The following is a 138,776-nucleotide window of genomic DNA, read 5'->3' as shown; positions in this document are numbered from 1 at the left end:
CCACCCTCCCCGCTTTCCCCCCGTGGTATTCGTATGTTTGTTCTCTATATCTGTCTTTTTTTTTTAATAGTTTTTTAAAAAATTAAATTGTTTAATTTATTCATTTCTGGCTGCACTGGGTCTTCGTTGCTGTGCAAGGGCTTTCTCTAGCTGCAGTGAGCGGGGGCTATCTTCCTTGCGGTGTGCGGGCTTCTCATTGCGGTGGCTTCTGCTGTTGTGGAGCACGGGCTCTAGGCACGCGGGCTTCAGTAGCTGTGGCTCGCCGGCTCTAGAGCACAGGCTCTGTAGAAGTGGCGCTCGGGCTTAGTTGCTCCGCGGCATGTGGGATCTTCCCCGACCAGGGCTCGAATCCGTGTCCCCTGCATTGGCAGGCGGATTCCCAACCACTGCGTCACCAGGGAAGCCCTGTGTCTTTACTACTGCCTTGCAAACCGGTTCATCTGTACCATTTTTCTAGATTCCACATATATGCATTAATATATATTTGGTTTTCTCTAAAAATCATATTGTAAAAAGAATAAAACACAATCCCAGATCGTGGCTTGCATTGTTATATGGCTTTTTAGTCTCCTTTATTCCTCAATCTTATCTTTCACGACATTGGCATTTTTGAAGCAAACAGATCAGTTACTTATAGAATGCCTCTCCACTGGGGGTGATCTCCTTTCTCCCATGATTAGAGTCAAGTTACATATTTTCTGTTGACTGTCACAAAAGTGATATTGTCCTTAGTGTTTCATATCAGGAAGCACGTGATGTTCATCAGTCCCATTACTGTGATGTTAACTTTTTTTTTTTTTTTTTTGCGGTACGCGGGCCTTTCACTATTGCGGCCTCTCCCGTTGTGGAGCACAGGCTCCGGACGCGCAGGCTCAGCGGTTATGGCTCACGGGCCTAGCCGCTCTGCGGCATGTGGTATCCTCCCGGACCGGGGCACGAACCCGTGTTCCCCGCATCGGCAGGCGGACTCTCAACCACTGTGCCACCAGGGAAGCCCCTGTGATGTTAACTTTGATCACTTGGTTTAAGGGGTGTCACAGATTTCTCCAGTGTACAATTACAGCTGACCCTTGAACAACGTGAATTTGAATTGTACAGGTACACTTATACATGGATAATTTTCAGTAATAAATACTACAGCACTACATGGTCCTGGTTGGTTGAATCCGAGGATACAGAGGAAGCACAGATACAGAGGGTCAGCTGTAAATTATACACAGATTAACCCCCATGTTGTTCAAGGGTCAACTGTACAAATTTTTCCCTTTGTAATTAGCAGGTATTTTCTGGGGAGAGATTTTCATACTACGTTTTTTTCATTATTCCTCACACTTTTACCCTAGTTTTGGCACCCAAAGAGCCTTGCTTGTCTTAGTTAATACTATCGTGGTTCCCAAATGGTAATTTACAGCTTCATTTTTCACATTTAGATATTTAATCCACCTGTAATTCATGGTAATGTAGTATGAGGCAAGGGTCTAAATTTATTTTCTTCCAAATAGTCAATTGTACCATCTTGATCTGTCCTTTTTCTACCAAAATGAAATGTCTTTATAAATTCTCGTATGTACTTGGATCTATTCTGGATTCTATTCCTGTTTATTCATTCCTACGTACATTCTTCTATGTGGTCCTTGGAATAATTTCATCCACTCCTCCCAAACCGCCCATCTTGTAGGGGCTATTATAAGCAATTAACAAAACCCTTCCCCCTTTTGTATGTTTATACATATATATATTTTGGGTAAGGACTGGAATGTTTATACTAGTACTACTAGGTCTTCCCATTCAGTAATGTATAAATGGATTCAGGATCCATGTATACAACAAATGTTTTTAGTTTTCCTTATTTCTTCTTGACTTTTGCACCTAGTAAATTTATATTAACAAGTGTAAACCCTAAATAATTCTGAGAAACCAGATCACACAAACCATAATTTAAAATTTAAAATTGTATTACAAGTTCAATTAGATATGTGTATGCCTTCACAATAATTTTTAATGTAACAGTACTTGAAAATAAAACTAATGTCCCTTTTTACATTTCAAAAAACATTTGCCATTGTGATGTCTCTGCTGCACTTGATTTTGTAAATATCAAATAGAATGCTTCACTTATCTGATACCAGGGATTCCAGTGTTTCAGGTAAATGAATTTTCGAGGTGACTTAAACTCCAATACCTTTATAATTTTTTTTCCTTTTTTTTTTGGCTGTGCCGTGCAGCTTGCAGGATTTAGTTCCCTAACCAGTGGTTGAACCTGGGCCCCTGCAGTGAAAGCACTGAGTCCTAACTACTGGACTGCCAGGGAATTCCATAATTATTAAATTGCCTTTTCTCTTCCTTTATTAAACAGATTTATATTAAATGTGATTCTTAATCCCTTTTTAGGGTCATCGTCATTGAATATAGTTTCAGCCTAGACCCCTTCTGTCATACCCCTTTTATACTTCAGCTTTTCAGTTTAATTTGATGGAAATTTTGGACTGGGAATTTCCTAAGTTAATAGGCCTCACCAATTATTTCCCTATGTTAATTCACTCATTTATACATACATACATTTATTGGACACTTACTCCATCAGGACTTATAGGTACTATAACTATTACCTCATTGGTTACCTAATCATTTTTGCTATTTTCAAATTGCGGGATACACCAGAGAGAAACAGTACCAAGCTAGATATGTGTGGATCTTTTAGGCTTTGGGGGTTTTTGCTATGTCCCTTTTTTTGCGTGGTAAACTATACATAAAAGTTACCATTTGTAAGTGCACAGATCTGTGGCATGAATACATTCGTTGTTGTATAACCATCACCACCATCCATCTCCAACTTTTTCATCTTCTCCAACTGAAACTCTATATTCAAATTAAACTTTCTATTCTCCCTTTTATTTGTCCTTTTAATTTTTCAAAATTAAAGTGATCAGAGCCACATTCTGTGTTCTAAAACTGTCATGCTTCAGTTATTCATGTGTCCACGTTCACCTTTGAGGGGAAAGTAGGCCCTCTCTTTGAAGAGTCAATTTTTCCAAGTTTGTCAATTTTATCCCCAACTCATCATTAAAGTATGTTGCCAGTTACATTCCCTGTATCAAGGAAGTATCCTCTCAAATTTACAAAGAAGCAATATGTGTAGTAGTCTGAAAATTACGCCATGAAAATGTATGCCTGGATTAAATTATCATCAGAGAGGTACAGTAGTCCCTCCTTTCACTTTCTGTAGTTTCAATTACCTGAGGTCAACCATGATGCAAAATTACTAAAAATTCCAGAAACAAAGAATTCTTAAGTTTTAAATTGTACGCCATTGTGAGTAGTGTGATGAACTCTCGCACCATCCTGCTCAGAATCTCCAACCATCAGCGTCATCATAGATCCAAGATCCAGCATCACCTGAAGCAGATGATCTTGCTTCTGACCTATCAGATCAACAGTAGCCTAACAATGTCTGTCATTCACCTCAATCTCATCACATAGGCATTTTTATCATCTCATATTATCACAAGTGTAATTACAGTATAGTATTTGGAGAACACATTCATGTAACTTTATTTCAGTTTATTTTATATTGTTTTGTTTGGCCAAGCTGCACTGCTTGTGGGATCTTAGTCCCCAACCAGGGATTGAACCCGGGTGCTCAGCAGTGAAAGCGCGGAGTCCTAAACACTGGACTGCCATGGAATTTCTTACAGCATATTGTTTTTTGCTTTTGTTTTCGCTTTTTTGGCCGCGTTGGGTCTTAGCTGCAGCACGTGGGATCTTTTGTTGTGGCGTGCGGGCTTCTCTCTAGTTGTGGCGTGTGGGTTTTCTCTCTCTAGTTGAGGCACGTGGGCTCAGTAGTTGTGGCAGGTGGGATCTTAGTTCCCTGACCGGGGATCAAACCCGCGTTGCCTGTATTGGAAGGATTCTTTACCACTGCGCCACCAGGGAAGTCCCAGTATATCCTTTTAACTGTTCTACTTTATTATTGTTAATCTCTTACTGTGCCTAATTTATAAGTTAAACTTTATCATAGGTATGTACATAAAGAAAAAAAAATGTGTAGTACAGGGTTTGGTACTACCCGTGGTTTCAGGCATCCACTGGGGGTCTTAGAATGAATACCCCCAGGATAAATGGGGAACCGTACATACCTAGATTGCACTTCATAGAGTCCTGTGAGGACTCACAACTTTCTTTTTAAGCTTGTGAACATCGTGCTGTTGTTTCCTGACTGGGTAGCCTTTTTAGGGTCACTTGCAAGCACGTGTAGGGCAGAATTAGTGAAATCACTTTAAGTATACAGGATTCCATAGTATGCATATTTTGTACCACTATTATGTTGTCCTCGCCATTATTTTTTATTAGTTTTTTGGCTGCATTGGGTCTTCATTGCTGCACACGGGCTTTCTCTAGCTGCGGCGAGTGGGGGTTACTCTTCGTTGCAGTGCGTGGGCTTCTCATTGCGGTGGGATCTCTTGTTGCAGAGCATGGGGTCTAGGCATGCGGGCTTCAGTAGTTGCAGCATGCAGGCTCAATAGTTGCAGCACATGGGCTCTAGGCCACACGGGCTTAGTTGCTCCGCAGCATGTGGGATCCTCCCAGACCAGGGCTCAAACTGTGTCCCCTGCACCGGCAGGCAGATTCTTAACCACTGTGCCACAAGGGAAGTCTCACCATATTGTTTTTGAAAATTGTTACCTTAATTTCATTTTGAAATAATTTTGTGGTGTAAATAATTCCAGAGTATAGAAGCTTATTTTCCTTCAGTAATATCTCAATACCTTTTGTTTCAAGAGAAGACCTCCCTTTCACATACTCTTGGTGGGAGTATAAACTGGCAAAGCCTGTTATTCCATTTACTTGTGTATTTGCTTTCTTGGAAGTTACTTAAACCTTTCTCATTTCCTATATTCATTACTCCTCAGTGGTAGCTCTCTCATCTTACCTTTTAATGTGTCTTTTGTATAATTAAAAAATGCACTGATTTTAATCATTGAATCCACTTAATTTCAAATTCAGTTCAGTGGGAAGAAGAAAATCCATACACTCGAAACATTAAATATGACATTGGGGTAGACCTATTTAGAACAAATAAACCTTCAACTTACATTATAAATAATAGTCTCTTAATTGCCATAATGAAGCAATATATATGTGTGCCTCACAGTTCTCAAGGTGCTATTAAATTCAAATGTTCTAAGCAGTAATATTTAAAAAAAGCAGCCGAGGAAATACAATTATTCTTCTTGAATCCATGGGCAATGTCTGTATGTTACGTGCTTTTACCTTAAAAGAGATGTATGCACAATGTCTGTGAACTTATATTGTTTTATACGTGCACTTTACCTAGGAAGACAGTTTGCAAGTATTTTTCAGATTTTTTATCTTTAAAGAGTCAGGAACATGCCTGCCTCTTTTTTTTTCTATTTGTTAGTTATTTAGTTGTGTCAGGTCTTAGTTGTGGCATGTGGGCTCCTTAGTTGTGGCATGCAAACTTTTTAGTTGCAGCACACATGTGGGATCTAGTTCCCAGACCAGGGATTGAACCCGGGCCCCCGCATTGGGAGTACGGAGTCTTAACCACTGCATCACCAGGTAAGTCTCCATTTTTTCAGATCTTTAAGGGCTCCATGACCCAAGTAAGATTAAGCAGGAACCACTGTTGTAAGGAGTTAACAACAAAACAACCACCACTACCACCCCCCTCCCAAAGTTATTTCTACCTTTCAGTGAGTTAAAAACACTATTGTAGATTTTTACTTTAATACTGTAGGGGACTTCCCTCGTGGGAATCCACCTGCCAATGCAGGAGATACAGGTTCAATCCCTGATCTGGGAAGATCCCACATGCCATGGAGCAACTAAGCCATGCACCACAACTACTGAGCCTGTGCTCTAGAGCTCACGAGCCACAACTACTGAATCCCATGTCCCTAGAGCCCGTGCCCCGCAACGAGAAGCCACCGCAATGAGAAGCCTGTGCACCACAACGAAGAGTATATGTATAGCTGATTCACTTTGTTATAAAGCAGAAACTAACACACCATTTTAAAGCAATTATACTCCAATAAAGATGTTAAAAAAAAAAAAGAGTAGCCCCTGTTCGCTGCAACTAGAGACAGCTTGAACGCAGTAATGAAGACCCAATGCAGCCAAAATTAAAAGAAAAATACCGTAGGAACTCTCCTACACTGTTGGTAGGAATGTAAACTGGTACAGCCATTATGACGAAGAGTTCCTTAAAAAACTAAATACAAAGCTACCATGTATGAGACTGCAATACTACTCCTGGGCATATATCCAGAGAAAACCATAATTCGAAAAGATACATGCACCCCAAAGTTCATTGCAGCACTATTTACAGTAGCCAAGACATGGAAACAACCTAAATGTCCATCGACACATGAATGGATAAAGATGTGGTGTATGTGTATATATATATACACACACATACACACACACAAATGGAATATTACTCAGCCATAAAAAAGAATGAAATAATGCCATTTGCAGCAACATGGATGGACCTACAGATTACCATACGAAATCGAAGACAGACAAGTATCATATAATATCACTCATATGTGGAATCTAAAAAAATGATACAAACGAACTTATTTACAAAACAGAGACTCACAGACCGAAAACAAACTTATGGTTGCCAAAGGGCAAAGGGCGGTGGGGGGAGGGATAAATTAACAGGTTGGGGTGAACATATACACACTACTATATATAAAACAGATAACCTATATAGTACAGGGAACTATACTCAATATTTTGTAATAACCTGTAAGTGAAAAGAATCTGAAAAACAGTATGTTTTATACACACACACACACACACACATATAAAACAGTCACTGTGCTGTACACCTGAAACTTAAGACGATATATGTAAATCAACTATACTTCAATACAAAAAAAAAGAAAAAATTGTCTTGGATTTTTACTTACCCATTCTCCCCAGCAGTGCCGAGCCCTCGGTTATTATCTTTGTCCTCTGACCTCTTTTCTTCTCCAACACTTCCAGGTATGTAACTGCCTTACGGCAGTTATGCATGCTGTACCCTATACCTAATACATGCTTCCCCCACGTATCTACAAGGCTCCCTCCCTGCTCACCTTAAAATTTTACTGAAATTCCACCTTCTTAGGGAAGCCTTCAAAGACTGGCCTATTTAAAACTCCTATCCCCCTCACTCCCCTTTTCTCCTTCCCTGCTTTCTTTCCATTAATGCATATGTAACGTCTACATTTTATGGTTTGTTTTTTTTTTTAATTTTTGGCCGTGCCGCAGGGCTTGCGGAATCTTACTTCCCTGACCAGGGATCGAAACCGCGCCCTCGGCATTGAAAGTGTGGAGTCCGAACCACTGGAATTCCCTACATATTGTCTTTAATTATGTTCACTATCTCTTTATATGGCTATTAAGTCTCCAGATTGTAGCCAACGTTTTTACTTTTGTTGATGATATACAGCTTAAATCTTTAAAGTACTCCTATGGTCAACAAATTAATGTTCTCTTTAGGGCAATGATTTCCAGTCTTTAAATAACCTGGTTTTAAGAACAAAAACCCTCTAGGGAGCAACAAGAGACAGCTTCATTCTCTGGATAGCCCTTATTGGCAAAAAAAAGTTTAAACACATTTTGAAGAGTTAGGTTTTTGTTTTTTTATAAAGAAGATGTTGGGGGTAGGAGTTTTATTAATTAATTTATTTTTGCTGTGTTGGGTCTTAGTTTCTGTGTGAGGGCTTTCTCTAGTTGTGGCAAGCAGGGACCACTCTTCATCGCGGTGCGCGGTCCTCTCACTATCATGGCCTCTCTTGTTGCAGAGCACAGGCTCCAGACGCGCAGGCTCAGTAGTTGTGGCTCACGGGCCTAGTTGCTCCTCTGCGGCATGTGGGATCCTCCCAGACGAGGGCTCAAACCCATGTCCCCTAGCATCAGCAGGCAGATTCTCAACCACTGCACCACCAGGGAAGCCCTGAAGAGTTAGCTTTTTAATAAAGATGTCTGAGGTGCTTCAGTTCCGTAGATCCCACTGATCTATTATATAGATAATTATCTAATTTTATTCTCATTGCTTTGAGGAAGAAAACAAAGGAGGCTCATGCTCCTTTACCTTTTTATAAAGGTCACCTGAAAAATCATCCACCTCTTCAGCCTAACAGCCTCCCCTTTCATTACATTACAGTCATTTAAGTGTGTTGTTTCCTATTAGAATGTGGGCTTCTTGAAGAAATGAACCATATTATTTATCTTTCCTTCAGCATAGCGTTTGACTCAGAATACTCTCAATATTTCCAAGTTCGTTGACCAAAAAAGGGAGGAAAGAAAATGGTTTTTCAAGACTGAAGAAGAGACACAGATTATACATTCAGGCGTAAGCAAAAATGTTAGGAAAAAGGAAATCCAAATTAATCCAGTTATATTTCCCCATTGTACCACAATAAAGAGACAGTCCCATTTTCAAAGAAATTAACTTTTATTTGAAAGGAGACTACCCTTCCCCTCACTATTTCTAAGGACTCTATACAATAGCCTACTTAAACCATTTCCCTAATACCAAAATTTCTAACAGCAAAGCATACAACTGCTCTAAATAATAAATAAGGGTTGTCCTTCACTGATTAAACTTCAAAAATTCCAACACAAAAATCAAACTTTACGTTTTTAAGTTTTAACAAATGTATTTTAAATACATGTTTTGTAGGAGTCCACAAGCTTTTCATCTCTAAAAAAACGACATTTTTAGGGCTTAAAAATTCCGTTCTTCAAAAGAAATGACCAAGTGTTTCCTTCTATAGCTTCAAACTTTCTACACTCAATTATTTGATTGCTCCATGCCACCCCAGACAAACCTGACATGACTGAACTACTTTATGTTACTAACTTTCCCAAAAGAAAGTTAAAAAAGGAGTTTGTAGTAAATGCAGCTCTCTAATACCATGTCTAATACAATATCTAACACAAAAGAAGCTTTAAAAAGATCATTTCTTTCCTCATTCGATTAGGCAGGAGTTAATTTTCTGTAAAAGCAACAAACAAACAAAAAAACATTTACAAAAGCATAACACTGGGGGTTCCTCTTTTACTCAAGATGCTTAACTACTCAAAATGACAATTACATCTTTAAGAATATAATAAAAGGGGTGAAAACAGCAATACAATCGACAAAGTGTAGATGCTAAATAAACCAAAGATGTTTGTAAGGGTTCTTTTTAAGGAGTAGGAAGGATTAGAAGCTTGGGGAAATCCAGAATTAAACAAAAAAAGAGAAAGGGAAAAAAAAGAAAGAAAAATATGTCCTCAACTGCAACCACTCTGTTTATCAATAGCGTCCTGGAAAAGAGTAAAAAAAAAAATTTTTTTTAATCAAATGAGAATTATAGTTTGACTTGCCTAATATTTTCCCAACTATTAACAGTCACTATATACCTTAATTTTCTAAAATATAAACCATTAATTAGAAATGAGGTTCGTAATGCAACAAAAGCAAAAGTGACGTACTTGGGCTGTAGGAACGAGATCTTGATCGTGATCTGTATCGACTATAGTAAGGAGAAGGCGATCTTCTTCTGTAGGAAATAAAAGATTAATCAGCATATCACATAATCACTACACCGAGGCAGATAAAACCAAAATTCCATCATTCAAAATAATAATGGACCTAAGAGGAAAGCTATTAAGTTTTCCATGTGCCAACAATACTAGAACAGTATTGGCCAATACAGATAATTAACCTCTTTTCTTGGTCTTGAGAAAAATCATTTTTCCTACTTTCAAGAAAGCATCATATAAAATCTATTTAATTTTTTTCTTTTTGGCCACGCTGTGCAGCATGTGGGATCTTATCTTAGTTCCCCGACCAGGGATCAGACCTGTGTCCCCTGTGCTGAAAGCACGGAGCCTCAACCTCTGGACCGCCAGGGAAGCCCCATATTTTAAATATTTTTATTAATACACATTAAACATAAATTAAAAGTGCCAAACACTACTACTATCATCTAACTTAGAACAGAAATCGTAAGTTAAAACATTACCTGTACCGGTAATCATAGTCTTCGTACCTGTCGTACCCACGATCATATCCTCTATCATAGTAAGAATCTCGACGTCTGCCACCTCCTCCACCTCCACCTCCACCACCACCACCTCCACCACCACTGCTACAGAAAAATGTGAAAACGCTACATCAGTGTGAATGATCACCTTCTGTCATCATTTAATATAAATGGATGCTTAAATAAAATGGAAGAAGGAAGGGAGATAGACGAGAGAGAAGAGATAACCCTTTCATGCTAATTACTTCCACGTCTCACTTTGCTGACTCCCATGGTATTCTGCTTTTGCTTCACATGTATCAAATAAATAACCAGGAATAATTTCACGAAACTCTCCAAACTATAAAATGCTCTTCTATTAATGCACTATCCAAATCAGCAACACCTTTTCCATAAGGTGAAAAAAGCATCGTGCTTTTTTCCATAAGGTGAAAAAGTACCCAAATGCTAAGATGTATGTCCTATGACTAGTTCAAAAGCAGTTAATAAATATCAAGAATTTAAAGGTAACCAACCATGAACACCAAAGAGAACTGACGTCCAGTGCTAAAAAATTTCAAGGTCTGGTGTTCAAACCTCTGGCAGTGAATTTAAACTCTAAGCCCTCTTTTTCCTGCTGTTTTCCCAACTCCTAATCATAGGGACATTATTTTCACTATTACTACTATTTTCTGTAGGCTCTCCTTGTCAAATCCTATATTTTCCCAAGAGGCTTCACATTAAATGAAAGCCTATATTTCTTCTTTCACTCTTAAGAAATACTGCCTTTGGTTATATTATATTTAAAAACTTTTATAAAAGTCCCTATTTATGTTGTACACAATGCAAAACTGGCTTTTTAAAAAACAAACATTAATATCAGTAAAACCATTCCATATACACAGAGGCTTCCAAGGTCACATATACATTTAGAGAATATTTAAAAGCATACAATTTTCTAGTATTTAATATTTTTTCTATTTCTGTAGTACAAGAAAATAGCCAGGAATGCACTTCAATAGTTTTAATTTCTCCCCATGCTCAAATATACATATAAAAAATCAAAGAAATAAAACGATTCAAAGAATACATATAGTCATATTAAATAACTTTCAATTCAAATTACAGAGAAAAGAAGTTTATCTTTTGATTAATCAAAATTTTGCACACATTTCTGGTGGATTTCTGGCTCCTAAAATTCAGCTTAGGAAACTTGAAATCTTACTGAGTTGGTCTGCCCATGTATATGCCTGGTGTAGGTGTGTGCGCTCTCTTGGTGATAGAATAATCTACACGAATTCTTCTACCATCCAGCTCCATTCCATTTGCCCTTTCCATAGCCTATAAAGGAGAACAGGCACAGAAAGTCATGCATAATTCACCAAGGAGAAACTATCAAAACTGCAAAAAATTTAACACATTTTTCATTTGAAATTTCAAAAATTAAAATTCTCTAAACACTTCTTTCTCAAGTAAGAAGGGCTAGGATTTGATGTATTAATCCCTGCTATATGCATGTCAATAGTACTGAGTTTTCAACGTACACATGGACACTTAAGCAGGCCTCTGCTGAAAGACTAGGGGCAGCTACAGCCATAAAGAAGGAACCACACAACCCAGGGAAGCCTGAAGAATTCTGAGGCTTCAGTAACTAGCTTCAGTCTCAGCAACTCAAAGCAGAAACTGCAACTCAGTGGACAAGTCTAAACTTGTCAAGCCATTCCTTGAAAACTTGTAGAGCCATTCCTTAAGTAACACACTGCCACCTAGTGAACTCCAAATATAAAGGAACTTCTTAATCCGCCAGCAAGTGCTGTCTTTATGTCTGTGCTCACATTCCCTAACACTTTGCCCTTTGGTACTAATACCAATAAATGCAAAAATGAATCCAACCACTTTAACACATTTTAAGAAGTTCTCAGGAACTAAGTAAAGTTGCCATTTTCATTTTATCTTATCCAGAAATAAGCCTAAGAGGAGGAGGTGTGTGAAAAGACTGAACAAACAAGTTTCATATTTAAAAAATGTTTAATTATGATATTGTTTGCACTACGCACTTCAGGTGAGATATCCTGGTATTTCTAAATTTACACCTTTATCCCTTAATTGAGAACAGGAATAAACCAATCACAAACATGTAACAGTAAAAAAACCATTACTGTGTCTATCATAATGTCTATAACATAAATGCCTTCAACTCAGAGCATTATTTTGTTAGAATTATCCAGGCTTTTTCAACCACACCACTATTGATACAGTTGGGGCCTGCTAATTCCGTGTTGTGGGTGGCTATCCTGTGCACTGTAGGATGTTCAGTATCATCCCTGGCCTCTACCACCAAATAAAAATAGCATTTATTGTTTCTGAAAGATACTCTTTTATTACGACTGCTTATACCGCAATCAAACATTGTTGATGCAAAGAGCAATAATGACCTATAGCCAACTACTGTCACGTGTAAAATGGTACAAAAAAGAAATGCCAGTACCTTCCATTTCTTTAACAAATGACCTTCAAAAATTCCTTAAAATGGAATTTTCTAATTCAGTCACCATGAACTTTTAATATGGAGAAGGCAAGCCTACTGCTTCCTCTATAATCCATTATCTACAACATTAGAATAGCATTATTTCAAATCCCTGACATTGATTAGGATCATTCTGTCAGGCAAATTAAGAATGGCACTAAACAAACATGAAAAAGTACCAATTCTTTCCATGTATTATTTTCATTTATAGAACAGAATGGTAGATGAACTTAAGAGAATAGATAAACAAAGCTCTGTAGAGACAGGGAGCTAATTATAGACACTTACAAAAATTAAACAGATTAAACCTAAACACAATTCTTTTTTTTCTTTTTCTTTTTTTTTGGTTGCATTGGGTCTTTGTTGTAGTGTGCAACCTTCTCACTGCGATGGCTTCTCTTGTCGCGGACCACGAGCTGTAGGCACGCGGGCTTCAGTAGCTGTCATATGCGGGCCCAGCAGTTGTGGTTCACGGGCTCTAGAGTGCAGGCTCAGTAGTTGTGGTGCATGGGCTTAGTTGCTCTGCGGCATGGGGGATCCTCCCGGACCAGGGCTTGAACCCGTGTCCCCTGCATTGGCAGGCGGATTCTTAACCACTGCGCAACCAGGGAAGCCCTAAACACAATTCTTTTAAAAGGTCAATGTAATCATTTGCTTGGAGCATGAATAAGGGTTATTCAAAAGAGAACACTTATATATACTTCACCTTTTCCATTAACTCAAACACAACCTCACTTTACAAAGCCGGATTTCAATAAAGATATGCCTATACCAGAGAGTATTAGCTGGAAAGTGAAACTGGCCATTCCAATTCTAATACTGAGAGGTAGAGTTTAAATCATGTCAGACAATGAAAGAGGACATAATGTTTATAGAACTGGGAGTTTATCAATCAGCTTTTAACAGTAACTCAATACTAAATAATGCACATCAGAAAATTTTCAAAATGACAAATAATTACAAAAACAAAATTACCTCCTTTGAGTCATCTATTCTCTCGAAATAAACAAAAGCAAATCCTCGTGATCGTCCAGTTCGCTGGTCATAAACCACATTGACACCACTCAACGGTCCATATCGAGAAAATACTTCGCGAAGATCTCTCTCTGTTGTGTACAAACTGAGGCCAAACACTCCTAGACACGTGTTGGGATCTGGATTTGCCTGTTGAATAAAGATGTTATTTAACTTTAAGCTCCAAATTAAAATAAAAACACACAGAAATACTTTGCTTAGAACACTTCACCCAATACACAAAGACTATATTGTTTCAAGTCACTTGGAAACAAGAATTTAAAAGAAAAAAAAACAGGCGAGCTATATTTTACAGTTCATAGTACACTCAAGCCTTCTTTAGAATATACTCCAGGCTGCATCCTGCATAAAAATGTCCCTAACTTTCTAGCCCAGCAATTTTCAGAACGTATCCTAAGAATTCATCCTTAGTTTAATGCCATATTTTTAGTTTATTCAAATGTTTTATATCCCTTATAGATTTGTACTCAACGTTGACTTCATCTGCAATTGCTGATTAGATTCTCCTCCTCAATTTTCATTCTTTAGCAAGGATAATCTTTCAAGGTTCCCACAATCCAGATTTGAAAAATTAACATGCAAATTTCAAAACATCATTAAATAATAGCAGACTCCACCATGGTTAAATACAAACAAACCTCAATGTCACATATCCAAGACTCAATTTCCTTATCAATAATAAGGTAACTTGACTCAAAGAGAGATTAAAAGTATTACTTCATTGGGGAACTTTGCACATTGCTCAATATAAGTGTTAGCTATTAATATTACTACAGAGCTTTTGCTATTTCCTTGCTACCCCTTCCCATGGTAAAACTTTTAATCTCAGTATTTTCAACTCAATTCTTGGAACATATTGCTTCTTTCCCAATTTCTTTCTTTTATAAAAATAAATTTATTAATTTATTTTTGGCTGTGTTCGGTCTTCGTTGCTGCACACGGGCTTTCTCTCGTTGCAGTGAGCAGGGGCTGCTCTTCATTGTGGTGCACGGGCTTCTCACTGCGGTGGCTTCTCTTGTTGTGGAGCACGGGCTCTAAGCACACGGGCTCTAGGCGCACGGGCGTCAGGAGCTGTGGCACGAGGGCTTAGCTGCTCCGCGGCACGTGGGATCTTCCTGGACCAGGGCTCAAACCCATGTCCCCTGCACTGGCAGGCGGATTCTTAACCACTGCGCCACCAGGGAAGTCTCCAAATTTCATTTATTTTAACAACTCAAAAGTCAAAAAAAGAAAACACGCTTGAATGCATATAAACAATATTCATATAGCCAAGGATGTTTCTGAAGTACCACTTTTAAACAGTGCTCTAGCTCCCATAAAAGATGTTATACTATGACCAAATACACAGGAAAGACAAAATAAGTTTCATTAACTTTGTTTTTTAAAATTTATTTATTTGGCTGCGTCAGGTCTTAGTTGCAGCACTCAGAATCTTTGTTGTGGCGTGCAGGCTCTACAGCACAGGCTTAGTTGCCCTGCAGCATGTGGGATCTTAGTTCCCTGACCACGGATCGAACCTGCACCCCCTGCATTGGAAGGTAGATTCTTAACCACTGGACCACCAGGGAAGTCCCTCATTAACTTTTAAAAAACACATACCCTGCTGCCTGTATGTCTTCTCCGGTTAGACATTGGAGAATGACTTCGGCTCCTGCGACGCCGGTATTCTGGTGTATAGGACCTACTTCGAGATCGTCTCCTATGAGAGTGAGAATGGGATCTGGATCGAGTGTAACGTCTATGAGAATGCCTCCTTGACCTCGACCTTTGAGAGAAATAAATTTAGGTAAAGATACTGGAACAAAATGCCTAATGCTGTTAAAATCAAAAGCAAACGGACACCAAATGAAGGTTCCCTGAGCAGACAAAACCAGGTCAGTCATTAATTTACCTTAATCACCAAATACTGTGAAGACACTGCCTGCTCACCATATAAGCTGCTTTGTAACAACATACCACTGAGCCTCATTCCATGTTTGGCTGGAGTGCTCCCAGTTTGCAAAGTGTCTTTTTGGTATGTGTACAGTAAATTTTTTTTTTTTTTTACAGTAAATTTTTACTAATTATGTTCATGATTCATTGGTTTTACTTTCGCTTTCTGAACTTTTGACAATGCCAAGGACCTATACCTATATATATCCCTGCTTATTCTCAGCTCGTTTCCCCTTTCAGAGGAAAAAGTATTCTTCCTCACTACAACTCCTCCTTGTTCCCAGTCTATCCCTTCTAAATTCACTCTTCCCACCTTACCTTACAAACATGTTAAGGCTCCACCTTCTTTAGAAAGAAAAAAACCAACTGGCACTAGCAAGAAAATTCTTTAATATTCTACAACATGGATAAACCTTGAGGACATTATGCGAAGTGAAATAAGCCAGTTATAAGAAGACAAATACTGTGTGATTCCACTTAGATGAGGTACTTAAGAGTAGTCAAGATCATAAGAGACAGAAATAAGATGGTGGTTGTCAGCGGCTGGGAGGAGAATGAGAGTCATTGTTTAATGGGTAGAGTTTCAGTTTTACAAGACAAAAAGAATTATGGAGACGGATGGTTGCACAACAATATGAATGCATTTAATACCAGTGACCATACACGGAAAAATGGTTAAGACTATAAATTTTGTGTATTTCACCACACACAAAAGACAAAACAAACCATCAACTTCCATTACCATCACAATAAAATCGCTTGATTCTTATCACATTTTCAAAATAGTCCTATATTCCCTCCATTGTTAAGTATCATTTCCTTCCCAGTCTTTCCTTAGCCTGCTGCAATCTAGCATCTGCTAAATTAACTCGTCACAGCCTAAATCCCCACTAAACTAATAGTCTTCATGTCTAATGGTCTTCATTTCTTCAAGGTTTCTACAGCATCTCACCAATCTCTCTACTGCTGATTCCCTAGTTCATCTCCTATTTGATTATTTCCAATTGCTCACAGTCCTTTTTCTTTGCCTATTAATGCAAAGAAAACGCCATTTCTTATTACTATTCATATGATCTATCCTTAAACACCCAGACCAGTAGTCATGAAAGTCATACAAAATAACTTCTATGAGGTATTCAATAAATGATATAAATGCTAAGGGCCAGAAAGTTTAAACAATAAAGCTAGGAGACTTAATAAGATTCTACTAGGGAGACAGGGGAAAAGTGTTCTAGGAATACCAAGAACAAAGGTTCCTTAGCAAGAAAACATGGAAATGTGATTAGAGAATTGCAAAAGAGTATAATCTGCTAGGAATTAGGATACTTATAAAGGATGGAATGAAAATGAAGATGACGAAAGGACTGGGACAAATCTTGTGTATGAAGCTTAGAATACAGCTTTATTTAAAGGAGGCAAACAATCTTGAATGGGAATGAAAATAATATGAATGGCCTACTATCTACAAGAAATTAATCACTGGCTGGGGTGGGGGAGAAACAAGAAAATAACTTGTGTTTTATACGAATACTAAACAGGACATTTCCTATTTTCCTTAGCACCAATTTATAGCTTCAATTTAAAATATAAAAAACATTAATAAGTTGTCACATAAAATATCAATAGTTACATTTAAATGCAGTTGGTCCTTTGTGTGGAGGTCTGACTGTACCATGCCATTTTATATAAGGGACTTGACCATCTGAGGATTTGGTATCCGCAGAAGAACCAATCCTTCCCCAACAGATACTGAGGGAGGACTATAGTAACAAAAAGTGACGTTAATTTAAAATCTTTCAGGACTGCTTACCTTTTCTCTAAGTCAGATAGTGATAAATATTACGAAAAAAATTAGGAATAAGGGAATAAAGAGTGTGCATGGTATTTAATGTTCTCCAGTGATACAAGAGCAGAGAACTGCATCAAGTGATATGAGAATATCTTGACGGAAGAGAATTCTAGGCTAAGGGCAGCAAGTACAAAAGTCCTAAAATGAAAATGTGCTCACTTCTGTTTCTACACCTGAATTCTATCTAGCACTATTCTGCACATGTGGATTCAATTAATTATGTAGAGTGGTTAGCAAATCAAGCACTAGGCTGGATCCGGGATACAACAGAGAAAAAGACATAGCTGTGGATTGCACGAAAAGTACGCCTTTGATTCTTTTGTCTCATGCCCCCTTGCAATCACACTCTATTCAAAGACATAAATTACCTCTTTAAAGAAGAAATTACAATGACTTATCAAACCGACTGTCCAGGTTGTTTTTATTTATTTACTTTAAATTTTATTTATTTATTTATTTGGCTGTGTTGGGTCTTCGTTGCTGTACGCGGGCTTTCTCTAGTTGTGGCGAGCGGGGGCCACTCTTCATTGAAGCGCGCGGGCTTCTCATTGCGGTGGCTTCTCTTGTTGTGGAGCACGGGCTCTAGGGGCATGGCTTCAGCAGTTGTGGCTGTGAGCTCTAGAGTGCAGGCTCAGTAGTTGTGGCACACAGGCTTAGTTGCTCCGCAGCATGTGGGATATTCCCGGACCAGGGCTTGAACCCGTGTCCCCTGCATTGGCAGGCAGGTTCTTAACCACTGCGCCACCAGGGAAGTCCCAGGTTGTTTTTCACTGTTTTTTCCACACACCAGTACACCTGGGACATCTGATACAGTGAGCCTTGCAGTGGCTCACTAGAGTCTTTGTTTTAATCAGTGTAAGTGGTAGTGGCTGGGGCTCTGAATCACTCCAGGACCACTTCCTGCCAATTGTATCTGACCAGAGTTCCACGCTGGATCTAATTAGTTAGAATCTTCAGGTAAAGGATGTAGCTGGAAGGTGAAACTTGAAAAATCTTCTGAAATCATTCTGATAACCAGTACAACATACATACATCAACCATCTCTGCACTAAACTGCATGCCAAGTCTCCAATGGAGAAAATTACCTTTTTGTTGTGCAAATATTATTGAAATATCAAACATTAACCTTCAAATGCCAAGCACATTTAAATCAAACAACACATTTAATTTGTATTAATAGCATCAGATAGATTAATGGACGAAGGGAAAATTCTACCTTATCTAAGTCTTTGTATCTATTACGTATCATTCATTTCTAAACCACAGATTAAAAAAAAGACAACTTCATGATTTTGAGTCTTCAGTGAAATTTCCACAAAAAATGCAACAAAAATGAGGGATTTGGTAAAAACCACTCTGCCCTGAAAAATCCAAGAAAAGCATTTTAAACATACTTACATATTATTTTAAACACACTTACCTGGATTTTGATCTTGATCGAGAATGGGATTCAGAGTGTTTGGAAACTCTTGATGGACTACGAGATCCTGACCTGCTCTCCGATTTTACACGAGCAGGAGTTCCCGTTGGAGATTTTGACTGAGAGCGAGACTCCTAACAAAGAAGACAGTATTACAAATGGCACTGGTCACGTAGATGCCTAACACCTAACATTTAAAGTACCGTAATTATTTATATTGATTGCTCCTGAAAAACAAATGGTTAGGCAACACCCTCCAGAAAAAATTTCAGCTCATTAATAACCCATTGTTAATACTGCTAACTGTCCTCAATAATTCCCTACTTGAACCAGATCACCAATTCTCTATTAACTAAGTAATCATGCAAATTCATCTACAACTTGATCATACAGACACTGGAACATAAACCATACATTTACTTAACCTAGGACCCATTCATTCTTCCAGATTCTTTTAATTCTACTTCACTCTTGCTTTCTACTTCTCTTCATTCTTCATTGAGTTTTTCATTTTTCATACTTCGTGTATTCTTCCCCAATTCAAACAATTCAAAATAGCCTTAAAAAAAAATATTCAAGTGCTTCTATCTGACCAATCTTCTGTTCAATTTTTTCCCCCATTCAATTTTAATTTTCTGATCTTTAATACTTTTCATTAGCCTTCTTTTATCTTGATTTATCTTCCACATTCTTGGAAAAAACTCTTCAATTTCTTCACGAACATTAACCTTAATGGAAAAAGAACATTTAGTATATTTAAGCACGTGGGGATTATAAAACTCTGCTGGAGTTCAGAATGTTATCTACCAAATGGAAAAGCCAGCAGGTAAAGTGCAAATAACTAGTTTATTAAAAAAACAATTTTATAATCTTTAAAGTTGTTCAAAAGTCTAGTTTCTAACAATTAAAGAGAATTTACTGAATTTCTCTAAATGTTTTTACCATACTCTTCACCCTCCTCCCCTTTCATATTTCATCCTAGTTCCTAAAACGTGAACAGTTTTAATATAAATACTTAATTCAAGCATAACTCTAACAAACTGTAACCCCCCCACCTATGCCTTAAGTTTTCACTAATTTATAACCTGAAGATTCCAAGTGATCTTAAAATAAGCCTTCACTAAGCCATGCTAAGGTATCAAGATATAGTTAAAGCAAAGCATCATAGGCTGAAATATTTGTACACATCTATCTAAACTCACACATTATAGGACACATGCTGAGGTTCAAAGAAGTAAAAAAAATTAGTAAAATCACTACCATCTCCTGATTCTGTTTGACCACTATCTTTGCTGACTCTGACTTAACCAGAAAGATACAACCTGAAATAAAACAAGCATACTGAAAAAAACCAAGGGGAAAAGAAAGTATGAAATTTTAAAAATTTCCCCTTTGGCTTGTAAATTCCTAGTAGTAGATGTATTTTTGCAACTGAGCCATTTAAAAAATTCTATTTTATCCAATGAAGTACATAATGTACATTACAAAATTAGTATCATGGTCTTTATTGTTTATCCTACCTCTTTTGTTCATAGTTTTTGCATATTTTATGCAGCTATGCATACTTATACTCCCTTCAGTAACTATATCCTTTATCAGAAAATTGACTGGCTTCTGAAGAAGTTGGATATAAAAAACTGATTAAAAGCCTGTTTGTTTTTTTTTAAAATTTGATAGACATATGAAGCACTTATGACCGAAGTTGGATGGACAGTGTGCTTTCTCTGTCCACTTAAGCCTTGATTATTAGTGAAAATAATCCCAATTTCACACCAATTTTCATTTAGTCTATTTATTAAGACTATCACGCAACTTCCTTAAAGTTTTCCTTCAGGTTTAATATCAAAAGACTTATTCATCAAGGACAGTACTAATGCTGCTAGGCCTATTTATTTTTTTCAGATGAAAACAAAATCAAAATACATAGCTACCTTTCTGTTTAATATCAGCTTTTCCCATTTATTTACCTACAATAAGTCTTTCACCACATCTCAGATACTTGCTAAATTTCTGGACAGATGCCTGGAGCAGGCACAGCAACTTAGGCTTTTTCATTCACTGAAACTGTAAAAGCAGCACATTCAGGACTAAAAACAAAAACAAAACAAAAGTATGGCTAATTCACTTGTAATTGAAGCCTCACAGGCCAGTTCATTACCTATAATTCATTAGGTAAAAATATATTCCCCTCTCCCTTTTGGCTTTCCCTCATATAAAACAGATCCCCTGGTATAAATCTACAAACATCACCACAGCCTTTGTTATACATATAGAAAGCTTTGAGCTCTGTGACACTCTAAAGCCTTTTTTAGGATAGAAATCAAAATTTTATATATTAGGTTTAAGCCTTCCATCATAAAAACAATAGTTGAAAATTATTCAGTAGTGCTGAAAATAACCACTTTTTAGGTATTAAATGTTAACAAGGTAACTCCATAACAACTTAAAGTTTAAATTTTAAATCCCATTTCTGGTATAGCAACGCACTGGAAAATATGCAATTTTCCTTTTAGTTTGTTAACAAAAGCATTAAGATATGACAGAATATCTTTTCAAAAGACATCAGCAAATTTAAAAGAAGGCTTGCTTTTTATTATCCAAGGTGTCACATATACGTAACCTCCTTTGTTGCCTACTCTTCAATTTTTATATCAGGGAAACCTCAAACTACATATTTTTTCCCCCCGGAATCATTCAAGATTAAGAAAGAGTAACTTTCCTTTAACTTATAAAGATGTCAATAATTTTAACTTCCAAAAGCAATTTGGAGACTTATCTATCTAAAAAGTAAATCAGTAACTGTCAGTAAACTTAAAAGAATAAACTGTAAAGCATAAAAAACTTTCAACCTTCATAATTATTTTTACTATAATACTAAACAAACGCCCTGTCATTGTAAAGAACTGGTAGTTTAGTCTTCAAACACACATAGTCATATTCACCATTTTAAAATAACATTCCTCAAAGGCTGATAACCAAATAAATGCCACTTTCACCAAACTGTGCATTGGCAATCAGGCAACCATAAGCCCTTTATGGACAAATGCTGGATTATCCTTTTCTACCTTTGACTTGTCTTCATTATGAAATGGTAATTTCAACTTTTTCCAAAGAAATTCATACAACTATTCAGAATTTGGAAACGGAACTGAAATTGCGAGGAGAAAAATAAATATTGAGAAGGGGTGTTACCTGTCCTGTTTCACTGGAGACTACTTAACCTGCTCTTAAAGCTGTCCAGTCAAGAAGTTCTGCAAATTCTTCAGTAACCTGCATCTAGACCCACCGACCGTTAAAAATATAGTGCCTACTTGAAATGGGCAGGTTAATGACTCAACCAAATCATACCACGAATTTTAACAGAAATATATCTTAAGGAGGCTTCCAGTCTACCTTACCTACTATAAACGAGGAGCTAGGCAGAAAGTTCTCACAGTACAACCTGCTTAAATAGTGTCCGTTTTTTTTTTTTTTTTTTTTTTTGCGGTACGCGGGCCTCTCACTGTTGTGGCCTCTCCCGTTGCGGAGCACAGGCTCCGGACGCACAGGCTCAGCGGCCATGGCTCACGGGCCCAGCCGCTCCGCGGCACGTGGGATCTTCCCGGACCGGGGCACGAACCCGTGTCCCCTGCATCGGCAGGCAGACTCTCAACCACTGTGCCACCAGGGAAGCCCCTGTCCGTTTGTTTTTTGAACTATTTTTGAACTGTTTTTTGAACTATTTTTTATTAACAAGATGCCTCTGGTGGTAGTTGAAGGACACAGCCAAAAATAAAAAGGCGCTAACTACAATTACTATGGTGTATCCAATACAAGCAAAGAACTATCTTTCTATGTATAAAAATAGTATAACCATGTAGTATTTTTTAAACCAGGAAAAAGGTTATTAAATATGTTCATGTCGAACATGAACGATTCCTACAGCAAACAATAACTTCAGGGTCTTTTAATACAGCTAGTATATTATAGATGGGAAAAAAAATTCTGACCATATGTATACTTAATACTTAAAGCCCATTAAAATAAACCAATATAAATGCTATGCTGTAACCCATTCTAATATTATGGCAAGGCAAATTCCAAGGCAAACGCCAAGTAACAGTGCCAAGTTTACAGAAATTCAAGTCTATATGAATATAGTATAAGCTTTTAAAACAAATTCTCAAAATTATATTTCCCTACTACTTTGTAAAACTGGAGATTTCCACAGAAACATACTAGTGCATTTAGGTAAACTGTATGTGGGGGTGGGGAGGATTTTAAATTACCCAAATAACTTATATTTATTGTACAAGAATTTCCTTCTTTAGGATTTGAGGGAAACCTCCTGTGTTTACTCACTTCTTTCATTTCAGTCTACAGAAATAGCAGTTCTGCCTCCTTCCTTTCGAGTATGATAGACTGCTTCTTTTACAGATTCATCCTTAGGCTTGTAAAAGAAATACTTTCACTCTCTTTTTAATCCATAACTGGTATTAGAGCAATTTCTTAAAGAGAAAATACCGATTGCTCATAACATTAGCTATTTTTAAATGATAATTTCCCCTTTTTTAAAGTCATCCCAGTATCTGCATTCTAAGTAAGATTAAAGTGGTCTTTGTACCTACAAAGGCTCACACATATTCCAACCTGTATGTCTTTATATTCTCTAAAGTTTGGAATAATTTTGGCAATGTGTTAGACAAATTATTAAGGAATTGACAGTTAATCAAATTTAAACTCATGTCACACTGTGAAATTACCTGTAAAATCTACAAATCTTCTGCACAAATTTTATTTATTTATTTAGTTTGGCTGTGCCACAGGGCTTTGCGGGATCTTAATTTCCTGGCCAGGGATCAAACCCTTGCCCTCGGCAGTGAAAGCTCGGAGTCCTAACCACTGGACTGTCAGAGAATTCCCTTCTGTACAAATTTTAAATGTGGCTCATAAACCGGCCGGCTTATATGCCATGATCAATTGTAATGTCCAAAAAGCTAGTGTGTAAGTGGCAACTTCAAAAAGTGTAAAAAGGCTAAAGTGGCTTAACTATATTAAAACAAACTACTAAGAACCTGTTACAGAATTCCCTACTTATGTTCTCATCTTCTAATGTCATGGAGTATTTACAAATCTTGAATAAGTAAGACTACAGGGCTTTAGTTTCAAGGAAAAAAATCATAACTTTTCTTCTACCTCAGATTGGTCAGGCCTAGTCACTCACTTTGGTGAAAATCATGAAACAATAAGGATTATACAGAACTACATACAGCAGTAACTTAAAGGAGGGAGGGGAAACAACACTTCCTTCTGTTATTCTCTTCTCAACTTTTCTTTTTTTAGTGTTTACTGATTCTTTTCCCCATCTGATCGCTACCATTTTCTCACCTCCACTTCAGTCCTACTAAATTGGTTATGACATGTGTACAAATAATCAGTATTAATTCAGTCAGCTTGTGGATATATACCTTTTATAAAGGTCCCAGGGTTAGTTACTTGATGCCTGAGCACCCACTGATGCTATCAAAGAGGTTTTCGCACTGTTCACAAGTTCTAAAAAACTATTATGCTGATTACTCATGGCTATTTCACACCTGTTACATTACACACTATACCATAAGTAAGTAACCCCAGTTCATTTACAAAATTAAGTCCATAAACAAAGTTTATCTGTATTTTTTTTAATGACTCTCATTCTTAAATATTTAAATCTCTTGATATTCTTTCAGATCCCAAGACTCTTTATACTTGTTTTAGGAATGGTACAAATCATAAAAAGTATCTACAAAAAATCTGTAAAATTAGTTAGGCACCATGGGTATGATTAGTTGCACTGCTCTTTTTAAAAATCCCAACTTCTGCTTATACTGAGCAAATTAGCACCCTTCAGTGAAAGAAACTCAAATACAAAAATTTGAGTATTAAAACGTCACCTTAAGTTTCACAAATTCTCTGCTTAAATGGATGGGGGAATAAAAAAGCATTAAAATTGGATAAACCATAGTACTTTAGGGAAAAAAAATTAAACCCAAGACACATAAGACTATCCCCCAAGTTTAATACCACTGCTACTAAAAGGAAGCCTTACCCTTTTGCAACAGGTTGATGAGATATATAAATTGCTTAAGAAGGTGAACCAAGTTTTGTTTTTTTTTTAAGCTAAAGTGCTAACATTCTTAATCTGTAACAGGGATTCAATCGTATTTGTATTCTTAAAAAAAAAAAGAAAGAAAGAAAAGAAAAAAAGAAAGGAGAGGGTTTTTGTTTTTTTTTTTTTAAAAGGAACCAGTCACCAACCTGGGTTTTTAATGGCATAGTCATCACCCTTATTATAATTACAAACCAGGGTTCAAAGAAGCAAAAAAACACCAAAAAAACAAAAAGCAAAACCTCCCCCATTTCTGCTATTCTTCAACAAAATATCTTAACACACACAAATTTAAATTCCAAACTGATACAGATAAATTCGTGTTTGGCTCTTCACTTTTATCATCCAGGTAATCATCTCATATATTAAGAAGGGGAACACTAGGAGTCTCTTTAAAATATTCCAGCTACTCAAGAAGCCAGAATAGGCTCTGAAAAACGGACGCCAGAGTAAGTAGTATCCTTCCTCTTCCAACTATTCTAAACTATTCTACAAAGCATAGACAATTGTGGAATTATAAGCTAGAGAATCCTTAACCTCTATTAAGAGCACTGGGCCACTGTCAAAGAAAAAAATTGGACTTAATGTTTTTCTAAGCTTCATTCAAAAAAAAATTAGAGGTAGAGGGGAATAAATAAAATAACAAGAAAGTCTTAATTTCTGTTCCCCTTAATTTCTATCAAGGACACTAAAATTTTTTGAGATTGAATTTTAGTTGAAGTTGTATTCTTTTTCTGAAGATGACATTCAAAGTCATAGATCAAGTGCCAACATCACTCCCAGCTCCAAAAGACATTTCCGCTTAAAATTCTGTTAACTTGATATACATGTCCCAAGCAAACTGCTTTAATGGACCTACTTATTGATATTTTATCAGCACCACTATTCTCCTGGATCCCTTAAAAATGTCTCGCTCATTCTTTACATCCCACTGTTGTCCAGTTTAGATCAGATTTTTCATAAGCTCCTTCCTTAAATATTTCAAGTGTGCCCTGCTGCTCTTCCTATATTGGTCTCCGTTCTTTGCTAAAATTCCTTTCATTTTGCCACTCCCAGAACTAAAAATCCATAGATGGCTCCTTACTGCATACTGGATTAAGTCCAAATTTCTAAATCTAGAATTCAAAATCCTCCATTATCTGACTACACAGTCAAATCTATCATGTCTCATTAGTCCAGCAACCTCTTCCTTGTCTCATCCTTATAATCAATATTCATATTTCCCTTATCATAATGTCCAGCATAAGTTTTACATATTAAAGCTTTCCCTTTCCTCTAAGCTCACGGAACTGCTCAGCTTTATTTTCTGAATTCCTTATTAATTCTATCACACAGCACTTGATTATATACTTACTTTTACCCAGATGTGAGCTGTCAGTCATCTCAAATCAGACTCCAAGCTCTCTTTCCCTCAAGAACACCTGGTCTTTACTAAAAAGGTAGTGGATGCTCAACAGTTTCACCCCAGGCAGAAGGGAAATTGGTTGGTTAACTGTTAGGGTTACTTATAACAAAATTCAGCCAATTATATTTTCTTTCCTAAAGCTCTTTTACTCCAGTCCTTTGAAAATGCAAGAGATATTAATATATAATGGAAAATTAAGCTCCTGTCATTGTTTTCAGCAAACTCCATTAATGGCTCTGAGACACTGAAGTGCAGTGTGCTCCTTTAAAAAAAGTAATCAAAATATATACACAGCATAGTTTAAGTATACAATGAGCAATGGACTGGGACTTGTAAATCTCAGATTTCTGGCTGCATGGTCTTCTGGGCCTAAGTTTTTAATTTCTTAAAATGCTAAGAGTTCTCCAGCCCTTGCAAGATTATGAGCAGTATATGAGAAAATATGTCAAAGATGGCGGGGAGGAGATCCTAAAATGCTATAGAAGTAACTATTAGTACGAGTCCTGATTCTTTAATATGTTCCGCAGTCTCTAGGAACTTACCCTCTAATTTTAAATATCTTTTCAATAAGATGGCGTTAAAATGTGTTGTTTATTCTGTACATAAAGCAAATGAAATCTGAATACTGACCTATGTTTTCTCTAATTTGTTTTAGTCAAAAAGTTTGAAGTATAATAACTACTTAAAACACCTCAGAAACATCATTTGAAAATCCTTTTTCTGAGGCTCTCTAAAAGGTTACTACATTTAGATACAAAGATAACACAACAACTGTATTCTATAAAACCTTTTTTAATTGCTGGTTTGTGGTTAGTTGATAAAAGATCACTATAGTTTAAAAACCAAAAGAACTGGTGAATATGAAACTGCTTTAAGAGAACAACAACAACAACGACAAAGCATACACCCTCAGAAAAGTTTCTGGCATTTTAATTCTTCACCCAATTATGAATAAAGACAAATACCTCAACCAACCAAAAAAAAGAAAAGGTAACAGGTGAATGTATTTATTATACAATCGGAGTTCATTAATACTAAAACACATTTGGGTATCACATGTGAAAAAATATTTTCTATGACCACAAACACTCTAAAAGGAAAAGGTAAAAACCTTTTTCTATTAAAATAAATTGTTAATGCCTACATGCATTTTAGCTTAAAACTGGGTGGGAATCTTACATTTATTTCTTTCTCAGATGGGTAAGGTAACAATTACCTAGAACTAGCCAAATTCAACCTGATGACTACATAAAAAAATAAGAACTTAAAGGAAAACAAGGTCCAAAACAGTAGTCCTCTTCACTTCACCACAAACCAAAATAAACATTAACTGCCCAAAACTGTACTGAAGTTAACTGAAGATTAACAGACAGCAAAATTTCTTCCCGTAACTACCTAACATTTTCAAAACAAGAAGCAGCTTATGACTATCGACCACCTAAATACCATTACGATTTTAAAAACTTCTGTTGTGACAATCAATACCCCATCCTAAAAAATGAGCAGGTTCAACTATTCATTAATATCTAACGCTCCAGATTTTATTAGAGAAATCCAATCTTAAAGGCATTAAAGATAGCTTTCTTTGTCTCTAACCTCAAAAAGAAAACCCTAAATTGACCTTCTGATTTAACTGTCTGGTTCCAGATGCTTATCTTATGAACTTCTTATAAAAAGACAAAATTCATTCCATCCAGCATACACCTGAAGTGTTTTTTATGAGTTTCCCCTAGTGACCAAAATGCCAACACAAGAGCCGGAAAATGCTGTCTGGGGACTGTTTTTTTTTCAGGGTTCTACACTAGCTCACATCAATTTTCACTACGAGGGTAACTTCGGAAATATAACCCAATCATTGCTAAACGTTCTAGTATCTTTAAGCTGAGGATAATGTATCTTTGTGATGTTTATATTCATCACATCCAAAATAATGAAAAACTTTGAGCCCTCTTTGCTGGGGGATGGGTTGAGAAGAGAAATGGAAGACAGAGGGCCTGTAATTTTCAGGTAACGTTTTGAGTTAAGAGAGTAGCATAGCATTAACTACTGTAAAAATACTGAGCCATGAAATTTGTTCAGTTATGTAAGATTAAGACAGAAGATTCTCTTTTTTGTTTTTTACCGTAAAAACCTGTAAAGGAGTGGTCAGTGTTGAGGTGAAAGGTCATAGGAAGAAAAGCATTAAAAGGTGAGATATAAAGAAGAGAAAGAAAAAAAAAGCCCAACATCAAGGAATTCGAAAAATAAGGCGTTATAGCATTTCCACATTCATTTTGAAGTGAAAGGAAAGCAGAAGGGACATTAAAGGAAAAGGGCTCCTCGCGTAGTTTTCCCCTCACAGCTCTCGTCTTAAGAACGCTTAAGGGTCGGTGCGGTCGTTGACTAACCACTTCATTAGGCTCGTCCCACCTTCAACCTCAAGGCTTTCGCCTTTATAGACGCAACGCCGCCGGTTCCAACAGAGACGCGGCCGCTCACTGCAATAGAGAGCCAAGGAGACACAGGCCCCAGCTAGTCCCACGCCAGCTTCTCCCCGCCCGGACAGCAGCCCCGCGCACTTTCGACCCCGAGACCCTCTACGATGCTCGGGGTCGCCAGAAACGCCACCGCAGGAAGCACCTACCACTATCCGGCCGGGGGGAACTCCCTGCCGTCTCCTCCCGCCCCACCGGGACCCACACCTCGGAACAGAGATAAGGAAGCCTCGGGGTGGGGAGAAGGCAGGGCGCACCGCTGGGGGATATCAGACCCAGGGGTCCAGCTATCAGTCTCCAAAGAAAGGGGGAAGGGGAGGTTATCCGTGGTGTTTGGGGCAAGAGTGTAACCCAGAGGCCATCTTGGGATGTGAAGAAGCGACCTCGATGGCTCCAGAGGTTGCTCCCGCGGGCCCCCGCACAACTCCCCGCAACCCCGCCCGACCGCGCTCGTCCCAGAGAAACCCCGAGCATCGGGCCGCCGCCGAAGACGGCTCCCGCGGCTTTGTACTCACTCTGCCCTCGAAGTTGTTCTCCTCTACATCACTCATGTCGGCCAGGCACTCCCCAGAACTAAATAAGAGACAGGTCTCGGCTTGAGGGCCGATGGCCTAATCAACCAGCTGACTGGACCGTGGGGAGGAGGAAAGAGTCGGCAACAACAGCCGCTCCACTCCACTCCCACTCGGTCGCAGGCTCCGGCAAAATGGCGCCGATGCCGCCAGAAACCTTCTGGCCTCCCGAGTGCGCGACGTAAGGAGGCGGAGCGTCTCTGTGATGTCAAGTGGCCCCGCCCCCAGCGAGGTTTTGTGGTGGCCCCGGCCTAGCAACGCCGGCAGTCCGAGCTCTGACCCTCCGCATCTTTGAGTCGCATGCCCACCAGACCTCCGAACTTCAGACTCCTTCCGACGCGTCAGTCCTTTTGAAGATTTTCAGTCACCAGATAAGCTTTTATTGACCTTGGTCCCTTTATATATTTTCCAAGTGGATTCTGATGGAACAGAAAAAACTGGAATCGTCTACATAATTAGTAGGCTTTTTATTTTGAATGTTTTCCGCACTCTTACTTTTCTCTGCCCTATGTAATACTATTGAAGTAATATAGGCACAGATGGGGTTATAATGAAAAGTCACAGTTCCTTGCTTCACTCCTCCCTGAGACAGCTGTGTCAATTTTATTTTTAATAATGCTTAGTTCCCTACTAATCTTAGAGAACTAAGAATTATTTGACTTAGTTCCCTAATTTTTTTAAAATTAATTAATTAATTAATTTTTGGCTGCATTGGGTCTTTGTTGCTGCACGCGGGCTTTCTCTAGCTGCAGCGAGCGGCGGGCTAGTCTTCGTTGCGGTGCACGGGCTTCTCATTGCGGTGGCTTCTCTTGTGGCGGAGCACTGGCTCTAGACGCGTGGGCTTCAGTAGTTGTGGCTCACAGGCTCAGTAGTTGTGGCTTGCAGGCTCTAGTGTGCAGGCTCAGTAGTTGTGGCGCACGGGCTTAGTTGCTCCGCGGCATGTGGGATCTTCCCGGACCAGGGCTCAAACCCGTGTCCCCTGCCTTGGCAGGCAGATTCTTAACCACTACACCACCATTGATTTAGATATTTCCTTATATCTTCATAGCCAAGACCTCCCAAATCTATCTACTTAGTTCCCAATCATGGTGGTAATTTCTGAGGTGAATATGAGCTTTATTTGTATTTTGCAATTTTAAACTTAGTTTCCTCATAAAAATTTTTTTTCCATAATACTTTGTGATGGAAAGGTTGATGTGAACCTTCAACCACAGTTTTATGTTAGGAAAGGTAATTGAAAAACATTTTTATGAAGATTGCTACCCCAGGGCAAGATTTCAAGATTTGAATGTGTCTGCTGTTGATAGAGCTAAACATATATAACATCTACTTTTTTTTTTTTTTTTCTGCGGTACGCGGGCCTCTCAGTCTTGTGGCCTGTCCCGTTGCGGAGCACAGGCTCCGGACGCACAGGCTCAGTGGCCATGGCTCACGAGCCCAGCCGCTCCACGGCATGTGGGATCTTCCCGGAGTGGGGCACGAACCCGTATCCCCTGTATCGGCAGGCGGACTCTCAACCACTGCACCACCAGGGAAGCCCTAACATCTACTTTAAAAAAAAAAAATTTTTTTTTTATTGAAATATAGTTGGTTTACAATGTTGTGTTTGTTTCAGGTATACAGCGAAATGATTCAAAAATATATATTCTTTTTGTACATTCTCTATTATAGGTTATTACAAGATATTAAGTATGGTTCCCTGTAGGTCCTTGTTGGTTATCTATTTTATATATAGTAGTGTGTATATTTTAATCCCAAACTCCTAATTTATCCCTCCCCTCCTTTCCCCTTTGGTAACTACAAGTTACAAAACTATATGACTGTGGGTCTATTTCTGTTTTGTAAATAACTTCATTTGTATCATTTTTTTAGATTCCACATATAAGTGAAATAATATGATATTTGTCTTTCTCCGTCTGGCTTACTTCACTTTGTATGATAACCTCTAGGTCCATCCACATTGCTGCAAATGGCATTATTTTTTTCTTTTTTATGGCTGAGTAATATTCCATTGTATATATACACCACATCTTTATCCATTCATCTGTCGATGGACAGTTAGGTTGTTTCCATGTCTTGGCTACTGTAAATAGTGCTGCAATGAACATTTGGGTGCATGTATCTTTTCGAATTATGGTTTTCTCCAGGTATATGCCCAAGAGTGGGATTGCAGGATCATATGTGGTAGTTCTGTTTTTAGTTTTTTAAGGAACCTCCATACCGTTCTCCATAGTGGCTGTACCAATTTACATTTCCACCAACAGTGTAGGAGGGTTCCTTTCTTTCCACACCCTCTCCAGTATTTATTATTTGTAGATTTTTTTTTGATGTTGGCCATTCTAACCAGTGTGAGGTTATCACTGTAGTTTTGATTTGCATTTCTGCAGTAATTAGCGATGTTGAGCATCTTTTCATATGCCTTCTGGCCATCTGTATGTCTTCTTTGGAGAAATGTCTTTTTATTTTATTTTTAATTTTTTTTAAAAAACATATAGACACTATACATAGAATTTTGCCTTCAGAACTGCTTTCATTTTATTTTCTTTTTTTCGTTTTTTTCTTTTTTTGGCCGTGCCGCACAGCTTTCAAGGTCTTAGTTGCATGACCAAGGATCGAACCCCAGGGCCGCGGCAGTGAAAGCGCCAAGTCCTAACCACAGGACCGCGCAGGGAACTCCCTGAAGAAATGTGTTTTGTTTTTTTTTTAAATAAATAAATTTATTTATTTTTGGCTGTGTTGGGTCTTCGTTGCTGTGCGCGGGCTTTCTCTAGTTATGGTGAGCGGGGGCTACTCTTCGTTGCAGTGTGCGGGCTTCTCACTGTGGTCGCTTCTCTTGTTGCAGATATGGGCTCTAGGCGCACGGGCTTCAGTAGTTGTGGCACACGGGCTCTAGAGCATAGGCTTAATAGTTGTGGTGCACGGGCTTCGTTGCTCCGCGGCATGTGCAATCTTACCGGACCAGGGATCGAACCCGTGTCCCCTGCATTGGCAGGCAGGCAGATTCTTAACCACTGTGCCACCAGGGAAGTCCCTACATTTAGGTTCTTGATCCGTTTGGAGTTTATTCTCACATACGGTATGACATATGGATCTAATTTTACCTTTTTCCAAATGGCTACGCAGTTGTCTCAGTACCATTTATTAAAAATCTCATCTTTGCTGCAGTGATGTAAGATGCCACCTTTATTATATGCTAAATTTCCTTATGCATTAAATTTTATTTCTGCGTTTTCTATTCTGTTCCCTCGGTCTGTCTATTCATGCATCAGTACCACACTGTTTTAATTATAAACACTTTTAAGTTTTAATGTCTGATAGGACAAGTCCCCTTCCTATATATTTTTATATATTTTTAAAGTTAGCTTCAATAATCGCTATCCATTTTATGGGGAAATGATACCTTTTTATTACTGACTTCCTGACAAAGGAAAAGAGCAATCTTCCTAGTTCCCTCCTCCTTATCATCATCATACCATCTCTACTATCATCATGGTGTCATCTATACCAGCTATACCATCTATGTACTAACCATTTTATGCACATTTTCTCATTTAATAAAGCATCAAAACTCAGGCAGACTTTGGGAGGAGTTGAAAATATGTAAGTATCTTTCCTCTCCCCAAGCTTACCTTCTCAGTCTTAGCAGGTGAGGAGGTTTTGGTTAATTGAGTCTAACTCCCCTGTTCAGATCTGTGTTCATGGAAGTTTAGAAGAGGATCCTTTATGGTCAGAGATGTTAGAAATAGATGGTATCTCCAGTCTCCTCATTTTATTTTTATTTTTATTAAAAGGTTTTATTTATTTTTTGGCCATGCTGAGCGGCTTGAGGGACCTTAGTACCCTGACCAGGGACCAAACCCAGACCCTTGTCAGTGAAAGCCTGAGTCTTAACCACTGGACCACCAGGGAATTCCTCTAGTCTCCTCATTTTATTTATTTTAAAAATATATATATTTATTTATTTATTTTTGGCTGCCTTGGATCTTCGTTGCTGCACATGGGCTTTCTCTACTTGTGGTGAGCGGGGGCTACTCTTCGTTGTGGTGTGCAGGCTTCTCATTGCAGTGGCTTCTCTTGTTGCAGAGCACGGGCTCTAGGCACGTGGGCTCAGTAGTTGTGGCATGCAGGTTCAGTAGTTGTGGCACACCGGCTTAGTTGCTCTGCGGCACGTGGGATCTTCCCGGACCAGAGTTCGAACCCCTGTCCCCTGCATTGGCAGGCAGATTCTTAACCATTGCGCCACCAGGGAAGTCCCTAGTCTCCTCATTTTAAATGCAGACATGAAGGCTCAGGGAGGGGAAGTCACTTACACCAAAAGAGAGATGGAAACAAGTTTAGAAATAATCTAATCCAATTTCTTGGTTTCACAGAGGCAGAAGTTGTGTGGCTCACCCAAGGTCTTGTAGCAATAATAATACCTTTTGGTCCTCACCATGTATCAGGCACTGTACTAAGAAATCAACATAGTTTATCTCACTTATTACAGCAACCTGAAGAATAATTAATATTATTACCTCCACTTTGTAGAAAACTGAGGCTGCGAGTGGTAGAGTAACTTGTTCAAGGTGAGCCAGACAGCTGGCACAAGGCAGAGTTGGGATTTAAAGTTGGCGGATTAACACTTCTAACCACTTAGGCTCCAATGCCCCCAGCAAGCCTCTGGCATTGCAGATACAGAGCTCAAGTGAGCAGACCCAATATTAATGTCCAGTCACTCAAAACTTGCTTGTTTTAACTAAGAACTAAAGTGTTGAGATCACACAAACTTTTCATAAAAGTAAAGTAAAAACAAACACACAGAATAGTTTATATTGTTTTGACAGTGCGGCAGGACTGTCCAAAAAGGTCATTATTTGCAGTGATAGCTTTTTTTAACATACAGAGTTTTAGTGTTTGCTTTAAACATGCACACAAAAAAGAGAGTCTGGTATAATGCTGAAGTGTTTTAAATTAAATTGAAATATTCTGATATTGCATAAGTGTTTCAACATGCATCTCTTAAAAAATGACTTTTCTTATATAACTGCAATATTATTTCCTACAATACCATCATCACATCTAAACTTTAACAATAATTGCCTAATACTACCTAATAGTTCATTATCAAATTTCCACTATTGTTCCAAAACTCGTTTAAATTTTTTTGTTAAAATCTGGATCTAATCAAGCACCAAGATTGCTTTTTCTCATTTTATCTCTTTAATCTCTTTTATTTACAGTGATCCAATTTTTCCTACCCTCTCTTTCTCTTTCTCCCTCTGCCCTTCCTCCCTTCCTTCCTTCCTCTCTCTCTCTCTCTTTTTTTTAAAGGTGTATTTTAATTTAATTTAATTTAATTTTTTAACATCTTTATTAGAGTATAATTGCTTTACAGTGGTGTGTTAGTTTCTGCTGTATAACAAAGTGAACCAGCTGTACGTATACATATATCCCCATACCCTCTCCTTCTTGCGTCTCCCTTCCACCCTCCCTATCCCACCCCTCTAGGTGGTCACAAAGCACCGAGCTGATCTCCCTGTGCTGTGCAGCTGCTTCCCACTAGCTATCTATTTTACATTTGGTAGTGTATATATAAGTCCATGCCACTCTCTCACTTCGTCCCAGCTTACCCTTCCCCCTCTCTGTGTCAAGTCCATTCTCTACATCTGCATCTTTATTCCTGTCCTGCCCCTAGGTTATTTATAACCTTTTTTTTTTTTTTTTTCCGGTACGCGGGCCGCTCACGGGCCCAGCCGCTCCGCGGCATGTGGGATCTTCCTGGACCAGGGCACAAACCCGTGTCCCCTGCATCGGCAGGCGGACTCTCAACCACTGTGCCACCAGGGAAGCCCTTTTTTTTTTTTTTTTTTTTTTTAGATTCCATATATACGTGTTAGCATGCGGCATTTGTTTTTCAAAAATATGGAACGCTTCACGAATTTGCGCGTCATCCTTGCACAGGGGCCATGCTAATCTTCTCTGTATCGTTCCAATTTTAGTATATGTGCTGCCGAAGCAAGCACTCTCTCTCTTTCTTCCTCTCTCTCTCTTTCTTTCTTTCTTTTTAATTATATTTGACATTTTTATTTTAGGCTGCAAAACAGAAATGAGCAAACAAACAACAAAAAACTTGAAATAGGCTTGTCAAATGATGTAAATTCATCCTTTCCAGGGAAGCAGAAGGTAGACCATCGTGCTTCACTGCTGCTTGCACTCTGCTGGGTTTTGATCCTTCTTTGGGTCATAGTCTGGATCATTTTCCTCATCTCCTTCTTATTCCCCTTCCTCATCCGCTTCTTCCCCTTCTTCCTCATAATCATCACCATCATCGTCAACAGCTTCTCCAGTAAAGTATATTGATCTTGATTATGCGCTCTGATCTTGGGATTATGCGCTCACGTAAAAAGTGACCAATATCAAAGTCCTCAGCAAGGATAGCTTCAGCAGCATCATCCAGATCTCCACTCTCAGGAACTTCAGGAGGGGCAAAAAAGTTAAAGAAAGAGTCATTAGAAACTGTTTTGGTCACAGTACGAACTGTCTCACGTCCCTTGTGTTTCTGCTTCTTCTTAATGGTTTTCAGAGTCACATTCTTCCCTTTTTTCCAATCTATCTGGCACCCTATGCAACCCATAATTTCTGGTCCATCAAAAGAAAAAGGATCAGAATCATCTGGTTCTGACCTCATCCTATACGTCTTTGTCAACACTTCATTTGTGAAATATTCATTGGGTTCAAAGTGAAATTCTAAGACAAAACCCATAGGCTGACCAGTATCTGAGAACTTCACTTTAATATCTTTCAGGTGCTTCAGAATAGGTTCATCATGTTCCTGAACCATATCACTGAGCAAGTCAACATTCTTAAAAATGGTCAACCAAAAGTCAAGAATTCCTTTGGGGTCTTCTTTTTCTTCATCCTTTTTCTCATCTTCAGTCTTGGCCTTTTCTTTTAGTTCCTCTGAAATTTTATCTTCCTCATCTGGTTTCCATTCACATTCTTCTTCTGTAGGTTCATAAATGGCATTGATGATCTCAAATCGCTTATCAAATGGAGGTTGATAGAGAACAACATACTTTCTTTCAACATCATGAACTTCCTCATAGAACTTGGCTTCTATCTGTGCATATTTAACCTGAAGGTCTTTGAGAGCATTCACACATCTTTTAACTACCCTAGGCAAGCTTTCAATGTGTCCTGTTGGTGTTTCTACCAGACCATCAAGTCTTTCTTGAAGGACTGCAAGAATCTGAGGATTTTGCATCATCTGAACAGTCAGCTGATGCGCTTTGATTTTTGTTTCTTCACCAGTTTCTTCTTCTTCTACTTCTTCAACGTCGTCCAAATCTTGATCAAGTTCAGACTGTTCTTTGTTGTCTATGTCTGCCATGTTGTATGAGCGCCAAATATCGGTGGCTAGCACGGGGAACCAGGCGGCTGGAGCTGCGCAGGCAGCGACTCCGGACGGCGATGGGAGGAGCAGAAGGCGGTGTGGCGAGCAGATGGTGCTAAAAAAGCTCTTTCTTTTTTTAAAAAAAAAAAAAATTATTTATTTTTGGCTGCGTTGGATCTTCATTGATGCGCGTGGGCTTTGTCTAGTTGCGGAGAGCAGGGATTACTCTTCGTTGAGGTGTACAGGCTTCTCATTGTGGTGGCTTCTCTTGTTGTGGACCACGGGCTCTTGGCGCGCGGGCTCTAGAGTGCAGGCTCAGTAGTTGTGGTGCATGGGCTTAGTTGCTCTGCGACATCTGGGATCTTCCCGGACCCAGGGCTCGAACCCATGTCTCCTGCATTGGCAGGCAGAGTCTTAACCACTGTGCCACCAGGGAAGCCCCCCCACCAAAATTTTAAAATTTTAAGATTTTGGGTATCAAAGGACACTATCAACAGAGTGAAAATACAAATTACGGAATAGGAGAAAATATTTGCAAGAGTCTAGTATGTAGATTATATAAAACACTCTTACAACTCAAGAAAAAACCCCCAAATGGTTCAGTTTGAACATGAGGGAAGGACTTGAAAAGACATTTCTCCAAAGAAAATATACCCATGGCCAATGAGCTCATGAAAAGATGCTCAACAACATGGGTCATTAGGGAAATGCAAACGGAAACCACAAATGAGATACCACTTTACACATACTCGGATGGTTATAATAATAATTTTTCAAAACCATAACTATACTCCAATATAAAATAAAAGTTAAAAAAGATTAAAAAAATAAAAACCAGACAATAACAAGTGTTGACAGGGATGCAGAGAAATTGGACATTGGGACTCTCATACATTGCCGGTGGAAATGTAAAATGGTGCAGCTGACAATAACAAGTGTTGACAGGGATGCAGAGAAATTGGACATTGGGACTCTTATACATTGCCGGTGGAAATGTAAAATGGTGCAGCTGATGTGGAAAACAGTTTGGCAGTTCCTCAAAAAGTTAAACACAGAATTTCCATATGAGTCAACAATTCCACTTCTAGGTGTATACCCAAGAGAATTGAAAACGTGTGTTCACACAAGAATTTTTACACAAATAGTTATAGAAGCATTGTTCATAACTGCCAAAAGGTGAAAACAAAACAAATGTATGTCATCTGATGAGTGGATAAAGAAAATGTGGTATATCCCTACAATATAATATTATTTAGCCATAAAAAAATGAAGTAATGTTATACTCTACAATGTGGATGAACCTTGAAAATATTGCACGAATTCAAAGAAGGCAGACATAAAAGTTCACATATTGTATGATTCTATTAATGTGAAATGTCAGTTAGGCAAATTCATAGAGACAGAAGGTAGATTAGTGATTATCAAAGAATGAGGAGAAGGGGGAATTGGGGACTAACTGCTAATGCATACAAGGTTTCTTTTTGGGGTGATGGAAATGTTCCAAATTAGATAGTGGTTATGGTTGTTACAGAACAGAGCGAATATACCAAAACACACTGAATTGTATAAACTAGTGAATTTTATGTTATATGAAGTATATCTCAAAATTTAAAATGCCATAAGTAAAAAAAAAAAAAAGAAAGAAAGAAAGAAAGAAAAGAAAGATCACCAAAGAGAGAGAAAGCTAAACAGTCTATCTGGAATGTGAAACCATCATGTTGACCCTTAATCACTTTAAGTGGTTCCAAAATGCTGCCAGACAAAATTGCCCCAATGAACCTGTGATGATGATTTTTTTTTCCTTTTCAATTTATTGCAGCAGTAAAAATGAATCAGGTGTTATAAACAAGTAATAGAAGGACCCTATATAAAAATTATTAGCGCTTCCCGGGTGGCGCAGTGGTTAAGAATCCATCTGCCAATGCAAGGTACAGGGGTTCGAGCCCTGGTCTGGGAGGATCCTACATGCCGCGGAGCAACTAAGCCCGTGCACCACAACTACTGAGCCTGCGCTCTAGAGCCTGCAAGCCACAAGTACTGAGCCCGCAGGCCACAAGTACTGAGCCCGCGGGCCACAACTACTGAAGCCTGCTAGCCTAGAGCCCATGCTCCGCAACAAGAGAAGACACCACAATGAAAAGCAAACACAGCACAATGAAGAGTAGCCCCCGCTCACCACAACTAGAGAAAGCCCACACGCAGCAAAGAAGACCCAACGCACCCAAAAATTAATTGAAAAAATTATTATGCTGTGTGACCTGTCAAATGATAAGTAATCGATTATACACACTGTTAATACAGATATATAAATTATGAGTTTTAAACTTGCTGTATATAACAATATCATTTATAATTGTTTGAATATGATAGTGGTGTGATCATGTCTAAGAATATAATACATTAAAAAAAAATCTATTCATGGGACTTCCCTGGTGGTCCACTGGTTAAGAATCTACCTTGCAGGGTGGATTGCAGAGGATGCAGCTTCGATCCCTGGTCGGAGAACTAAGATCCCACATGCTGCGGGGCAACTAAGCCTGCACACTCTAGAGCCTGCCTGCCACACCTAGAGAGCCCACATGCCGCAACTTATGAGCCCTTGCCCTCTGGAGCCCATGCACCACAACTATAGAGCCTGCATGCTCTAGAGCCCGTGCACCACAACTGGAAAGAAGCCCGCTCACCACAACAAAGATCCCAAGTGCTGCAACTAAGACCCGACGCAGCTAAATAAGTAAATAAGAGGTTTGTTAAAAAAAAAAATCTATTCAGTATCCATAGTGGCTTGTATATTCAGAGAGTATCTCTGAAAGGGTATAAAAAACCCTGATATCATTCTTTCCCTGAGGTCGGGGAACTGAAAGACCTAGGTGAAAGGAGTTTTTTTTATTATAAACCATTCAGTACCTTCTTAATTTTGAACGATGTGAACGTATTGATTACTCAAAAAATATTTTAAACCACCAACATTATTTTTATAGGATAATCAGATTAAACTTAATTTCAATTTATAGCATCTTTTCAGTTTTCAGAACTTTTTGTGATGACATTCTTGGTTGGATATTTCAACCTCAATGCACCATGGAATTTTATCACTGGCAGTTGGACCTGCACTGATGTAGAGCTTAAGTCTTAAGAGCTACAGGAATACCAAAGTCTGTTAACTTATTGTCCCTGTCACCAACCTTCATTAGGCAATGTGATATCAAAGAGAGCAACTTTGAGAGCAGAGACACACCTTTGCAGAAAACAGAGAAAATTCACTTCATCTTTAAACACCTTGATAGGACCAGCCTTGATCTGTCAGGTGCCAGTGGTATGATTTGACTGGTGCACAGACGAACTTTCAGCTTAAATTTATCCCCACCTTTTCCTCTTTGCCTTCTGGGGCTCATGGTTAAGCATCTGCAAAGCTCCCCTATGTTTTATCATTTTTCCTTTATTTATTTATTTTTTGGTTGCGTTGGGTCTTATTTGCAGCACGTGGGATCTTCGTTGAGGCATGCGGGATCTTTTGTTGTGGCGTGGAGTCTCTTCCTTGCGGCACGCGGGTTTCTCTCTAGTTGTGGCTTGCGGGTTTTTCTCTCTCAAGTTGTGGTGCGCGGGCTCTAAAGCGCGTGGGCTCTGTAGTTTGCGGCACACAGGCTCTGTTGCTGAGGCGTGCGGGCTCAGTGGTTGCGGCACACGGACCTAGTTGCCCCTCGGCATGTGGGATCTTAGTTCCCCGATCGGGGATCGAACCTGCGTCCCCGGCATTGGAAGGTAGATTCTTTACCACTGGACCACCAGGGAGGTCCCGCCCTTATGTTTTAAATCTCTTCTTTGAATATTTCCTGCACCTTCTTGCTCTAGTTCAGCAGTTCTCAATAGGGGTAATTTTGCCCCACTCCCTGGCGACATTTTGCAATGTCTGGAGATATTTTTGGTTGTCACACTAGAGGTGATGCTACTAGCAACTAGTGGTTAGAAGCCAGGGATGCTGCTAAAGTTCCTACAGTGCACAGGACAGCCCCCAACAACAAAGAATCTTCAGGCCTCAAACATCAGCAGGGCTCGTGTTGAGATGCCCTGATTCTGTCTTGGAGGAACTGCTTCACCTGCAGCCTTCTCAACTAGTGTCTGTGTTTTCTTGTAACAGGATTGGGAAGTATTTTGTCTTCTCACTGCTTTCAAACACACCCCGCCGACTGCCCCCCCACCCCCACCCCTTCCCCTAAATCCTTAAGAAAAAGTTTAGTTGTGAATTTCTTATCAGGCTTGACACTCGCTTCCTCTCTTTACTGCAGTCATTTACTGATTTGAGCTCCTCTTTCACTGTCATTCTCTTCAACACTGCAACTGTCTTAAATCTTGGTGATTTCTCTATCCATCCAACATCCTAGACTCTCAGTTCCTTGTATTCCTCTCCTGCAAGAATCTTACTCTCCACCCTACCTCAGTCACTTGCTCACTTATCATTGTTTCTCATTGACTTTAATTGCAATGTCTCCATCATTTCAATTCACGTGGTCCATTTTCTGACCGCTACCTCCTGTCAGTTTAGCCCATTCCTTCTAGCAGTCTGATTTCCACAAACCTTTGATCTGATGAGGACAATCAATCTACTGATCGTCACCACTTTTACTTGTCCCTGGTAAAATCCAGTTATCCATCTACCCAGAGCCTACACCATGCAGCTGAATGTGGCTGAACCAAAGCATTCAATTATGCTAACTGTTCTCTCTTCAAGTTTATGACCACTAACCTCAAGTGGGCCCTTAATGCTACCCAACAATATATTTCCCTAATCTCTTTACTCTCCTTTTCTAGACAACTATTTTATTTCTTTCCTTGCTTTTTTTTCCTGGCTTTATTGAGGTATAATTGACAAAGTTGTAATATATTAAAAGCCTACAACATGATTTGGTATCCGTATACGTTGTGAAAGGATTCCCACCGTCGAGTTAATTAACACATCCGTCACCTCATATATTTACTTTTTTTTCCCTTGGTGAGAACACTTAAGTTCTACTCTCTTAGCAAATTTCAATTATAAAATATAATAGTATTATCAACTATAGTCACCATCTTACGCATTAGATCTTTATTTATTTATTTACTTTTTAAAGAAGATGTTGGGGGTAGGAGTTTATTATTAATTTATTTATATTTGCTGTGTTGGGTCTTCGTTTCTGTGCGAGGGCTTTCTCTAGTTGTGGCAAGCAGGGGCCACTCTTCATCACGGTGTGCGGGCCTCTCACTATCGCGGCCTCTCTTGCTGTGGAGCACAGGCTCCGGACGCGCAGGCTCCGTAGTTGTGGCTCACGGGCCTAGTTGCTCCGCAGCATGTGGGATCCTCCCAGACCAGGGCTCGAACCTGTGTCCCCTGCATTAGCAGGCAGATTCTCAACCACTGTGCCACCAGGGAAGCCCAGCATTAGATCTTACTAATCTCATAACTGAAAGTCTGTACCTTTTACCAGCCTCTCCCTATTTCCCCACCTCCCAGTCCCTGGCAACCACCATTCTACTCTCTGTTTCTATGAGTTTGACTTCTTTTTTTTTGCGATTCCACATATAAGTTATACTGTGCAGTATTGTCTTTCTCTGTCTGGCTTATTTCACATAGCATGATAACGTCAAGGATCATCCATGTTGTTGCAAATTGCAATATTTCCTTCTTTTTGTGGCTGAATAATATTCCATTGTATATATACATCACATTTTCTTTATCCACTCATCTGTCAATGGATACCTAGGTTGTTTTCATGCCTTGACTATTGTGACTAATGCTGAAATGAACATGGGATATATACCCAGAAGTGGAACTGCTAGATCATATGATAGTTCTATTTTTAATTTTTTGAGGAAACTCCATACTGTTTTCCATAGTGGCTGTACCAGTTTACATCACCAATAGTTTATAAAGTTTCCTTTTTTCCACATCCTTGCCGACACTTATCTCTTGTCTTTTTTTTTTTTAATTTATTTATTTTATTTATTTATTTTTGGCTGTGTTGGGTGTTTGTTGCTGTGCGCGGGCTTTCTCTAGTTGTGGCAAGCGGAGGCCACTCCTTGCTGCAGTGCGCGGGCTTCTCACTGCAGTGGCTTCTCCTGTTGCGGAGCACGGACTCTAGGCGCGCGGGCTTCAGCAGTTGCGGCACATGAGCTCAGTAGTTGTGGCTCATGGGCTCTAGAGCACAGGCTCAGTAGTTGTGGTGCACAGGCTTAGCTGCTCCGCGGCATGTGGGATCCTTCCGGACCAGGGATCGAACTCGTGTCTCCTGCATTGACAGGCGGACTCAACCACTGCGCCACCAGGGAAGCCCTCTTGTCTTTTTGATAATAGCCATTCTTACACCTGTGAGATGACATCTCATTCCAGTTTTGATTTGCATTTCCCTGATGATTAGTAATATTGAACATCTCTTCATGTACCTGTTGCCCATTTTATTTATTTGCTTTATAAATTTATTTTTTTATTTTATTTTTGGCTGTGTTGGGTCTTCGTTGCTGCACATGGGCTTTCTCTAGTTGTGGCGATCGGGGGCTACTCTTCGTTGTGGTGCGCAGGCATCTCATTGCAGTGACTTCTCTTGTTGCAGAGCACGGGTTCTCGGCACGCGGGCTTCAGTAGTTGCAACACGCGGACTCAGTAGTTACAGCACGCGGGCTCAGTAGTTGTGGCTCATGGGCTCTAGAGCGCAGGCTCAGTAGCTGTGGCACACGGGCTTAGTTGCTCCACGGCATGTGGGATCTTCCCGGACCAGGGCTCGAACCTGTGTCCCGTGCATTGGCAGGCGGATTCTCAACCACTGCACCACCAGGGAAGCCCCCTTTGCCCATTTTTATTTTATTTTATTTTATTTATTTATTTATTTTTGCGGTACGCGGGCCTCTCACTGTTGTGGCCTCTCCCGTTGCGGAGCACAGGCTCCGGACGCGCAGGCTCAGCGGCCATGGCTCACGGGCCTAGCCGCTCCGCGGCATGTGGAATCCTCCTGGACCGGGGCACGAACCCGTGTCCCCTGCATCGGCAGGCGGACTCTCAACCACTGTGCCACCAGGGAAACCCTGCCCATTTTTAAAATGGGTTATTTGTGGGGTTTTTTCTTCTGAATTCCTTTTATATTGTGGATATTAATCACTTATCCGATACATGGTTTGCAAATATTTTTTCCCATTCCATAGGTGCCTTTTCTTTCTGTTGATGGTTTCTTTTGCTGTGCAGGAGCTTTGTTATGATTTTGCTAAATCAACTTTTGTTAAGTAGAGCCCCAGGATGACATATAGTTCAATAAAAGACCACAAAAGAAACAGAGAAGTTTATTACTCTCGGGTCCTCGAGAAAGGACGCCTCACAAGGCCATATGGGGAGATCAAGGCAGGGTGCAGGCAGAGAGAATGACAGGACCTGGGGAACATACCTTTATTAGGGTCCAAAGGTGATGTGCTTTGGGGTTTCAGGGTTAAGGCTGGATTGGTCTATTAAAACAAAAATGAGTGGAATTTTGATAAACTTTATCAGGGGCCTTATCTAAAGTAGAAGGCCCTGGGACTCAGGGGAAACTTTATCACAGGCCTGTTGGAGGAGTCATATCTGGAACTTTTGTTTGTACTCCATGGGTTGTTATCTAGAGCATGCACCTGAACGAGGGGCTTGTGTCATTTTAAAGCACCTGCAGGTCATTTGGCCAAACAAAATGGATGCCAAGGCAGCAATACCATGTAGCAGCTAAACTCTCAACAATCCGTCCTGTGATGCCTCAACATTAGGAATACAATCCCCTGTGTAGCTGATATGTTAAAGGACATAGGGATTGTTTTCAGAAGCCATCAAAAAGCACATTTAACTGGGGCAATAATGATGAAGGCTATGATGAATAGACTTGCTACTGTTTGAAATCCAGTTTAGCCATTGTGCCAAGGTGGTTGGAGAGAGCCATGAGTACAAATCAGGGACCTTGAGGAGTGTGGGAATTTGTTGAAAGATTTTAATTATTTGATGCATGATCTGTAAACCTTGACATGGCTTGTGGAGGTCGGGCTGTACTTGTCCTGAGTTGTTAATAAGAGGTGCCTTGTGAAGAACAGACTGCACCCTGTTCTGCCAGGAGGAAATCTAACACCAGTCAATTATGCGTCATCTTTTGTGCTTGTGAGTCATATTGTTGCTGCCTCAGACTCAGAGTATGGTGTAGTATCTGCCTGTAGTTGGTTAGGGTGGCTGGTAATTGCTGGGTGGTTTTTAATATTTGACCTTGTTGGGCTAGGGTAGAAGCACCTGTTCCTGTGCCTGGTGATACCCAGTCCCAACAGGATAGGGATAAGAATGGCTCTCTTGGTATGTGAGCCAGACACATCTCTAGCAGAGAAACGCCAAGAGGTTAAAAGGTGGCTAGAATATCAAAAGTGACAGTGTTGCAGTAATAAAGGTCATCTCGGCAGATTGCTTGCCCATGGGGCAGAGTCAAGTGGACTTGATACTGGCCTCCTGAGTTAGGTCCACAATAAAACTTAAGTGAGATGTTATTTATCATTAAGGGGCAGTGAGTACACAGGGTGAAGTCCAGCCTTTTACGTTCTAGTCGAGTTGGTAGAAAGTATCGCCGTGGAGGGTTAATTATTTTGATGCTTACCCACAGGGTACCCTGTTTGGGGTCTAGATTAGAGGTTTGGTTTAGCCTAAATGAGGTTTGCTGTGTTTTGAAGGGAATTAGCCCAAGGGCTGATCGCTAGGAAGAACTGCAGTATAAATAGTCCTAAATGGGCTGTAGGTGTGACCCTGTGTGGTGACACGTCCAACTTCATTTTACTTGCGGGGCCTGGGCTGCTATCTTGGAGATTTGTACGAATATAGTCATGTCAGCCCTGGCCCACTTGGTTGTGGTGCGGGGCAGTGCTGTCGCACGCCATGGTGAGGAGCTTATGGATAATATGTGGACAGGAGCGGAGGTAGCACTTTCCAGTGTGGAGGAGGTACTGGTAGGCATGGTGGGAATAACAAGAGAAATTGGGTCTGTCATGGATGCATCGTGTGGAAAGCAAAAGCTGTAATCTAGTACGCTGAGCAGTGAACACAGCCGCAAGAGGTCCCTAACCGTGGGATCTAAGTAGGTCAAACTAGGGGTGTTGTGTCCAAGTCCCTCATTGTGGCTAGTGTGGTTTGGAATATACATGGTTTGGCTTACCACAAAGGTGAAATGATGTCTAGCGCTGCCGGGGGACTTACAGTCTTGCAAGCATTCTGATACGGACACGCAAGGTTCACGAGGCCAGCAATTAGCTATTTCAGAGAAATAGTATTCTATGGGGTCCTCAGGGTCGATCAACTGAAAACATTTTTGCAACTCAGCCTGGAAGTTAACAGTCACCACAGTAATTTCCCTCCTGGTGTGGAGGTGATCTGGGAGGGGAAAGTCCCAGTGTCCAGCGGGGTTGGAGTACATCGCCTTCCTCGACTTTCTCTTGGGTTGTGAAGTCACAGTCTGAGATGCCGTCATCTCCAACGGTGAGCTCTTGGACTGGGGCCACGTTGTCTGAGGGGTTGGTGTGCTTGGGATTGGTGAAGGCCAGCTCAGGGAAGGATCGCCTTGCCAGGTAGAGATCCAGGAAGGGTAAGAATAGCCGGCTGGGGTTAAATTCTGAGCAAATATGCTAGAGGCCTGCCTCAGGATGAAACTGGAAGAATGGACTCTACTGTTGGTTGAGAGGATCTCAGAGATCTCCATCAGGGGTGCACCTTGCAAAGCAGCATGTGATCTCCATGACTGAGCTTTGTGGGAACTCCATCCACAATTTATATATAGTCTGGGCACATTGATAGGCTAACTGTAGGGACATTTTGTGGACAGCAGCTTTACAATCCAGAAATCACCCCATTAAAACTACAGTAAGCTCATTAGGGTACAAATCTGCCAGCCCAATGAGTTTGATTTGGCTACATTGGGAGAGCCATTCTGCCTGGGATATAATTTTCAGCATGGTATAATGAGGGAGTGACTCATTGAAGCATTGCTTCTGTTGGTACCATTTAATGCAGAGGAAGGTGACCTCTGGGTCAGAATCAACACCTGGTGGCTCACTCACTGTAGCCCTTTTAACAGGGCCTGCCAGCATCTGGTGCTCAGCTATCCTGGGATGCAGCTGTGCACCTGGCTGATTTGGCTTCTGCACATCTCCCAAGACAGAGTTAGGACCGAGGGGACTACTAGCAACCTATTACCCAGGCTGTAGGCAATAAGAGTAATAGCCACAACAAAGGAGAGTATTTGCATTTGACTAGCTTGCAGGGCCTCATTCCGGTCAGCATTCTGGATACTAACCAAAGGCTGAATGTACTTGCTTTGGAACAAGAGTTGTTTACCTCTTCCTTTAAGGTGGGGTAGGGACCTGTCCTGAATGTACTGAGAGCGCAGTAGATGCCAGTGTTTCTGCTTGGATTTCATTTCCAAAAATGACTGGTATCCACTAGGTGGAGGCCCTCTTTTCCTCTCTCTGAGGTCCACACAGTTCTGCTAGTGGGTCCTGGAGCTATCATTTCAACCTTCTGCAAAATTTTTGGTGAATTTGGTTTAATTAATCAGCCTTTATAACCCAAATAATGAGGCAAAGCCTATGGCCTCAGCTTCCCGGTTGGTACTGGACCATTATCTCGGCCAGTAAAATCTGTATAATCATGCTCTCCAGGCAATTGGGTAGGGGGTTTGTCCTCTTGGGTCATATTGCACAATTTGCCCTCAGTTGGGTCACGAGCATGTGAAAGATGGTGAGAGGATTGAAGCATTAAAATGGTAAGGGGAAAAAAAAATGGCAAGGGGAGCATTCACCTGGTGAATGCATGTGAACTACATCCTCTCTGATGTCAAAGGAGAGGGGGTTCCCTGTGAGTACTAGCAGGGGAGTCTTTCGAGAAGACTGGTAGTTGATGTTCAGGGGATTGGAGACCTGGGGGCTAGGAATAAAGTGGTATTAGAGCTGAGGTACAATTTCTGGCCAATTGGGGGACCACTTATTGTTAAAAAGCTTGAGGAGCATGTCTTTGAGTAGGTCATGTGCTCAGTAAGTGTAGCCTCTTGGGACCGGTAAGCAAGTGGAGATCCCCCAAGGTTTCGTGTTCTAGAGCCCAGGGCTGGACAGCTTGGGAGGTGAAACGGGTACCTTGATCTGAATTTATGATGTCTGGTGGGCCAAAGGGGACGAGCAGATACCTGATTAAGATTACGTGGTAGGAAGCCGCCAGCAGGAGTCCCACGAAGGTGTGGTTGATGATGGTCCTGTGCTTATGATTCCAGTAGAGGGCAGCAGCAGCGTTGTAAAATCAACCTGCCTTTGTGAGAAGGGTCTGTTATCCAGGGGTTCATAGCCCCACGTGAGAGCCTTTCAGCGTTTTGACCGGGAGCAAAGGAGGCAATTATTAACCACCACTTCAGCTAGAGTTGGGGGTAAGGGGGATGATGAACAACACGTGTTTGAACGGTGTGGCTCTACTTAGGCATGGATTTTTTTCAGTCAGTACAGTACTACGCCGTCCAGTTGTCTGAATCCACGGATGCGGAGGGCTGACTGTAAAGTCATCGGCGGATTTTTGACTTTGTGAGGGTCAGCGCCCCAACCCCCTACATTGTTCAAGGGTCAACTGTATATGCCCATCAGTGAGTGCTGTCACTCCCCTTATGGCCTGATGGAATATGGGCTCCCTCTGCCAGTGGGTATGACATCTCTGGAGGAATAGTTGTGTCCGGGGCTATGTCTGGTATTTTGGGAGGTGGCTCACTGGGGGCCTTGGAACAGGTGTGTACTTTGGAAAAGGAGTTGGCAACGTTATTATAATTTGCTTCTGGTGTTTGCTGGCTTGTGTGGGCAGAGACATGAGTGACCATATTCAGCATGGTTATCTCTTTCCGAGTGGAGGCACCTATATAGGCTTTCCCTGAATCATGAAATTATCCCTTTGCCGTTGTCCAGACCAGACAGTGAGCCTATTGGATACTACCCAGGGTCAGTTAAAAGTGTGTGCCCTTGGGAGTCTCATTTTTATGGCCTATTGGAGAGTCAGGCACACTGTCACCAACTCTGTCAGTCAGGCTGAGCCATGAGAACCCTTCTGGACTAGTGAGATGCCGCTAGCAGGATGATACGCTGTGACCTTGTATCAGGCTAAATTGTGTACATTGGTGGTGCTGCCATCGGTGAAGATCACCCACTTCCTTTCCATGTCAGATAGTTCCATCCCAAGGGACTCCCCAAAATGTTAGACCGGCAGTGAGGGTGCCACTAGCTGCCCCTCAGTGTCAGTGGGCAAGGGGCCGAGCATGGGGGAAGCCACACCCTCCTGTAATTTGGAAATGCCCTTTACATCAGGTTTCGCTCTTTCCCGAAGGTACCGTTTCCATTTTAACAGTGAGGCTTCAGTGGCCATGATGAGCTTCTTTTATGTTGAATCCCCAACCCAAGGCAGCATGGAGACTTGTATGTAAAGCTGTGAGCCTATTAACGCCTCTGTCTCTAAAAGAACCCAGTAGGCTTCCACAGTTTTGTGCTTGAGTGTTATGTAGCCAGCTGCTGTTTGGGGCAGACGTCTGGTCCTGAACCCCACGGACAGCTAGGTAGAGCTGTCCTTAGTCCAGACACTCCGTGAGGCGTAATGAGGCATCGACAGTGGTTCGACTCGGCAGTCTGAGCCTAGAGGGACTGAGGGCAGCGGCTGCGATGTGCCTTGCTGCACCAGCCATAACGCAGTTTGTTGAGGTTCTCCCCAATAGAAAAAAGCCGATTTGCATGAAACAGCATAAACAGGCCTGAGTAGAAGGGATAAGTGTGGAATGTGTTGTCTCCCAAAGGGGAAGAGAACCCATACGTGCCGTGCCTGCCGTAGGTAGTAGGAGGCTTGATCATGAGGAAACTTGACAGAAGTGGTCAGTCCTTGGATTTTACGTGGGGTAATGGCCCGTCCTCTCTGCTGTAAATGTTGTGTTACTAGGTATAAGTCTTCCGAGACTGCATCCTCAGAGGGCCCCTACAGTAGAAGGTCATCTATCGGACGTCAGGCAGCAGTGGTTTGGTTTGAGTGAATGTAGATCTTGTCTGCATAGGTTATGTGCGATGGAGGAGCTATTCAGATAGATAATCCACGGGCAGCTGTGTAAAGGTCTACTGGGTGCCCTGAAATTGAAAACAAATTTAGGTTGTGGGACCAGGTAAAAGCATGTTGGCTAAATCTAGGACAGCAAACTAGGGGCCCTGAGCCCTTTGGATGTTATATATCATCTCTGTAATATTGGCAATGAGAGCCTTAGTGGTGGGAATCCGTGCATCTGAGTTTCGATAGTCAATTGTTAATCTCCTTTCCTTGGTGGCCAGTTTTAACACTGGCCAGATATGGCTGTTTATCAAAGGGTGAGATGGTGGGCCTAATGACCCTGGGGTCAAGCATATCTCTAGTGATGAGCCAAAGGCCCTCTGTACCTTGCTTCAGCCAATATTGGAGTGTATTTACTGTTTTCACTGGAGGAGGCAGGTGGACAGGTCCCCATTTGGTAGCTCCCACGAGAAAGGCCAGCAATTTGGGTTTAATCCACCAGGTGTGTCCCTGAGTGAGGGCATCCATACCTATACTAGGAACAGAGAGAGCCGTTGGGGCAACCACCACTAACTGTTTGAGAAATATGGTGCTAATAGACACATGTAGCTTAATTTGCACTCTTTATAGTTTTACCTGCTATGCCTTGTAGGCTGTATGAGGTTTGCTTGGGAAATTTAGAAGGGTTACCTGGAGTTACCGTGATTTAGACTCCTCTGCCTATTAGAGCCAGGAATGTTGGTAGCAGACCATTAGATCTTGTGCTACCACGCACCAGAAGTGACCCCATGACATCCCATAGGGTCAGAGGATGAAGTGTGACAGCAGCAAGGTATGCAGCGACAGAGGGACCTTGGCCCCAGCCGCACTTGCGTTCGCAAGGAGCCCTGACTTGTCCGGCAAAGGTGTCTCTACTGTACTGGTTAAAACTCAGAGTCCTGGGGCCGTCCACAAACATGGGGCATCAGGGAAGGGGAGTCTCCTTCTCCTCCTTCTAAAGCCACTGCTCCGCACCTTGAGGAGCTCACACTTGGGCAGGAGTTGCCATGAATACAATGTGACCAGGCTTCCCTGGTGGCGCAGTGGTTAGGAATCCGCCTGCCAATGCTAGGGACACGGGTTCGAGCCCTGGTCTGGGAAGATCCCACATGCCGCGGAGCAGCTAAGCTCGTGCGCCACAACTACCGAGCCTGCGTGCTACAACTACTGAAGCCCGTGCATCTAGAGCCTGTGCTCCGCAACAAGAGAAGCCACCGCAATGAGAAGCCCGCGCACCACAACAAAGAGTAGCCCCGCTCGCCGCAACTAGAGAAAGCCCGCGTGCAGCAACGAAGACCCAACGCAGCCAAAATATAAACAAATAAATAAATAAATTTTTTAAAATTTGTAAAAAAAAGTTTTATAAAACTGGTTTAATATAGTATGTTTTCTGATAAAATGTTTCCCCTACAACATTATGTTTTTGAGACGTATTCAGGTTGATATGTGTAACTCTAGTTCATTAATTTTTATTGTCCTGCCCCATTCCACAAGAATATAAACTCCACAAAGGCACAGATTTTCGTTGGTTTTATTCTCTGCTATATTCCTAGAGCTTCGAATAGTGCCTGGTACAAAGCAGGCTCAGTACATATTTATTTGATGGAATGAATGACGTGTGCCTGAAGTCCTACCTCTGCTGTTCTCTGAGTTAACATGTTGCTCAGCTATTTGGGAACTTAGTAGATCTTAATATACTGACCCACTTGGATTTTCAAATCTTTTTAAGGAATTCATTTTGCATACCCTTTACCACCAGAAGAGGGCAAGCTTGGAGAGAAGAATAGGTAAGAGATGGCCGTCAGTCATAAATGTTGGACCCTACCTGATCTGGAGACTCAAAGCCACCAGGTGGCAGTATGAGCGTGTTGGAAAACCCAGGTCAGGGATCCGGGATACTGGAGTCTCTGCATGCAGGTGGGTGCCCCAAACACACACATTTCCCTATTTTTTTCTTTTGGCCAACTCATCCTTTATTAACATTAGTCTTCTGCAGCTTTATATAAGTTGTTGCTTTATATTTTCCCTTACATTCGACAATACTAATTTATTGGAGCAGAACAAAGCAGATTAAAAATTTTTTTTCATTGAGATAAAATTCACATAACATAAAAATCAGCATTTAAACTATTTTAATGTGCACAATTCAGTGGGTTTTAGTATATTTACAAAGTTATGCAACCATCATTACTATCTAATTCCAGAATATTTGTATCACCCCAAAAAGAAGCCACCCCATACCCATTTAGAAGTCATGTCCCATTTTCCCTTCCCTTCATTCTCTAACAACCATTAATCTACTTTCTGTCTCTATGGATTTGCCTATCCTGGGCATTTCATATAAATTCGATTTCATATAAATCGAATCATACAATATACAGATTTTTTTTTCCTTTCCTTTTTTTTTCTTTTGGCTGCACTGCGCGGCATGCAGAACTTCCCTGACCTGGGATTGAACTCACACCCCCTGCAGTGGAAGCGTGGAGTCTTAACCACTGGACTGCCAGGGAAGTTCTGTAGCACAAATTTTTTTTTTTTTTTTTTTTGCTTGTTTTTGTTTTTTTTGCGGTATGCGGGCCTCTCACTGCTGTGGCCTCTCCCGTTGCGGAGCACAGGCTCCGGACGCGCAGGCTCAGCGGCCATGGCTCATGGGCCCAGCCGCTCCGCGGCATGTGTAGCACAAATTTTTAATGGCAAGATTTATCTATGGTGTCAAAATAAGGCTATGTTTCATCTAAAATATCAAAGTTATATACAGGATGGAAAAAACATATGGTTTTGGAACAATTAGTTGCTTTAATATTTCCTACCAGAGTTTTAAGAACTACCCAAAGTGGGTTTGCCTGCCCTCTTGGGCAGGAACACATCTCAGTTCCCTCGATTGCTGTGAGACAGAGACTAAAGGATAGAAACAACAAAGACTAATTAGCAGGGTTCACGTCCCCTTAATTCCCTAGCAAATAAAAAGCAAAGCGACATCTAGACGTCACCCATCAAGTACTCAGATTCCTGCTGAAGTCCAGATTCTTTCATAGTCTTCATGGCTGTGGGCCTGGAACTGGCTGCAAGTGCTCCCTGATGGGTTTTGCCCACAGCCCACATCCCACATCATGGACACCCATGGGGACAGCAGAGCTATTATCAGCAAAGGTTGAAGGGAGCAGGGAGAAGGATTTGTCCTCCTTTTACAACTTTCCCAAGGGGAGAAATTGTGAGTTCATGGCAACTTTCAATCACAATAACTTTCTTAATCTTGTTTGAGATACACAGAAAATAGATCCTCTCAATGTGTTTTTTTTTACAGGCAACTATATCAAGAACAAAACAACTAGAATTTCTAACCCAAGGGGATGTGTAAGCAGGGGATTTAAAGATGCTTCAAATTCTCTCTCTTATATGGAATAGCACCTTCTCCATTTGGAAAGGGCACAGGTCTTTCCTCAAAACAGTTGTCACTGGCTGTCACTCTGCTACCCATGAAAAAAAATCATTGCTTGTAGGTGATGCTTGGGGTCAACTGTGTAATGTGAACAAGTGACAGAGTGAGCAGAACTCTGAGTCTGTCTTCTATTTCAAGGAGAATGCTCTTCATACTGAAAATGGTTAAACCAAAGTGGGTTAGAAGAATGAGAGTATCTAACTTGTGAAGAGATCTAAATAACTTCAATCATCTGGACTACGTGAATTATGTCCAGCATACTCAGACAGCCCAGAATGAGTGGTTGAACAAATGTTATTTTGAAAATCAGGGGGAATGAAATCAGGATTGGATATTGGTGAATACAGAGGCAATTTTGAAAAGGAGAAGGTGGAGAACCCACACCTAATTTTATCCTGGGCAGGACTCAAGAAAGGATTATTTAAGGTATTGTTTATGTGCTCTTACAGAGTAAGCACATCATTAGAAGTGAGAGTTTGCTAGAGACATGTATTTTCAGATTAACTTCCTTTCTTTTGAAAATATTAATGAATCTGTAGAAGAAGAAATGAAAATGAGAGTAATCTTGACTTTTGCAAGGCTTTGGAATATGTGTCTCATTACGTCTTCCAGACTCCAAGGTCTTTGAGTGTAGGGGATTATGCCCCATTTGTCTTTGGGTTCTCCAATGCCTAGAACAGTTTTATTTTTTAATTTATTTTATTTTATTTTTTAAAATTTTATTTATTTATTTATTTGGCTGTGTTGGGTCTTCATTGCTGCGCGTGGGCTTTCTCTAGTTGCGGGGAGCGGGGGCTACTCTTTGTTGCTGTGCGCGGGCTTCTCATTGCAGTGGCTTCTCTTGTTGCAGAGCATGAGCTCTAGGGACGCAGGCTTCAGTAGTTGCAGCAAGCAGGCTCAGTACTTGTGGCTCACGGGTCCGAGAGCACGTGGGCTTCAGTAGTTGAGGCGCATGGGCTCAATAGTTGTGGCATGCAGGCTCAGTAGTTGTGGCACGTGGGCTTAGTTGCTCTGTGGTATGTGGGATCTTCCCGGACCAGGGCTTGAACCTGTGTCCCCTGCATTGGCAGGTGGATTCTTAACTACTGCACCACCAGGGAAGTCCCAAGAACAGTTTTAGTGGTTTGCTGAAGTTTGTGCTCTGGATAAACAAATATATTAGTTGAATAAAGGAAGCAGTAAATATGACTCTAATGCTAATACAATTGAATGGTTACTGGCTAGACAATCTTGCCTAAAGGATCCAACCAGTGAATCAATATCAAACTATACAAGCAAAAAATTCAAATTGTGAAGCAATAAGTATAGGACAATACCATTTCAATTTTGAAAAATCATATATTTGCATAGTAAAATAGGGAAAATCTTTACATATTACAGGCAGGAGTGTAAACTAGTATAGCTGTTCCAGAAAGCAGTACTTAATGAAATTAAAAATGTGGTATACTTTATTTATTTTGATTTTTAAAAATAAATTACTTTATTTTTGGCTGCGCTGGGTCTTCGTTGCTGCGCGTGGGCTTTCTCTAGTTGCGGTGAGCGGGGTCTACTCTTTGTTGCTGTGCACAGGCTTATTGCGGTGGCTTCTCTTGTTGCGGAGCACAGGTTCTAGGTGCGCAGGCTTCAGTAGTTGCGGCGCATGGGCTCTAGAGCGCAGGCTCAGTAGTTGTGGTGCACGGACTTAGTTGCTCCGTGGCACGTGGGATCTTCCCTAACCAGGGCTCGAACCCATGTCCCCTGCATTGGCAGGTGGATTCTTAACCACTGTGCCACCAGGGAAGCCCAAAAATGTGGTATACTTTATAACCCAACAATTTGACTCCTGAGTGTGTATTCCAGAGAAACTCTTCACAGATCCTCAAGGAGATGGAAATGAGAACGTTTATCATGGTTTTTTTTGTAGCAAAGAATACGAAGCAACGTAGGGCCAGGACCTTAGATGTGAGCAAGAGGGGCCTGTGCTCTGGACCCTGCACTTTATTATAAGTTTTCAAATATCACATAGATACAAGAAGTACATTTCTTAAAGTACATATGGGCACCTTGGTCTCTGACTTGGTGCTTAGGGCGGCAGGGCCTGACCTGTAACCTACATACGGTCTTTTGTGACTAATGATATTCAGGCTCCAGGGAAATGCATCCACATATCTTGTCTTATGTCCTTTAAAAAGGTGGCACTGAGGGAATTCCCTGGCGGTCCGGTGGTTAGGACTTGGTGCTTTCACTGCCGAGGGCCCAGGTTCAATTCCTGGTTGGGGAACTAAGCGTGGTATGGCCAAAAAAATAAATAAAATAAGATTAAAAGGTGGCACTGGGCTTCCCTGGTGGCGCAGTGGTTGACAGTCCGCCTGCCGATGCAGGGGACACGGGTTCGTGCCCCGGTCCGGGAGGATTCCACATGCCGCGGAGCGGCTGGGCCCATGAGCCATGGCCGCTGAGCCTGCGCGTCTGGAGCCTGTGCTCCGCAATGGGAGAGTCCACAACAGTGAGAGGCCCGTGTACCGCAAAAAAAAAAAAAAAAAAGGTGGCCCTGATTTAGACTATTGTGAAGATCTGTAGGATGTACTGGGCCAACTTTGGAGATGGACATGGAGGACTTGGAGCGCCTGAGTGGCAAAAAAAAAAAAAATGCTTAGGTAAAAGGGAGAAGACAAATTAATTACTTAACAAATCCTTACTCTCAGATGCTACAATGCAATAGATTCTTGCATAATGCAGTGTCCTTTCCCAGTAGTGCTGAGCATCCCTTCCTTTGCTTCTCTCTTGGTATTCCAACTTGTAGTTCCTCATACATTAGCACTGTGTTTGCAGCAGATAAATATAACAGCTGAGGAACATTTGTAATAATGAACAATTCATATTACTAAATGTGTGGTTTAGACATAACATGTGTAAAACAGAAAACTGATTCTTTACATTGGCAACTAAATGGACACCGAATATTAGAATTATGAATAGTTTTATTTTTATAAAAATATGTTAAAAGATTTAGTTAAAGTTTTAGAAAACTGAATTTAAAATTCAGCTTTATTTAAACTTTTTTTTTTTTTTTGCGGTACGCAAGCCTGTCACTGTTGTGGCCTCTCCCGTTGCGGAGCACAGCCTCGGACGCGCAGGCTCAGCGGCCATGGCTCACGGGCCCAGCCGCTCCGCGGCATGTGGGATCTTCCCGGACCAGGGCACGAACCCGTGTCCCCTGCATCGGCAGGCGGACTCTCAACCACTGAGCCACCAGGGAAGCCCTATTTAAACATTTTTTGACTGAATACTCTGATATCCATTAATTGTAATTTATATATTGCCTTTTAATGTACTAAATACTTCTCAAGGCCGTCAGTATAACACCTCAGCCTTAGGTTTACACACTCCTTGTCACTCTTCCTGGGCTCCAAATCCCTTGTTATATTCTTGTTTCTTGGAGAAACTAGATATTCCCTACACTCTCTTAGTCCACTTGATGAATATGTAACGCAGAGAGGGGGCAGAGTCCTTTCTCCTTGAGTTCTGTTTGTGGCGTTTGTGCTGACTAACCCCTTGCCTCAGACAGGTGCCAGGGACTTTGACCAAGGTGCATTGAGAACACCTATGCCAGGCCTGTGCTGTGGGGTAGTGAGAGTTCAGGGGACTGTGTATGCTCTACCAGTAAATCCTGTGTTAATAGATGTACCATGTGGCACTAGTGGTGTAAGTCTATGACTGTGATCCCCTCCATGCATGATAAAGCCTATGATAAAGGTCCTGTAAAAATAAAGTGCACATGCCATAATTTAGCCCCAATCTGGAAACATTCATGAAACCACTTCTGAACTTTGTTCAAATCTGTTAGACTTAATCATGTCAACAGCAGTCACATTCTTTGGAACATATCAAAGATCACCTACAACGTTCTGGATCTGCCCAAACATTGAACATCTTGATGAAGCATATACAAAATCACTCTTGACCACGTGAGGAAAATGCTTTCTAAATTTTGTCAAACTAATTGCATTTAATTTAGACAAGATACAAGATGCATTAGAAAAGTTAAACAAAATAATAGATTTTGAGCAAAAAACAGCTTGTGGCCTTTGCAGGAAAATGAAATTTATTTTGAAGTTGCACTGGCCACAGTGATTTGGTATAAACTGTTCATTGTTATTACTAATATTAGCAAAAGCTTTACAAAAAACCCCTTGCTTAGCTAAGTTTCACTTTTGAAAATAATAAATTTTTTAATTTTAGAGAAAATAGTTTTTCTAAATCAAAAGGTTTTTGACAAAGATGTCATTCAATAAAATATAAAGAAATTAGAGCAAAGAAACAAAGGTTTTACATAAATTTCATAAATAAGAAGATTCCTGTACAAATAAACATCAAACTAATTGCCATAGAACATGTTTTCTGGCCATGATAAATTAAGATATAGCTCAAGTGAAGAGCGATCTGAACAAATTGATTAGCATACTTCCAGTTTTGGTTTTCTTTGTAATGTCCGAGCATTGAAAATTTAGAAGAAAAACTTAAGGAATATTCTAGGGACCTATGTTTCTCTAGAAATGTAGATAATGAAAATGGCAATATAACTGACAACTATTTATATGGTAAAATGAAAAATTTTGTAATATTTTTTGTTATAATAATTTATCATATGCATTATAATTTTTGAACATGATGGTATATCATTATAATGCTATATGAGAATAGAGATAAGAATAATGGTTACTCATAATGGAAAATAATATGAAAAAGAATATGTATATATATAACTGAATATATATGTGTTTATGTATAACTGAATTACTTTGCTGTGTACCAGAAACTAACACAACATTGCAAATTAACTATACTACTTAGGTTTCCATCTAAATCTTCCAGACTCTATCCTTGAGGCTGCCTAACATTTTTGTCAGTTGCCTGGCTTAAGAAATTTAGGGCTGGCCCATTGGGATGCCATATAGATTTTTAAAAGTCTAAGGAGAGTACAGGAATATTTATATGAATTTATGACTAATACATTTAAATTCTGCCATCATCATCTTTCAAGCAGAACTTGAGAACACAGATTCTAGAAATAGAAGGTCTGGATTCAAATGCTGATCTGCCTCTTTTTTAGCTGTAGGACACTGGGAAAGTTATTTGACTGATCTCTCTGAGTTTTCTCATCTGTAAAATGGGAATAATTATAAACTTTATGTCTTAGGGTTACTTTGAAGATTAGTTGATTTAATACATGCAGAGTGCTTAGAACAGTGCCTGGCAGAAAGTAATTGGTCACTTATTCTTTGCTTAATGATGCAGAAATCTAGGACTTTGAGCCAAACATTTTGAGCAAATCCAAAGCTATTTTTTTACCCCCACCTGGAGTGAAATACAAGTCAGTATTCTTAACTTGCATACTGGAATGTAAATCTTGCTCCCTAAATGCTCATTCCTGAGGCTCTTCAAGGTCCTTGCCATCTCACCATGACTCCTGCTTCTGAGTTTTCACTCACGTTGTGAGCCTTGTTAAAACAACAACAGCAATAGCGACAAAACTGTCCTTTCCCTTTGCAAAAGTAATACATCTGCTTTGAGAAACTTTGGAAAATAACATTTGTCCGTAATCTCAGCAGCCAGATATGCCAATTTTAATACTGCTCTTTATGTTCTCTTAATCTTTTTTCTATGCATATGTGTATATAATTACCAAACTATCATTACACTGTAAGTACTGGTTTGTAATCAGTCTTTTCACTTAACAGTGTATTGAGAATATCTTTATATGTCATTAAATATTCTTTCATTACATCATTTAAATGGCTGCGTTGTATTCCATTATATGGATGCACAGTTTTCATAACTTACTTTTTTTTTTTTTTTGCGGTACGCGGGCCTCTCACTGTTGCGACCTCTCCTGTTGCGGAGCACAGGCTCCGGACGCGCAGGCTCAGCGGCCATGGCTCACGGGCCCAGCCGCGCCGCGGCATGTGGGATCCTCCCGGACCGGGGCGCGAACCTGTGTCCCCTGCATCGGCAGGCGGACGCTCAACCACTGCGCTACCAGGGAAGCCCCATAACTTACTTTTATCTGTCCCTTGTAATTAGACATTAAGAAAGAATAGGTTGTTTTCTGTTTTGTTTTTTTTTTGCTATTATAGTTGAGACAGAGGAGAAGAGGCCCTGGTTTGGTACTATCAGCACCTGATGTTGCTATAAGCTGGCCCGGCACAGCTAGGCCTTGGTGTTTTCCTGATGAACATAAATAATTTCATAGAACACTCACATCAGATAAGGCTACTATGTGATTGTGATAAATCAAAACAAAACAAGACCACTTCTTTTTTTAGGTTTTATTCTTGTCTTTATTTATTTATTTTATTGAAGAATAATTCATTTACAATGTTGTGTTAGTTCCTTCTGTACATCAAAGTGATTCAGTTATACATATATATGTATATATATATTCTTTTCCATTATGGTTTATTATGGGATATTGAATGTAGTTCCCCATGCCATACAGTAGGAGCTTGTTGTTTATCTATTTTTTTTTTTTTTTTTTTTTTTTTTGTGGTACGCAGGCCTTCACTGTTGTGGCCTCTCCTGTTGTGGAGCACAGGCTCCAGACGCGCAGGCTCAGTGGCCACGGCTCACGGGCCCAGCTGCTCCGCAGCATGTGGGATCTTCCTGGACCGGGGCACAAACCCGTGTCCCCTGCATTGGCAGGTAGACTCTCAACCACTGCACCACCAGGGAAGCCCTGTTTATCTATTTTATATATAGTAGTTTGTACCTGCTAATCCCCAAATCCTAATTTATCCCTCCCTCTCCCCCTTTCCCCTTTGGTAACCACAAGTTTGTTTTCTATGTCTGTGAGTCTATTTCTGTTTTGTAAGTAAGTTCATTTGTATCATATTTTACATTCCACATATAAGTAATATCATGTGATATTTGTCTTTTTCTGTCTGACTTCACTCAATATGACTATTTCTAGGTTCATCCATGTTGCTGCAAATGGCATTATTTCATTCTTTTTTATGCTTGAGTAGTATTCCATTGTATACATCTACCACACCTTCTTTATCCATTCATCTGTTGATGGATATTTAGGTTGTTTCCATGTCTTGACTATTGTAAATAGGGCTGCTATGAACATAGGGGTGCATGTATATTTTCGAATCAGAGTTTTCTCTGGATATGTGCCCAGGAGTGGGATTGCTGGATCACAGGGCAACTAAAACAAGACCACTTCTTAATCATATCTGAACACAGACAAAACATGTACATTGTCCAAACCACAAAAATGACCAAACATCTCCCTATCCTGGTAAAATATGAGTGTTTGCTGCTTCTTTACCAATATAGCTTTAGCCTCCTTCTAGTCTTCTCTACATCTAGATAAGGCTTATTAAGACAACTCATCATAATTGCTTCTGTCTCTTGATGTCATCTCATATTGTTCAACCATAGGTTTCTGATGATCTTTTGGCTGGAGGGCATTGGGACAGTCATCTTAGTTTTTCAATTATTAGCTGTTTTGTATCTGCAAAAAATATTTCCTGTTAAAACAATAGGTATTTAAGTGGCACAACCTGGGAGAAATGTTAAACATTCATTTCTATAAATTCCGTAAGTTTTACCCTATATCAATCAAATTATCATAAAGCAATATGTTTGGAGTGTATTACCCTGGGTTCTGTCGGAAATACATACCTTTTCTCTCATTTTACATTATATTTTGACTTTCTTAGGAGTCATATAAAAAGTCATGCTCAAAGGTAGTATACCTTTGTATTTTTTATAAAATGTCTATAGAAGTATACATAAGGGACTTCCCTGGCAGTCCAGTGGTTAAGACTCCATACTCCTGATGCAGGGGGCATGGGTTCAATCCCTGGTCGGGGAACTAAGATCCCACATGCTGAGGAAAGTATATATAATTATTTCATATTACAGTTAAGTGCTAGGAAAAAAAGTAGATCTCCCTTAGTGGTAGTCGTTTTCCATAGAAAGGCTCCAATGAACCATGCTTTCTGATATTCACATGTTTGTGTAGTAGACCCTCCCACAATGAATCCGGCTTGCCCGGGACTTGTGCTAACAAATAGCATATGGCAAAAGTGACACTGTGCTAATCCCAGGCCTACCCTTTAAGAAGACTGGCAGCTTCCACCTGTAGTTTTTTGGAATGCGTCTTTGGGGAGCTCTGAGCCCCCATGTCAGAAGTCCAGTTACCCTGCTGAAGAGGCCACGTGAAGAGACCAAGTGGAGAAGATCGATAGAGAGGGAGAGGCAGAGGCTCCGAGACTACATGGATAGAAAGAGAGCCCCAGCCCTTCCAGAATCCCAGCTGAGTCATTTTCTCAGCTGCCTGACAGGATGTCAGAATTATGGGTGAATCATCTGGAACCCCTCCAGGCCAACTGAGCCCCCAGATGTAGAACACCAGAACCACCAGGTGATGAGCCTAGCCGACCCACAGAATCCTAAGAGTTAATAAAGTGGTTGTTGTTTAAAACCACTAAGTTTTTGATCTGTTACACAGTAACAGATAACTGGATACACCCCCCTTATGATCTGGTAAGACTGTTGCCATTTCTTCTCCTTACCTTACCGTGAGAGCTATGGGATTCATGGAGATTTTCCTTTCCCCCTTCTCTTCCAGAAAACTCAGAGCCCTTTTGTATTCATTTTGAATTTCTTCTCTTTGTTGTTTTGTTTGTTTTTTGTTTTGGTATAATCATCTTCTTTACCTTCGTCATCTCAACTGGCCACTGATTTCCCACTCCTGAGTTGAGTGTTTTTCTCCCTTGTACTTTGTGGCTGATATGCATCCTTGTATTATATTTCACTAAAAATTGTTTCAAATCCTTTGTCAAAGAGGTAAGGTAAAAGCTGGAGATAAATGTATATAGTGAATATGGGGAGGTGAATAGCATTTTGGATATGAGCATGAGTTTGGAGTGGAGATACACATGGCTCTGAATCTTGGCTTTACACCTTACCAGTTGTGAGATCTTGGGCATGTCATTTAACTACTCTCAACCTCAATTTTCTCATCTGTTAAATGGGAATAATAGCTACATGTTACAGTTATACAAAATAAACTGAGACAATGTATGTAAGGCACATCACAGTAGGCACTTGATAAATAATTATTAACAGGTAGAGCAAATTTCTTAAACAACTTAATCAGGATCTAAAAAGATACAACAGCCCAGAACAACAGGCCAAATCTACTAAGGTAAAATTTGTAAGCATAAACTTGATACTAATTTTTGAATCCCAACTCTTCTTTTTATTATCTGTGGCCTAGGACAAGTTACTTAAACTTTTAAAGTCTTAGTTTCCTCACACAATGGTATTTTAAAATAGGGCTTCTTGTTTCCATTTTATATGAGTCCCCCCAAAATGCTACCAACTATCCCAAATTCCAAAGTGATGGGTAAGATCACCAAATCAGGAGCTGAAGAGGAGGTGGTTGAGCAGATTTCCCAACCTTAGCTGACCATACCCCTACCCCAAGGGGAAGGCTGGTAATTAGAAGAGGATGTTTGGAGAGAACAGTCATTGTCAGTATCCTGTGAGGTCTTACCCCCAGTGTGGGTCCCTCTCAGGCATTACATTTCATTTCATGTGTCTTTTTATTTTATTTTATTTATTTTTGGCTGTGTTGGGTGTTCGTTGCTGTGCACAGGCTTTCTCTAGTTGCAAGGAGCGGGGGCTACTCTTAGGTGCGGTGAGCAGGCTTCTCATTGTGGTGGCTTCTCTTATTGCAGAGTACGGGCTCTAGGCGTGTGGTCTTCAGTAGTTGTGGCTCGTGGGCTGTAGGGTTCAGGCTCAGTAGTTGTGGCTCATGGGCTGTAGGGTTCAGGCTCAGTAGTTGTGGCTCATGGGCTCTAGAGCACAGGCTCGGTAGTTGTGGCGCACGGGCTTAGTTGCTCCGTGGCATGTGGTATCTTCCCGGACCAGGGCTCGAACCCGTGTTCCCTGCATTGGCAGGTGGATTCTTAACCACTGCACCACCAGAGAAGTCCTCATGTGTCTTTATTCTCCTTTAATCTGGCCAGTTCTTCAGCAGTTTTTGTCTTTCATGACCTTGACACTTTTAAGGTTATAGGTCATTTATTTTGCATCACACCCCTCAATTTGAGTTTATTGGACGTTTCCTCATGATTAGTTGAAAAATTTGCATTCTTAGCAGGAATATTTCACCACTGATGCTGTGCTCTTCTTCATACAGCACATCAAGAGGCACGTGGTGTCAGTTTGTCCCATTGTTGTTTATGTTAACTTTGATCGCTTGCATAAGGTGGTGTCTGCCAGATTTCTCCACTATAAAGTGACAATTTTCCCATTTGTAATGAATAACTATTTTGAAGGGAGCTATTTTTTTTTTTTTTTTTTTTGCGGTACGTGGGCCTCTCACTGTTGTGGCCTCTCCCGTTGCGGAGCACAGGCTCTGGACGCACAGGCTCAGCGGCCATGGCTCACGGGCCCAGCTGCTCTGTGGCACATGGGACCTTCCCGGACCGGGGCACGAACCCGTGTCCCCTGCATCGGCAGGCGGTCTCTCAACCACTGAGCCACCAGGGAAGCCCAAGGGAGCTATTTTGAGACACTATAAATCTCCTTCTCCTCATTAAACTTTCACCAACTATATTTAGCATCCACTGATGATTCTTGCCTGGATCAATTAGTGTTATAATGATTGTAAAGTGAAAAGTTGGAAGCCAATTTTATGTGGCACTGGATATTTTATTTACTGTACTAAGACTGTTTCAGAAGGCTAAAAAGTAGGTTTCTTATTTTCTAAGAGTGACCACAAAAGTCACAGGATTTGCCTTAGATTTCATCCCTACAGAACGGGTTTGAATGGAACGTGGAGAAAAGAAAGACAGTAGTTTTTCCAATTATGATTTATGAAGTCCCACCTTATCAGTGTATCAGCCATACTCATATCTAACATGAAATAATAATAGTGCCTACTCCATACATTGTTGAGTCAAGTGAGATAATGCAAATAAAACAATAAGCACCTGCTGGTATACACACCTGTTTGTATTGTGACTTTGCTTCTCCTCCTAACAAGAAGTGAAGTCTGTTTATCTACCACCTTTAGTCTGAGCTGGCTTGTTTCTCATTTTGGCCAAGAGAATGTGGGAGAGCTGTCATTGTGGGAGTTCTGAGCCTAGGTTTTAAAAGGCCTTGCAGTTTCTGCTCTCGCTTTCTTGCTGTCCCGACACTATTGGTAAAGTAGTCTAGATCCCTTGGGGACAAGAGACTGTGTGGAGATACCTGGAGGTGACAGCCAGGACAACTACTAGACACCTGAGTGAAGCCATCTTAGACCACCCAGCTCAGTAGAGCTGCCAGATGATCACAGCTGTGTGATTCCACGTATGCCCAGAAGAAGAATCACACAGCTGAGCTCAGCTGTTACTCTTGACCCTCAGAATTGATGGACCTTGGAAAAGAGAAGATGTGGCCAAGAGGGGTGGGGAGGTGAGGTGAACGCTGTTGGGAGGGCACTTGAGGTGGAATGAAGAGTGATTATGTTTGAGGGTATGGGCCTAAAGGGTAGGACTAGGGCCAAGAGGTAGATGGCACAGAAGTAAGATTTTTTTTTTAATATACAGAAGAACTTTGAGCAGAATTTCCCTAAAATGATATAAACTTCCTTTGAAAGCTTTGAGTTTACTATCACTGGAGGAATTTTTTAAAAAGATTGGATGACCTTTAGATGTCAGGGTGATGTAGAAGGGATAGAGTCAAGTCTCGCATGATTCCCTTACACCTTTATAGTTCTTGGATTCTGAGAAAATTTCCCTGCACATCAGTTTGGCCTGGTAGTTCTGAAAATGCTTTCCTTTTACTATTCACTGTGGTAACACTTTAACAGTTTTCTACAAGTTTACAGCAACAAAGATGATTCATTGCAAACATCTGTCAAAGCTATTGCTTTTTTGTCCTTTTGGTTTATAAAACTGCAGAGTTTGAGCTCCTGAACAAACTCCTGGCTTCTTCTGAGTCCCTTAGAATTTTATAAATTGTAATAATTAAAAAAATTCTAAGACACCCATTTTTTTTTACACATTAACATCTCTGAAATCAGGATGTGTCTGCATTCACCATCAGCCAGGTGGCAGTTATGACATAGATGTAATATCAGTAATTATGGTCATAGCTTTTCAAATTGTCACCACTTCAACTGAGTTAAAGGCATTATTGGTATTGAATGTAATTGATGTATAGACTGACAGAGTAGTAGAGAATCACAGAGACAATTGGGAAGTGATTTTCTCTCATTGTAATTTATAAAATAATGACGGCAATTGACGGCATCAACTGATACTGATGAGATACAATAGCTATTAACTTAGCTAACCTGTATTGGTGCTTACTGTGTGTTGACTAGGCATGGTATGAAGGGTTTTACATGGATTATCTCAGTTTACTCTTCACTAGAACTCTACAAGGTAAGTATGTTTATTATCCACATTTTTACAAATGAGGAAATTGAGGCTCAGAGAAACTAACGTTCCCAGGGTTTTGCCCTTACTAAGGGATGGAGGCAGGATTCAAACAAGCAGTCTAGCCTTAGAGCAAAGGTTTTATTTATTTATTAATTTAATTTATTCATTTATTTAAGCCAAATCTATTTATTTATTATTTTTGGCTGCACTGGGTCTTCATTGCTGCTCGCTGGGGCTACTCTTTTGTTTTTTTTTTTGATTGCGGTACGCGGGCCTCTCACTGTTGTGGCCTCTCCCGTTGCGGAGCACAGGCTCCAGACGCGCAGGCTCAGCGGCCGTGGCTCACGGGCCCAGCCGCGCCGCAGCATGTGGTATCCTCCCGGACCAGGGCATGAACCCGTGTCCCCTGCATCGGCAGAAGGACTCTCAACCACTGCGCCACCAGGGAAGCCCTGGGGCTACTCTTTGTTGCGGTGCGCAGGCTTCTCATTGAGGTGGCTTCTCTTGTTGCGGAGCACAGGCTCTAGGTGCATGGGTTTCAGTAGTTGTGGCACGCGGGCTCAGTAGTGGCACGCAGGCTCAGTAATTGCAGCGCACGGGCTCTAGAGCGCAGGCTCAGTAGTTGTGGGGCACGGGCTTAGTTGCCCCGCAGCATGTGGGATCTTCCCGGACCAGGGATCGAACCCGTGCCACCTGCACTGGCAGGCAGATTTTTAACCACTGCACCATCAGGGAAGTCCCAGAGCAAGGGTTTTAAAGCACTACATTGAACTGCTTCACACTAGCAGTAACATTTTTTTTTTTTTGGCCCATTTCATATGCTCTCTTATTTTGAAATTTCTTTTTTATGTGTTTTGTCTCCCCATCTAGACCTTAAGGATCATAAAGTCAAGAATCTTTTTTCTTTTTTATCTCACATTTGGGTCTTTAACATCCTGGCACTGGGCCTAGTTAATGCTTATTAAATGTCCAAGGACAGGATAGAATTTTACACTCTGTGTTCAGACTTGATCTTAGGTTACAGCCTTCCTCTGGGGGGTTATGTCAAGGCTAATTTAGTTGCAAAACACATATAGTGGAATTGTGTCCTTTTTTGTTAGTGTAGTATCCAAGGCCTTCACCTGGGGAATCTCTCATGAGATGGCAGCTTTTGGGGAGTTCATGCTGTGTTCCCCTCCTTGGTTGCCCCAGAAGAGAGTTCTTTCCTCCCTAACACTTTGCAGCTGGAGCAGGTGGCCTTAGACTTGACCTTACAGCTTCTCCTACCTGGAGCCTTAAGTCTGGAGCAAACGATGCAAAGGTAAGAGGTCATTAAGATTCATTAAGGGTAACTTCAGAGGCTAGCAGTGTTGCATAGTAGTGGTAAAGGTGTTCTGGCCAGACTATCCTTGTTAAAAGACAATTGTTGGGCCACTGGACATTCCAACGATGCCTCAGTTCCTATCCATCTTCTCAGTTTGGTTCTATAGCCTCTTTTCTATTCATTGAACCCCTGACATATTTCCTTTTTTTCCTTAAGATAATTACAGTTAGTTTCTGTTGTCTGCAGTCAAGAAATGCTACTGATCCCTTCAATCAAGATGGCTTCAGGCAAGGTAAATTTATTAGAGGGATACAGAGGTGTCTCATGAAACAATTCAGAAGGGTCTTCCTTGACCACCCTGTATAAAATAGTTCCCATCCCCATTGCCACTCTCCATCCTCTTATTTTGCTTTACTTTTCCTCGTAGCATTTACCATCTCCAGACATAGCATCCATTTGTTCATTGCTTTCACTGGACTGTCAATCCATGAGAGCAGGGACTTTGATGGCTCACTGCTATTTCCCCAGCACCTGGCACATTGCTGAATGAATACTTAAATAAATGAAAGAGAACCGAGGCTCATAAGGGACTGCAGTTGAAAACTGGAAAACGATTGGGACCTGGGGCAGTTTCTCTCCTAAGGGTCAGTCTGTAGGGCCACATGTTTGTTCATCTTTACCTTTCTCTTCCCATCTGCTTTTTGGCTTCTCCCTACAGAGTAAGATGGAGGGAGGGAGGAATACAGAAACAAGATGGTTTAAACCAGAGGTTTCTAAACCTAGTGGCTCATTAGAATCATTACAGGATCATTTTAAAAACATTGATTCCTGGGTCTCACTCAAGACCCCCTGTATCAAAATTTCCACAAATGAGGCTCTGAGATCTGTAGTTTTAACATCCATATTTAGACAGCTAGGCACTGAATTATAGATGGGTCTCTGAGAACCTCTGCTTTAAACAAATCAAGCTTTCCCCAAAATATTTAGAGTTGACATCTTCAACAAAAGTTTACTGAGAATACCTAATAGGAGCCAGGCATTGGTGTAGGTGCTAAGAGTCTGTAGGAAAGAAAACTAAAGTCTCTGACTTTCTTGTGGTTAATCTCATACACAGGAAAAGCAAGGGAAATGTCTTCTTTCTTTATTCATTCCATTTCACAAGTATCTTGAAAACAGATTGGTACTATTATTGTAAGGGTAGGGTCCTAGTTGAGATATCAAAAGACCTAATTTCTAATCTTGCCTCTGCCACCTACAGGCTTTGTCTTCTTGGGCATGTCATGTCCCTACTCTGAGCCTTAGTTTCCTCAACAAAAAATTGGGATAGTATCCTCTCTGTGTACCTCTCGGAGAGTTATAACAATTAGAAGAAATAATGCAAAAATGTTTTGAAAATTACACAAATGTCAGCTACTGTGTTTTTTCCACAGATCGTATAGTTTCTATACATTGTTTAGAACACTTTGGTTGTGTGTTCCCAGCAGTCACAATAACAGAAAAATAGTGTTCCAAAGTTAATAATGTCCTTTTATGAGTGGACTTATCTACCACCTGGTCTGAGTTAAGCACATTATAAACATTATATCACCTTGAATTTCTATAACACTTATTATTGGTATCATATTTGGTAATATCTATATTGCTCTTTAATGACTTTCCTTGTTAACTTGTTTTTCCAGCCTCCTCATAAAATCTTCAATCACAGGCCCGTTTTGTGCTTGCCATGTGTTCTCCAAGGAGCCGGGTATAAAGATGGGAAGTTGGTGCTCCATAAATACCTGTTGATGGAATAACTGAATGGATAAGGTTATTTTTATGATAACAGAGTGTGTGCCCTGTTTGTTATCATCAGCCATAGGAGTAGGGAGGCAGGAAATGAGGAGAGACTGTAGTTAATGCCTGCATTAAAGTCTTTTTCTTTGTTTCCTCCCTCTCACTTTTTATGGAATCTGAGAGAGATGGCTGACAGGATGTGGGTGGGAATAGATGGATCTGACAGGGACTAGTGTTTTAACGCTGCATCTATCTGTTCTGCTAAAGGATTGATCTGAGTAGTGTACAATGCGGAAGGTATTGGAATATATGAATTTTATAGTACATGTTAAAGTGGAACTTATGACAGACAAAACTCTTGGGATTGTAAGAATTAAAACGCAATAAAGTTGGGTAATGCTTAGACCAAAATATTAATACAACTCTGCACTATGTCACATCTTTTCTCTAAATTTGCAACATCTTACATCTTTTTTTTTTTTTTTTTTTGCGGTACACGGGCCTCTCACTGTTGTGGCCTCTCCCGTTGCGGATCTTCTCAGACTGGGGCACGAACCCATGTCCCCTGCATCAGCAGGCGGACTCTCAACCACTGCGCCACCAGGGAAGCCCACAATGTCGTACATCTTGATTGACAAGATCTCATAATCTATTTGAGGAAGAGTAGGTAGAGAGATACCGAAACATTTTTTTTAACGAATGGGTAAACTAAGTCATAGCCAAGGCAAGTGGCTTAATCCTTGGGATTTATCAAACATGGTTATTAAAAATTGAATCCATTTTATCTAATTTAGAATATTCGGAGGCTTTAATTTCTAAATCTAGCTGCTTATGTGGAAAAAATGTATAGTAATGAGCTTTGAATGCAATAGCATTCATCAATTCATTTACTTTAATGGGGTAATTATTCTGAATTTTATAATAATGAACAAAATGTAGGTAATTTTTGTGGTTAGGCAAGTTAGAAAAAAAAAAAAGATAGATATTTGCACCTTTTGGTTGGTTAAAATCTATCTCCCTGCATGTGAGCACCTGCTAGGAGATATAACGGTCATTATGATCTTGATAATCTGAATGCTCATCTTTGCATTTTTGCAGTTTACATTTGGGAGTTTAAATAAATAAGATCTGCTTTCTATAAAGGAAAGCCTACATTTGAATTAGGCAAGATATGATGAGTTCTTGCTGGACTTGGATGTATTTATTCATTGGCAAGAGCAACCTGCATTGTGCAATCAGTTAATGGTCACAGGACATAGCTTAGGGGCAGAGAATTAAAATACCTGTCTTGCATGTACACACTGCTATATTTAAAATAGATAACCAACTAGGAACTACTATACAGCACAGGGGACTCTGCTCAATACTCTGTAATAACCTAAATGGGAAAAGAATTTGAAAAAGAATGGACACATGTATATGTAGAACTGAATCACTATGTTATACACCTGAAACTAACACAACATTATTAATCAACTATACTCCCATATACAATAAAAAAAACTAAACATTGTTTTCATTTTGATATAGGTTTTTCTACATACTGTTAAATGATATATATGTGTATATACATATACAAAGACACATATTTAAATAAAAACATATCATATTGTATACAAAACAACCCCCAAAAAACCTGTCTTGGCCCAAACTCTTTATTACACTTTTGATTAGGAGCTTTTCCTGTGGTTAGCAGGCTCCTCTCACATTCCCCAACCCCAAAGAAGGGCAGGTTAGGGCCTCCCTTTTCTAGCCTGTCAGACTCCCCCAGACCAAACCCTTGGACCACTATGTGGAAAAATAGAACTGTCCACGAAGGGTCTGGTATATCACAGAAACAAATCACAATGTAGGAGGAGCAAAGATTCTGTTACCTTGAAAGCCCAGTGGAAGGGGCTTCTGGTTTTAGGCTTTCCCAACCATAGCGTCCTTCAGGGAGGCTCCCTTCATTTCTGACCTGTGTCTCTCCCTCCTCCTGTTCTCCATATTTCAAACTCCCAGGAAAGAGCCACCATTTCCCCACAGGTTTAGCCCAGAGTTTAGCTGATTACATTCTTTTGACTCTAGGTCTCCCTTTGACAGATGAGTGGGCGGAGTTTGGCAATACATCCCACTGCATCTAAGAAAAAGATTTCTAAGTTGTAAAGTGCTATAAAATATAATAATAATTATTACCTTCAACATTCCAAATTAATTTACTCTTTGTCTACCCAGATGTGAGATAGAAGGGAGGTGATGAAAAATCTTGAAAATAACAATAGATGAATCTTTTGGCCAGGGAAATGTCTATCAAACAGCAGTTATTAAATATATATGGTATCCAGAGATTTGTGTATGAGCCCAGTAGGAAGATTTATTTATTCATCGTATATTTACCGAGTGCCTTTAACCAGTGTCTGGAAACAGTGGATAGTAATGTGTTTATAATCTAATAGAGGAGGTTGCTTTAACATACATAAATATTAGATAACAAAATAGAATCTCACAGACAAATACATAACTATCTCCCCATCTTAAAACTTTGCGTGGCTCCTCAAATTAAGTAAAAGTTTCTTAGTTTGGCATTTAAGCCTTCTAAGTTTTTGCTCTGTCCTATCTTTCTGTTTGTCTGTTTGTTTGTTTGATGTATCTCTATAGAAGCATTGTCCAATAGGAATATAATGCAAGCCACATATGCAGTTTTATTTTTCTTTGTAGTCATATTTGAAAAGTAAAAAGAAACAAGTGGATTAATTTTAATAATGTATTTTGTTTAACCAATATATCCAAAATATTATCGTGTTAACATAAAATCAGTATTTTAAAACTACAGAGATATTTTATGTTTTTTGTAGTAAATTTTCAAAATTTGGTGTGTATATTACACTTACGGCACATCTCAATTCAGACTAGCCACACTGCAAGCTCTCAAAAGCCACATGTGGGGCTTCCCTGTTGGCGCAGTGGTTGAGAGTCCGCCTACCGATGCAGGGGACACGGGTTCGTGCCCCGGTCCGGGAAGATCCCACATGTCGCGGAGCGGCTGGTCCCGTGAGCCATGGCCGCTGAGCCTGCGCGTCCGGAGCCTGTGCTCCGCAGCGGGAGAGGCCACAACAGTGAGAGCCCCGCGTACCTCAAAAAAAAAAAAAAAAAAGCCACATATGGCTAGTGGCTACTGTACTGGACAGATCAGGTAATCTGTATCCAGGTTATCCCATGTTTTGTATACATGACCTGTATTGTCTCTTTTCCTTTGTGCCTGCCTACCATGTGGACTTTTCCCACTCAGATAGAAATGTTTTTTCTCTACATATAATAGATACCACACTCTACTGTGGCTTTTTGTATATTTGTGTTCTCCCCCCTCCCCCTACCATAAGAGACTTCCCAGTCTCAATCCTCTCCCCATAGGGTTCCTCCTGTCTTAAGAGGTAGCCGTTAACCTCCTTTTTATGGTAACTATTTCCTTCCTCTTCTTTACTGTTTCAGCACCTAAGTATGCATTCTTTATTCATGTTTTTGAACTATATAAAAATGGAATAATACATTATATATTCTTTCGAGAGTGGTTTCTTTTTCTTAACATTATATTTTAAGATTCATCTATATTATTGCATGTAGTTTGTTCATTTCTCTGTTATATTCTCTGTCTATTATTATATGACAATTTATCCATTTTGTTGTTGATAGAGGACATTGGGTTGTTTACAGTTTTTAGCTATAACAACGGTACTGCTGTTAACATTCTTGCACATGCATCTTGGTGCACATGAGCCTTTCTTAGGGTATATACCAGGAAGTGACATGCTTGGTCATGTACAGGCCTGTGTTCTTAGTCATGAACAGGCCTCTGTACTTTAGTAGATAAGGCCAAACAATGTTTCCAAACTGCTCTATTAATTTACTCTCCCTATAGTAAAGTGAAAAATTCCTGTTGCTCTACTCTTAGTGAGAACACTTGTAATTGTCAGTCTCTTTCATTTTAGCCATTCTGGTCTGTGGTGTAGTGTTATCTTGCTGCGGTTCAAATTTCCCTGTTCTCTTATAAGATTGACACTTTTTCACAGGTTTACTGGTTATTTGGATTTCTTCCTCGGTAATTTGCCTGTTCATTTCTTTTTCTTATGACTGTAGTTCTTTATATATCCTGGATACAAGACTTCTCTTGGTTCTATATACTGTAAATTTTTTTAAGCTTTATTGAGCGATAACTGACATACAGCTCTGTACAAATTTAAGGTGTACAGCATAATGCTGTAATTTCTTATTTGATTCTGAGCTTGCTTTTTAGCTCTTTTAACGGTGTCATTTGATGAAACCAGGTCTTAAATATTAATGTAGTCAATTTATCAGTTTTTCTATTATAATTACTGCTTTTGGATTAATTAAAAAAGTCTGTCCCCTACTCTTGAGGTCATGGATATTTGCTCCTATTTCATCTTTTAAAAGCTTTATTGTTTTGCCTTTCAAATTTATGTCTAATATCCACCTGGAATTTTGGTGTGTAATGTAAAGAGCCCAATTTCATTTTTTTTCTTCCAAATGGAAATCTATTTGTCCCAGCACCAATTATTGAAAACCATCCTTTAGGCATTGCTCTGCATCCCCATCATGACAACGTAAATCAAACTTTCATGTACAGATGAGACTTTCTGGGCTCTTTATTCTTTTTTTTTTTAAAAATATATCAGAGGTTGGCCAACTGCATCGGTCTCCTGGGGGAGGGGCTGGCAAGGCTCAGACCTATTGTTGGGAGTGGCTGTTGCTACTGAAGCCTTGGCGCATCTCTGGGCTCTTCATTCTGTTTTATTGGTATATTGGTGCATCCTTGATCCAATACCACACTGCCTTAATGACTATGGCTTTATAATAAAGCTTGATATCTGGTTGCACAAGTCTTCCTCCTCTTCCTCATATATACTTGTTTTATTTCCTCCTCTTCCTCATGTATACTTGTCTTTGCTCTTCCGTAAACTTAAATTAGCTCGTTAAGTTTCTCTCTCTTTCACACACACACACACACACACATGCACACACAGAAATCTACTGAAATTTATCTGGAATTGCACTGGGTCTACAGATTAATTTGGGGAGGCTTGACATCTTTCAGTATGGAATCTTTCAATCTGTGAACGTGTTATTATCTCTTATTTGTTTAGGTCTTGTTCAGTGTTTTTAAAATGTTTCCTTCATATAGGTCTTGCACTTCTTTGATTTATTCCTAGATATCTGATATTGGTTTGAGGGTATTGTAAGCTTCAAATTCTCTAACTTAAAGAAAATTCAATTCTCTTTTTTTCCTGGAATATAGAAATAAGTATTTTTTAAGAATACTATTTTTGTGTCTATTAACCTTGTTAAACTCTTATTAATTGTAACAATTTATTTGCAAATTCTTTTGGATTTGCCACAAACATAATATTGATATTATCTATGAAAAATAACAATTTTGTTTCTTCCTGTTCAATCTTTAGTCGGTTATTTTTGCCTTACTCCGTTGGCTACGGACATTCGGGGCAAAAACGGGCATTCTTGTCAGTAGTACACTTTTAATCATACTAAGCCCTTCTGCCTCAAGCCAACAGCGTGCTAACTGTTAGTTCCCAGCTGGAGGGTATGAGTGAGACGCCTACGCTCTCCTTTCAGCGTCCGCAGCGAATTAAGGCAGAGAGAACTCCTCCCTCAAGCTAAGCTCATCCGAAAAAGAAGCCTGCAGGCGCCTCTGGTTGCTGTGCAACGGCGTTGTCCTGACCCGGAGTAGGTGCCGAAGGGTTAGAAACACGTGCCGCCTCTTCCGTCTTCCGGGACTACATCCCCCACAATGCCGCACGTCGCGGGCGGCTGGTGTCCGAAGTGGGGGAAGGGCCGGGCCAGGAGGCGGAGCGGAAGCGGAGTGCGAGGGACGAGAGGAGTATAATCTCCACCAGCTGAGAACCAGCCGTATCCCTGATTCCCAGCCCCGGCCTTTCTCCATCCCGACCTGGAGGCTGTTTCGCAGGCGCAGGAGGCTGTTGACGCCCGCTAATCGGCTTTCGCTGCGGCGCCCCGGCTTGGAAGCCCGTTGGCGTCGGCGGCGGTGACGAGAAGCCCACAAACAAGGTAATGGGGAGAGGGCGAGAAGGAAGGCGTCTCCGCTCGCCCTGTCCGCGTCTCTGGCTGAGCCCCTTGGGCCGGCGGCCGCCCCTCCTCTGCCGCGCTCTGCACCGGTCCGCACGCCGCCCCATCGGGGCCGCTGCCGCCGGGCGTCCACGGAGCCCCGGCTCGGCCCCTGGCCCGCAGCCCCCGGCCACGGCTGGGGAGGCTCTTTGTCCCTGTCCCTCCGGGTCTGACAGCCGCGCCCCCTTGGCCCCGGGCGGAGAACCGAGCGTGGCTCGGGCTGCGTGGTCCGAGCAGGGCGGGCTCGGTCCCGTGGCCGCTGGCGCTGGGGAGTGACTGACCTGAGGTGGGGGTATGGAGAGCCCGCGAGCCAGCCGCACTCACTTCTCTTTCTGTTTCTGACAGCTCAGTTCTCTTCTGCTTTGAGAGAGAGAAAGTCAAATGCCCTTTTTAGATTTCCTTTTCAAAACTCATCTCCTGGGTGACTGGTAAGGATGAACTTAAACAGCTGTGTCGACTGCGGCTTATACTCTCGCAAGCCTTAAGACAGCCGGGGTTCCAATCCCGCTCGACGCACTGCCTGGCTTTAATGACCTTGGTTAATTAAAGGCTCTAAGCCTGAATTTTCTCACTAAATGGTGGTAACAGTACACACCTTTAAGATGCTAGAATAAGAAGTAATATGCTTACAACGCCATGAATTCTTCGCTTGACGAAAAAATTCTTTTGAGTATGATACATTAGCTATACTGAAGTGGCCCCTAGATTGGTGAGTTTTGTGTTTTTCCTTGTTTAATCGTTAGCACTCTAGGTTGTGTGTTCTTCACTTTATATATACCTTGTTCACCTTAAACCTAAGCAAAGAATTCTTTAAAATATGCTGTCTTCTCAATTTCCGCTGTTTTAAGATGGCTGAGAATGTTCTTAGGAAATTGATGACTTTGCTTTTCTGTGGATCAGCTTTAGGTTCAAGGACTTACCCCACCCCCAGCTGTGTCCTGTAGGGGATCCTTAGAGGAGCTTAAGTGTTTATTCTCGCAGAATAAGCATTTAGGTATGCTGCAGTCCTGACGTGGGGCTTCACCATCTTTACCCTATGTCAACTTTTTTTCTTCCTCTCTCTACACTTTCCCACTGTTTAGTAATTTCCCATCTTTGGGATTTGTGTTTCCAAGTTGTAGTTTTTGGTCTCAGGATAAATTGAATGATTGCAATACATTTTATAAGGAATGACTTGAAACATTTCGCATTAGTTCTTCAGTTTCGATTGTTCTTGCAGTGTTTTCTCTGAACTTTAGTGACATAGGTGTTGAGTTTTTCTTCAGGGAAATCATTATGGTCCTTAGTTGAAATTATTTTCAGTTAAAATGTCTGGTCTGTACTACTCTGAGTTCAAGCACTGTTGTGCAGTCTGTGAAATAACATGTTCTGAGTAATGCTATGTAAAGGTACGGTGAGGAAAAGCCAGTGGAGCATGATGAATTTTGTGTAATGTCTTGAGTGACGCATGCATTAAAAAAATACCTTTACAAAGAAAAGGAGAAATCTAATGAATGTATTTCATAAGAATACCAGATAACCAGAGAGTAAATAAGTGAAAAATTTAAACTGTGGGAGATGGCATAATGCGCATAAAGATTTCTGATTCATTAAAAAATGTGTGGCAGAAATACTCGTTTTGAGTAAAAATTTTTCTGTTGGTGATATTTAGTGCTGTTTAGGACAGAGAGTAATGGCTGTAGAAATAGGAGGCCTTGGTTCTTGTCCTACCTCTGTCACTATTTATACAACCTTAGTTTCCCTTAGGGTCCTCAATTTCCTTCTCTCTCAAATAGTGAATTGATCTGATTCCAAGGACTCTTCTAACTCAGACTTTGCAATGATAAGTTTTTTTAATGTGGAAAAAAAAATGATGTAAACCCTTTTAGTCATTTATTTGTGTCTTAGGTTTTTTTATTTTCCACTCACCTTGAAGAAGGGGATATACACGACAGAACTAGAAAGCTGCCATAAACAGGAATCTCTCCTGACCACTTCATCCCTCTTTCATGAGCTGCACATGTTTTCTCTGCATTTTTAACATGCTTAGTTGTCTTCCTCCCTACTACGTATCTCTTTTTTTTTACTCATAGCCTCTTTATTATGGCTGCTTTTATATAACTTGAGTTTGTCAATCCCTAATTCAACTTCATTGTTTGTTTCTGTGATTTCTTTTACTTTTTGCTCCTACCCCCAACATATTGGTTTTTTTAGGGCCTCCATTTTTGTTGGAGGCCTCAGGCAGAGGTGCCCAGTGCTAGTCTAGTTAGCTGTGGAAGGGGACATGGGGTCATGCGGCACAAAACTTGATAGGCTGAGGCAGTGGGGAGGTCAGGTTCCGAGACGGAAATATCTAGTAGTGCGTAATGTATTTTGGAGTAAACTTTTACTGTGACGTAGTGATTGGGTAGTTTACCTTTTGCTCTAACATTCTCTTCTTAACCCTGACTTATTTTACCCATTTTCTTTTATCTGTCTTTATACTCTTCAATGTTGTTGTCTTCTCTTGCCTTTCCCCAATATGCCATCGAAAACTGATCTTATATGTTGAGATGTGATATTTCTGTATCTTAGCTGGAATTTTTTTTTTTTTTTTTTGCGGTACGCAGGCCTCTCACTGTTGTGGCCTCTCCCGTTGCAGAGCACAGGCTCCGGACGCACAGGCTTAGCGGCCATGGCTCACGGGCCCAGCCGCTCCACGGCATGTGGGATCTTCCCGGACCGGGGCACAAACCTGCGTCCCCTGCATCGGCAGGCGGACTCTCAACCACTGCGCCACCAGGGAAGCCCCTTAGGTGGAATTTTAGTGTACGTTCTCCCAAGGCAGTTCACATTTTAAATCTTAGACCTATTTAGGAGTGGATGCTGTGTCCTATGTTAAATTTTTTCCCCTAGATATTAGCCTCAGGCAATATTATGGAGGGAAAATAGAAAATATTTTAGGAATGAGCCTTTCCTCTGAAATTACATTCAAAGGCAAGTCTGTGGCGTACTTATTTCTTTTTTTGGAGAGAACTCTCTGAACCTCTGCGCTCTAGTGAACATACTGTGTCTTTTTGTAATAAATATCTGCTTTTCCAGCTATAAATTCCTTAGGAGACCAATAGGCAGTGATCCTTCTAGCACCTTTGGCTGAATGAGAGCTTCTGTGCTTGCTAGTTGCTGCTATCGCTGTCGATAGTTACTTTAGCTATAGTCAACGGCACAAAAAGTAGAGCACTGAATGAATGCAAAAATGGGATTTGAAGGAAAGATTTCCAAGGTAGGATTGGCCATCCATTAATTTTTTCAGCCTTCCTATTGCAACGTTTGCATAAAAATATCAATACAAGGAAGTATTTCAAGATAGGCCATGTGAAATGTAGTGTTTTTAATATTTTTGACTGCAACCCGTAGCAAGAGATCTTCTTACCTCAAGACTCCATAGATATGTAACTGTGTGTGCATATCTATGTATGAAAAATATATATATAAAAAATGAAAAAAGGTTCACAAAACAAAATATTGTGTACAACCTACTCTGATGGTTTCTGTTTCATCTTGTTGTTTAAAAAGTGCCAGTTGAAAAGTAGATTCCTGTTCCTTGCTTTTGAAAAAACACTGGAGTCCTGGGCTGAGAGTTTGGATGCCTAATTTCCCCCAGTTTTTTGACATTGGGTAGTCGTTATCCTCCTTGTGCTTCCCTTTCCTTGTCTTTAAAATGAGGGTGTTCTAGTTTAAATATACACTGATTCTCCGTCTTTACTTTTCCCTAGTAATAATGTTGTACTAACATATTTGTCTTTAGGTCTTTGGCTAGGGAGAGACCACTGAAAAATTGCTCGGACATCTAGTTGCTTGCTTGCATGTTTGCTGTTTGGCACGTGGCATAATAGAGCTTTCAACAGATCTTTGCTTATGTGTAAATCTTGTAAATGGGAGTGAATACATTAAGACCCGTAACACAGTAAATATACAAATTAAGAAAAAAATTTCCCTATGTTCTTTGTTTTTCTACTTTTGTGTTTTTTAACAAAGACTATTTTAGAGTTTGAAAAATTGTATTTAAAATGCTTAATAACAATTGTAAAGTAACATGCCAGTGGATTGCTATATAGACTTTATTCCTGCCTCATCTTACCATCGCCCTTTTCATAGTAGAAAACGCCCAAAAGAGTATGTTTTCTGTGTAAACTCCACCATGTCAGGTCATTACTGTTCATATGTTACCGAACAGTGGAACCGTCATTTTCGTAAGAAAGGGGAATACAGAGCTTTCTTTGCTTGTGAGTTTCCTTTTGTTCACTTTGGACGATTTCTCCAAACCAGGCCATTCCATGTGGGGATTAGGATCCCTCTCATTCTCCTGTGTTTGTACTGAGGAGACTAGGAATGAGGAATTTACTCCTCCTCCCAAGATTCTGGTTGGAATTCTAAAGGTTTTAGTTAGAAGGAAATTAGAACCAGACTTTGTACTTCCTCTTCTTTCTCAGATCAGACCTCCTTAGAGGGCCTTCCTTGACCTCATACCTCATATAGACTCCTCACACATTCTCACATCACCCTGTTTATTTTTTCCATAGCAATTTATCACAAGCTGCAATTGGCTTGTTTCTGTGTTTGCTTGTTAACCATCCCGCTCCTACTAAAGCGTGGTCACCAGAATAGCAGGAATCCTGTCTCGTTTCATCTTTTACATTTCCTGTTTCTGGCACATAGTAGGTGCTTTAATAAATATTGTGAATGAATAAGTGAGCAAATGAATGAATAAATCAAGTTCTTTCATGCTTTAAATGAAACTGCACCTAGTAAAGGTTGTGTTTGAATATGGGTCTTTCTGCATACCCCCCACTCTGTTCCTTTTTTTTTTCTGGAAATGTGTTCTTTCTTGTCATTGTATTTATTGATCATGGTGAAGATATCTACATCCAGAAGACCTTGTATTTATCTTTGTTTTACTTCATATTTTTTCTATTGTAGTTTTTTGCCTATGTTTAAAAAAAAAAAAGATCGAAGGTTTCTTAAATTCTTCTTGTAGCAACTTTGTAATACTTTGATTTATGTGAATCAACATATTTGAACTTTAATATGTGAACTTGATAATTTAAAGAACAAATTACACATCTTCAGAATTTTAAGATCATTGTCCTAAACTGCCATTACTGTTTTCTTGTTACGTTCCTTTAAAGCAAAAAAGAACAAGGTTCATTTAATATTACAATTCATTCAGTACTGACAAACGCAATCCTTCTAATGTGGAGGTACAGGAGGTAGTATAGAATAGAGAAAAACCTAAATACTGTGTCAGGACCTGTGTTCAGGACCAGTGCACTTTCTGCCACTAACTCATTGCCTCATTTTAGGCAGGACAGTTAACATCTCTGGCCTTTACTTCTTTCATCTGAAACGTGAGAATACTGAATTAGATTTCTTCTCAGGTCCTTCCAGCCTAGAAATGGATAATTGAAGATACAGTTGTCCCTCGGTATCCGCAGGGCATTGGTTCCAGGTCCACCTCCACCTTTACCACCCCACAGCCATGGATACCAAAATCTATGGGATGCTCAAGTGCCTTATATAAAATGGCATATTATTTGCATATAACTTACACACGTCCTCCTGTGTACTTTAAACCATCTCTAGATTACTTATAATACCTAATACAATGTAAATGCTATGTAAATAGTTGCCGGTGCATGGCACATTCAAGTTTTGCTTTTTGAACTTTCTGGAATTGCTTTTTCTTAAATATTTTCTATCTGCCGTTGGTTCGGTCTGTGGATGATATGCAACCCACCAACTGTAATTTTATCTTGAAATTCCCATCTCCTCTGCCCCTCTACCCCCCAGAAACATTGCAGGGAGGTCATATTGGTGCTTGGGAGATGGTGGGGTTAGGCTCAGGGGTGTGCTTAAATATAAGGCATCTCTGCTGATTCTTCTGCAGGCTGTATGGGAGTTGTGGCTGCAGTGTAGGGCATGTTACTCTTGCCCTTAAAGGACCTGGGACTTAAAGAGACAAGGCTTACACACCTGAGAGAGTGATATGATGTGTAAAATCAGTTGGTATAAAGTAATGTGCTGTGCGATGTGAGAGAAGGCCGAAGTGGGCTAGAGTAAGGTTATGAGGTTTTGAAATCCTTCTGGCGCAGGTAGCATTTAAGCAGATGCTCTAGTCTCATTTTAGGCTGTATGGAAGAGGAACTGTTCTCATCAGTAGCGTGCTATTATGTCATCTTTTAGGACTGGGTAATTCTTCAGTGACTACTACCAATGCAGTGTTTCATGTTGTACAAAAATTCTGCAAAGAAATTTTTTTCAAGACTGCAGCCTGACTGCTACTGACTGAATGAGAGGCTGTAAGGAAACATGTCTGGTAAATAAAAATGTTATATAACTGTAGGTATTATTGTAAGTAGATAGGGTAGGGGGTCCCTGGAGGAAGAGAACCAGGCATGGCTTTCTTGACATGAGAGAAGCCATTTTTGGCCTAAGACATTTTGTGATCTAAGCCTAGCCATAATGCTTGCCCTTGAACAGGTCTCAGTAATTAATGATCTTAAGGGTACAGAAGAATGCAGAAACATTCAAGCAAAGATAATGATATCAGTTGTAAAGGCTCCAAGTTCTGTTTCAGTGGTGAAGATTAGCCTGAAGTGCTCAACTACCAGATCAGCTGGAACCTAAGTGATGACTTTGACCTTTTCTGATCCCTCTAACTTCAATCAAATAAAATGGCTGCCCAAACCCCTTCCTGAATATGCATATACCCTTAGCTTAAAACTTCCCGGGCTTCCCTGGTGGCGCAGTGGTTGAGAGTCCGCCTGCCGATGCAGGGGACACGGGTTCGTGCCCCGGTCCGGGAAGATCCCACATGCCGCGGAGCGGCTGGGCCCGTGAGCCATGGCCGCTGAGCCTGCGTGTCCGGAGTCTGTGCTCCGCAACGGGAGAGGCCGTAACAGTGAGAGGCCCGCGTACCGAAAAATAAATAAATAAAAAGAAAGAAATAAAAAAACTTCCCCAATTTTACTGTTCCGAGAGACACTGCTTTGGGAAAGATCCCTCCTTACTTGCTGCAAATAATAATAAATCCTTCCTTCTACTCTTCGGCCTGGTTGTGTCTTTTGGCTCAACACCCATTAAAAGGCGAACCCAGTTTTCGAGTAACATTATTATTGTTATTGAATGAGACAGAGACTGGCTTGATTGGGGGAGATATTTCTGTGAATAGTGGGAAATAAATTTTGTCTTTGGGGACTGGTTTCTGGGAGGGACATGAGAGCTAATCAGGAGTTTTATTTGGGTCTAGTAAAACATCCCCTGTATTAACTCAGGTTACTAAGATTCTTAAGAATTACTGGAATTGCTGTGTAAGTACCTGATACTAATAATAAATGTTAACATTTATTGACAGTAGTATGAGGTGTCATTTATCCTCACCAGTATTACATAGGTACTGTTGTCTCCATGATATAAGTGAGGACATTAGGGTATAGGGAGATAAAATAACTTGGTTAAGGTTTTAAAGATAGAATATAGTCACCCCTTTGTATCTGCGGGTTCTGCATCTGTGGATTCAACCGTGGATTGAAAATACTGAAAAAAAAATGCGAGAAAGTTCCAAAAAGCAAAACTTGAATTTGCTACTATTTATATAACATTTACATTGTATTAGGTGTTATTAGTAATCTAGAAATGATTTAAAGTATATAGGAGGATGTGCATATGTTATATGCAAATACTATGCCACTTTATATGAGGGACTTGAGCATCTGTGGATTTTGGTATCTATTGGGGGTCTTGGAACCAGTCCCCTGCAGATACTGAGGGAGGATTGTACTGTACATAGTTTTATATGGAGATTGATAGAGAGTTCTTTGAGGCTGGAGGTGGGGTAGCAGTGGGAGTGCTACTTTTTGAAGAGGTGACATTTTAGCTAAATACTAAAGGATGAAAAGGAATAAGCCATGGGGAGAGCATTTCAAGCAGGGCAATAGCAGTTGTATAGACCCTGAGTTCAGAAAGAATTTGGTGTTTCACCTAGCTGGGCTGTAGCACAGTGAGCAAGGGGGGAAGTGGTGTGAGATTAGGACAGACAGAGATAAGGGTAGAAGTCAGCTATGCAGAACCTTCGGGATTGTGGTCATATTGCTGAACGCAAGTTTGTATGCCGGATGAACAGTGAGGCCAAACTAACCAATGTGAATTCAGAGCTAGGAAAGGTTTATTGCAAGGACCGTGCAAGGAGAATGGGCAGCTCCTGCTCAAAAACCCTGAACTCTGGAATCTTGTGCTTATCACTGTTGTATCTTTTTTTTAAAATTTATTTATTTTTGGCTGCTTTGGTTCTTCGTTGCTGTGTGTGGCTTTCTCTAGTTGCGGCAAGCAGGGGCTACTCTTTGTCGCAGTGCATGGGCTTCTCATTGCGGTGGCTTCTTGTTGCGGAGCACTGGCTCTATACACATGGGATTCAGTAGTCGTGGCATGCGGGATCTGTAGTTGTGACTTGCGGGCTCTAGAGTGAAGGCTCAATAGTTGTGGCGCATGGGCTTAGCTGCTTTGTGGCACGTGGGATTTTCCCAGACCGGGGCTCGAACCTGTGCCCCCTGCATTAGCAGGGGAATTCTTAACTACTGTACCACCAGGGAAACCCGTCACTATTGTATCTTGACTGCTGCTCCTTTGTTTCTGCATTCCCTGCCTTTTGTGAGTATCTGTTTGAATCTCTCGTTTGGAATGCAGGGGAGGCCTAGGAGGCTGCAGCCTTTTCCCTACAAATAAGAAATGGGGGGGGACATGGAAAGACATTTGTACCCAGGAGGACCCCACAGGGTCCTGCTTGGTTTCAGTAAATAGTTTTAATTTTATTCTAAGTACAGTGGGAAACTCTTGAAGAGTTTTTTATTTTAATTAATTTTTATTGGAGTGTGGTTGATTTACAATGTTGTGTTAGTTTCTGCTGTACAGCAAAGTGAATCAGTTATACATATATCCACTCTTTTTTAGATTCTTTTCCCATGTAGATCATTACAGAGTATTGAGTAGAGTTCCCTGTGCTATATAGTAGGTTCTTATTAGTTACCTATTTTATACATAGTAGTGTGTATATGTCAATCCCAGTCTCCCAATTTATCCCTCCCCTCCTTTCCCCCTTGGTAACGGTAAGTTTGTTTCCTACATCTGTGACTCTATTTCTGTTTTGTAAATAAATTCACTTGTACCATTTTTTTAGTTTCCACATATAAGCGATACAACACGATATTTGTCTTTCTCGGTCTGACTTACTTCACTCAGTATGACAATCTCTAGGTCCATCTGTGTCACTGCAGATGGCATTATTTCATTCTTTTTTTTGTGGCTGAGTAATATTCCACTGTATATATGTACTACATCTTGATGGACATTTAGGTTGCTTCCATGTCCTGGCTATTGTAAATAGTGCTGCAATGAACATTGGGGTGCATGTATCTTTTTGAATTATTGTTTTCTCTGGATATATGCCCAAGAGTGGGATTGCTGGATCATATGGTAGTTCTATTTTTAGTTTTTTAAGGAACCTCCATACTGTTCTCCATAGTGCGTTGAAGGGTTGTGTATGGTAAAATATATAATATAAAATGTACCATTTTAACCATTTTTAAGTGTGCAGTTCAGTAGCATTAAGTACTTTCACGTTCTTGTGCAGCCATTGATGTCGGCAGATGAGGACCTTGGTTCTTGTCCTCTTTGAAGAAAGAATTCCACAGAGAGACATTGTAAAGCAGGCACAGAGTTTATTGGAGGCACTGTATGTGCAAAGAGAACAAAGAAGCAGTTTTTTTAGAGCAGGAGCAAAGTAGAAATACACACCCAGAGAAGAGTGTGGCTATCCTCCCTAATGAGGAGTGCACCAGAAAGATGATTTAAATTCCTTACATGGGGCAGTTCTTCAGGGTTTTTGTTGTCCTCTGGCCAATTATCTTGGCTATTTTCCCACATCTGACCTGTCCCAGGGCCCTATCCAATATGTGTGTGCATCTTTTAGCCAAGATGGGTTCCAGTGTGGAGGCCTCTGGGAAAATTTGACAGCACATATTATGGGGGTAGTGCCCCCTCCCTTTTGACCCCTGAGGATCCTTCCTGTGCACGTGCAGCAGGGGAGGTCTCCTTGACCTCAGTAGTGATAGATGTGGTCATCTTATCTCTTTACCCCAGCAGAGCTCAGCTTCTGCCATTAATTTTACCTTGAAGTGTCAGGGAAAACAAACTACAATTTACTCCACTTGACAAACTCCAGCTGCTCAGCCCAGGAGCCCATCTACTTCCTACCTCACCATCACTGCTGTACATCTCCAGAACTTTTTCTTCATCCCAAAGTAAAGCTCTGTACTCTAAACTTTATTTTTGTTTTCTTGTTTTTTTGTGTTTTTAAAAATTAATTAATTAATTAATTTTTGGCTGTGTTGGGTCTTCATTTCTGTGTGAGGGCTTTCTCTAGTTGCGGCAAGCAGGGGCCACTCTTCATTGTGGTGCGCGGGCCTCTCAGTATTGCGGCCTCTCGTTGCAAAGGCTCCAGATGCACAGGCTCAGTAGTTGTGCCTCACGGGCCTAGTTGCTCCGTGGCATGTGGGATCTTCCCAGACCAGGGCTCGAACCCGTGTCCCCTGCATTGGCAGGCAGATTCTCAACCACTGCACCACCAGGGAAGCCCAGTTTTCTTGTTTTTTTTTTGTGCTGTGCCACATGTCATGTGGGATCTTAGTTCCCTGACCAGGGATCCAGCCTGGCCCCCTGCAGTGGGAGTACGGAGTCATAACCACTGAACTGCCAGGGAAGTCCCTGTATTCTAAACTTTAAATCATAACTCTCCATTCTCTCATCCCCCTAGCCACTGGTATCTACCTTTCTACTTTCTATCTCTGTATCTAACTCTTCAGGGTACCTATGTAAGTGGCATCATATAATATTTGTCTTTTTGTGTCTAGCTTCTTTAACTTAGTATCAATATAATATATATACATATATATATATATTTTTTTTTTTTTTTGCGGTATGCGGGCCTCTCACTGTTGTGGCCTCTCCCATTGCGGAGCACAGGCTCCGGACACACAGGCTCCGGACGCACAGGCTCAGCGGCCATTGCTCATGGGCCCAGCCACTCCGTGGCATGTGGGGTCCTCCCGGACCGGGGCATGAACCCGTGTCCCCTGCATCAGCAGGTGGGCTCTCAACCACTGCGCCACCAGGGAAGCCCTCAATATAATATCTTTAAGTTTCATCCATGTTGTAGCTTGTATCAGAGTTTTATTATCTTTTGAAGCTGAATAGTATTTCATTTTGTTTATCTGTTAATCTGTTGTTTCCACGTTGCAGTGTTGCAGTGAACATGGGTGTGTACAAGTTCCTCTTTGAGTCCCTGCTTTTGAAACTGAGCAGAACCCTCTGGGGCCCACCTGGGTACAAAAGCCCTTCCATGTCCCCCTTTTCTTACTTGCGGGGTAAAGTCTTCAGCCTCTTAGACTTCCTTGAATTTTGAAGGGCAGATTCAAACAGTTGGTAATCAGGGAAGTAAGGGTATGCAGAGACAAAGGAGAAACAATCAAGAAACGGTACTGTAGCGATTAAAGCAGTATCCTGGTTCCTCATTAAGGAATATACATAATATCTTTGAATTTTTCTGCAGGAACTAAGGTCCCCACCCAGGTGGCGGACGGTTAACTTCAGGTTGAGCGCAAGATTCCTGGAACACCACCCTGTTAACCTCATCACCAACCGATCAGAAGAAAGTCACACACTCTGCAGCCCTCACCCCAAATTTTGTCTATAAAAACTTCTTCCTGAAAATCATCGGGGAGTTCAGGGTTTTTGAGCACTAGCCACCCATTCTCCTTGCTTGGCCCTATGATAAACGTTTCTCTGCTCCAAACTCCCACATTGTGGTTTGTCCTTGCTATGCACTGGATACATGAACTTGGGTTCCATAACACTTTGAGTTCTTTTGTAGTTATACCCAGAAGTGGAATAGCTGGGTCAAATGGTAATTCTGTGTTTAATTTTTTTAAGAACTGCTATACTGTTCTCCACAGCATCTGCACCATTTTGTATTCCCAAAAGCAATGCGTAAGAGTTTCAATTTCTCCACAACTGTACTAACAGTTTTTGATTTTTTTTAATTTAATTTAATTTTATTATTTTTTTAACATCTTTATTGGAGTATAATTGCTTTACAATGGTGTGTTAGTTTCTGCTTTATAACAAACTGAATCAGTTATACATATACATATGTTCCCATACCTCTTCCCTCTTGTGTCTCCCTCCCTCCCACCCTCCCTATCCCACCCCTCCAGGCGGTCACAAAGCACCGACCTGATCTCCCTGTGCTATGAGGCTGCTTCCCACTAGCTGTCTACCTTACGTTTGGTAGTGTATATATGTCCATGCCTCTCTCTCGCTTTGTCACACCTTACCCTTCCTCCTCCCCATATCCTCAAGTCCATTCTCTAGTAGGTCACAGTCTTTATTCCTGTCTTACCCCTAGGTTCTTCATGATAGTTTTTTTTTCTTAAATTCCATATATATGTGTTAGCATACGGTATTTGTCTCTCTCTTTCTGACTTACTTCACTCTGTATGACAAACTCTAGGTCTATCCACCTCATTACAAATAGCTCAATTTCGTTTTTTTTTATGGCTGAGTAATAGTCCATTGTATATATGTGCCACATCTTCTTTATCCATTCATCTGATGATGGACATGTAGGTTGCTTCCATGTCCTGGCTATTGTAAATAGAGCTGCAATGAACATTGTGGTACATGACTATTTCTGTGAATTATGGTTTTCTCAGGGTATATGCCCAATAGTGGGATTGCTGGGTTATATGGTAGTTCTATTTTTAGTTTTTTAAGGAACCTCCATACTGTTCTCCACAGTGGGTGTATCAATTTACATTCCCAACAACAGTGCAAAAGGGTTCCCTTTTCTCCACACCCTCTCCAGCATTTATTGTTTCTAGATTTTTTGATGATGGCCATTCTGACCGGTGTGAGATGATACCTCATTGTAGTTTTGATTTGCATTTCTCTAATGATTAGTGATGTTGAGCATTCTTTCATGTGTTTGTTGGCAGTCTGTATATCTTCTTTGGAGAAATGTCTATTTAGGTCTTCTGCCCATTTTTGGATTGGGTTGTTTGTTTGTTATTAAGCTGCATGAGCTGCTTATAAATTTTGGAGGTTAATCCTTTGTCAGTTGCTTCATTTGCAAATATTTTCTCCCATTCTGAGGGTTGTCTTTTGGTCTTGTTTATGGTTTCCTTTGCTGTGCAAAAGCTTTGAAGTTTCATTAGGTCGCATTTGTTTATTTTTGTTTTTATTTCCATTTCTCTAGGAGGTGGGTCAAAAAGGATTTTGCTGTGATTTATGTCATAGACTGTCCTGCCTATGTTTTCCTCTAAGAGTTTGATAGTTTCTGGCCTTACATTTAGGTCTTTAATCCATTTTGAGCTTATTTTTGTGTATGGTGTTAGGGAGTGATCTAATCTTATACTTTTACATGTACCTGTCCAGTTTTCCCAGCACCACTTATGGAAGAGGCTGTCCTTTCTCCACTGTACATTCCTGCCTCCTTTATCAAAGATAAGGTGACCATATGTGTGTGGGTTTATCTGTGGGCTTTCTATCCTGTTCCATTGATCTATATTTCTGTTTTTGTGCCAGTACCATACTGTCTTGATTACTGTAGCTTTGTAATATAGTCTGAAGTCAGGGAGCCTGATTCCTCCAGCTCCTTTTTTCGTTCTGAAGATTGCTTTGGCTATTCGGGGTCTTTTGTGTTTCCATACACGTTGTGCAATTTTTTGTTCTAGTTCTGTGAAAAATGCCATTGGTAGTTTGATAGGGATTGCATTGAATCTGTAGATTGCTTTGGGTAGTAGAGTCATTTTCACAATGTTGATTCTTCCCATCCAAGAACATGGTATGTCTCTCCATCTATTTGTATCATCTTTAATGTCTTTCATCAGTGTCTTATAATTTTCTGCATACAGGTCTTTTGTCTCCTTAGGTAGGTTGATTCCTAGATATTTTATTCTTTTTGTTGCGATGGTAAATGGGAGTGTTTTCTTGATTTCACTTTCAGATTTTTCATCATTAGTGTATAGGAATGCCAGAGATTTCTGTGCATTAATTTTGTATCCTGCTACTTTACCAGATTCATTGATTAGCTCTAGTAGTTTTCTGGTAGCATCTTTAGGATTCTCTATGTATAGTATCATGTCATCTGCAAACAGTGACAGCTTTACTTCTTCTTTTCCGATTTGGATTCCTTTTATTTCCTTTTCTTCTCTGATTGCTGTAGCTAAAACTTCCAAAACTATGTTGAATAAGAGTGGTGAGAGTGGGCAACCTTGTCTTGTTCCTGATCTTAGTGGAAATGCTTTCAGTTTTTCACCATTGAGGACGATGTTGGCTGTGGGTTTGTCATATATGGCCTTTATTATGTTGAGGAAACTTCCCTCTATGCCTACTTTCTGCAGGGTTTATATCATAAATGAATTTTGTCGAAAGCTTTCTCTGCATCTATTGAGATAATCATGTGGTTTTTCTCCTTCAATTTGTTAATATGGTGTATCACGTTGATTGATTTGCGTATATTGAAGAATCCTTGCATTCCTGGAATAAACCCCACTTGATCATGGTGTATGATCCGTTTAATGTGCTGTTGGATTCAGTTTGCTAGTATTTTGTTGAGGATTTTTGCATTTATGTTCATCAGTGATATTGGCCTGTAGTTTTCTTTCTTTGTGACATGCTTGTCTGGTTTTGGTATCAGGGTGATGGTGGCCTCGTAGAATGAGTTTGGAAGTGTTCCTCCCTCTGCTATATTTTGGAAGAGTTTGAGAAGGATAGGTGTTAGCTCTTCTCTAAACGTTCGATAGAATTCGCCTGTGAAGCCATCTGGTCCTGGGCTTTTGTTTGTTGGAAGATTTTTAATCACAGTTTCAATTTCAGTGCTTGTGATTGGTGTGTTCATATTTTCTATTTCTTCCTGATTTAGTCTTGGCAGGTTGTGCATTTCTAAGAATTTGTCCATTTCTTCCAGGTTGTCCATTTTATTGGCATAGAGTTGCTTGTAGTAATCTCTCATGATCTTTTGTACTTCTGCAGTGTCAGTTGTTACTTCTCCTTTTTCATTTCTAATTCTATTGATTTGAGTCTTCTCCCTTTTTTTCTTGATGAGTCTGGCTAATGGTTTATCAATTTTGTTTATCTTCTCAAAGAACAAGCTTTTAGTTTTATTGATCTTTGCTATCATTTCCTTCATTTCTTTTTCATTTATTTCTGATCTGATTTTTATGATTTCTTTCCTTCTGCTAACTTTGGGGTTTTTTCTTCTTTCTCTAATTGCTTTAGGTGCAAGGTTAGGTTGTTTATTCGAGATGTTTCCTGTTTCTTAAGGTAGGATTGTGTTGCTATAAACTTCCCTCTTAGAACTGCTTTTGCTGCATCCCATAGGTTTTGAGTTGTCGTATCTCCATTGTCATTTTTTCTAGGTATTTTTAAATTTCCTCTTTGATTTCTTCAGTGATCACTTCGTTATTAAGTAGTGTATTGTTTAGTCTCCATGTGTTTGTATTTTTTACAGATCATTTCCTGTAATTGATATCTAGTCTCATAGCTTTGTGGTTGGAAAAGATACTTGATACAATTTCAGTTTTCTTAAATTTACCACGGCTTGATTTGTGACCCAAGATGTGATCTATCCTGAAGAATGTTCCATGAGCACTTGAGAAAAATGTGTATTCTGTTGTTTTTGGATGGAATATCCTATAAATATCAATTAAGTCCATCTTGTTTAATGTATCATTTAAAGCTTGTGTTTCCTTATTTATTTTCATTTTGGATGATCTGTCCATTGGTGAAAGTGGGGTGTTAAAGTCCTCTACTATGAATGTGTTACTGTTGATTTCCCCTTTTATGGCTGTTAGTATTTGCCTTATGTATTGAGGTGCTCCTATGTTGGGTGCATAAATATTTACAATTGTTATGTCTTCTTCTTGGATCGATCCCTTGATCATTATGTAGTGTCCTCCTTTGTCTCTTCTAATAGTCTTTATTTTAAAGTCTATTTTGTCTGATATGAGAATTGCTACTCCAGCTTTCTTTTGGTTTCCATTTGCATGAAATATCTTTTTCCATCCCCTTACTTTCAGTCTGTATGTGTCTCTAGGTCTGAAGTGGGTCTCTTGTAGACAGCAAATATATGGGTCTTGTTTTTGTATCCATTCAGCCAATCTGTGTCTTTTGGTGGGAGCATTTAGTCCATTTACATTTAAGGTAATTATCGATATGTATGTTCCTATTCCCATTTTCTTAATTGTTTTGGGTTCGTTATTGTAGGTCTTTTCCTTCTCTTGCGTTTCTTGTCTAGAGAAGTTCCTTTAGCAGTTGTTGTAGAGCTGGTTTGGTGGTGCCGAACTCTCTCGGCTTTTGCTTGTCTGTAAAGGTTTTAATTCCTCCATCATATCAGAATGAGATCCTTGCTGGGTAGAGTAATCTTGGTTGCAGGTTTTTCTCCTTCATCACTTTAAATATGTCCTGCCAGTCCCTTCTGGCTTGCAGTTTCTGCTGAAAGATCAGCTGTTAACCTTATGGGGATTCCCTTGTGTGTTATTTGTTGTTTTTCCCTTGCTGCTTTTAATATGTTTTCTTTGTATTTAATTTTTGACAGTTTGATTAATATGTGTCTTGGCGTATTTCTCCTTGGATTTATCCTGTATGTGACTCTCTGTGCTTCCTGGACTTGATTATTTCCTTTCCTATATTAGGGAAGTTTTCAACTATAATCTCTTCAAATATTTTCTCAGTCCCTTTCTTTTTCTCTGCTTCTTCTGGAACCCCTATAATTCGACTGTTGGTGCGTTTAATGTTGTCCCAGAGGTCTCTGAGACTATCCTCAGTTCTTTTCATTCTTTTTTCTTTATTCTGCTCTTCATTAGTTATTTCCACTATTTTATCTTCCAGGTCACTTATCCGTTCTTCTGCCTCAGTTATTCTGCTATTGATCCCCTCTAGAGTATTTTTCATTTCATTTATTGTGTTGTTCATCATTGTTTGTTTCATCTTTAGTTCTTCTAGGTCCTTGTTAAATGTTTCTTGCATTTTGTCTGTTCTATTTCCAAGATTTTGGATCATCTTTACTATCATTCTGAATTCTTTTTCAGGTAGACTGTTTCCTCTTAATTTGTTAAGTCTGGTGCGTTTTTATCTTGCTCCTTCATCTGCTGTGTGTTTTTCTGTCTTCTCATTCTGCTTATCTTAACTGTGTTTGGGGTCTCCTTTTTGCAGGCTGCAGGTTCGTAGTTCCCGTTGTTTTTGGTGTCTGTCCCCAGTGGCTAAGGTTGGTTCAGTGGGTTGTGTAGGCTTCCTGGTGGAGGGGACTAGTGCCTGTGTTCAGGTGGATGAGGCTGGGTCTTGTCTTTCTGGTGGGCAGGTCCACGTCTGGTGGTGTGTTTTGGGGTGTCTGTGGACTTATTATGATTTTAGGCAGCCTCTCTGCTAATGGGTGGGGTTGTATTCCTGTCTTGCTAGTTGTTTGACATAGGATGTCCAGCACTGTAGCTTGCTGGTCGTTGAGTGAAGCTGGGTGCTGGTGTTGAGATGGAGATCTCTGGGAGATTTTCGCCGTTTGATATTATGTGGATCTGGGAGGTGTCTTGTGGACCAGTGTCCTGAAGTTGGGTGTCCCACCTCAGAGGCAGAGCCCTGACTCCTGGCAGCAGCACCAAGAGCCTTTCATCCACACGGCTCAGAATAAAAGGGAGAAAAAGTAGAAAGAAAGAATTAGTAGAAGTAGAAAGAAAGAAAGGAAGAAGGGACGGAGGGAGGGAGGAGGGAAGGAAGGAGGGAAGGAAAGAAAAAAAGAAAGAAGATAAGGTAAAATAAAATAAGATAAAATATAATAAAGTTATTAAAATAAAAAATAATTATTAAGAGAAAAAAAAATGGACGGATAGAACCCTAGGACCAATGGTGGAAGCAAAGCTATACAGACAAAATCTCACACAAAAGCATACACATACACAGTCACAAAAAGAGGAGAAGGGGAAAAAATCATAAATCTTGCTTTCAAAGTTCACCTCCTCAATTTGGGATGATTCATTGTCTGAAGGAGGGAAGGAAGGAAAGAAAGAATGAAGATAAAGTAAAATAAAATGAAGTTATTAAAATAAAAAGTAATTATTAAGAAAAAAATTAAGAAAAAAAAACAGACGGATAGAACCCTCGGACAAATGGTGGAAGCAAAGCTATACAGACAAAATCTCACACAGAAGCATATACATACACACTCACAAAAAGAGGAAAAGGGGAAAAAATCATAAATCTTGCTCTCAAAGTCCACCTCCTCAATTTGGGATGATTCGTTGTCTATTCAGGTATTCCACAGATGCAGGTACATCAAGTTGATTGTGGAGATTTAATCCGCTGCTTCTGAGGCTGCTGGGAGAGATTTCCCTTTCTCTTCTTGTTCTCACAGCTCCAGGGGCTCAGCTTTGGATTTGGCCCCGCCTCTGCGTGTAGGTCGCCGGAGGGCGTCTGTTTTTTGCTCAGACAGGACGGAGTTAAAGGAGCCGCTGATTCGGGGGCTCTGGCTCACTCAGGCCGGGGGAAGGGAGGGGTACGGAGTGTGGGGCGGGCCTGCGGCGGCAGAGGCCGGCGTGACGTTGCACCAGCCTGAGGCGCGCCGTGCGTTCTCCCGAGGAAGTTGTCCCTGGATCACGGGACCCTGGGAGTGGCAGGCTGCACAGGCTCCCCGGAAGGGGCTTGTGGATAGTGATCTGTGCTCGCACACAGGCTTCTTGGTGGCGGCAGCAGCAGCCTTAGCGTCTCATGCCCGTCTCTGGGGTCCGCGCTGTTAGCTGTGGCTCGCGCCCGTTTCTTGGAGCTCCTTTAAGCAGCGTTCTTAATCCCCTCTCCTCGCGCACCACGAAACAGGGAAGAAAAAGTCTCTTGCGTCTTCGGCAGGTCCAGACTTTTCCCCGGACTCCCTCTTGGCCAGCCGCGGCGCACTAACCCCCTGCAGGCTGTGTTCACGCCGCCAACCCCAGTCCTCTCCCTGGGATCCGACCAAAGCCCGAGCCTCAGCTCCCAGCCCCGCCCGCCCCAGCGGGTGAGCAGGCAAGCCTCTCGGTCTGGTGAGTGTCGCTCGGCCCTGATCCTCTGTGCGGGAATCTCTCCGCTTTGCCCTTCACAACCCCTGTAGCTGCGCTCTCCTCCGCGGCTCCGAAGCTTCCCCCTCGGCCACTCGCAGTCTCCGCCCACGAAGGGGCTTCCTAGTGTGCGGAAACCTTTCCTCCTTCACAGCTCCCTCCCACTGGTGCAGGTTCTGTCCCTGTCCTTTTGTCTCTGTTTATTCTTTTTTTTTTTGCCCTACCCGGGTACGTGGGGGGTTTCTTGCCTTTAGGGAGGTCTGAGGTCTTCTGCCAGCGTTCAGCAGGTGCTCTGCAGGAGTTGCTCCACGTGTAGATGTATTTCTGGTGTATCTGTGGGGAGGAAGGCGATCTCCGCGTCCTACTCCTCCGCCATCTTCCCAGAAGCCTCGGCAATTTCTCTGATTTTGTTTTTTTAATAATTGCTGTAGGGGAAGGAAAAAACCTTTTCATCTACCTTCTTAGGTTCAGTGCCCAGGGCTCTGCAAACTAAACTGACAAAAGATCGATCAACTGGAGAAAAAGGTTTTTTTCATGTGCAAATGGTGGGCATCACAGAAATGAAATGAAAGCTCCAAAGAAGCAGTTAGTGCTGAGAGCTTATATACCATTTAAATAAAGAGCCGTAAATTGTGGAAATGTGACAAGACAAAGGAAAAGGAGTCTGAGCTTCTGGAGGTGTAGTAAATTGTGGGAAGGTGAATAAATGGGGGAAACTAATGGAAGATAAGGTTTCTTTTAGTAAGGTGTATTTGTTCAGATTTATCTCAGCATCTGTGCCTTGTCTCCTGTGATAAGAGTGTTCTCAGCTTTCTCATAGGTAATTCATGTCTTGCTTTTAGGTAGAAAAGGGGAGTACAGGGAGGCCTTCCTGCATCTGTTATTTCTCAGTTACCTTCAGCTCAAAATAATCCTTATACCAAAGTGGCATATTTTGGGTTGGCATGTTCTGATGCCCTTCATAGCCATCCTGATGGGTGTGAAGTGGTATTTCATTGTGGTTTTAATTTGCATTTCCCTAAGGATTAGTGATTTGAGCATCTTTTCATGTGCTTATTGACAATTTGCATATCTCCTTTGGAGAAATTTAAATTGTGACTATTCAGATCATGACTTGTTTTGCTCTGAGGACAGTGGCTTGAAGTGGGGTTGGAGAAGAATCTGGGAAACCACTTGAGAAGTAGCTGCAGGAATTCAATTGGAGATGATGGTACTTGGACCACACTCTCTTGCCCTTCTTCAAATCTAGTGCTCTACAGATACTTCATTTTAAGTGTGTCTCCTCTCCTTAATTCTTCTACCTTTGGGCCACATGGTGTGTAATTTCTTTTTTTTTTTCCCCTTAAATATTTAGTAGGTATGTTACCTACTTGTTTTAATTTAATTTAATTAATTTATTATTTTTTGTTTATTGGGGTATAGTTGTTTTACAATGTTGTGTTAGTTTCTACTGTATAGCAAAGTGGAGTTCCCTGTGCTATATGGCGTGTTCTTATTAGTTATCTGTTTTATACATTTTAGTGTATATATGTCAATCCCAGTCTCCCAGTTCATCCCCCCCACCTTGCGTTTTCCTCTTGGTGTCCATACATGTGTTCTCTACATCTGTGTCTCTATTTCGGTGTGTAATTTTCTTTTGTAATTTCTGCAGTTGGATTGATCTTGGATGGCCTTGGCCTACAGTGGCTTGAAGCAGGATTTCGGTTCCTGGCCAGAGATTGAGGTCAGGCAGCGGCAGTGAGAGTGCTGAATCCTAGCCACTGAACCACCAGGGACCAGTGGCCAGTGACAAGGCCCTGGCCTGTCAGCTGTGTAGAAATGAATTTCCACATAGAGATGGAAAGTAGTGAAGCAAGTAAAGTGTTTATTAGGAGGAAAAAGAGTACAGTACGTGTGGATAGATGCATGGGTGGGCTCAGAGAGAGAGTCATGCCCTCGTGGCAGTTTGAATCACTTTTATGGGGCATTTCTTCTGGGTTTCCTTTGGCCAGTCATCTTGCTTTGCCTGGTTCTGAGTCTGTATTAGGTATATCTCAGGGTCCTCCCATGTGTGATGCACATCTCTTAGCCAAGGTGGATTCTAGCTAAGAGGCCTATGGGTAGTTGATATCACTGTGGGGTGGTGCTCCCTCCTTTTTTGACCTCCAGGGAGTCTTTCTGCTCATGTGTAGTCAGGGAGGTCTCCTTGACTTTGAGAATGAGGAATATATGGTCTTTCATCCCTTATCTGGGCAGGGCCCAGCCTCCTCCATCATCCTGCTTTTATGGAGTTTCTGTCCACAGAGGAGGAACTGTTCAGCCTGGGGCCCATCTGTCTCCCACCACAGGATGAGAAATTTCCCCTGGGAATCCTAAAAATATTCAGAAGTCTCTCTTAGGTCAAAATAATAATGATGATGAAGGTGATAAATTCACTGAACCAAAACTTGGGTCCGCCTGTGTGCAGTAAAGCCAAGCCAGTCTGCTGACACTGGGTTGTCGGAAGGGGAAGCACAGTGTTTATTGTAAGGCGCCATAGAAGGAGTCTGGGACAGCTAATACACAAAAAGCCTGTTTTCAGGGAGAAGTTTTTTTTAAAGACATGGAGGAATTTTTTTTTAATTAATTAATTTTTGGCTGTGTTGGGTCACCGTTGCAGTGCGTGGGCTTCTCATTGCTGTGGCTTCTCTTGTTGCAGAGCATGGGCTCTAGGCATGTGGGCTCAGTAGTTGTGGCTCGCGGGCCCTAGAGCGCGGGCTCAGTAGCTGTGGTGCACGGGCTTAGTTGCTCTGCGGCATGTGGGGTCTTCCCGGACCAGGGCTGGAACCCATGTCCCCTCCATTGACAGGGGATTCTTAACCACTGTGCCATCAGGGAAGCCCAGGGAGAAGTTTTTATAGGCAAAATTTAGGGAGAGAGCTGTGTGGTGTGTGACTTCCTTCTGATTGGTTGGGGGTGAGGTAACAGGGTGGTCTTCCACAAATTTTGTGCTCAGACTGAAGTTACTGTCTTCCAACTGGGTAGGGACTTTAGTTCCTGAAGAAGAACTCAGAGGTGTGTTACGTTCATTCCTTGGGGAGGAACCAGAACCTTGCCCTGTTTACTGCACTATGGTTTCTTGACTGCTTTGTTTCTGCATTCTCTCACTTCCCTGATTAGCGACTGTTTGAATATATTCTTTGGAACTCAGGGAAGGTCTAGGAGGGTGAATGAAGCCTATTTCCTAAAAAGAAGAAACGAGACACAGAAAGGATTTGTACCCAGGAGGCCCACACAGGGTCTTGCTCCATTTCAATAATGATTTTATTTTTGCCTTTAAAAACTCCAGTTGTTACTTGGGACATATTTGAAGTTTTATTTTTTTAAGTGATTAGTAGGAAGTTAATATAGTGGCCTAGAAGTTAGGATTTAAAAGTTTTTGGATTTTAGACTATTTTGGTGGAGGAAGAACTCTAATAAATAATCTGCTGGATGGTAGCCGTAAGTTCTCAATGACAGTGTAGCCCTTTTAGGCTTCTAGTTATTGTCTCCATCCTAATCTAGGTGGCCTTTCAGGAGCTGAACCAGTACTTGAAACACAAAGAGAAACTGGGGAGGTTCAAAGTGCATGTTCTATGCCATTTGCAACTTTGAACATTGCACAGAAAGGAGAGATAATGAACTTTCCCTTTTCTTTCTCCTTCCCAAAGATTGAGTCTAAGAATTATTTCTCTTTAAAAGCACTAAAGTACATAACCTTCAGTTGCTAAAGAATTCAAAAACTTCTTGTCTGCTTTTTTTCTATACGAAACCACAGAAATATCTCTTAGAGAACAGAACAGTATATTCATATTAATCCTAGGGACTGAAGTGGTCCCAGTGGAAATTGCTTTCTATTCAGTCCACCCCCACCCCTGCCTAGTAAATGCAGGGCCTAGCCCACCCTGGCAGGAATGACTTGTGTTCCAGCAGAGATCCCTTGTTTTCTCTCTCTCTAACCCCTTCCCCTTCAAAGTCATTATAGGTAGGCACAGGTAGGAATCCTGTGTCATACCTGATGAACTGACTTGTAACATTGAAATTAGCGGCCCTTCCTGTAGCTGTCGTTGCTGTTTAATGAAGCAATTTGAGATTTGGACAAACTTTGCTGCACGTTGGAATAAAATAGGACTCTTCAAAAAATACTGATGCCTGGCTCTGAGCTCCAGGCGTTCTAATTTAATTGATATGGGGTGTGACCTAGCATCGGGATTAAAAAAAAAAAAAACACAGCAAAACTCTCCACGTGGTTTTAATGTGAAACATTCCCTGAGAAGAGACCAAAGGCAGAATTGTATCCTTGTTGGAATTTTAGTCACCTCTGCTGGGCTTGCTTGGAATTGCTTGTGGAAGTGAACCCTTAGGTAGAACAGTTTTCAGGTTGTCTTGTGTCACAGCAGAGAATCCTCTTGGGCCATTGAACTGCTCAGCTCTTTGTCAGGCATAAGCTGGCTCTGGGCCATCTTTTCAACTTAGAGAAGGCTCCAGGCTATCCTTTCTTCCTGGTAGCTCCCACATTCACTTTATTCCTTCGTGTCCTTTTGTAGTTCTGTAATATCGCATGGGGTTAATTGCTCCCAACTTCTCACCTCTTTGCTATTCCCAAAGACAAACCCTTTCATAGTAAATATTTTACTCATCTCCACAGAAAAACATATAAGGAACACAAGCAAGTTATTGATACAAAGCATATAAATTTCTTACTGTAGAGTCCCTGTAAAAGTTCCTGACTTCCTCCTGCGATGGCCTGTTTTAATTTAGTTGAGGGCAGTGGTGAGCAGACACATTCCATATAGAGTCAAGCCTATGAAGACCTTTCATGAAAGCCTCTTTTCTGAATCTGATGGTACAGTTGGGTAATATACAGTCAATATAGAGCAATAAGGGGCTCTTTATTTAATGTTTGCAGCTTAGATCTTTGGGTCCCTCACACTGAGAACCACTAGGTTTAAACTAGGCCTCCTTGTTCCCTGGGATTTATTACTTTGGGGGCATATCCTCCTCAGCTGTGCTTCTGCCTTGTCCACTACCAGTGTTTTTTCTCTCTGTCTGGTTTTGGTACTGCCACTCACACGTTAAGCAAAGTTTGTGTTCATAATGGTGAGCAGCCTGTCATTCTTAATCTTATACCTACTTGGAAGGATTTTACCTCTTACCGTCAGGCTCCCTGTTTGACTCTTTTCCTCCACTAGCCACCCCTGCTTCCTTACCCACGAATCTCCTGTTCTCTGCCTGATGCCATTTACAGTTTGGAGAGTTGTCACTTTATTGTAGAGTTTTGTAAAACCTAGGAGTTCTAATAGGACTGGGTTTAAGGACCCTTTTAAAGGAAAGGAGAAACCCTGAATGGAGATGGAGATTCCGAATTCGTGGACTTGTAGCCCTTGCCAAAGTTTGGGCAAGTGAAGTCAGTGGACCTGGCTAAAAATCTTAGGCAGGCTAACCACTCAAACAAAGCCTTAATTTAATCATCTCTAAAGTGGGAATAACAAGAACATTTTTCTTCTGAGGTTATGCAAATATCAAATGAAGTAACCTTTGTGAAGTGTTTATTTCAGAGCTAGGCCCATGATAAGGACTCGGCACTCGTTCACCGCTGCAGTTTCTGCTGCTCCTGTTCTATTGGCATTGCTGTAAAAGAGGGGCGGTGGTTAAGAGCCTGAGCTTTGAATCCTCTTTCTCAACGGTATCTAGTTGTTGGACCTTGGGCAAGTTATTTAATGTCTCTTCGCTTCAGTGTTTTCACCTGTTTAAGTGAGAATATTAGTGTGGGATGTTGTGAAGATTAAATAAGTTAATTCACGTAAGGAGCTTAGAGCAGAGTCTGGTAAAGTAAGTGATTGTAGTAATGATTGTTGATGTTATTTAATTGAAGTATGCTCTGTCCTTCTGGTTTTCAGTCTCTCCCTTTTTGGTCTTGGATAGGTATAGTAACCTAGAGCTTTCTCAGCTGTCATTTTAACCTTCATTTGCCAAAATACCTTCAAGTCTATGTTCTCAATTCTCTGGTGATGTCACTTTTCTGGCTTTGTTGTCATGCCACCTTTAGAACCCTGTTCTGACTGCTTCAGGACAGATTCCCAGTTGACTTTTACACTGAGTGCTGGGTCAGATAATCTAGCACTCAGGTCAAACTTGAAAAGACATAGGAGCCTGTAAAGATTTATAAAAGAATACATTTAACATACGTGTATCCAAGAATGTTTTAAAGTTTTGCTTGAGAATCCAGAATTTCTACTTTCTGAACTCAAATGTAAAAATCTTTGTAGAAAAAGATATTAGGTAACGTTTACCTTACTTTGCTAAGCAAAGTTTAGTAAAATCCAGTATTGATATTAATGGTTTTGTTTCATTGAGATCTGAGGGGGTTTATTGTGTGCATGGTAACTAAAGAAAAAAGCAGAAGTGGAAGAAAATTAGAAAATGAGTTAATTCCTAATTTTTAATACTGTTACTAGTTTACGATAGTAATTAATATACCCAGTTAGTGGTGTAGTCATGCTTGTAGTGAGGTTTGGCAGGATGAGTACACTTCATCAAGAGTAGATTGGTGTTCTTCAGACCTTGGAGCTCCAGGATTTATTAGACACGTGTCGGGGACTAGGTAGCCGGGTGGGGGAAAGTAAGAGTGGTCATTTTCTGAACAAGAATTGGCAGGGCAGGAGGTCCGCCACTTACACATACCTCAGCACACATGCATCTGCTAGAGAAGCTTTGATTGTATGTATTTTGTTTTGATATTTTGCATAAGATTATTGAGTAAATACTTTCTTATTTTATTTAAAAAAAGGTTTGAAAGCACCTATGCTGGAAAGCAAATTTCTAGGGCAAAACATGGTTTTCCTACTGCCTAGCATATATGCTGACTCATAAATATGTGTTGAAAATGATTGAGTGCTTCACCTTTATTGATACTGTATTCATTTCTAGTCTTATTATCCTCAAACTAGATTTTTTTAGTTCACTGATTATACCCTATTAAGTGGGTTAGAATTAGTATGTTTTATTTGACCATACTACTCTAGGAAGTTAAAAAGTTCTTAAGATTATTTTCATTAAGCTGTTAAATGCACTTTTTGACTCCAGGTATATTTCTTCCTAACGAATTTTACTCCATTAGACGTAATTGAAGAGTTTTCTTCACTGGACACTTCGGTGATTCATGCACATTGTTACTGTCCAGGTGTTTGAAGATTCCATGATGGTCATTACCTTTCTCTTTTTTAAAAAACTGAAGTATAACCTTTCAATTTTTCCTTAAATTATAAAAATTATAAATTTTATAAATTATAAAAATACCTGCATTATTTAAAATTTAGAATTGTAAATTTGGAAAGGTAAAAAAAAATTTCTACCTGTTTTAGCACATGTCATGTCTGGTATAAACTTAAAAGTGTGAACTTAGAAATTACAACTTATTTTTCAACTTAAGATTGGATGCTTTTTAAGATTATCTCATTGCCATTAGTAGTATTTTCTAGTGACATTTTCAAATACTGGCATTCTTATTTATATTGTGGGGTTTTTTTTGTTTTTGTTTAAGTCAGACAGCCTTTTTCATCTTCCAGTCTGTTTCTTATTTCTTACTTTCATTTTGGCATCAACCTCTTTTTTCTTTTTAAAGGAGGAGGAGGAGGAATTGCTTTTACACATTTAGGTTGGTGACCTGTATTTGAATGGGCTGAGATCTGCTATAATTCTTATATATCCGTAGTTTTAGTTACAAATGATAAGAAGTCATTCAAAGAATTTTGTGACCGTGGTGGCATTTCTTTCAGGTAGTTTTAATGAATTGACATTTATTTCTAGTTTAAATTGTCGAAGAGCTGTGTAAATGGGGCTGATAAAAGACCCAGAAGCTTATTTAGTGGTAGAGAAAGTTACCAAAGAAGATGATCCAGTTCCAAATAAAAACTGTTTATAGAATCTCTTCTTATCTATCATTGTCTATTCTGTTACTGATGCAGGTTAAGACTAATCACCTTTTTTCTTCTCAATTTTACAGAGTTAATTGAGAGTTGGAGGCAACCTTGCTGAAGATGAAGAATATACATTAGAGGAGGAGATTTTTTTCTTTCTTCTTTGAAAAGTCTTGATTGTTTGGTGGCTTGCCTCTAGTTACCATTTTTCAATTGAGTCTGTTTGCTTCATCAGAAATGATTTTTACAATCTCAAGAAAAAATATGTCCCAGAAATTGAGTTTACTGTTGCTTATATTTGGACTCATTTGGGGATTGATGTTACTGCACTATACTTTTCAACAACCAAGACATCAAAGCAGTGTCAAGTTACGTGAACAAATACTAGATTTAAGCAAAAGATACGTTAAAGCTCTAGCAGAGGAAAATAAGAACACAGTGGATGTCGAGAATGGCGCTTCTATGGCAGGATATGGTAAGATAATGGTAGAATATTCCTAGTTTTCTCCTCTTCATCCTGTCCCCATTTAAAGATAGTCATGGAAATCCAACTCACTACTTCATGCACAGGTGTTCGTAAAGTAACTTTATCTTGACTTTTTATTGTGAAAAATTTCAAATGTACTGAAAAATAGAAACATGATAAATACCCATATATCCGTCACTTAGATTTTAACAATTTAAACATCTTGCAATATTTGTTTTCTCCAATTTTTGGAGAATATTTAAATTAAAAATTGTGACATTTCACTGCTAGATATTTCCATGTGTATCTCTAAAATAATGACTTTTTTCTACATAATTAGTATTTTTATTGATGTTTTATTGTGTAGATATGATTGACTCATTAGCCACTTGGTTGAACTCAATTTCCCGGTCTCCCCTGCCTCCCCCAACTGAAAAGCCCTAACCCTCTAATCGCAGGGTTGGTCTTTCTGACATGGCAAACGTCCATTCTGAGTTATCTCAGCACAAACTATCTAGGGGCCCACCATGAATAACAAAGACAATGAGTCAGGAACTTCCAGGCTTTTGGAGGCTACCTCCCAGGAACCTGGGACAAAGGCCAGCCAAATTCTTTATTACATAGTATCAGTGTCTATTTTTTGGGTATATATTAGTATATTTAGGTCTTTTCTCTTGGGCTGGTCAGATTCTCTAGAGAAGGACTTCCAGTCTCTTGCAGGATGTATCTGCCTCCAGGTGTGTGGGATCTGAATGGGAGGAAAAGGGTGGGGGAGGAGGGGTAGCCTCAGCACTCACTATGTGAATTTCACTTACTTCCCCAGTTTTCAGTTTGGTGCCCAGGCCCTTAAATGTTTTACTGGCTTCCAAAAACACATCTCAGATTTTCTGCAGTGATGGAGGGGCTGTTGTCTAGTTTGGAGTGGTAAAAAAAGTTTAGAAATCAAATTGCTTTATAGATAAATTTTCACCCATTCCTTCTGTTTTTGGTCCCCTTTTTACCCTATTTTCATTGGTACCTGGTGCAGCTGTTTCTGGGCCTTTTCGGGGTGGGCTTCTGTGGAGAAAAATGAATTGCTGTTTGATTTTTCTTATTTTTTCAGTTTCTTTTTAGTTTCTCTTTTAATATCCAAGTTTTTCAGGTCTGCTAAATCAGTTAACACTCATCCATATGCTTTCCAGCTTCTGGAGTTCTGTTGCTGTTGTCTCCTCTCTTGCTATCTTTGTTTTGGCCCCATAGATTTATGCTTTTTTAAAAAAAGAGAAAAAAACACCTTTACTATTTTGGTAGGGTAGCCACAGTCAGCAGAGGTTAAGTGCCTTGGTTGAGTTTACCATCTTTATCGGGGAATGCCCAAGACACTTTCTGTTTTCTCTTTTCCCACTTATGATGGTGTCTTTGAAGTGATGAGGGTTAGTCTGCATTGGCTCTTGAGGATCAAATATCGATGACTAGAGATGAAGGAGTTGGTGTAAACGGAGATGGAGGTACTTGTGGTAGATACACATGTAGTAGATGTTGTATTGTTTTGCATTCTGCTTAGTCCAAGGACACTGATAGAAACAATGAAGAAGCAATTCTTTTGGAACAAGAGAAATACTTGGAAAAAAATTCTTTCCGCTTGAACAAAATAACTGTGATATTTTAAAAGGTAGCTGTTCTATGCTGCCCAGCTGTGTATAACGGCTCAGTTTTGAAAGCAAAATGAGACTCATATACACATGGTGTCCTATAAACTGTATTTTAAAGTTTAATGTATGGTGGAGATATTTCAATATCAGTGAATATATGCCTGCATCATTTAATGGCCACACGGTATTTAACCAATTCCCTGAAATGTTTTTTGCTTATTTCTGATTATAAAAAAATTATTATAAGCATTCAAATATTATAGAAATGTACAACATATATAAGTAAAAGTAGAGCAGAGAGAGAGAATGTCAGTTAATTTGGCATATATCGGGGATAGCACACTTTTTCTTATAGGGCTAAATAGTAAATATTTTCAGCTTTGTGGGTCATGTGGTCTCCTTTTCAATAAATGAACATGGCTATGTTCCAGTAAAACTTTTTTACAAAGACAGGCAGTCAACCAGCCGTAGTTTGCAGACACATTGTTCGTCAAGCACATTGTTTTATTTTGAAAATGGGATTGTACTATATATACTGGTTTGCAGCTTATTTGTTTTCACTTAATTGTTGTAGATATCTTTCCATGTTATTACAGATAGGTCTGTCTCATCTTTTTAATGACTTAACATTGTTTCATTTTATAAATATTCCTTTTTTCCTGCTTATTCTGTAGTAATGGATAATTTATTGGTAACCTTGTGTGCTGGATTTAGTGCTGTGATATATGTGTATCTGTGTATATGAAGTATATGTGTGAGTGATAAATGTGTGGGCATTTTATGTTTGTGTGAATGTTTCAGAAGGATAGATTTCCTCAAGGTGGAATTTTTTGGCTGAAGGTATGCATGTTAAATTTAATAGACACTTGTCAGATTGCCCTCCAGGGTGGCTCTACCGGCCCTACTACCATTCTCCCAGCAGAGTGAAAGTGCCGGTTTCTTTCTTTCTTATTTTTTAATAGATTTATTTATTTATTTATTTATTTATTTTTATTTATTTATTTATGGCTGCATTGGGTCTTCATTGCTGCACTTGGGCTTTCTCTAGTTGTGGCGAACGGGGGCTACTCTTTGTTGCGATGTGCAGGCTTCTCATTGCAGTGGCTTCTCTTGTTGGGGAGCTCGGGCTCCAGCTGCGCGGGCTTCAGTAGTTGTGGCTCGCGGGCTCTATAACGCATGCTCAGTAGTTGTGGCGCACGGGCTTAGTTGTTCTGCGGCATGTGGGATCTTCCTGGACCAGGGCTGAAACCCGTGTCCCCTGCATTGGCAGGTGGATTCTTAACCACTGCACCACCAGGGAAGTCCGAAAGTGCCAGTTTCTCCCCACTGTACCCATTCTATTTAATTTTAAATGGCTTCTAATTGTTTGCTTCTGCATTTCTTTGTTTACAGGAGAGGTTGAAAGACTTTCTTGTTTGTTAGCTTTTTGTATTTCTTGTATGTGAGAATGAATTGTTTGTATCCTTTGTCAGTTTTTCTGCTGGGAAATTTCTTAATTGACTGATCTTTTATAAAGATATTCATGCTGTCAGTATACGTAGCAAATGTTTTTCCTCTGATTTTTCAGTTGTCTAACAACTTGGTATATTGTTTTTAAAAATCTGTGTGGTTAAACGTGTACATCATTTTTTATGGTTTAGTTATATGCTTAAAATGTTTCTTCCAAAACTTACATTCTAATATATTACTTTTTTTTTTTTTAACATTTATGTCTGTAATATAGTTGAGATTTCTGATGGAAGCAGTAAGAGATGCAGGGTCTTTTTTCCAAACTAGGTAGCCAGTTATTTTAGTTTCATTACTTAAATTCTGTCCTTTCCTCCATTAATTTGGAATGACAATAAGATGGGAATTTCATGAGTTCTGGAGAACTTGAACTTTCAGCCATCTATAAAACCCATTTCTTTCGTTGCTACTATACAAAAAGGCTAGTCCATCAAAAATATTTATTGAATGGTCTTCCCTTGAGCTATTTAACCTGATTTTCCTTGTTGGTAAAATAAACATAAGCTAATATATTTTTTAAAATGCTAGTCTACAATGAATTGTTACTATTGCAAAAAGCCATGAACAAATCAATTGAACTCTAAAGATTACTGTCTGTAAATCTTGAGCAGTAACTTGTGCTTTCTCTTTAAGATAACATTTCTAACTGTCTTATGTCTTATTCTCAGCATTCTTAGTTTTCCCTAAGAAAAGAAGATTTTTGTTTCTTCCCATGTAACATCTTTTGGATTCTGGGGTTTGCCTAGAACAATGAATTGGGGGTTCTTGTTCTGATGCCCAGTGACTGTTATGGAACACGTTGCAGTTGACACGTGGTTTCCTACACCTGAATGTACAGCAACACCAGTCTTTTAACCCCTCAGGCTTTCCCATCTGAAGTCTGACCCTGCTTTCTTTTAAGAGTTTTGGTTTTACTATCTACTGTGGTTGCTGAACACTTTTAAAAAAAGTGGACTCCAAAAATATTTTCAGAGAATTGGAGAGCAGTTCAGTATTAATATTTAAATGCTTTCTGAATATTAAGAAATGCTACCAGACACAGATAAAAACAGAACAAGATAAAACAAATACCCCTACAGAAGGCTTTTCTCTGTAGCCAAAGAAGGGGCAGCCTAGCAAGACAAAAAACTTTTAGACAGGAAACCATTCTCCTGCAGCCAGACACCTCAGAAAAAAGTTGGTGACTGCACCACCAACCACATGATCAAAGGCTAAGTGAGGAGCATAGACTTCCCCCTTGTGAGGCTATAATGAGGCATCCAAACTCCCCCCACACCACATTGTACCAGTGGAGACCACATGGGGAGCCAGGACTTCCACCCTCGCATGGCAGTAATGAGGTGCTCATCTCCCTCCCTCTGGGGGTGATGTCAGAGGAATCCTAGTGGAGAGTCAGGACTTCTACCCTGGCCCAGTGGTAAAGAGCAATCCCCATCACAATGTCAGTGAAGAGTATGTGGGCACCTGGAACTCCCACTTCCATCCAGCAGTGATGAGGAGCTCACAGGTAACAGTGGAGGCCAAGTGGGAACCTAGACTTTTGCCTCCACCTGGTAGTAACAAGGTGACAGCCCTCTGCCCTGCCACAGTGGTATCAGAGAAAACTACCTAAAATAGGAAGCTTAAATGAGATCTGGACTTTCATAACAAAATATGTAAATGTCCAGGTTTTAAGTATAAATCACTTGTCATACCAAGAACCAGGAAAATCTCAAACTGAATGAAAAAAGACAACCAATGACAGATGTTATCTGAAAAAGGTTTTTAAGCAGTCGGCATTAAAAGTGCTTCAATGAGGAATTAATGAACACAAAGCAAGTGAAAGAACAGAAAGCATCAACAAAGAAATAGAAAGTCTCAGCAGATAAATAGAGCACATAAAGGAAAACCAAATGGAAAATTTTGAACTGAAAAATACAATGATTGAAATAAAATGTGTGAGTCAGCAGATTGACTCAAAAGCAGGAAGGAGAGGACAGAGGAAAGAATCAGTGAACTGGAATGTAGAATAATGTAATTACACAATCTGAACAGCAGAGGGAAAATAGACTTAAAAAAAAAAAAGTCCCAGTGCTTTAGGGACCTGTGGGATTATAACAAAAGATTTTACATTTGTGTTGTCAGAGTTTTGGAAGGAGAAGAGAATGAGGGCAGAGCTGTAAAAGTACTCAAAAAAATAATGACTACCAACTTCCCAAATTTTGCAAGAGACATAGACCCTCAGATTCAGGAAGCTGAGTGAACCCCACGTAGGATAAGTTCAAAAAAGTCCACGCCAATATACATTGTAACTAAGCTTCTGAAAACTTAAAAAGGCATCTGGAAAAGAAAAAATTTTTAAAGCACCTAGAGGGACTTCCCTGGTGGTCCAGTGGTTAGGAATCCACCTGCCAATGCAGGGGACACGGGTTCCAGTCCTGGTCTGGGAAGATCCCACATGCCGTGGAGCAACTAAGCCTGTGCGCCACAACTACTGAGCCTGTGCTCTAGAGCCCGCAAGCCACAACTACTGAAGCCCTCGCGCCTAGAGCCCGTGCTCTGCAACAAGAGAAGCCACCGCAATGAGAAGCCTGTGCACGGCAACAAAGACCCAATGCAGCCAAAAATAAAAAAACTTATTTTTTAAAAAAGACACCTAGAGAAAAATGACACTTATAGTGACAAAACAATTCAAATGACAGTGGATTTCTCATCAGAAGCCATCAAGGCCAGAAATAGGTGGCATATTTTGTTTTAAGTGCTTAAAGAAAAGAGCTATCATTCCAGAATTCTATACCCGGTGAAAATATCCTTTAGGAATTAAAGGAAATCAAAGATATTTCTTAGATGAAGGAAAAAAATTGCCACCAGGGCTTCCCTGGTGGCACAGGGGTTGAGAGTCCGCCTGCCAATGCAGGGGACACGGGTTCATGCCCCGGTCTGGGAAGATCCCACATGCCGCGGAGCGGCTGGACCCGTGAGCCATGGCCGCTGAGCCTGCGCGTCTGGAGCCTGTGCTCCGCAACGGGAGAGGCCACAACAGTGAGAGGCCCGCGTACCGCAAAAAAAAAAAAAAAAAAAAAATTGCCACCAGCAGACCTACCCTAAGAGAAGTAGGCTAAAGGAAGTTCTCTCAACAGAAAAGAAATGATAAAAGGGAGGAACCTTGGAACAATCAGGAAGGAAAGAACACAGTAAGTAAAAATAAGGGTAGGTCAATAGGTTCCTTTCCTTCTTGAGTTTTCTAAATTATGATAGTTGAAGCAAAAATTATAACATTGCCTTCTAAATGTATGAAGAAGAAATATTTAAGGCAGTATCTTATAAATGAAGTAGGGTAAAAGGATGGTGTATTAGGGTTTTTGATAGAAACAGAGCAGGGAGAGGGAGAGATGGACTTGAAGAAACTGGCTCATGCTGTTATGGGCCTGGGAAGTCCAAGATCTGCAGGGCAGGCTGAAAATTCTGGCAAGAGCCAGTGTTCCAGTCCTGAGTCTGAAGGCAGTCAGCCTGGGGGCAGAATTCTTTCCTGTTCCAGGAACCTTAGTCTTTTTTTTTTAAGCTCTTCAGCTTATTAGATGAAGTCCACCCACATTATGGTAAATAATCTGCTTTACTGAAAGTCTACTGGTTTAAGTGCTAATCACATCTAAAAACTACCTTCACAGCAACATCTAGACTGGTAGATTTGTCTAGGTACCATAGCCTAGCCAAGCTGACCCAAAATGAACCATCACAGATGGTAAAGAGAGGTAAAGCTCACTCAAATTGGTAAAATGACTGTGGCACATTATGTACATGATGTAATATCTAGAACAATAACTAAAACTATACAAAGAGAGACATTTAAAAACCCTACAGAAAAATAAGAATTCTAAAAAATATTCAAATAACCCATAGGAAGGCAGGAAAAAGAAAACAAGGAAGTGAAAAACAGAACCAACAAAACAAAAGATGAAATGTCAGACTTAAGTCCTAATATATCAAAATTACATTAATTATAAATGTTCTAAATACGCTAGAGGACATTGGCAGACTGAATTAAAAAACATGACCCAAGTATGTGCTGTCTACAAGAAAGTCACTTCAAATTTAATGATATTGGCTGGCTGAAAGTAAAAGGATGGGAAAAGAGATGCAAACATTAATCAAAGGAAAGCAGGAGTGGCTGCATTAATAACAGGTAAAATAGACATCAGAGCAAAGAAAGCTACCAGAGTCAGAGAATTAAATTATATAATCATAAAACGGTCAGCCCACCCAGAAGAAATAACAATCCTAAATGTATGTACAAAAATGATAGAACTGAAAGTAAAAATAGATAAATCCGCAATTATAGTTGAGAATTTAAAACACTCCTTGCTCAGGAACTGATAGAACTAAACAGAAAATCTGCAAAGATATAGAAGATCTGAAGAATGCAATCTAATCAGTGGAATCTTAGTTACATACACAGAAGCTCCATCGGCAACAGGAGGATATGCATGTTTTGTAACAGTCCATGCAACATTCACCCAAATAGATACCCTTGGCCATAAAACAAATCTCAACAAATTTAAAAGAATTGAAATCATAAAGAGTGTATTCTGTGACTGCAGTGAACTGAAACTAGAAATTAATAACAGAGTGATAATAGGAAAATCTCCAAATAGAAATTAAATAACACACTTCTAAATAATCTGTAAGTTAAAGAGGAAGTCTCAAGGGAAATTTTTAAAAATGCACTGATCTAAATGAAAATACAACATAAAAATTGTGGGACACAGCTAAAGTATGCTGAGAGGGAAGTTTACTTTAGAAAAGTACATACCTTAGAAAAGAGTGCATACTTTAGAAAAGAGGAAAAGTCTTAAATCCATAATCTAAGCTCCCACCTCAAGAACCTAGGTTCTTGAGGAAAACAAACCCAGATCAAAGCAGAAGGAAGGAAATGATAAAGAACAGAAATAAATGAAATTGATAGAAAAACAGAGAAAATCAGTGTAACAGCTTTTCTTTTGAAAGGTGGGGGAAAAAAACTGACAAACTTCTAGCAACACTGACCAAAAATAATTTGCCAATATCAGGAATGAAAAAGTGAGTGTCACTGCAGAACCTGCAGACATCAAAATCATAATAAGAGACTATTTTGAACAGCTCTACACGTAAACACTATAACTTATATGAAAGGGGTCAGTTTCTCAAAAAACACAAACTAGCACACTCACCCAGTATGGAATAGATAATTTGAATAGCCGTATACAGGCATACCTCAGAGATACTCCGTTCCAGACCGCTGCAATAGAGCAAGTCACGTGAAGTTTTCAGTTTCCCAGCACATGTAAAAATTACGTTTACGCTATAGTTTATTAAATGTGAAATAGTACTATGTCTAAAAAGCCAAATGTATCCACCTTAATTAAAAAGTTCTTTATTAAAAAAAAAAAAAAGTTCTTTATTGCAAAAAAAATGCTAACCATCATCTGAGCCTTCTACAAGTCATAATTTTTTTTTTTTTTTTTTTTAACTGGTGGAGGGTTTTGCCTTGATATCCATGGCTGCTGAAGGGTGGGGAGGCTGTGGCAGTTTCTTAACATAAGACAGCAATGAAGTTTGCCACATCACTTGACTCTTTGACAGATGATTTCTCTGTAGCATGCAATGCTGTTTGATGCAATGCTCTTGGATAGTGTTTTGCCCACCACAGAACTTCTTTCAGTATTAGAGTAACTCCTCAAAGCCTGCTGCTGCTTCATCAACTAAGATTATGTAATATTCTAAATCCTTTTTGTGTCATTTCAACTATCTTCACAGCATCTTCACCCGGATTAGACTCCATGTCAGGAAACCACTTTTTTTGCTCATCTGTAAGAAGCAACTCCTCATTCATTAAAGTTTTTTTTTTTTTAATCATGAGATTGCATGATTTCAGTTACATGTTCAGTCTCCACTTCTAATTCTAGTTCTCTTGCTGTTTCTACCACATCTGCACATCTGATCGCAGATCACCATAACAAATACAGTAATAATGAAAAAGTTTAAATATTGCAAGAATTACCAAAATGTGACAAAGAGATGTGAAGAGAGCAGATGCTGTTGGAAAAATGACACCGATAGACTCACTTGGCACAGGGTTACCACAAACTGTCAGTTTGTAAAAAATGCAATATTTGCAAAGTGAAATAAAGCGAGATATGTCTTTAACTGTTAGGGAAATTGACTTATAGTTCAAGAACTTACAAAAAAGAAATCTTCAGGCCCAGATGGTTTCACTGGAGAATTCTATCAGAAATTTTAATAGGGGACATCCCTGGTGGCACAGTGGTTAAGAATCCACTTGCCAATGCAGGGGACACGGGTTTGATCCCTGGTCTGGGAAGATCCCACATGCCACAGAGCAACTAAGCCCATGCACCACAACTATTGAGCCTGTGCTCTAGGGCCTGTGGGCCACAACTACTGAGACCATGGGCCACAACTACTGAAGCCCATGCACTCTAGGGCCAATGTGCCACAACTACTGAAGCTCGTGCACCTACAGCCCGTGTTCTGCAACAAGAGAAACCACTGCAATGAGAAGCCCGCACACCGCAATGAAGAGTAGCCCCTACTTGCCATAATTAGAGAAAGCCTGTGCGCAGCAATGAAGACCCAACGCAGCCAAAAATGAATTTTTAAAAAAAAATTTCATTAAAAAATTTTTTAATAGGAGTTAGTATAAATACTACACAGTCATTTTCAGAAAATAGAAGGGGAGGGAACACTTCCCAGTTCAATTATGAAGCTAGTATTATCTTTACACCAAAACCAAAGATGGTATAGGTAATTAAAAACTACAGACCAATAGCCCTCATGAATATATATGTGTAGATCCTCAGGAAAAACTTAGCAAACGGAATTCAACAACACATAAAAAGAATTAAATGAGCCCTGAACCAAGGTGACAGAGTAGAAGGAGGTCCTCTCACTCTCTCTTGTGAGAACACCAGAGTCACAACTAGCTTCTAGACAATCATTGACAGGAAGATACTGGAACTCACCAAAAAATATACCCCACATCCAAAGACAAAGGAGAAGCCACAATGAGATGGTAGGAGGGGCGCAATCACAGTAAAATCAAATCCCATAACTTCTGGTTGGGTGACTCACAAACTGGAGAACAGTTATATGACAGAAGTCCACCCACTGGAGTGAATGTTCTGAGTCCCACGTCAGGCTTCCCAACTGGGGGGTCTGGCAACAGGAGGAGGAATTCTAGAGAATCAGACTTTGAAGGCTAGTGGGATTTGATTGCAGGACTTCAACAGGACTGGGGGAAACAGAGACTCCACTCTTGGAGGGCACACACAAAGTAGTGTGCGCATCGGGACCCAGGGGAAGGAGCAGTGACCCCTGGGGAGACTGAACCAGACCTACCTGCTAGTGTTGGAGGATCTCCTGCAGAGGTGGTGGTGGTGGGGCTGTGGCTCACCGTGGGGAGAAGGACACTGGCAGCAGAAGTCCTGGGAAGTACTCCTTGGCGTGAGCACTCCCAGAGTCCGCCATTAGCCCCACCAAAGAGCCCAGGTAGGCTCCAGTGTTGGGTTGCCTCAAGCCAAACAACCAACAAGGAGGGAACGCAGCCCCATGCATCAGCAGTCAAGCAGGTTAAAGTTTTACTGAGCTCTGCCCAGGAGAGCAACAGCCAGCTCTACCCACCACCAGTCCCTCCCATCAGGAAACTTGCACAAGCCTCTTAGCCTCATCCACCAGAGGGCAGACAGCAGAAGCAAGAAGAACTACAATCCTGCAGCCTGTGGAACAAAAACCACATTCACAGAAAGATAGACGAAATGAAAAGGCAGAGGGCTGTGTACCAGATGAAGGAACAAGATAAAACCCCAGAAAAACAACTAAATGAAGTGGAGATAGGCAACCTTCCAGAAAAAAAATTCAGAATAATGATGGTGAAGATGATCCAGGACCTCAGAAAAAGAATGGAGGCAAAGATGGAGAAGATGCAAGAAATGTTTAATAAAGACCTAGAGGAATTAAAGAACAAAGAAACAGATGAATAATACAATAACTGAAATGAAAGCTACACTAGAAGGAATCAGTAGCAGAATAACTGAGGCAGAAGAACAGATAAGTGACCTGGAAGACAGAACGATGGAATTCACTGCTGTGGAATAGAATAAAGGAAAAAGAATGAAAAGACATGAAGACAGCCTAAGAGGCTTCTGGGCCAACATTAAACGCAACAATATTTGCATTATAGGGGTCCCAGAAGGAGAAGAGAGAGAGAAAGGACCAGAGAAAATATTTGAAGAGATTATAGTAGAAAACTTCCCTAACATGGGAAAGGAAATAGCCACCTAAGTCCAGGAAGCGCAGAGAGTCCCAGACAGGATAAACCCAAGGAGAAACATGCCAAGACAGATAGTAATCAAATTGGTAAAATTTAAAGACAAAGAAAAATTATTGAAAGCAGCAAGGGAAAAATGACAAATAACAAACAAGGGAACTCCCATAAGGTTAACAGCTGAGTTCTCAGCAGAAACTCTACAAGCCAGAAGGGAGTGGTATGATATACTTAAAGTGATGAAAGGGAAGAACCTACAACCAAGATTACTCTACCCGGCAAGGATCTCAATCAGATTCAACGGAGAAATCAAAAGCTTTACAGACAAGCAAAAGCTAAGAGAATCCAGCACCACCAAACCAGCTCTACAACAAATGCTAAAGGAACTTCTCTAAGTGGGAAACACAAGAGAAGAAAAGGACCTACAAAAACAAACCCAAAACAATTAAGAAAATGGTCATAGGAACATACATATTGATAATTACGTTAAACGTGAATGGATTAAATCTTCCAACCAAAGGACACAGGCTTGCTGAATGGATACAAAAACAAGACCCATCTATATGCTGTGTACAAGAGGCCCACTTCAGACCTAGGGACACATACAGACTGAGAGTGAGGGGATGGAAAAACATATTGGAAATCAAAAGAAAGCTGGAATAGCAATACTCATATCAGATAAAAATAGACTTTAAAATAAAGAATGTTATAAGCGACAAGGAAGGACACTACATAATGATAAAGGGATCAATCCAAGAGGAAGATATAACAATTATATATGCACCCAGCATAGGAGCACCTCAATACTTAAGGCAACTGCTATCAGCTATAAAAGGGGAAATTGACAGTAACAGAATAATAGTGAGGGGACTTTAACACCTCACACCAATGGACAGATCATCCAAAAATGAAAATAAATAAGGAAACAGAAGCTTTAAATGACACAATAGACCAGATAGATTTAATTGATATTTATAGGACATTTCATCTAAAAACAGGTTACACTTTCTTCTCCAGTGCGCATGGAACATTCTCCAGGATGGATCACATCTTGGGTCACAAACCAAGCCTCAGTAAATTTAAGAAAATTGAAGTCATATCAAGCATCTTTTCTGACCACAAAGCTCTGAGATGAGAAATGAATTACAGGGAAAAAACCGTAAAAAACATAAACACATGGAGGCTAAACAATACGTTACTAAATAACCAAGAGATCACTGAAGAAATCAAAGAGGAAATCAAAAAGTACCTAGAGACAAATGCCATTGAAAACAAAACGATCCAAAACCTAAGGGATGCAGCAAAAGCAGTTCTAAGAGGGAAGTTTATAGCCATACATGCCTACCTCAAGAAACAAGAAAAATCTCAAACAATCTAACCTTACACCTAAAGGAACTAGGGAAAGAAGAACAAACAAAGCCCAAAGTTAGCAGAAGGAATGAAATCATAAAGAACAGAGCAGAAATAAATAGCAACAAAGAAAACAATAGCAAAGATCAATAAAACTAAAAGCTGGTTCTTTGAGAATATAAACAAAATTGAAAAACCATTAGCCAGATCCATCAAGGAAAAGAGGGAGAGCACTCAAATCAATAAAATTAGAATTGAAAAAGAAGTTACAACAGACATGGCAGAAATACAAACCATCCTAAGAGACTACTACAAGCAACTCTATGCCAATAAAATGGACAACCTGGAAGAAATGGATGAATTCTTAGAAAGGTATAACCTACCAAGACTGAACCACGAAGAAATAGAAAACATGAACAGGTGAATCACAAGTAATGAAATTGAAACTGTGATTAAAAATCTTTCAGCAGGGCTTCCCTGGTGGCGCAGTGGTTGAGAGTCCGCCTGCCGATACAGGGGACACGGGTTCATGCCTCAGTCCAGGAAGATCCCACATGCCGCGGAGCGGCTAGGCCCGTGAGCTATGGCCACTGAGCCTGCGCGTCTGGAGCCTGTGCTCCGCAACGGGCGAGGCCACAACAGTGAGAGGCCCGTGTACCGCAAAAAAAAAAAAAAAATCTTTCAGCAAACAAAAGTCCAGGACCCGATGGCTTCATAGGTGAATTCTATCAAATGTTCAGAGAAGACCTAACACCCATCCTTCTCAAACTCTTCCAAAAAATTGCAGAGGAAGGAACACTCCCAAACTCATTCTATGAGGCCACCATCACCCTGATAACAAAATCAGACAAAGATACTACAAAAAAAGAAAATTACAGGCCAATATCATGAATGAATTCTGATGAATATAGATGCCAAAATCCTCAACAAAATACTAGCAAACAGAATCCAACAACACATTAAAAGGATCATACACCACGATCAAGTGGGATTTATCCCAGGGATGCAAGGATTCCTCCATACATGCATATCAATCAATATGATATACCACTTTAACAAACTGAAGAATAAAAACCATATGATCATCTCAGTAGATGCAGAAAAAGCTTTTGACAAAATTCAACACCCATTTATGATAAAAACTCTCCAGAAAGTGGGCATAGAGGGAACCTACCTCAATGTAATAAAGGCCATATACGACAAACCCACAGCAAACATCATTTTCAATGGTGAAAAACTGAAAGCATTTCCTCTAAGATTAGGAACAAGACAAGGATGTCCACTCTCACCACTATTATTCAACATAGTTTTGGAAGTCCTACCCACAGCAGTCAGAGAAGAAAAAGAAATAAAAGGGATACAAATTGGAAAAGAAGAAGCAAAACTGTCACTCTTGACAGATGACATGATACTATACGTAGAGAATCCTAAATATGCCACCAGAAAGCAAGTAGAGCTAATCAATGAATTTGGTAAAGTTGCAGGATACAAAATTAATGCACAGAAATGTCTTGCATTCCTGTACACTAATGATGAAAAATCTGAAAGAGGAATTAAGGAAACACTCCCATTTACCATTGCAACAAAAAGAATAAAATACCTGGGAATAAACCTACCTAGGGAGGCAAAAGACCTGTATGCAGAAAACTATAAGACACTGATGAAAGAAATTAAAGATGATACCAACAGATGGAGAGACATACCATGTTCTTGGATTGGAAGAATCAATATTGTGAAAATGACTATACTACCCAAATCAATCTACAGATTCAATGCGATCCCTATCAAATTACCAGTGGAATTTTTCATGGAACTAGAACAAAAAATCTTAAAATTTGTATGGAGACACAAAAGACCCCGAATAGTCAAAGCAGTCTTGGAGGAAAGAAACGGAGCTGGAGGAATCAGACTCCCTGACTTTAGACTATATTACAGAGCTACAATAATCAAGACAACATGGCACTGGCACCAAAATAGAAACACAGGTCCATGGAAGAAGATAGAAAGCCCAGAGATAAACCCACACATCTATGGTCAACTAATCTATGACAAAGGAGGCAAGGATATACAATGGAGAAAAGCCCGTCTCTTCAATAAGTGGTGCTGGGAAAACTGGACAGCTACATGTAAAAGAATAAAATTAGAACACTCTCTAACACCATACACAAAAATAAACTCAAAATGGATTAGAGACCTAAATGTAAGAGTGGACACTATAAAACTCTTATAGGAAAACATAGGAAGAACACTCTTTGACATAAATCACAGCAAGATCCTTTTTGACCCATCTCCTAGAGAAATGGAAATAAAAACAAAAATAAACAAATGGGACCTAATGAAACTTCAAAGCTTTTGCACAGCAAAGGAAAGCGTAAACAAGATGAAAATACAACCCTCAGAATGGGAGTAAATATTTGCAAATGAATCAACGGACAAAGGCTTAATCTCCAAAATATATAAAGAGCTCATGCAGCTCAATATTAAAAATACAAACAACCCAATCCAAAAATGGACAGAAGACCTAAATAGACATTTCTCCAAAGAAGACCTGCAGATGGCCAAGAAGCACATGAAAAGCTGTTCAGCCTCACTAATTATTAGAGAAATGCAAATCAAAAGTACAATGAAGTATCACCTCACACCTGTTAGAATGGGCATCATCAGAAAATCTACAAACAACAAATGCTGGAGAGGTTGTGGAGAAAAGGGAACCCTCTTGCAGTGTTGGTGGGAATGTAAATTGATACAGCCACTATGGAGAACAGTATGGAAGTTCCTTAAAAACCTAGAAATGGAATTACCATATGATCCAGCCATCCCACTACTGGGCATATACCCTGAGAAAACCATAATTCAAGAAGAGTCATGTACCCCCAGTGTTCATTGTAGCACTATTTACATTAGCCAGGACATGGAAGCAACCTAAATGCCCATTGACAGACAAACGGATAAAGAAGGTGTGGTACATATATACAATGGAATATTACTCAGCCGTAAAAAGGAACGAAATTGGATCATTTGTAGAGACGTGGATCGACCTAGAGACTGTCATAGAGAGTGAAGTAAGTCAGAAAGAGAAATCAAATATCGTATATTAATTCATGTATGTGTAACCTAGAAAAATGGTACAGATGAACTGGTTTGCAGGGCACAAATTGAGACACAGGTGTAGAGAACAAACGTATGGACACCAAGGGGGGAAAGTGGGCATGGGGGTGGTAGTGTGGTGAATTGGGCGAGTGGGATTGACGTGTATACACTTACGTGTATAAAATTCATGACTAAGAAGAATGTGCTGTATAAAAAAATAAGTAAAATGAAATTAAAAAGAATAAAATCAAAAAATCAGAAAATGAAAAAAATAGTAAATGGATTAAACTCCCCAATCAAAATACATAGATTGGCAGAATGGATTTTTAAAAAAAACCAGGATTTAATTTTATGCTGTCTATAAGAGATTCACTGTGGGTATAATGACACACATAGAATTTTGGGACCCTAATCAATAGGACTGGTGTCCTTATAGAAGAGAAATAGACACGAGATGCATGCACAGAAAATCGGCCACATGAACATACAGTGAGAAGATACCCATCTGCAAGCCAAGGAGAGACGCCTCTGGAGAAACTAAACCTGCCATAGCTTTGATCTTGGAGTTCCTGTCTCCAGACTGTGGGAAAATAAATTTCTGTTGTTTAAGAAAAAAAGTAAGTATATGGCAAGTTATTTTATATTAGTTTCACATAAGTGATTAAAAGGTTATATGTATGACCCTAAAAAAAAAAAAAAAAAGAAATACCGTGACCAAGTGGCATTTATTCCAGGGATGCAAGGCTGGTTTAATTTTCAAAAATCAATCAGGTAGGGACTTTCCTGGCAGTCCAGTGGTTAAGACTCCATGCTCCCAATTCAGGGGGCACAGGTTTGAGACCTGGTCAGGGAACTAAGATCCCACATGCCACATGGCAGGCGTAAAAAAAAAAAATCGATCAGTGTATTCCATCATATTAACAGGCTAATGAGAGGGAGGATGGGGTTACTGTAAAAGGGCAACACAGGGATAGTTGTGGTGAAGGAAATATTCTGCATCTTGACTGTACCAGTGTCAGTACTGTAGCTGTAATGTATGTAGTTTTACAAGATGTCACTGTTGGGCGAAACTGGGTAAAGGGTACAGGAATTTCTGTATTTGTTATTTTTTGCAACTGGATGTAAATGTACAGTTTTCTCAAAATAAGTTATTTACCAATTAAGAAAAAAAACCTAACAAACCTGTAAAATGCATAGTCCTTATATTCTAAACATGTTAGAGGGAAGTCAATCTCAGAATTCCTACTAGAAGTGGTTTTAATGTGGCTATTTAAAATGTAGATTATTTATGATTTATATTATTTAGTCAAATCCATTATCTAGCTTTTGTTTTCTCACTTAAGAAAAATTAGGCTTATTTTATGGTCCTAGGCATTTAATTTGTTTATAAAGTTTGATGAGAACATGTCGATTTACTCATGAGACCTAAACAGTGTGCCTTGCAGCCTTAAGTAGGGAAGTAATAAAATATTTGTTGAATGATATAATTTATTCAGCACTCAGTAGGAGAAGGTAGCTGTATTAAAAGTGTAAAAGACTAAACAGTTAATGTACATTTAATTACAGAGTTTATGAGGCTTTTGAAACCACTTTCACCTAGCAATTTGCTCTGATATTTGAATTCGTTCATATTGTTTAGGAAGCATTCTTGTTTTATTGCTAGCTTCATAATAAAACTTTACAGTGAGTAATTCACTTTGATAATCAAGAAGTGACTTCTAAGTTTTCTCCCTTGTACAATTAAGCATATGTTAGTGGTGGTAAAATATTAATATGAATTTGAAAAATATTAATAAGGAAAAGTTTTTGACTTAGATACTTTAAACACTTTTATTTTATGGCTGCTTTGGGTCTTTGTTGCTGTGTGTGGGCTTTCTCTAGTTGTGGTGAGCGGGGGCTACCCTTCGTTGAGGTGTGCTGGCTTCTCACTGCGGTGACTTCTCTTGTTGTGGAGCACAGGCTCTAGGCACGTGGGTTTCAGTAGTTGTGGCACGCGGGCTCAGTAGTTGTGGCTCATGGGCTTAGTTGCTCTGTGGCATGTGGGATCTTCCTGGACCAGGGATCAAACTTGTGTCCCCTGCATTGGCAGGTGGATTCTTAACCACTGTGCCACCAGAGAAGTCCCACACTTATGTATTTTATTTTCATTAGTCATTTTTGCGTTTTACTACTATTTTACTACTACTACATTTACTAAGAATTGAATTTCTTTTTTGTGTACACATGGTTATTTTTTTTTCACATGGCTATTTTTATTTGTATCTGCCTCTCTTCACATTAAGAATACAAATAATAAAACCTATTGAGATATAAATAAGAGATAAATCAACAGAGACCTATAAGTATGGGGTCCACAAAGGCATGTGTACTTGGTGTTTGTGCTGGTCCTTTTCCTGGTTGCCTTCAGATTTGTTCCTTTACTTTTCTCTGTTTTGTATCTCAAGGGAGGGTGATTCTAGTAGGTGGCACTTTCTAAGTTCCTAAATCAACTAGCTACTGCCTGGGTTCAGCCAATGAGAAGTACTGGCAGGAGTTCGGAATGTAGGAGGAAAAGAGAGACTAGGGTATTTTTCTCCCTTTCTGCCTCAGGTGATGTCTCCTTTGTAGCGCCACCTTCTGCCAGACAGCCTCCTTGGCCCTGTTATTCCACTAGGTGCCCTTGGACTTGGGCTGTTGTGACATTACTGATTTTTCCCTCTGCTCCTTAGGCTTGGGATGATAGTGGCTTCCTGCTGTGCTTCACAATCTCTTGATTATGTTTATTGTAGCAAGAATCTTTTCATATCCAATATCTTTAGTATATTTAATAGCATTGTAACCTTTTTTGTTTTGTTATATTCATTCGTTTGTTTTATTTTTTAGATTCCATTATATCCTCCTTTTGATTTTTGTATACTGTGGAATAATTGGGCTAGGTGCTATTTTGATAGTATGTGTGTTCTTATGTGCCTTTGTATTAGCCTGTTTTTTGTTATTTTTCCCTTAAACTATTTGATTTCTTCTCCCAGAGTAGGGAAACTTAAAGCAGGAGCAGAACAACCTTAAAGGGTTTTATTTCCTAAGTCTGGTTCTTCATGTTAATCTCAACCATGATACCACCTACCAAGCATGAATCAGACATTCAGCAAATGTTCATTTCCAGCATTTGTTGACTGTCTACTATGTGATAAAGCATCAAGCTGGATGAGCTGAGTAAAAGGTTATGGTATGGTCTCCAATTCCAGGTTGTTTTTAGGGGTTCTGAACCGGGTCCCGTGGTAGGATTCTTATTGCTAGCACTTTCAGTGATAGGGCTTTGTGGGGAAGTACTGTGGACTCCCATAGAGTGTAAATGTATAATTCCCATAACTATATAGTCACATGAAATGTAAACAGAAAATTGTAATGTGAATCTAGAGAAAGGGTGAGTTTTGCTATGTTCAAAGGGATCATTGTGGTTTTTCAACTAACTGATTTTATATCGAATAAGGTAATTTAGATTTCTTAGTCTTTTAAAATACTTTATTAAAACTATTGATTTTAGGGCTTCTCTGGTGGCGCAGTGGTTGAGAGTCCGCCTGCTGATGCAGGGGACACGGGTTCATGCCCCGGTCCGGGAAGATCTCACATGCCGCGGAGCGGCTGGGCCCATGAGCCATGGTCGCTGAGCCTGCGCGTCCGGAGCCTGTGCTCCATAACGGGAGAGGCCACAACAGTGAGAGGCCCGCGTACTGCAAAAGAAAAAAACAAAAAAACAAAACAACTGATTTTAGAAAATTTGAAAGGAGGATATGTGATAATTTAGAACACTGTTAAAGTAATATATAGTTTTTTCTGATTAAACCCAACTTTTCCTTTGAGTACTTTTTTTTTTTTTTGAGTACTTTTTTGATGGAAAACTGATTACTTAACTTACAAATTATGTTTAAAATAAAATGAATTTTTCCAAAGAGAATTGGTGTAAGCATTTATCAAAGGCTGTGGACACCACTATTCTGCAGCATCGTAATATAAGCAGGAAGCTCAGATATATGCTACATGGATTTTAGATTGGAAACGTAGTGGCCTTTGTCATTGTTATAACCCAAATTATTTGTAATAAAAAAACCTGACAGTGTGTGTGTGGAAACAAAAAGTGTATGCATGTAGAAAGTAATAACATAAAAGGAAAAAATTGTTGTGGTAGGCTGAAGATATATATACATTTCCTCTAAAGAAGCAATAGTCAAATGCAATGTGTAGATTTCATTTGAATTCTGATTCAAGCAAATCAACTGTAAGAAGACAATTTTCAGATAATCAGGAAAATCTGGATATGGAACAGGTGTTAAACTACTTAAATTAAGAAATTACTATAAATTTTGTTAAGCATGATAATAGCACAATGGTTAAGTTCTTTAAAAGTTAAAGGTGCATTCCGAAGAATTTACAGTGAAATGACATGATGTCTGGGATTTGACCTAAAATACTTTTGGAGAAAAAAGGTGGAAGAGGAGAGATGAACCAAGAATGGCAAAATATTGTTCATTGTGAAAGGCAAGTGATGAGAATTAGGTCCATGAGTACTCATTATACTATTCTTTCTCTGCTTGTGTATGTTTGAAATTTTCCAAAATTAAAGAAATTGAAAATGTTAAAAAAAATCATGAGATACAGTATATCTACTCATCATTTAGACACCATACAGGTAAATATATATATATATATATATACACACACACATATATATATATATATATATATTCTTTTTGCATCTGCACTGTAGTGGAAAACCCTGAATTTGGGGCCTTGGAAGCAAAAGACTGAGGTCTGAATTCTAGTTTTCCTACCTGCTAATAATGTTTACTTTTTTTAAAATAAATTTTATTTTATTTATTTTATTTTTGGCTGAGTTGGGTCTTCATTGCTGCGCATGGGCTTTCTCTAGGGTAGCGAGTGGGGGCTACTCTTTGTTGCGGTGCACAGGCTTCTCATTGCAGTGGCTTCTCGTTGCGGAGCACGGACTCTAGGCACGTGGGCTTTAGTAGTTGTGGCACGCAGGCTCAGTAGTTGTGGCTCAAGTGCTCTAGAGCGCGGGCTCAGTAGTTGTGGCGCACAGGCTTAGTTGCTCTGCGGCATGTGGGATCTTCCTAGCCCAGAGCTCATACCCGTTTCCCTTGCATTGGCAGGCGGATTCTTAACCACTGCGCCACCAGGGAAGCCCCTAAAATGTTTACTTTTTCAGTCTATTTTATACGGGAAAAAAAATAGACATGTATACTGAATATTACAATAACTAATAACAAGTAAGGTTTGTTGAGACCTTGTGCACCACACATTGAGCTAAGCCTTACGTATCATTTAATCCTTATTACTAATGAAAATATTAAATAATGTATGGAAAAAAAACCCCTGATGTGCACATATACATATATATGTATATGTATACAGACACATATATATATATAAAATACATATACATTACAATAAATTTGTATTTGATTTTAAAGAACCCCAACTTTTCCTTTAATTGCTATTCCTAACTATAATCAGTGAGTAGGCTGTACCTTTATAATTCATGTCGCACTTCAGCTTGGTGTCAAACCTCTGAGGGCTTTAGCTTCATTTTATGTTAACATGATGGTAAGCTTCCCACCCCAGTCTGTTCTATGTAGCCTTCTCTGGCCTAGGTTGCCTACTTCTTCAAATATTATACATGAGGTGGCTGCCAGGGAAAAACAGACTCAGCAGTTATCTTTTAATCTTGTTGCTGGAAGATTCTTTAAAATATATATATTTTAACTTACCAAATACTATTATAACTCTTGATTGAAAGGTCTTAATAAAGAAATGCCCCCGCTCCCTAATCTTTTTTTTTTGCGGTACATGGGCCTCTCACTGTTGTGGTCTCTTCCGTTGCGGAGCACAGGCTCTGGACGCGCAGGCTCAGCGGCCATGGCTCACGGGCCCAGCCGCTCCGCGGCATGTGGGATCTTCCCGGACCGGGGCACGAACCCGTGTCCCCTGCATCGGCAGGCGGACTCTCAACCACTGCGCCACCAGGGAAGCCCTCCCTAATCTTTTATTTTGAAAATTCTCAGTCTACAGAAAGTTAGGGAAAATTATGTGGTAAACATCATATATCTTTCCTCTAGATTGATCATTTACTAAAAATTTTTCTATATTTTTATCTTTCCTTCTCTATACAAATATATATGCTTTTAGGGGGTACCATTTGAAACAAATTGTACATATCATGACATTTTATCCCTAAATACTTCTTATCAAAGAATTTTTCTTATACTTTTTTTCTTGTGCATACCCACTAAACTAGAATATTTAAGTGTTCATGATGAATGAGGCCAAAAGATACACTGCTTGATTTCCTCCATCACTAGACTTTCTCCAAATAGTTTTTCCCCTCACTTTATATTACATTGATTTTTTGGTTGATTTATTTCTAATCACTTTTTACAACCACCTGCTACCACTACTCTCACTACGCCTTTCTGAAATCTGTTTTTCTTTTTTCACTTTAAGAAGATTATGGTAAAATGTATGTAACATAAAATTTGCCATCTTAACCATTTAAAAAAATATTTTATTTGTTTATTTTTGGCTGTGTTGGGTCTTCGTTGCTGCACGCAGGCTTTCTCTCCTTGCAGTGAGCAGGGGCTACTCTTCGTTGTGGTGCATGGGCTTCTCATTGCGGTGGCTTCTCTTGTTGCAGAGCACAGGCTCTAGGTCGCTGGCTTCAGTAGTTGTGGCTCGTGGGCTATATAGTGCAGGCTCAGTAGCTGTGGCGCACAGGCTTAGTTGCTCCACGGCATGTGGGATCTTCCCAGACCAGGGCTCGAACCTGTGTCCCCTGCATTGTCAGTTGGATTCTTAACCACTGCACCACCAGGGAAGCCCTGCCATCTTAACCATTTTTAGGTGTACAGTCCAGTGGCATTAATTATATTCAATGTTGTACAGCCATCACTACTACCTAAAACTTGCATCACCCCAAACAAGAAACTGTAACCTTACCATTAAGCAGTAACTTGCCATTCACCCCTTCCCCTGGTCTTTGGTAACCTCTAATCTACCTTCTGTCTCTACGTATTTTTCTATTCTAGGTAGTCCAAATAAGTGGAATCATACAGTATTTGTCCTTTTTTTGTCTGGCTTATTTCACTTTGCATAATGTCTTTAAGGTTCATCCATTTTGTATTATGTATCAGAACGTCATTCCTTTTTATGGCTAAATAATATTCCCTGTATGTTAATACCACATTTTGTTGATCTTTTGATCTACTGATGGACACTTAGGTTGTTTCCACCTTTTGGCTATTGTGAATAATTCTGAAATAAACATTGGTGTACAAGTATCTCTTTGAGTCTCTGCTTTCACTTTTTGGGGTAGATACCTAGGAGTGGAATTACTGGGTCACATGGTCATTTTATGTTTAGCTTTTTGAGAAACTGCCGAACTGTTTTCTGTGGTGGCTGTGCCATTCTATACTCCTACCAGCAGTGTATGAGCGTCCCAGTGTCTTCACATTTTTGCCAATGCTTATTTTCCCTTTCTTTGATTATAGCCATCCTAGTAGACGTAAAGTGGTATTTCATTGTGATGTTGGGTATCTTTTCATGTGCTTACTGTTCATTTGCGTATCTTCTTTGGAGAAATGTTTATTCAAGTCCTTTGATGATTTTAAAAATTGAGTGGTTTATCTTTTTGTTGTTGGGTTTAGGAGTTCTTTATATGTTCTTGATACTAAGCCCTTGTCAGATATATGATTTGCAAATATTTTCTTCCATTCTCTAGATTTTCTTTTCACTTTCTAGATAATATCTTTTGATGTCCAAAAGTTTTAAATTTTGATGAAGTCCAATTTATCTGTTTTTTCTTCTGCTTTTCCTGATAGCTTAGTAACAGAACCATCAGCAACTTTATGAGTTGTTGTTAAATTATTTTTCCCCTGATCACAGATTAGGGTTTGAGCTGCCTTTTTTGGTCCAGGACCAACGAAAAATAACAATATTAGTTGCCACTGACTGAATACATAATATGTGTTAGGTGCCATTGGGAAACCTGAGAAAAGAGGATTCTAGGGAAGCAAAGGGTCAAAATGTCGTTCTTTCCAGGTAAATTCTACTAAAACCCTTAACCTCCCAGAGAGATTAGAAGATACAGTCTTCCCCATCATTTTCTAGTCAGAACTAGTATCTGTACTGCACTGATTGGGTTCCTGGCATCTGCTCTGGATCCTAGGCTGCCCCTAAACTTCAGCCTGTGGAGGTTCCAGGTTTCTTGTTTCTACATTTCCTTGAATTTCTTAGTTAGCTCAGCTAGCTTTTTACCTTACCTGCCTAGTCCACAGTTGTCTTTTCAGACTAAGAAACTCAAAGTAAATGGGTTCCTTACAGAGAGACTAACATTTTAAACCAGCCTTTACATCTGTTTTATTGCACTAGAAAAGTAAGTTTCCCCACATTTATGACTCTGAAATTCCGTTAGGAAGCTCTGTATGTGATGCTATTCATTAAAATAGTTAGGCTTTTTCTATGTGTGGTATGAGTGCTTTCCCTCTAGTATATTTCCTTTCGGATGACTTGATAATTGTTCACTTTGCCCCTCAAACTATGAAAACACAAATATTAAGTGCTCTATCAGTCTTTAATATGGTTCATTCTCATTTTTTTTTCCCCTAGCTGATTTAAAAAGAACAATTGCTGTCCTTTTGGATGACATTTTACAACGTTTGGTAAAGCTGGAGAACAAAGTCGACTATATTGTTGTAAACGGCTCAGCAACCAACACTACCAATGGTACTAGTGGGAATCTGGTGCCTGTGACGACAAATAAAAGGATAAATGTATCAGGCAGCATTAGATAGCAGTTGAAGATCAGCTTGTGCTGCTACGTTCACCGTGGATTATATCCTATGGCAGAAAAGCTTTTATATCGCTGGCTAGCATAGAGTAATACTTTACAATAAAACCTCTATGCATTTTCAAGGAGTATGCTGGATTCATGGAACTCTAGTTCTGTATATAAATTTTAAAAGTTATTTGCTTTCAGGCACAACTCTTCAACGCTGTACTATATCCTTAAAGGGAACTTGGTAACATGGTTGATGTAGTAAGCAGGTAGGTGATCTTGTATAAATCTTTGTGTTTGAGATCAAGTTGAAACAAAAACACTGAAAGACATGGATTCATTTCTATAAAATATTTATTTAAATATATGACATGTTTCTCAGACAAGTGAAGAATATTGTTACTGAATCATTCTGTCATTTGTTATCAGTAGATGTGACTGTTTGACTAATACTATTAGAAAATGTGCTTACTTCCAGTACTTACTATATTTTGTTATTCAGATTATGAGCAGAGAGAAAGGAAGTATAATGTTGAAAATAATGTTTTGAAATCATGACCCAAAGAATGTCTTCATTTGCACTATCCCTTCAGAATAACTGGAGGTTAATTATTGTATAATTTTAAAAATTACATTTATAAGAGTATAATCTTGAAATGGGTAGTAGCCACTGTTCATAACCTATTCTAAACATTGGGACAATTAAATAACATTAAAATAGTAATTTCTAATCTCATATGTAACATTTTCTTATATACTTATGTTCTGAAGAATAAAAGATATTTATGATGAGATTAAAAATAAGTATTAATTCATGATTTTCATATACATGAATGTTTAAAGTGTAACCCTTTGATTATGTTGTTAAGAAAGCACATTATTTCCATATTCCGGTAATTTTTGCTTATATTGGCAAGGGAGAGAGAAACTGAGATATTTGTGAGACTGGGACTCTTAAGGACTTTAGCCAGATGTATATAATAAAAGTATTTGTGTTGCATTAAACTGCTTGGAAAATGGTAACATTATAGTACGTAGTATCCTGCTTTATGAAATTTTGGATTTGTATAATAGATACGTTAGATATTCATTTTATATAATGAGCACTTGAAATAATTAAGAATGTTTAAAATGTAATTTAAATTATGAAGATGGACTATCTTTTCAGGAAAACAGCTATTCTATATAGCACAAGAAATCCTAATCTTGGGTAATTCTACTATAGAGCAAAGTACACCTTTATTTAAATTTACCTTGTAGCAAATTTAATTGCCATATGGTGCCCTATGTTTCATAGTATTTATTCTCTATAACAACTGCTTAAGTGCAGCTAGCTTCTAGATTTAGACTGTATTGAATTTATTTTGGTTTTGGATATTGTATTGTTCATTATTACAATGTGCTACCAGACATAGTAGCAATAATTATAATGTTTTATTAAAGTTAAGTATGAGAAAATATTTCATGAAAGGTATCTTTCCAAACTCTTCCCTGTACCCTACCTTTATGTGAAGAAATTATTTATATACCATTTTCAGGTAAAGTTTGGAATAATTGTTCAGTCTCTCATTAGATGTTGACATTTTTGTTTTTGTTTTCAGGGATGAAATAAAATGTATTATTTGTACTTTAAAGTGTTATCATAAGTTTTTTCTTTAATGGTGATTGTGCATTTAATAAATGGTAAATGATTAAAAGGAATCTTAGATAATTTGGGTTTTGTTCCATGAATTCCAGATAGCTGTTTCAAAAGAGAAAAATGGAAGATTGCCTTGTTCAGGTTAGGCGAGTCTGAGTTTGGGGACTGATGGGAACAAATCTGGGGATTGTGATTGGAGGTGGTTCCTAGGCTTGTACTGTCAAGTCGAAGTTTACTGGTGAGTTTTTTTAAATTTAAATTTTTAAATTTTTATTTTATATTGGGGTATAGTTGATTAATAATGTTGTGTTAGTTTCAGGTGTACAGCAAAGTAATTCAGTTATACATAAATATGTATCTATTCTTTTTCAAATTCTTTTCCCATTTAGGTTATTACAGAGTATTGAGCAGAGTTCCCTGTGCTATACAGTAGGTCCTTGTTGGTTATCTATTTTAATAGCAGTGTATACACGTCAATCCCAAACTCCCAATCTATCCCTACCCTCCACCCTTCCTTCCTGTTAACCATAAGTTTATTCTCTTAGTCTGTGAGTCTGTTTCTGTTATGTAAATGAGTTCATTTGTATCTTTTTTTTTTTTAGGTTTTGCTTATAAGCTGATATCATATATTTATCTTTCTCTGTCTGACTTACTTCACTTAGTATGATAATCTCCAGGTCCATCTGTGTTGCTGAAAATGGCATTATTTCATTCATTTTAATGGCTGAATATTATTCCATTGTATAGATCTAACACACCTTCTTTATCCATTCCTCTGTTGATGGACATTTAGGTTGCTTCCATGTCTTGGCTATTGTAAACATTGCTGCAATGAACATTGGGGTGCATATATCCTTTCCTTTTAAAAAAAAATTAATTAATTGATTTTTGGCTGCATTGTGTCTTTGTTGCTGCATGTGGGCTTTCTCTAGCTGCAGCGAGCAGGGCCTACTTTTCGTTGTGGTGCACGGGCTTCTCACTGTGGTGGCTTCTCTTGTTGTGGAGCACAGGCGCTTGGAGTGCAGGCTTTAGTAGTTCTGGCTCGTGGGCTCTAGAGCACAGGCTCAGTAGTTGTGGCGCACGGGCTTAGTTGCTCCGTGGCATGTGGGATCTTCCCGGACCAGGGCTTGAACCCGTGTCCCCTGCATTGGCAGGCAGATTCTTAACCACTGTGCCACCAGGGAAGTCCCACATGTATCCTTTCAAACCATGTTTTCCTCCAGATATATGCCCAGGAGTGGGATTGCTGGATCTTATGGTAGCTCTATTTTTAGTTTTTTAAGGAACCTCCATACTGTGGCTGCACCAGTTTACATTTCCACTAACAGTGTAGGAGGGTTCCTTTTTCTCCACAGTCTCTCCAGGATTTATTGTTTGTAGACTTTATGATGATGGCCATTCTGACTGGTGTGAGGTGATATCATAGTTTTGATTTGCATTTCTCTAATAATTAGCGGTGTTGAACATCTTTTCATGTGCCTCTTGGCCATCTGCATGTCTTCTTTGGAGAAATGTCTGTTTAGGTCTTCTACCCATTTTTTGATTGGGTTGTTTGTTTTTTTCATATTGAGCTGCATGGGCTGTTTGTAAATTTTGCAGATATTAAATCCCTTGTCAGTTGCATTGTTTGCAAATATTTTCTCCCATTCTGTGGATTGTCTTTTTGTTTTGCTTATGGTTTCCTTTTGCTGTGCAAAAGCGTTTGAGTTTAATTAGGTCCCATTTGTTTAATTTTGTTTTTATTTTCATTACTCTAGGAGACAGATCAAAAAAAGATATGCTGTGATTTATGTCAGAGAGTGTTCTGCCTATATATTCCTCTAAGAGTTTTATAGTATGCAGTCTTACATTTAGGTCTTTAATCCATTTGGAGTTTATTTTTGTGTATGGTGTTAAAGAATGTTCTAATTTCATCTTTTTGCATGTAGCTATCCAGTTTCCCAGTACCATTTATTGAAGAGACTATCTTTTCTCCATTGTATAGTCTTGCCTCCTTTGTTATAGATTAATTGACCATAGGTTCGTGGGTTTATTTCTGGGCTTTCTATCCTGTTCCATTGATCTATATTTCTGTTTTTTGTGCCAGTACCATACTGTTTTGATGACTATAGCTTTGTAGTATAGTCTGAAGTCAGGGAGCCTGATTCCTCCAGCTCCGTTTTTCTTTCTCAAGATTGCTTTGGCTATTTGGGGTCTTTTGGGTCTCTATACAGATTTTAAGATTTTTTGTTCTAGTTCTGTGAAAAGTGCCATTGGTAATTTGATAGGGATTTTATTGAATCTGTTGATTGCCTTGGGTAGTATAGTCATTTTGACAATGTTGATTCCTGCAATCAAAGAACATGGTATATCTTTCTGTCTGTTCGTATCATCTTTGATGTCTCTTATCAGCATCTTACAGTTTTCGGAGTACAGGTTGTTTGCTTCCTCAGGTAAGTTTATTCCTAGGTGTTTTATTCTTTTTGATATGATGGTAAATGGGTTGTTTCTTTAATTTCTCTTTCTGATCTTTCGTTGTTAGTGTGTAGAAATTCAACCAGTTTCTGTGTATTAACACATTATTGACTGGGGGATTTTGGCAGAAACTAACACCTGTAGCTGGCGATTTGTAATGTAAGTGAATATTGAAACACCCGCATTTGAGTAAATATCAACAACTTTTTTTGCACTTAATGTATTTATTTGAAACTTCATACATGTCATACTAAAGCATTCTAATATTTCATTAGAGTGTGATAGGCAGTATAGCAGGCACCTCTGTTCAGGGGAACAGAATATCTATTACAAATATACTGTGTTTCCCTGCACTTTCCCCTGGAAGAACAGACTCTATACTTTCCGGTGGCATTTTTTGTTAGTCCTGTGGGTATTATTTCCTCTAGAATATGTTCTTTTATTTTACCTGATAGTCGACAAGGTGGATCTTTGTTGGGAGCTCTTTTAGAAATGCCACAAGAAGGACCGGGTGCAGGACTAACACTACATTCACCAGAATGGTCAGTTACCCATTCTCTAGCTACTGCTAACAAAATTTGCTTGTAAGTCATTTTGTTCTGTACATTAAGGCTACAGTAAGTTTTAAACGGCTCTAGGTGTGCGTGCTTCAGTAGTTGCGGCGCACGGGCTTAGTTGCTCCGTGGCACGTGGGATCTTCCCGGACCAGGGCTTGAACCCGTGTCCCCTGCATTGGCATGCGAATTCTTAACCACTGTGCCACCAGGGAATTCCTCCTTTTTCATTTCTAATTTTATTGATTTGAGCCCTCTCTCTCTCTTTCTTGATGAGTCTGGCTAAAGATTTATCAATTTTGTTTATCTTTTCAAAGAACCGGCTGTTAGTTTCATTGATCTTTTCTATTGTTTTCTTCATTTCTATTTCATTTATTTCTGCTCTTTATGATTTCTTTCCTTCTACTAACTTTGGGTTTTGTTTGTTCTTCTGTCTCTAGTTGCTGTAGGTGTAAGGTTAGGTTGTTTATTTGAGATTTTTCTCGTTTCCTGAGGTAAGATTGTATTGCTATAAACTTCCCTCTTAGAACTGCTTTTGCCGTGTCCCATAGGTTTTTGAGTGAATTAGAGTCTAATTCACTGATGTAACCTGGGCATATACAGTTGTGTACACATATACATTATGTGTGTGGCACATAATAGGTGCCTGATAAATATTTGTTAATGCAAGTTCCTCAGCCATTTTACACTTTTTGCTTTGTGCATCTGTACCTTTATATTAAAAAAAGACATTCTTTTTGTACAACATATCATGAACTTATTTCCAAGTCAGTAAGTATATAACTTTCATGGTTATTGCATTGTGTGAAATGAATATCACAGTTGATATATCTTTCACTCAATTATTGGGCATTTTGGTTGCATAGAAAAGATTTAGACCTTGGTGTGGGACAAATCTAAAGCCTGCCCTCTTTCCATTATTCCTTGTTGTCTGGATGCTAGAGGGTAACCTAATAAAGTGTGGTTAATATCCATTTGGGGGAGACAAAATAAAGTGTTGAAATACCTCTACTGGAAGAACAGAGAAAATCCAAAACTGGAGATCATCCTCAGGCTTTGTTTTATATCATGAGCAGCAGGCTAGAACCATTTTGCGAAGTAGGGAAAAGACTGAGAATAAAATGTACAGTGGCTAATCCATAATTGGGTTAGAGCACTGGGAGGGGATTGGTTAGTAGTCAAACTTGTGCTTAATCAGATCAGGTTTGTCATTTTATAGCTTTTGGCTTAAAACGAATCAGTAATATTAGTGTGTATTTAGGTAAGGAAGTTAAGCCATAAAGATTTTTTTAAATTATTGTGTTTTTTTTTTAGATTTTATCCATGTTAGTGTCTTTCAGACATCTTTCCTGAATGAGTTTAGGACCTCCAGTGAGTCCTTATTAGGTCAAGTGGAACTTCGCGTTGCTTCTAAGTGTTGATTAGCATCATCATTCGTTTAAATAAATCATTATTTTTCATTTAGCTTTCTCAGGTGCTTAATTCTTCCACCCACCCACTCTTTCTTTACTATCTCATACCAATTAGACATTAATAGTTAACACTGTTTTTTTTCAGGCAAAGAAGTAAACTATGGTTCTGAGGATTGTTTTTAAGTGGGATGGTGATATGAGATATAATAAGAAAGCTTGAGGAGAGGAAACATTTTGAACCACTGGTGTTTGGGAATTTACCCATTACAGATTATGTTCAATTTTGAGGTAAATGTGTTTTTTGTTTGCTTGTTTGTTTTTCATCTTCATGAGTTTGAAAAGGAGGAAAAAATCCTCTTGTTATTTTTTTCTTCAAATCTGAACTAGGAGTTTCAGGCCCCAAACCTTGAGTGGATGATTGAATCAGGAGGGGCCAGAAAGGGGCGCTCTGCCAGGTGAGAGGGGCCACGGGCCCCTGCTTCCTGAAAGAGACTCTATACCTTGTATATTAAAACTGTTCAAAACCACAAAATGCTCTGGGAGGAAGGATTTAGAGCAGGAAGGATTTGGAGAATTTATTTTTAATAATATCCCTCATGTAATGAGATCATTACAGTAACAGTTATGGAGCATTTACTAAGGGCTGTGCCCTGCACTGTGCTCATCGTGTACAATGTCTTGTTTTAATATGCAAAACAGCTTTGTGAGGTAGGTTCTGGTACCCCCATTTTCACAGATCTTTTAAGCTGCACAGCACAGATTCAGACCCAGAAGGAGTCTGTGCTCTTGACCACCCTGCCTTACCAGCGGTTCTGCCAATCCGGGCTTAAATAAGCTCAAGCATTCCCCTTCCCTCCCCTAATCTTGTCCCCAAGACTTACAAACTTCTCTGCTCTGATCCACGAGAGATCTCCTCACTGTGTCCTCAACGGCCTGGGTCAGCAGAGCTCACAGAGTCTGCAAAGGCGTCACACGGTATGTATTGGGCCCCCAGGCATTGGTGGTAACCCCACGCAGGCTGATGGCCCAGGATGGCTGGGTTTGGGGGTGACGGGAGATGAACACATGCCATGGTATTTGGGAGCTTATGAGCACGCCTGCCATGATAGCGGCTGTTACATCCTTTCTTGGAATAAAGGGAAACAAGGAATCGGCTTAGTGCATATTCTCCAGGGTGAAGAGAATCTTCTCAGTCTCCTCATTAAGGCCATTTTTTTGTATCCAGCATGGGATTCAGGGCACTATCAACTCACCTATGGCAGTTCTCCATCAATGTCAAGTCTAGTACTAAGATATTATTTGCAAGACTTAGGTTAGGGACTTTCTGGGGCCAAAATATTTCCACTTATTGGAGAACAGAGTGGGATTCAGGACCACATTCTTGGTCTATTATTTTGCCCTTTGTAATCTCTTTGGGTTTCACACATGTATCATTTGATGACTTTTAAAGGAGCCTCATATTGTCTTGATATTGACTTGATATGTCTGACCTAAGCGATTCACAGAATATCTCTGAGTTTTCTAGAATACTGTCTGAGCCTTAAAAACCTCTAGCCATTTCTCCAAAGCTTCCGTGTTGATTTGAGAGCGTTTTAAATTGCAGAAGCTCTATGTCCATCTTTTTTCTTTATCTGGAAGACTGCTGCCTACTGCACATGGTCCATGCACTGATAATCAGACTGGAATTGATCTCTCCACGGAGAACCGAGGAAAAACTTTCATGGAAATCCTCTTTTTAGCATCTTCTTTATTACTTGTCCTGTATAATAAAAGGGCAACTCTTTCTCTGGTCTTCCCCTGAAGCTGATGTATTTAAAAATAGAATGAATGTAAAGAATGCTTGTTGTGAACTGTAAGAGTGCGTTTTAGCTAAAAATGGCCTTCTCCTTTTAGCTTCCAGGCGAAGACACAGTTGGAGGAGAAAGGCAGGCAGAAGTTGGGGGTTGGAGGGTTGACATATTAATATAGTTTGTTTTCTTTTTCTCTGCTGGCTGCTGTCATCTTCTGCCTTGGAAAGTACCTAAGTGGTGCTTGGAAATAAACTTTCCCAGGGAAGGTGGTATGAATATTGATAGTTTTAATTAAAAATCACTTTCTGTCTCTTTGCATGACTTAATTCTTCTTACCTTTTTTCCTGAATACCATGTGTTAAAAACAATATTGAGTTTAAATACAGTGCTAAATAACCATGGTTAACAGCAGAAGACAGGTAGCTCTTTCTTTGATTAAAACAAGTGACTTCTAACAGAGCCTCAGCTGAGGGGCTTGGAGACTGCATAAGTGGTCACTCTGCCTTCTGTTTCTAGAAATAAATTTTTCCTAAGGCTAAAAAGGAAGCCAAGGCCACAGCTCTGAAAGGGGGAAGTTTTTCTTATTGTCGATTAGTGCTCAGTTAACTTTATCAGGGAAGTAATGAGCTTGGGAAAGACTTTAAGTTATACCTTCTACACCTTTCTTCAGAGAGTCTTCACTTCACATACACTGATGCTAAGGTGGGGAGAATTGGTTTCTTCCCAACGCAGAAGGCTAGATGGAAAGTATTCTTTGCCTCTGCAAAACCAAGATAGCTAGTATTTCTTGCTGATGATAAGGCATGAGGGCTGGCTGCATAGAAGTAGTGTCCCAACTCTAGGCACAGCTGGGACCCTTTGCCATCTTACAATGTCCTGTTGAAATTCCAAGCAGATGAAACCGAGCCCAGAAGTAGTCACAACTATGAAACAATCCTATTGTCAGGCTTTGGCTGCCCTATTTTATATCATGTAGTTCAGATTTGTTCTTTTCCATTGTGGAATGCCTTTCTCTTACTCTCTTTGGTTCGAGTACGATTAGTTTTTCCAATGTGTTTCTCAAGTTTTACCTACTTAGTATTACTAAGTTTTCTGTTCCCAGCCTTAAGAGATCGCCCTTTTCTCTGGAATCCCGTTTTGACTTGTCCCTGCTTCACGCATTTAGTCCTTCATTCACACTGTTCCCTCTGTCCGATTACGCTTCTCCCAGGTCTTTGCACGAGTGGCTTTTTCTTGAGAAATTCTTCAAGTCTGAACTGAATGCCACTTCTACAGAGAGACCTTCTCTCACTACCATTCTAAAGTAGGAGGCCTTTCTGTATATTCAGAGACCGTCAGGTTCCTAGTACCCAGCACAGTAACTAGCACATAGTAAATGTTTGTTGAATGAATTAACAAATGAATTTGTTATTTCAATTTAATGTGTAATGATTTTCAGCTTAAGAACAAAAACGTTGGGAGTAAATTCAAACTATGAATTGGAAAGAATTGAAATCTTTAAAATACTGAGTCTTTATTCCGCAAATACCGTAACTTTCAAAATTTATTAAGGTCTTCTTTAAAGTTTCTCAGTAAACTTTTGTAAGTTTCCTTGCAGAGGCTTTATATGTGTTTTGTTGTATTGGGTTGGCCAAAAGGTTCGTTCGGGTTTTTCCCTAAGAGGGTTCTAGTAGTGCTTAGTTGTCTTTAACTTCATTCAAAACAATTTTTTTAGATTGTATTGTGACGGCTGTTATATCAGCATGCATTGAAAAAAAAAAACTTACCAAAATTGGTGAATTTTTGTGTGGCCATTTTAATATTGAAGATGGAAGGAAAAACAACATTTTTGGCATATTATGCTTTATTATTTCAAGAAAGGGGAAAGCACAACTGAAACGCAAAAAAAAGGTTTGTGCAATGTGTGGAGAAGGTGCTGTGACTGATCAAACATCTCAAAAGTGGTTTGTGAAGTTTTGTGCTGGAGATTTCTCGCTGGATGATTCTCCATGGTCGGGTAGACCAGTTGAAGTTGATAGCAATCAAATTGAGACATTAATTGAGAACAATCAACATTATACCACGTGGGAGATAGCCGACATACTCAAAATACCCAAATCAAGCGTTGAAAATCATTTGCACCAGCTTGGTTATGGTCATTGCTTTAACGTTTGGGTTCCATATAAGGTAAGCGAAGAAAACGTTCTTGACGGTACTTCCGCATGCGATTCTCTACTTAAACGTAAGGAAACGTTCCGTTTTTAAAACAAATTGTGATGTGTGATGAAAAGTGGATACCGTACAATAACGTGGAATGGAAGAGATTGTGGGGCAAGTGAAATGAACAACCACCAACGACACCAAAGGCCGGCCTTCATCCAAAGAAGGTGATGTATATATGATGGGATTGGAAAGGTGTCCTCTACTATGAGCTCCTTCCAGAAAGCCAAACAATTAATTCCAACAAGTGCTGCTCCCAATTAGACCAACTGAAAGTAGCACTCAACGAAAAGTTCCAGAATTAGTCAATAGAAAGTGCATAATCTTCCATCTGGATAACGTAAGACCACATGTTTCTTTGATGACCAAGCAAAAATTGTTACAGCTTGGCTGGGAAGTTCTGATTCATCCGCTGTATTCACCAGACATTGCACCTTTGGATTTCCATTTATTTCAGTCTTTACAAAATTCTCATACTGGAAAAAAATTTCAATTCCCTGGAAGGCTGTAAAAGGCACCTGGAACAGTTCTTTGCTCAAAGAGATTAAAAGTTTTGGGAAGATGGAATTATGAAGTTGCCTGAAAAATGGCAGAAGGTAGTGGAACAAAACGGTGAATGTGTTCAATAATTGGTTCCTGGTGAAAATGAAAACTGTGTCTTTTATTTTTGTTTAAAAACCGAAGGAACTTTTTGTCCTGCCCAATATTTATTACTAGATGTAATTTATAAATAGTATCTATTTACATTTCGTTTTTATTACTTGCATATAGAAAAATAAAAAGAACAAAAACTTTGATAACTCCTAGAATTGGGACATAAACAGAAGAGATGCGACGGATGTCTGCTTGTGTAAGGAACTAAGAAATTTTCTGCAAAGTAATTCATGCTAGTAGATGAAATCTGTGGAATGCCAGGGTATGTTTCAAGGGTAGTAGTACGAGTAAACAGGAATGACTCTGCATGTTCTCATATTCTCTGTGGTCTTCTCCTAGTTTTTCTCTGGGGATCTTGAGAAAAATGTTTTTTTATCTTTAAACAGTGTTTAATGCACATCTGACTGTATTATGATAGATGGATATAATTTAAATAAGACATGATCAAACTTTTAATCCAGTTATTTCTATGCAAAAAAGTCATTATGTATTTTAATATAGAAAATAAATGATTTTTGAAGTTGATTTTTAAAAATACTCTAGCATTTTAAAGTTGAAGTTGAGAAAATTTGTGTCTTAACTTCCATTACTTTAATAGTATGACTTTTGGCAAATATGTGATTTCTGACTCAGTGCCTTCAACTCCAAAGCATTGATGATGCCTATCCTTTGTGACCCCATGGGGTTTTGTTACAATAAACAGAGTATATCTAAAACCCTTTGAGTTCTTAGGAAGGAAATATATAAAAGAAGTATAATGAAATTGTTCATCTCAAGTTCCTAGCACGAGGCCTTGCACAGAGTTGGTTCAATACATATTTAATTATCATGAGAAAAGGAGTCTGTGGAATAGCACTTATAAAGCAATAGAAAGATATTTTACATTTCTACATTTCTTAGATTGTGTCACAATGCAGTCCACA

The 138,776-nt window shown here is 39.8% G+C and overlaps 2 protein-coding genes, 1 non-coding gene and 1 pseudogene across 8 annotated transcripts; 1 reads left to right on the top strand and 3 right to left on the bottom strand.

Moving 5' to 3' along the window:
• Nucleotides 1-8,456: 8,456 nt before the first annotated feature.
• On the bottom strand, nt 8,457-29,512 carry TRA2A (transformer 2 alpha homolog). 6 transcript variants are annotated; one of them, XM_029233284.1, is made up of 9 exons: nt 29,313-29,504; nt 19,206-19,519; nt 18,792-18,925; nt 15,190-15,355; nt 13,531-13,719; nt 11,254-11,369; nt 10,029-10,154; nt 9,496-9,563; nt 8,457-9,327 (listed from the first exon to the last, which is right to left on the bottom strand). In XM_029233284.1, the coding sequence occupies exons 4-9, from the start codon at nt 15,220-15,222 to the stop codon at nt 9,317-9,319; spliced, it is 543 nt and encodes a 180-aa protein (XP_029089117.1). In that variant the 5' UTR covers nt 15,223-15,355; nt 18,792-18,925; nt 19,206-19,519; nt 29,313-29,504; the 3' UTR covers nt 8,457-9,316. The 6 variants fall into 6 exon arrangements, with proteins under 6 accessions (XP_029089117.1, XP_029089119.1, XP_029089118.1 ...); XM_029233286.1 differs by lacking the exon at nt 29,313-29,504 and adding an exon at nt 28,711-28,768; XM_029233285.1 differs by lacking the exon at nt 29,313-29,504 and adding an exon at nt 20,759-28,702.
• A 5,752-nt stretch (nt 29,513-35,264) lies between these two features.
• Nucleotides 35,265-35,371, bottom strand: LOC114902159. The gene has a single exon (XR_003795385.1). It is a non-coding gene; the product is annotated as a U6 spliceosomal RNA (small nuclear RNA).
• Nucleotides 35,372-35,451: 80 nt separating this feature from the next.
• Nucleotides 35,452-36,769, bottom strand: LOC114901813 (annotated as a pseudogene).
• A 37,895-nt stretch (nt 36,770-74,664) lies between these two features.
• CCDC126 (coiled-coil domain containing 126) lies at nt 74,665-128,785 on the top strand. Its single transcript, XM_029234422.1, has 3 exons — nt 74,665-74,864; nt 102,069-102,457; nt 126,983-128,785. Exons 2-3 carry the CDS (start codon nt 102,220-102,222, stop codon nt 127,165-127,167), a joined length of 423 nt encoding a protein of 140 aa, XP_029090255.1. The 5' UTR covers nt 74,665-74,864; nt 102,069-102,219; the 3' UTR covers nt 127,168-128,785.
• The last annotated feature ends 9,991 nt before the right edge of the window (nt 128,786-138,776 follow it).

The sequence above is a fragment of the Monodon monoceros genome, unplaced genomic scaffold, assembly GCF_005190385.1.
Source record: "Monodon monoceros isolate NGI ecotype Baffin Bay Population unplaced genomic scaffold, NGI_Narwhal_1 Super_Scaffold_2, whole genome shotgun sequence".
Classification (NCBI taxonomy): domain Eukaryota; kingdom Metazoa; phylum Chordata; class Mammalia; order Artiodactyla; family Monodontidae; genus Monodon; species Monodon monoceros.
Note: the sequence above shows the minus strand (reverse complement) of the source record. Positions and strands in the feature narration are given on the sequence as shown.

What these genes read in the sequence shown, in the direction of transcription:
- CCDC126 (XM_029234422.1), top strand. Translation starts at nt 102,220, where the DNA reads ATGATTTTTACAATCTCAAGAAAAAATATGTCCCAGAAATTGAGTTTA. An exon ending in CGCTTCTATGGCAGGATATG is followed by an intron (nt 102,458 to 126,982) that starts GTAAGATAATGG and finishes TTTTTCCCCTAG; the next exon opens with CTGATTTAAAAAGAACAATT.
- TRA2A (XM_029233281.1), bottom strand. Translation starts at nt 29,348, where the DNA reads ATGAGTGATGTAGAGGAGAACAACTTCGAGGGCAGA. An exon ending in CGATCAAGATCAAAATCCAG is followed by an intron (nt 15,356 to 18,791) that starts GTAAGTGTGTTT and finishes TTTCTCTCAAAG; the next exon opens with GTCGAGGTCAAGGAGGCATT. An exon ending in TACATGGGCAGACCAACTCA is followed by an intron (nt 10,155 to 11,253) that starts GTAAGATTTCAA and finishes ATTTTTCTGTAG; the next exon opens with CAGTGGTGGTGGAGGTGGTG.